At 39.1% G+C, this 109,958-nt stretch overlaps 2 protein-coding genes and 1 long non-coding RNA gene across 5 annotated transcripts; all 3 read right to left on the bottom strand.

Annotated features, from left to right (window-relative positions):
- Positions 1–16,456: 16,456 nt before the first annotated feature.
- LOC117432514 (uncharacterized) lies at positions 16,457–47,158 on the bottom strand. 3 transcript variants are annotated; one of them, XR_009320105.1, is made up of 13 exons: positions 47,099–47,158; positions 46,260–46,295; positions 44,842–45,150; positions 42,489–42,530; positions 42,218–42,337; positions 39,699–39,773; positions 39,036–39,079; positions 38,055–38,111; positions 37,888–37,909; positions 37,697–37,743; positions 36,805–36,873; positions 19,108–19,152; positions 16,457–18,338 (listed from the first exon to the last, which is right to left on the bottom strand). XR_009320105.1 is itself a non-coding variant. In XM_034910779.2 (13 exons), the coding sequence occupies exons 1-12, from the start codon at positions 47,127–47,129 to the stop codon at positions 19,142–19,144; spliced, it is 873 nt and encodes a 290-aa protein (XP_034766670.2). In that variant the 5' UTR covers positions 47,130–47,152; the 3' UTR covers positions 16,457–18,338; positions 19,108–19,141. The 3 variants fall into 3 exon arrangements, 2 of the variants coding, with proteins under 2 accessions (XP_034766670.2, XP_034766669.2); XM_034910779.2 differs by having other exon boundaries at positions 39,026–39,079; positions 47,099–47,152; XM_034910778.2 differs by lacking the exons at positions 16,457–18,338; positions 19,108–19,152 and adding an exon at positions 29,763–29,930 and having other exon boundaries at positions 39,026–39,079; positions 47,099–47,152.
- Positions 47,159–58,151: 10,993 nt separating this feature from the next.
- Positions 58,152–65,597, bottom strand: LOC117432821 (protein N-terminal asparagine amidohydrolase-like). Its single transcript, XM_059016109.1, has 4 exons — positions 65,504–65,597; positions 64,686–64,819; positions 63,340–63,459; positions 58,152–58,514 (listed from the first exon to the last, which is right to left on the bottom strand). Exons 1-4 carry the CDS (start codon positions 65,595–65,597, stop codon positions 58,362–58,364), a joined length of 501 nt encoding a protein of 166 aa, XP_058872092.1. The 3' UTR covers positions 58,152–58,361.
- A 2,720-nt stretch (positions 65,598–68,317) lies between these two features.
- Positions 68,318–74,255, bottom strand: LOC131722924 (uncharacterized). The gene is made up of 3 exons (XR_009320054.1): positions 74,152–74,255; positions 70,795–70,868; positions 68,318–68,371 (listed from the first exon to the last, which is right to left on the bottom strand). It is a non-coding gene; the product is annotated as an uncharacterized LOC131722924 (long non-coding RNA).
- Between the last annotated feature and the right edge of the window lie 35,703 nt (positions 74,256–109,958).

The raw sequence follows: 109,958 nt of genomic DNA on the forward strand, positions 1-109,958 counted from the left end.
GCCACAGGGACTCAAATGATAGAACAGGATCAAAAATGACCCCCAGATTTCTTGCTTCACGTTTTAGTTCTGAGGAAAGGCTGCTAAGATCTATTTTATATAAATCAACATTTTTTAATTGGTGCTGTGAAACCACAAGCATGATCTCCGTTTTATCAGTGTTCAACATCAGAAAATGTTGTGACAGCCAACACTTTATGTCTGCAAAGCAAGCAGCTAATAACGCCCCAGTAGAGGGATTGTCTGGATTGAAAGACAAGTACAGCTGAGTATCATCTGCGTAACAATGGAAATTCACTCCATGCCTGCGGATAATATCACCTAATGGCAACATATATAATGAAAACAACAGGGGCAAATGTATTTATTTATTTTTAGAATGGGGTTTCCCCCTCTGCCCCTGTGTTATTTTGTATTTGTTTATTATGATTTATTTATTGTAGTTATTATTTATGATGGCAAGGCGCTGTGTGTTCTGTTATTTTCTGTATTTATTATTGTATTTAAATATGACGATGTAGCAGTGCGTTTTGGTTGTTTATTGTTTTATTTAAAATGTGTTCTGGCAGAGGCGAGAGTGGGTACTCGCCCTCTGCCAGGAATAATTAGAAACCTCATGCAGAAGGTGGCCATCTCCCGAATTAATTAAGTGATTAATTTGTTATTAATCGGGAGATGGTCACCTGCATAAAAGCCTGCAGCTCGCTGCACTCGGGGGGGTGGGGGGGTGTTCAAGAGGAGGAACGAGGGCGGACAGAGCGAGTGGAAACGAAACTTAAAAATAATCATATTACAGGAACAGTGAAGGCTACTGCCCAGCCTGACCTGTATTGTTTTGTGTTGTTTTCGTAGTATTTTGTGTTTGAGATTTGTTCTGTTTAACCTTTTTATTTCGCTCTGTGAGCAAGTCTTTTTTTTAAAACCTTTTATTTATTTTTGTATTTAAATAAAACGTCGGCCAGCCGCGTCTTTCTTTTGCAATTGCAGTATTTGGTGTCAGTTTGTTTACGTTCCTGCTTCTGTCGTGACATCACCGCCCAGACACCCTGTCACAGGGACCTAAAATAGAACCCTGAGGAACACCACAGACAACCTCTGACAAATCAGACTTCATCACCCTGACAAAAACTTACTGAAACCTATCGCAAAAATAAGACCTAAACCAAAAGATCATTTACTACCCCAACAAGAGCTGTCTCAGTGCTATGTGCAGATATTTCTCAAATAAAGCATTACAGGCTAAAAATTTGAGTAATTGATTGGCAACAACTTTCTGCAAGACCTTGGCTGAAAATGGAAGATTGGAAATTGGCCTGTAGTTGTTAACACTAGAAGGACTGGAGATATACTCATACCTAGAAGCCCCACAGCATTCTTTCTGACGGCTGTATTTAAAACACTGTAAATAGTATAACGAAAGGAAAAACAGTCGGATGTAGTATGGATGCAGTCGGATGTAGTACATCACATAAACGTGAACAACCGAAGCGTGCATGCATATATATATATATATATATATATATATATATATATATATATATATATATATATATATATATCTGAACAGACATCGGTTTACAACATACATATTTATAAAACTGAAACGATAGGAATACATTTTCAACAAAAGGAATTACTTTTCAACAGCAATCGGTTTATTATCAGATGAGCAAAAGTAACTGAACAACGTGGATAAATAAACTTAGAAAAAAACATTTTACAGAAGCGCACAGCACAAGAAGTTATAAAAAAAAGTCTAATTTATTTTTCTTTTTTTCGACGAAAGTGTATTCCTTTACCTTGAGTCTAAGGCTGTTCACAATCAACACAGATAATGTGCTTCTCCATGCCGCCTTTCTGCACAGGGCACAGCTGTCTGAAGTTTTATTTTTATTGCACTTGCCAACCTGGCATTGGCGTCTCTTGCGGCTCTCAGTGGGGTTGCCAGCTTCAGCTGTGGGTACACGCTTGGCAGGCTCCCAGTGTTCCAAATGCTTCTTGTGAAGTTGCTGTGCTAACTGTAAAATATATTCTCTCCTTGGTAAATTTTTCTCCGTGCATTCTTTGTAATGTACCCAGGAGTTGATGGCTGCTAGGTCCACTACATTGTAAAACACCTGAACAGGGCACCGTTGGGAGCCAGCCTTCACTGAATACTTCCGTGCCATCTGATCCAAACTATCAACTCCATACTTTGTTGCGTTGTAAAACTCCACGGTCTCTAGTATTTATTTTCACTAGTCCCGATGCTAATTGACTGACAAAAACAGCGCAGCTGGCAAGCAGGCGCCAGCCTTCAAAGGCTGATTGAAAACAATAAACTGTCAGTCATTCACTCAGGCAGAGAGTAGAGATTCATCTGATTACAGCTAAACACATTTCGGACGTAAATAAAAATTATAAAGTAGAATACCGTTCTGTATAATCACAATACAATTGTTGTATATAATGTAATATATCTCCTTTATTTCTGCGTTCCCGCGTTTCATGCTTTGTGAGAATATTTAATACATACGGACAGAAAGGTACACGAACACACAGACCCATATGTGTTACACGATTACATTTTAAAACCAAAAACCACCAAAATGACTGCCATGAGGCTTCTAGTGTTAATAACTGTAGCATCCAAATTACTTTTATGGGAGACACATGTTTCTAGGAAGTGTTTTAAACTTGCCTGATGAAAATGACTTTAGTTTTAATCGCAATGCATAATTTTTATGTAAACCATATATATGGAAGGAAGTATATCACTATTCTTTATTTATTTTTTTGTTAATTGAAATGAAAGACCATCTCTTTGTCAAAGCCATCCTGTGTATGCAGGCAAATCATCAACAACTAAACAAATAATATACATTTAAAAAAAGAGAAATTGTAAAGACACTGCTAAATACTTTGAATACCGGTAGAGACTTCTATGCCTCTAAAATATACATTTATATTAAGAATATTGCACTAAACAGGATATATGAGCCACACATTCTCTCTTACCACAATGTTATGATGTTGTCAGCAGGCAGTTGAGTTCAACCCTCTCTGTTGGCCTTAGGAAGAGATCATGAACACCAGCGACAGTCTAAGTAGCAGGGTAAGCCACGCCGTCATATAGAAACGACCAATTAGCTGTCTTTCCACCTACTTAAAATGTACTGTTTAAAATATGTTTTTACTGTGCAAGCATTCCTGTGCTTCGCCACTGCAATAGGTGTGTGCCGCCCCTTTTCTCAGAGAGATGGACCATGGCAGATAGTATGATGGATAAGTGAGCACCGCCCTGTAATGGAAATACCATTTACCTAAATAAACAATATTAAATCCGTTCTAGTGTGCATGCAGTGTATGTGTATGAGTACATGCTTCGACTCAATGAAGTAAGAAATCACCATGTGCTGAGCTTCTGGTGAATAAACCAGCTTAATTGCCAAAACTTTGGCTTTTTGTCCAGCAGCCAATAATTATAGCTGAGAAAATAATTTCAGTAAATCGCCTCATTATTCCATCGTTCCATAGGTCTCACGTTTGTTCTATATGAAACATGCTCACATAATGGTGAATTTTATTTTTTACTTGGGTTTTGAAGCTAACCCCACATCGTTGTGATATTTCACAACATACAATAATTGAATCATAAAATTGCATTTATCATCATTACTTATTAACACATTAATTAGGCACTTACACTATTGATAACAATTACCATTGTTTCCATAGTTTTAATCAGAATGTTCAGATGAGCATCTGCTTGCTTGTGTGTGTTTTTCCTACAAGAAGTTGAAACTCAGCAGTAACTCACTTGTGTCCACTGAGTTCCTTAATGAAGGGAGGAGCAGTATTGAAATGAGTGCAAACAGCAGTATTGAAATGAGTGCAAACAATTGAAATGAGTGCAAACAGCAGTATTGAAATGAGTGCAAACAGCAGTATTGAAATGCGTGCAAACAACAGTATTGAAATGAGTGCAAACAGCAGTATTGAAATGAGTGCAAACAATTGAAATGAGTGCAAACAGCAGTATTGAAATGAGTGCAAACAGCAGTATTGAAATGCGTGCAAACAACAGTATTGAAATGAGTGCAAACAGCAGTATTGAAATGAGTGCAAACAATTGAAATGAGTGCAAACAGCAGTATTGAAATGAGTGCAAACAGCAGTATTGAAATGCGTGCAAACAACAGTATTGAAATGAGTGCAAACAGCAGTATTGAAATGAGTGCAAGGAGCAGTATTGAAATGAGTGCAATGAGCAGTATTGAAATGAGTGCAAGGAGCAGTATTAAAATGAGTGCAAGCAGCAGTATTGAAATGAGTGCAAGCAGCAGTATTGAAATGAGTGCAAGGAGCAGTATTGAAATGAGTGCAAGCAGCAGTATTGAAATGAGTGCAAGGAGCAGTATTAAAATGAGTGCAAGCAGCAGTATTGAAATGAGTGCAAGGGTTCTCCAATTTGTTATTGGAAACTTACTTGTATTTCTGAAAGGAGTATACACCCCTTAATCAAATACGCAATCATCAAACCATATTTTGACAGGCTGGCCGAGTGATGACATCCCCATAGGAGGCTGTGTGGGCCAGTGGTTAAAGAAACAGGCTTGTAGCCAGGAGGTCCCCGGTTCAAATCTCACCTCAGCCACTGACTTATTGTGTGACCCTGAGCAAGTCACTTAATCTCCTTGTGCTCTGTCTTTCGGGTGAGACGTAATTGTAAGTGACTCTGCAGCTGATGCATAGTTCACACACCCAGTCTCTGTAAGTCGCCTTGAATAAAGGCGTCTGCGAAATTAACAAATAATAATAATAATAATCCCCAGACCAGACAGCTGACAGAGCGTCACACAGGCTGCTACTCGGTTGAAAGCGTTGCAGCTGCGTTTTTATTCAAACAAAATAAAATAAATATTTTAAACAAAAACACTGCTTACAGAGCGAAATAAAAGGTTTAAACAAAAACAAGTCACGAACACAAAACTGACATGCAAACAAATACCGTGCTGCTCTGCTCAGCACAAGTAGCAATTGCTTGCTTACTTTTCTTTTTACTTTCGGTTTTGTTTCATGAACCAAAAAAGACCTTTATTTTGAAAGTTTCACAAATAAACAAAAAAATAGAAAAGAAAAACATAGCCCTCTCATTGAAGCCCTATCTATACTTCAGGTCTATCTAAATATTTGAGGATGGCTAATCCAAACTCAAATAAAACAAAAATGAAAAGGAAATGGTCATTAATGGAAATCTTCTGTGGTCCACTGATTCTTAAATCTTGAAGAAGCGTTGTAACCCTGCACTCCAGTTGTGGCACTGCGCACTGGTTAGTGAACTTTAAATATTTACAACACTTTATTTTATGTCACTGCTTTCATTACCACGAATAACCTTTCTTCCCTTGTATAGGTTTCCCAGGTAAGCTACAGTTCAGTCCTTTACCCTTTCAGGGTATTTGGCACCATCTGCTGGCCAACTTTAAATGAACACTGTCCTTTATTAAAAGACGTTTCCACTCATTGTTTCCTTGTTGTCTTTTCTCAAAGCTCGTTTTCCTCCTGAAGCAGGCTTAAACAACAGGGGGTTTCAAGTATTTTAACCCTTAGCTGTTCATTTATTCAGTGCATCTGAACTGAATGCAGTAGGGATTCAAGGAAATGCCATGCACATGGATTAGGGAGTGGTTAACATGTAGAAAACAGAAAGTACTGATTAGAGGAGAAACCTCAAAATGGAGCGAGGTAACCAGTGGTGTACCGCAGGGATCAGTATTAGGTTCTTACAATCCAATCCGATATTTTCTTTCCCCAATAATACAGTATGATTAGAGATTCTGAATTTCAGTTTTTCTTTTGTCATTTTGTGTGTTTATTTTATAAAATATAGGAAATATTAAAAATATTATCTAGTTCAAGTTAAACAGTTTAATTTCTGTTTTTATCATTTACATCAGTGAGGTTGAGTAAACAATTGCTCCCACAGTCAAAATACAGTGAATAATTATTTGCTGTTTGATCAGTATACTACATTTCTAACCTGTTTAATATCTTTGTACGTGTATTGTGTACTGTACAGTAGTCTCTATTGTGGTTTCTGCCCAGTTCATTATTTACCAGGTTTACTAACTGTCCATCTTTGCCCTTGTGGCTGAGAGTTACTACATTTTTACTAAAAGGAAAAGCTCTGCAAACCAGGTTTTCACACCCCTCTTGACATTTCAGAAATTCAGCAGGCCTTGAAAATGTGAAGCAGACCCTGTCATTGAAAAAGGATATTTGGATGGAATACAACTGGTAATAATAATAATCTTAACAGAAGCAACAGTAGAAGACGACTGAGAACAGCCATGGTTAAATACGGTTTGAAGGGAAGTGTTTTGCTGTGTTTTATAGATGCGTGAGTGACGAAGGAGAGGAGGAGCGTCTGTCCCCAGAGGCAGTACCATCTCCAGTGCAAAAAAGGTAGAGCAGCTGGGACGACTACCTCAGAGCTATTGAGGCCATGTGTTTGTGTCTCATCTGCAGGGAGTGGGGACATTTCCCGCTCAACTGCCACCTCCCAGAAGAGGAGTGCGCAGCGGCAGAGCCACTATCGAAGGGCCCCGTGCTGAGGGCAGCAATGCCGCTGCCAGCACCACCGCCATGTCCAGAGTGCCCAGCCCCACCACCACTGTTGGAGTGCCTTACGCTGCAATCAGCATTGTCGTTATCTGCGCCACCACTGCCACTGCCAGAGGGCCCTGCCCTGAGGTCAGCATTGCAACTGCCAGCACCAGCCACGTCCAGAGAGGCCCACTCCCTGACCCTGTGGGTAAGGCCCACTCCCTGTGCCACTGTCTCTAGCGACACAGGGAGAGGCCCCGCTGTCTCCAGCTGCCAGCAATGCCGCTGCCAGTGTTGCCACTGCCGGTGCACGTCTGGAGGAGCCAGCATTTCTGCTGGGGAGGTGTCTGATGGCGGCCATGTGTGTTGCGCACATAGGAGGGAGGTATGTGTGTGTGTGTGTGTATGTGAAGAATATTGAGTGGCAGGGAAAATCCTCCCTGCAAAAATACATGGGAATGTTGCTGGAGCCGTGAATTGGTGAATAAATAAGGTGATCACGGGTGTTAGTGTTGGAGTTAATGGTCGGTGAAGGTGTTTTCGTGTTGCTGAATTTCCAAAAATAATATAGCCTCCCATTCTTTTTTCATGTCTAATGGATTTTTAGGATCTATAGGGTTTCCTGCAAAAAAGTAACACTGAGATTTTTTTCCGAGTGGAGGCATTTTTCTAGCGAGCACACACTTCTCAAGAGGAATGAACCCATCGGAAGACACTTTAACACCATGCCGACCAGTTAACTTTTCAAAACAGAAATTCCCACCTGACCCAGCCATCCTGATCGCTTTTGCTGACAAAAAAATCAGCTTAGAACAGGAAGACTCTTAAACTTATAAACAGTAAATACTACAAATAAAAAATAAAGAACAAACTGCAACAGACCTGCCAGCAGCACTCACACACGTCTCCACCTTCACCTCTGCCCATCCACAACCAGCATTCACTGCGACTGACAGAAACAGTAGATAGATAGATAGATAGATAGATATGTATAATGTAACACTATTTATTGTGGAAAGTACCAGTATTTATTTTTGCCTACATTTAAACCAAGCTCAATTTAGTCAAATCTGTAAGTCATTGCATTAAGCACAAAAACAGTTCCAGTATAGTAAACACAGATACGTACTTTGTCTAGGTGGAGTGGGGTCACTTTCAGTGGAATCTGTAAATACAAGATAAACACTTTTAACACGTATATCTGGATGATGTGATCGTGTACATTTGAAACAGTTGGATGACTTTTCTTTGCCTTTCACAGTTTATACCGATGCAAGCTAAAGTTGTCTGGGAGCTGTGCTGGCCCAATGTCAGGACGGAAAAGAATGCGTCATAACTTATGCTAGTAGGAGCTTGCATCTGACTGAGAAGAATGACGCGAATTATAGTTCTTTTAATTTAGAACTCTTGGGACTGAAATGTGCAGTAACAGGAAAGTTTAAAGAGTACCTGATAGGAGCCCAATTTGTGATCAACATAGATAATAATCCCATACAGCAAGATTGGGGGCTGTGGAGCAACGTTGGGTGGCTCAACTTGCAAGTTTCCAATTTGAAATAAAATATCATCCTGGTAAAAATAACATAAATGCTGAAATTCTCTCTAGGCTCCCTGGCGCATGGCCAAGTGGACCAAGAGAGGACAAAGTGGGTGTACAGGCGAGTTCCCAAGCTGTGAATGAAACAAGAACAGGATCCCACATTGAACCAGATGAGGGAGTACATGCACCATGGGACTGGGACACTGCCGAACAGAGGCAAGAGGCCTTTTCAGTTTTGACCTGGCTACAGCCATGGAAACGGCTGGGGCAGCGAGACGGAGTGATGTGTAGACAAATGCTGGCTCCAAGCACTCATGAAGTACGATTACAAGTTCTTGCTCCTGAACTGAGTGAGTAGGGAAACCATGTAGGGAAAACATTTGGAAAACGTATCATACCAACGTAGGCCACTTGGGAATAAATTAGACTTTCTCAGCGATAAGAAGAAACTTCTTTTGGCCCAAGATGAACAAAGATGTACAGCACTGGCATGCAATTTGTAGTCGCTGCAATCTGCGGAAGGTTTGACCAGATGGTAGGGCTAAGTTAGTGCCAATCCAAACATCTGCGCCTCTAGAGGTGGTGGCTATGGATTTCTTACTCTCAGCAGGCCCAATGATACTTACCAATATGTATTGGTGAGCACCGATTTGTTTACGAGATTTGCTTGGGCTATCCCTACTCGGGATCAGACTGCCCTCACAACTACTCATGTATTATTACAGTATATTACAGCTATTTGGGTGCCCTAGTAGGTTCCATTCGTTTCAAGGTCCAAACTTAAGTCAGATCTAATTAAGAGCTTGTGCTAATATTACAGTGCCTGTAAGAGTAGGACTACTCCCTACCACACCCACGGGAAAGGGTTATGCAAACAATGTAATCAAACCCTGTTAGGGACGTGATGCTGGGTACCACATAATTCGATTGAGAGGGATGGTTAAGTGAATGGGAAGTAAATCATAAGCAAGGTTAACAGTTGCTTATCAAAAAGCAGGGAAGCGTTCTGGACAAACTGCTGAGCGGTCTAAAAATAGGTATGACTGTACTGCTGGGGATGCCCCACTGTTGCCAGGAGAAAGAGTACTGGCACAGAATAAACAAAGGAGAGATCGGAGAAAATAGGTGAGAGAGTGAGCTGTATGTGGTGATAGGACAGACCGACTGTAGAAATCCAGTGTATAAGGTAAAGCCAGAAGCTAAGGATGGCCCCATTATTCTACACAGGAAGAGCATGGGGTTCCACCAATAATGCCCTTGATGGAAGAGATTTTGCAGCCAATGTGAGGCAATTTAATTTCACAAGACATTGTGGGAGAGGTACACTATTGAGGAGATTGGAAAGGGAGAATTGGGGAAGACCCTCCAAAGATATTGGGCAGCAGTGTAGAGTAGTGGTTAGGGCTCTGGACTCTTGACTGGAGGGTTGTGGGTTCAATCCCTGGTAGGGGACACTGCTGCTGTACCCTTGAGCAAGGTACTTCACCTAGATTGCTCCGATAAAAAACCCAAATGGTTAATTGTATGTAAAAATAATGTGATATCTTGTAACAATTGTAAGTCGCCCTGGATAAGGGAGTCTGCTAAGAAATAAATAATATATATATATATATATATATTTTGAGCATGACTTGTGAATGTACTTATTGTTTTTGTGTCACTCGGAGGCACTTCTTGGAACACCTGGTTGCCTGGGAGACCGGGGCTCTGGGTTGAGTTACTAAATTGGTTGCACGTGAAAGCAATAGACTGTCAGGTCAAAATTCAAACGAGACAGAGAGAACCAACTGTGTGAGTGGCTGTGACAGGGAGCGTGAGGATCTGAGCTGCAAATCTCCCTCCCGACCCAAGAGGCCGGCTTGGAGAGAGGGGCAGAAAAGGAAGTCGGCCATCTTGGTGCAAGGCGGAATGACCATATTAGGGGACAAGATTACTGTGATCAGCTGTGCTGCATTAGACAACTGGCTGAGTCGCGCTGATCATGGGGTGGAGTCTCCTAGTATATAAGGGCTGTCATTCTGTAAGTGTGGGGGCTTTGAGGTAATAGTAAGCCTGGGTTGTTGAGCTGTGTGTTTGTTTTGTTTGTTGGTGGTCTATGTGTTTGTGATTTATTTATCGTCAGGACCGGGGTCAGATGCCAAGGAGCTGCCGCACTACTGCCAGCACTCGTCACCTTGGACATCACACGGCCCGCACAACTGAACTGGACACTTCAGCACCTGAGCACCTGCACTTTTCACCACCCCACAAGTGCACCCAAAGAGCCGAGAGGGACGTGCTTTATTGGGACTTATGATTTGTACTTTTGTTTTGGACTGTGTTTCCCTTTTAATAAAATTCACCCTCTACCATTGTGGTAGAGGTTTTTCACCTCTATAAAGTGACTCTGTGACGTGTGTTCCACCTCCACACCCACTGCACCGTCACAGTGGCGTGATGGAGTAAAACCACGTGTGTGTGTCCAGGAAGGCAGACAAGACGAAATTGGAAGCGAGATCTTTAGCAGCGGCTTGGAGTCAAAGCAGAGGGAAGAGAGGCCAGGCAGGCAACACTGTACAGCCGTGACAGAGCACAGAGAGAGCAGAGGCCAGGCAGGCAGCACTGTACAGCCGTGACAGAGCGCAGAGAGAGCAGAGGCCAGCAGACCATGCTGTGTAGCCATGATAAATTAAAGACTTGAATGGGGGGAAAGTGTGAACTATAGATCACATAATGATATGTTAAACGCACCTTGTTTATCTTTCCAGATGGTATTATGATGAATTACAGTCTGCATTTTAGTGAATATTTAAGAGACTTACTGATTAGTAAGGTTTTAAGCGTTTTCTGTTTTCTTTGCTTCTCTGATGGAGGCTGTTCCTGTGAGTGGTGCAGTGTACGCGTTGCTGGTGGAGTGATACATACTTACAATTGAGAGCTGCTTAGGCTGTGCAGCTAGGCTTAGAGGTGGAGTGGCTCCCTCTGTTGGGGAGGTGAAAATTGGCCATTTTTTAAATCTGTGAACAAGAGTTTGGAGCCATATCCTTCACTGATGAGCTGGCCAGGAAAATAGTTGATGATAAATTACTGTGGATGGGGCTTCCCATCCACGCTACTAAACAAAACAATAATAAAAACTCCCAATGCAGCTACGCCACTATATTTATACATAAATACAAATAAACAACAACAAAACATACGGCGCTTCTCCATCATATTTATACAAATAAATAAATCAGAATACAAAACAATAAATTGCACAGGGGCGGAGGGGGAGACCCTGTTCTAAAAATAAAACAAACAAATCAATGTACAGGGCACCTCATCCTGTTACATATCCCCCTCCTTGTGCAAAGCACACCTGGCCCAACGGCCACCTCCCCCCCTCAGTCCCAAAATCCCACTTCACAGTCCTGGAACAGGGGCAGCAATGGGCCAAGGGTGGCGGCCACGGTGGGAGGTGGAGGTGGAACCAGCAGGTATTCTCCCTCTGCTGGCGGATACCTGGGCTGTGGATGTTTGGCCTTCCCCCTCTTGGGTTGTGGACGCACCAACATCCCCCTCTTGGGCTGTGGACGCACTGGCTCCCCCCTCTTGGGCTGTGGACGTTCGGTCTCCTCCCTCTCAGGCGCAGGACATTTAAGCTCCTCCCTCTCAGGCGCAGGACGTTCGGACTCCTCCCTCTCAGGCGCAGAACGTTCGGGCTCCTCCCACTCAGGCGCAGGACGTTTGGGCTCCTCCCACTCAGGCGCAGGACATTCAGGCTCCTTCCACTCCAGGTCTGTGTCTTGGAAGACCTCCAGGCAGTGGTGCTCCTCATGCCCATACCGCATGCAGTTGGTGCACCACTCCTCTTCCTCTCGTTCCTTCCTTCCTCTCTGCCTCCTTCTCCTCAACTCTGTCTGCGTCTGTTCCTCCTGCCATATGGGGAAGGTGCCAGGGGATATGTGCCTTGGCTCCCCACAATTAAAGCACCACTCCTGCCCCCACAGGCAGGTAAGGCAGACTTGCTGCTGTTGTTGCTGCTGCAGCGGCTGCTGTCTCCTTCCCATCCTCCTTTTTCTCCCATCCTTCTTCCTCACTCCAAATGTAATAATAAAAAAAAACTGCAGTACCCTCTTCTGACCTGAGTCCAGGAGGCGCTGATGATCCCACGCTGGACACCACTTGGCTTGATTCATGCCAAAGCTGCCCGATTCCAGCCTTGCTGAAGCACCCCCAGATCATCACCGATCCTCCACCACATTTCACAGTGGGTGCGAGACACTGTGGCTTGTAGGCCTCTCCAGGTCTCCGTCTAACCATTAGACGACCAGGTGTTGGGCAAAGCTGAAAATTGGACTCATCTGGGGGTGCTTCAGCAAGGCTGGAATCAGGCAGATTTGTCTTTGTGAAGGACGCATGAATCAAGCCAAGTACAAGGTTGTCCTGGAAGAAAACTTGCTTCCTTCTGCTCTGACAATGTTCCCCAACTCTGAGGATTGGTTTTTCCAGCAGGACAATGCTCCATGCCACACAGCCAGGTCAATCAAGGTGTGGATGGAGGACCACCAGATCAAGACCCTGTCATGGCCAGCCCAATCTCCAGACCTGAACCCCATTGAAAACCTCTGGAATGTGATCAAGAGGAAGATGGATGGTCACAAGCCATCAAACAAAGCCGAGCTGCTTGAATTTTTGCGCCAGGAGTGGCATAAAGTCACCCAACATCAATGTGAAAGACTGGTGGAGAGCATGCCAAGACGCATGAAAGCTGTGCTTGAAAATCAGGGTTATTCCACCAAATATTGATTTCTGAACTCTTCCTAAGTTAAAACATTAGTATTGTGTTGTTTAAAAATGAATATGAACTTATTTTCTTTGCATTATTCGAGGTCTGACAACACTGCATCTTTTTTGTTATTTTGACCAGTTGTCATTTTCTGCAAATAAATGCTCTAAATGACAATATTTGTATTTGGAATTTGGGAGAAATGTTGTCAGTAGTTTACAGAATAAAACAAAAATGTTCATTTTACCGAAACACATACCGATAAATAGTAAAACCAGAGAAACTGATCATTTTGCAGTGGTCTCTTAATTTTTTCCAGAGCTGTATATATATATATATTAAAACACATGAGACAGAACAAATATGCTAATATAATTATGTGAAATACATCGAATTTACAGTGTTTTCTGTTTCTTTCTTATGTCTAACAGTTCCTGTGATGTTTTGTTTCTGCGTGCTGCTATAAACTGTCTACGCCGCTGTGATAGGATGGCTAAGTGGTGACGTCAGGCCAGATGCAGGAAGAAAACAAACTAAAAAATACTGCGGTGCAAAGGTGCTGCGACGCCGTTTATTTTTAACAAAAAAAAAAAAACACACTCACAGAGCGAAAATAAAAGTCTGGGGCTCCCGAGTGGTGCATCCAGTAAAAGCACTCTCTAGAGTGCAGGATGCGTTCTATAGCCTGGACGTCGCGAGTTTGAGTCTAGGCTATTCCACAGCTGACCGTGGACAGGAGCTCCCAGGGGGTGGCGCTCAATTGGCCGAGCGTTGCCCGGGGGGAGGGAGGGTTAGGTTGGCCAGGGTGTCCTTGGCTCACCGAGCACCAGAGACCCCTGTAGTCTGTCCGGGCGCCTGAGGGCTTGCCTGTAAGCTGCGTTGTCCTCCAACGCTGTAGCTCTGAGGCGGCTGCAGAGTGTAAAGAAGCGGACGGCTGACTGCACACTCTTCGGAGGACAGCGTGTGTTCATCTTCGCCCCTCCCGAGTCAGCGCAGGGGTGGTAGCGGTGAGCTGAGCCTAAAAAATAATTGGACATTTCAAATTGGGGAGAAAATAATAAAAACTAATTGGCAACAACTAAATTATTAAAAAAAAAAAAGAAAAAGAAAATAAAAGTTCAAACCAAAACAAATCACAAACTCAGAACAGCCAATACAGGTCAGGCTGGGCAAACGCTGTCACTGATCCTGTATCATTTTCTTTTCTCCTTTCTCCTCTCGCTCTCCCGTACTCTCCACTGTACACCCACCCAGAGCAGGGAGAACTGCAGGCTTATATACCGTGGCTTTAAAAAAATAATTACAAACACTTAAACAATAATTCAATAAATGGCACCATCCACATTCTCACAAGATGTCTGGCAGATACGAGCTGCTACCATCGCATCTGAAAGAGCACATACAAACCAAACAATAACAAAGAAAACATTGTATTTTTAAATAACACAACATCCATTAAAATCCACAACACACTCGGTTATTCGCTGTCCTTTATAAATAAGTAAATCATAACAATAACAACAACAATAATAATAACAATAATAATACAACAAAACAAATACAAGACCCTGAAGGACGGCACCTCGCTCGTCCTATATAATAAATACATAAATCATAAAACACAAATACAAAATAACACAAATGAGACACAGTGGCGGAGGGGGAGACCCTGTTCTAAAAATAAATAAACAATCATGTTCAGGGATCCTCACCCTGTTACAGCCCTTTAAAAATGAAATCCCAGTCTGTGGCAAAGTGGTTTGCAATGCGCAGGTGTAGGGGTGATGCAGTGCTCAAGACAAGGACAAGCAACAAAGTACTGGTGAAATGATGGGTTTATTTATAATCCAAAGTCTGATGACAACAGTAAACAATAATGAGAACAGACAATACACAGCTATGCGTATTGCTATGTTAAATCCACTGGTCAGCCACGAAATAATAGACATGGTATTTAAACGCCTACAATAAACACAAACACGGTCACAAGTCCCAAGTGATTGCTGTAGTGCTCGCAGTGCAAATACAATCAATCGTGAAACAAGTGCAATTTTGTCCGTGTTTTGTGCTGGCCTTTAGCGACAGCTCCGGATCGTGTTAGCCATCTAATAACAACAAACAAACAGTTTTTAGACACGACAAAACAAACAAAACACTCACGTTACAATACGGTTCTCCTTCCGGTTTCGCGTTACATAACAAAGGAAGAGATCACCTCGCTACGTCCTCTTATGTACCGTCAATCACGCTCCCTTGGTTAACGATTGCAACCACTCTTCCAATCTGCGGCTGCCACATTGTTTCCCTTCCGGGTCGATGATTTAGTGTACCATAGCTCCGCCCCCTTTCTAGATGGCCGACTTTCGCCTAACCGTGAGAATGAATTGTCTGGCCATCCAGTCCAGGGCACTCTGTTCCCTTTACACAGCGCCCTCACAGGTCTATCACCAGGAAGCATATTACCTCTGTCACACCGTCCCAGTGACATCACACGTTCCCTGTCCAATGATATGTGTTTCCAACCTGTAAGGCAAAGTATCGTGGCCCAGTAAGTCAATACATTGATGTGTGCTTTTATCATATTTACCTGATCATGGGCTGTGGCAAAGTGGTTTATTGTGTACAGGTGCAGGAGTGATGCGGTGCGTAATCAACAGACAGAGGTTTATAATCCAGTTGGAAAATTGTTTATTTTTTAATCCAGGTCTGGTGACCAAATAATAATGCCTGGCAGTACACAACAAGGTGTAGCGCACGGGGTAAATAATAACAGGGTTGCAGTCCCAAATACGGTGTATCCATCCCCACGGCAGTGTGCTCGTGGTGGGTGATAGAAATTTATTTTGTGACAATAATGCAGTATTATTCTGGGTTTTTTGCTGGCCCTTGGCGACAGCTCTGGAACGTGTGTAGCCATTACACTCATGATACGTTATCACAGGTTCTCTCACAGGTCGTTCCGGCTTCTATTCGTAAACCAAAGCGAAGGAACAGATTGCATCTCTCCGTCCCCTTTTATGCAGTCACACATGACCCCTTGGTAAACGAGTGCAACCGCCTCTCCAATCCGCGACTGCCACATTGTTTCCCTTCCGGGTCGATGATTTAATGCACCGGAGTTCTGCCCCCTTTCTGGCTGGCCGACTTCCCTTGAACCCTGGGAAAGAACTGTCGGGCCAACCTATACAAGGTACTCTGTTCTTGCTACTTAGTGCCCTCACAGGTTGGGAGGAAGATTTACTACCAAGAATCACTGTATATCTGTCACACGGGCCCAGAAAGAAACTTCAGTAGGATCGTATTTACATGATCACTGTCCTTAAAGGGTTAAAACAACATGTGTGTAATTTTGATTAAAATGTCAAATTGGTACAGTTTGTAGTCGAGCTAGAGATGTAATCCTGAGTTTTATAGATTAATTGAAAGGTAAAGCACAGGCACTGCAGTGCAAACTGCTTGTAGAGGATTCCATGCAATGGTAATTAACACAGGAGCTTCTATTCTTAAACTGTGGATTTCAGACTTCAACAGAATCATCCACATCAATTAGATAACTACCCATGAATAATCAACTCAGACAAACGCTCAAGTGCTTGTGTGATTTACTGTAAGTTATCATTCTTTATTCACTTTTAACTTTGAAAATCCATTAATATGCATTTATAAATATATCCAACAATTCTCATGTAAACATATTATTTAACATTTTAGCATCAGTCTCTCCAATGGATTCGGTATTCTATAACCAGACAGGCAATGCCATTACTAAAATTGACCAACAAGCTGTCATTCTATAATATTTAAAGTTCTTAATTACAGATTTCAAAGTGTGTCCTTGTGACTGTGGACCTTACCATACCTACAATAGAACTTACAAGAAGTCTCTTTTAGAATTGTTTTGGATAAACATTAAGTATAGACATTAATAACACATGTGCTTTACAGCTATAATCAATCAAGTTCCCTTGTTAAAAAAAAAAAACATCTAAAATTATATTCAACAATATAAATCAATCATGAGTATTTAAAATGGTATATTTTACTAAAAATAATTTGAACATCCTAGTATTTTCACCCTAGAAAAATCTGATTTGCAATTCTTAATGGCATTTATACAAAGTAAAATATGCATAGTATATACTAAAATGTAGTGAAGCTTTGATTTGGAGACTAAGCCAACTGACAGAATGAAATTATTTACACAATAAAACTCCCTGAAGTTATTATAAGGTGGTGTAATATAATTACACCACCTTATAGTGAAATCAGCCAATAAAGAGTAGCATTAAACAGTTAGAGCAATTAGCGTAACATGACATTTCAAACTTGTAATGATGTTTGCAATTGCTTTGAGTTGGCCTCAGTGCCAATTCTTAAATAATGAATTTCATTGATGTTGGTGTATTTCTTGATTGAGGTGCTTGTAGCTGTTTGAAATTTACAGCACAAATTCTCTATTGAAAACATCGTAATGGTTAAAAGGACAGAAACATCTAATTAGAAGCTACTTGCTCTAAATGGAACATGTTTTCTGTTGACTTCATGGAGTGGGGCTCAGTGCTATACAGCACCCTCCATTGCATGGAAACTACCCACAAGACAATGCACCCGCATGAGCCAGGTAGAGCAAAGGCTGTATGCAGCTACTGGGGGTAAAAAAAGAATAGCATACTGGCATTATATAACATTTAAATGTAGTCTCATTGAAATAGGGTTCAAATGGGACCATGCCTACTGCTGGGAAAAAGGAAATTAACACAATCATTAAAATGGTAAAAACCATCTGGAAGGCTTTCTTCATCATGGGATGGATCTCGTCTTTCCCTGGTGTCGACTTCCTCAGGACCCTCAGGATGGAGATGCTACAGAATATCATGACAATAAATATGGCACAGCTGTAACCTGAGACAACATATGCACACATTTCATAGGTTGCTAGACCTAGAGAGATGGAGAAGGCAATAGTAATAGCCCAAGCCACAGCAGAGCACACCGCTCTATAGGTGAGCGACTTGAACCCCAGGTAGGTGACTGGATGCACCACCGCCATGTAACGCTCCACACAAATACAACAAAGGAACAGAGGAGCTCCTATCAGGTTCAAATTACACATCATATCTGTTACTGTGTAAACAATTGTATTCTTCAGAAAGTAATAATTATATAAATCAACGGGTGCATTGAGGCAAAACAAAGCATCCATGACAGTCAGGTTAATTATGAACACCTCAGAAGAGGAGAGGGCAGTTTGTTTCCTCAGTAAAATCCACAGCACTATCACATTGGCTGGCAAACCCAGAATGGCAGTTAGAGCCTCCAGAACTGCCCAGAATAGAAGCCCAGCCCGATTATCTTTACATTCCACATCAAATTTGGTACTAAGAGTTGAGTTTGAGTAGAAATAATCCATTGTGCATTGAATGCCTCAACAAGGAACTGGGTTTCACTGGTCAAGAGTATCTGGTGAGAGAAAGATTAATGATTAACAGGACACATACAAGATCTTACTGCATTGTAACACTGTTGAGTTGGTCATAACTGAGTTAATTTTATTGTACTGTTTTTTTTATGTTATGACTTTTCTGCAATTGTAATTTGCACGTTTGTTGTTTGTAAAGTAATCCTGTGGTTACCAGTTACATTCTGCATTTATGTTTTGAAATATCATGCTGATGTTAATAGATTAATTACAGAGCAACCTTAACTTTGACAGTTAAGTTTGACTGTAAATCTTCCTTTAGATATATAAGTAGACTTTGTGTTTACCATATCACAACTGACAGTCCTTTTAAATTGTCCAGGAAATATATTTTTTAAATTGTTAAAATGATAAAGTAGTTAGTAATAGAAACAAGCTAGCATGGTAAAACAAAACCGTGTTTTACACTTTATCGTAAAACATAAGATATCATTTGTGTACCATCATCATAAAAGCCAAGTAAAACTAAAACTTAGTGTGTCTTGGTGTGGGAGACACATGTAAAAACTTTAGTTTTAATCACAATGCATCACTGTTCATGTTAGCCTTGTAAATGAAAGCAGGTATCTCATTATTCTTTTTTGTTAGCTGAAATAAAAGAGCATCCCATGGAAGCAGGCAAATCACAATCAACAACATTAAAGTAATATACATTTAAGATGGCAAGAAATTGCCTCTAGACTCTTTATATATTTTAAGAACAGTGAACTAAACAATATATATATATATGTGTCACACATTCTCTCTTACCACAATGTTATGATGTTGTCAGCAGGCAGATGAGTTAAACCTTCTCTGTTGGCATTAGAAACAGATAATGAACACCAAGGACAGGACTGGAGCCTAAATAGTAGGGTAAGCCACACCCTCATATGTTTTTAGCAATTAGCTGGGTTTCCACCTACTGTTTAAGGAGGCTGTGTGGTCCAGTGGTTAAAGAAAAGGGGCTTGTAACCAGGAGGTTCCCGGTTCAAATCCCACTTCAGCCACTGACTCATTGTGTGATCCTTAGCAAGTCACTTAACCTCCTTGTGCTCTGTCTTTTGGGTGAGACATAATTGTAAGTGACTCTGCAACTTATGCATAGTTCACACACCCTAGTCTCTGTAAGTCGCCTTGGATAAAGGCGTCTGCTAAATAAACAAATAATAATAATAATGTTTTTACTGTACAAGCATTCCTGTGCTTCGCCACTGTAATAGGTGTGTGCTGCCCCTTTTCTCTGAGAGATGGACCATGACAGATATTATGATGGATAAGTGAGCACTTGTCCTGTGATAGAAATACCATTTAGCCAAACGGTCCATTTATTCAGCGAGTCCAATTTCACACGCACTGTTTATTTTATACGCGCTGTTTAAAAGTATTTTTTTTCACAGTAAAACAGGTTTAAAAGGCTCTGCATCTCCAGCCCCACCCCACCTCTTGTTTGCTGTATTTATCACATACCTCTTCATAGTCGTGCATACTGATAAATCATCTCCTGATCACTCGTTTTATCACCAAACTTCTCAATAATGTGATCCAAGTCATTATTTCCAGTGTGCATGCAGTGTATGTGTATGAGTACACGCTTCGACTCAATGAAATAAGAAATCACTATGTGCAGAGCTGCCAGTGAATAAACCAGCTTCATTGCCAAAACCTTGGTGTTTTGTCCAACAGCACTTATAGTACGTATAGCTGAGAAAATAATTCCAGTAAATCTAGCCTTATATATATTTAGGGCTTCTGATTTTCGGTTTGAATTGATAAAACCTGATAAAACACCCCCGATACAATTAAAATAAAATCTACAGTAGAGATTAGCTGTCATATAATGTATGTATGCAGAATTCAAATAGGCTACAGTTGCAATGATAATTTCCTGGTAGTAACACTTCGTACAAATAACGGTATATCATTTTAGCAATACAACAAACATTCTGTAAGGTTACACTGGTTAAACAAGTGAATAAATCTTCTTAATAACCACTATAAGTATAGAAAAGCCTAAAATATTTTCATAACTACAAATATTGAATTATCTAGGCTGTCTGTAAGAAATTAACTCCTGTACACTCTCTCTCTCTGTATTGTCACCCGCGGTCTGTTAAAATTCTGTTTCAAGAGGAGTTGTATACTGTTTCATTAATTAAAACCCTCCTTTTCCAAGCGCAAATTAACGGCTGATAAATTAAGACAATTAACATGGATTTGCTAATAAAGTCCCTTGCAAACAAAATAGTCGCAAGAAGCACTGCTGGTTAAGGTAAGGGACTTTTCAACCTGAAAAAAGAAACAAGGACCAGGGGTCACAAATAGAGATTAGATAAAGGGGCATTCAGAACAGAAAATAGGAGGCACTTTTTTACACAGAGAATTGTGAGGATCTGGAACCAACTCCCCAGTAATGTTGTTGAAGCTGACACCCTGGGATCCTTCAAGAAGCTGCTTGATGAGATTCTGAGATCAATAAGCTACTAACAACCAAACGAGCAAGATGGGCCGAATGGCCCCCTCTCGTTTGTAAACTTTCTTATGTTTATATTCTTATGTTCTTATTAACATTATTTCGTAAATCAACATAATTTCAGAAATCACATTAGGATGATTATTTAATAACAAAATAGGCACAATGACCGCTTGGAAATGCCGAAAAATCAATGCTACATACCAATTTCTTGATTAACACTGGAGCTATCATTTACGATCTTTTGAATATCCTGCCCTTACACTCTTGATAACAATTGCCATTGGTGTACCCTTCCGCAGTTTTAAGCAGTATGTTGAGCATTATTTAAAAATAGTGATACTAACTATTGATTCCATTTGTATTTTGAATTGAATTGAATTTCACTGGAGAATATTGGATTGCTTGTTAAAATCAGTTGCTAAAAATGCAATCGATGTAATGCAGAGGGAGGAGTTAGCCTCTGCTTTTTTTAATGAAAGATTCTGAATGTTTTTTTTTTCCCTACAAGTGCTTAAACTTCAAAAATAACTCACTTGTGTCCTTTATGAACTCAGGAGAAGCAGTATTGAAATGAGTGCAAGGGTTCTTCAATTTCTTATTGGAATACTTGTATTTCTGAAAGGAGTATACACCCCTTAATCAAAAACTAATTGTGGCGTAACTGAGATTTGGACTCTACTCTAGTGCCCCTTGACATCCATTTTACAAGCGCTGCAATTTTTCATTTTGCTGCAATCCTTAATTCCAGTCACTCTGCTGCCGAACGTTCCTTGTTCCAGTAAACTTCATGCTCAAAAATTACAAAGGTGGGAACGTAAATGTAGTCATATTGTTAGTTCTCCTTGAAATGTATGACAGTAACTTTTCCAGAATTGTTTTAGCTTAGTTCTAGAGACAAGTCCATGATGCATATCCAATGCACCATCAGGATTAGGAATGCATCAATGTCATGGAGAGTAGAGAATGCACACAACAGGATCACAGATAAAGAAGAAAACAAATACATTGTTTCACCATTGTTAACGTAACCATAAATGTTACAGAACAGTTTCATGAATATCAAACTTGATTTTTTTTAAAAGAAGTCAAGAGCTGTCACAATTACAATAGGAGCACAACATAATATTCATACTTTACAACATTATAAAGTACTTCAGAAACCATACAAACTTTTCGCTTTTTTTTCAACACAATTGTAAAAAGAAATTACATATTTTTAATTATGCATTCTGCTTACAGATACATGTATAAAATGTGTTATTCTGTGACCCGAGGGACCTTACAATACTTTCTGAAAGTTTTGCTAAAAAATATTGATGTTCGGGCAAATGACAAGACCTGAGTGATTGTAATGACATAATACACGTTTATTCTCAGGGTCTTTATAAGCAATAATGGACACTACTCTTGATTATTTTCACAAAATAAATATTTATAAATAAAATAATAGTTATTCATTCCATTATTATCAGTAATAAGGAAAACACATACCTGATAAATTTAATTCATGAAATAGTATCTGCTTAAATCCAATTGTTTCTTGATATTTATAAATGTTGTGTGTGTGTGTGTGTGTGTGTGTATATATATATATAAAACACGACAGAATACATGTTCTAATGCATCACATTTACAGTGACTTTATGTGGCTTTCTTAGCTCTAAGAAATAGAGCAGTGTGGAGTAGTGGTCAGGGCTCTGGACTCTTGACCGGAGAGTCGTGGATTCAATCCCAGGTGGGGGACATTGCTGCTGCTGCGGTTCACGTTGGCTGGCCGCAAACGACAGCCAGTGACGTGCCAAGAATGTAACTTTCAAATAACCCGCCATCTTGTAAGTTGTTGAAGTGGAAAAGTTGCAGTTTAGTTTTTGGGACGGTGAATTAGGTGAGTGATTTACATTTTAAATCTTGTAAGACACACAGGAAAAGGATCAAAATGTGTTTTATTTTGTATTGTTTCTTTCCAACAAATAACGGGGCTACATTTTGTTGGGGCCTGGTTTATTTAAACGTCTTAGTTTTGGCAAATAAACGTAGCGTGTTTGTAAACAACCTGCATTCACCGTTATTATCTAATTACCTTTAAAATAAACTAACTACATTTTAGTAGCAGTTTCTTAATATGCAAAGCTATTTAGCGTGTATGTGTGTCTTGTGTTATATACTGTAGCGTATAGTCTGTAGATAAAAAATATTTGTTTTATCAAACAGTAATCCATTTAAAATGACATTTCTGTACTCTTTGAAACTATACGTGGTATATGTATGGTATTTACAGTATGAATACAAATTGGTTTTACGATCCTCTAGTTCCAGGTTAGGCCCTTTTAACGGTAAATTGTACATAACTACTGTAAGTGTACAGATTAATATTATATATATTATTAATAATTGTTCCACTGGCATTGTATACACTGCCCTATCTCGATAGGGTTCAGTTCGTCTCTGTTGGGGGTGTGAAATCGGCCTTGTCTGCGTTGTTCCAGAGGGCTCTATTTTAGGTCTCTGTTGGGGGTGTGAAATCGGCCTTGTCTGCGTTGTTCCAGAGGGCTCTATTTTAGGTCTCTGTTGGGGGTGTGAAACCGGCCTTGTCTGCGTTGTTCCAGAGGGCTCTATTTTAGGTCTCTGTTGGGGGTGTGAAATCGGCCTTGTCTGCGTTGTTCCAGAGGGCTCTATTTTAGGTCTCTGTTGGGGGTGTGAAATCGGCGTTGTCTGCGTTGTTCCAGAGGGCTCTATTTTAGGTCCTCTGTTTTCGTGTTGTACTGTATGTTTGTTGGGCCAGATGGTTAACTATTGGAATGGATAGGAAAATCCCTGACCTGGGTTGTATGTTCATGAAGTTCATGGCATTCAAAACAGAGGGATGCCAATAAAAGAAACAATATTCAAAAGCCTGCTTTAAAATGGATGCATTTGGATACCAGCGTATCAATGACAGCTTAGTATTCAAATTCCCAATGGCTATTAACACAGGGAGGAAGGAACTAATTTTAACTACAGTACATAAAAAATCATTGAGGAATCAAAGTTCCCAGTAGAGAAAGACATAGGCTCTATGGCATTATTTTGTCCAGTCAGATCCCAATCACTTTTAAATACGATCATTATATAATAATCTATGAAAGACTATTTCTTTTTCTGTGTATTAGGTGTTCTTGCTGTCCTTTATATTTTCTGATGGATATCATGATATTTGTACTGTGTTACAGGTATGTGTTTACAAATATGTTGTTGTGTTTATTTACTAGATTTTGTGCATGTTGAGTTTCAATATGCAATATCATATTTATTTTTGTAGTTTATATTTGTGTTTGTGAGTTTTTCAAACCCATTTACTCTTGATAGCAAGGTATTTTTTTTTTATTGGCCATTTTGTCACTAAAGTCTCTTAAAAATGTAAAATGTGCTGATTAGAGCATCATAGCCTTTTAAATGGCCACATTCACAGTGTGCAGGTGCAATCGATTAGAGGTGATTGCAAGCAGAACCATTTCTGTCTGCAAGCATATAGATTTGATGATCCATGTTAAAATGCAAATCGATGATCTCTTTGTGTGCTTTGCAACAGCAGCAGGTGTGCAGGACTGATTCAATGACATTACACTCGTCAATAGTCAGGCATTTACAGTGGGAAACTAGGTCAAATGTGAAATGGAACAGCAGTACAACTACATTCCCTGTTCTCACCACCCTGTCTCAGTCAACAAACCTCATGATTTCATAATTCATTCAAACAAATGTATCTTATATTAATATGCTTATATCAATTATTATTTTTTTTTAAATAAAGGCATTGTTTTGTTTTGTTTGAGTCTTCTGTTTTTGTGTTACAGGTAAACAGCTTAGCTGTCCTGTTTTAGTTAGGTTCCTGTGTTGTGTTTAGTTAGTGCTCAAGAAAGAGCTAGGTGTTTGTTTTGTTTATTTTGTTTTGGTGATTGTCATTAAAAAAAAAAGCATGTCAGCACTTTAAACCTCCATTTCCTGTGTCCTGGGACTGTTTTTAAAGGGGCAACGAACCGTGAGTGGTGCAGTTTTATTACATATGGTGGCAACTTGTGTGGGAGACCCTGAAGACCCAGAGTAAAAAAAAGGAAAGCATAGAAGAATTGATCGCAAGGATCAACAGAAACACCACGGCTCAAGTGGAGCAGACTAAGACGTAGAGAGTGGAGTTAGGCCTGCTGGAGCCAGAGCCTACAGAGCTGGACCTTCTGCTCCAGAAGTGGGAGGTGGAGCTGCCGTCCGGCTAGCCAGAGGGGGTGGAGCTGCCGACCGGAGAGCCAGATGGGGTGGAGCTGCCGTCCCGAGAGCCAGAGGAGGTGGAGTTGTTCCTGTCACCGGAGTCACCGGCTGAAGTCAAGGGGGAGGAGGTGAGCAGCTCGCCTCCAACAGAGCCTCAGCAACAGAGGGGGCACTCCGGCGCTATCAAGTGCGGTCCTGTGCTCCAGCTACATGGACACCAGCCCGGAATGCCTCGACCTCCCTCCACTCAACCTTGTTCCCAGGTCGCAGGACAGCCAGGCACAAGGCACAGTCGCTTACCTGGTCCCTTACTCCACTTCCCCTTGCAACCCAGACGTCGCTGCGCAGGAGGAAGACGTCAGTGCTCAAAAAGCAGACGTCGTTGGCGCTCCCCTTGCTGGTTGCTCCCCTTGCTGGTTGCTCCATTCCACCTGCCTACTGCTCCGCTCCCCCTGAGATCCAAGACGTTGCTGTGCCTTTCCACAGCCGTGCACCTCTGCCTGCCAGTCCTTGCTCCCTGTCACCGGCCTGCGCTACAGTCGCCCAGGGCAAGCCGTCCAGGTCCCTTCTTGCTGGTGTGTGGTCCCTTCCTGAGTGCGCCAGAGGAAGGACCGACCCACCCTCAAGCCCCCGTGGAAAAAGGCGAAGATTAAAACGATGGGACTTGAGGGTGGGTGGTCTTTTAATTGTGGAGGGAAGTGGCCGTCAAATGGCCGGTGTTTTGGAAAGACAAGGGGGAGGATGTGTAAGATAGCAGGGAGGGGGTTCATATCCACCCTGCATGAAAACCATGTGCAAATACGCATTGATTGAGTTTAATTGTTTAATTGTTTGATTAGTGATTATCCCCTGCACCTGGTGATTATTGTAAATTAGAGCCAGGCGCAGGATATAAAAGGAAAGCAGCCAGTCTGTTCTGGGCTGCAGTGGGGAGCGCCCGCTTGTTAGTGGACACACGCGAATCACAAGAAAATGTAGTGTAAACCTGTCTGGTTTTGTTTTGTTTGAATCTTTTGTTTTTGTGTTACAGGTAAACCAGCTTAGCTGTTCTGTTTTATAGTTAGGTTCCAGTGTTGTTTAGTTAGTGCTCAAGAAAGAGCTAGATGTGTTGATTGTTTGTTTGTTGGTTGGTTGGTTTTGTTTATTTTCTTTTGGTGATGTGTCATTCAAAAAAAAAAGCATGTCCGCACTTTTTAAACCTCCATTTCCTGTGTCCTGGGTCTGTTTTTAAAGGGGCAACGAACCATGAGTGGTGCAGTTTCATTAATATATATCACGATCAAACTAAATCCAGTGAGCTTACATTTATTTTATCCTTTTGATTTCACAATGCTAGTTTCAATTAAATTAAAGGGCTTGTTTGATTTCAATTATTGACTGTCACAAGAAATACCTTAAAGGTTACTCAGAAATCTGCATGCCCTTAATATGCACATATGAGCTTTAACAGGGCCCTGTAGGCATTGTTTAGCATCAAGACGTCATCTGCAATTACCAATTCTGTACTTAAAAAAAAAAAATTTTAGAGAAAGAAAAATATCATTCTTCATAGCTATTGCCAAAATGTTTCCATCACCTACAATTGTAAGCTTGAGACATCATTTTAAAACAAACCTATATATGAACATACTTTAGATATTTTATTTAACACCATGTAATCAAAAAAACTACAAAATGATATCGCAGAAGTCTACCAGAAGCCATAATAGTAGAACCGTATTTCATGTTAGATTTTGAAATGTCACATTTTTTAATTATCAGTTTTTGTTCAAATTTTCAAATGAGAAATCAGCAAAAATATACACCGATCAATTCAATGTGATAGTGTCTCTGCCTCTAAGCAATATTACACACGCTAAGGGGATCAAATCAATCTGTATTTATTATATACAACACCTTTCATGATAAAGCTCCTCAAAGCACTGTACAGATAGGAATAACTCAAATTAATATACAAAACCATTTAGAGAAATAGTAAAATATAAGATGATAAAGTACCCCTTTAAATTACATACATTCAAATAATACAAAAAAAGTTACATAAAAATAAAAAACAAGCAGTATACAATAGGATGATAAATATTCCCTCTAAAATGCATGCTGCATTAGTAAAATGTGTTTTTTATCCTAATTTAAAAGCAGCATGAGATGGTGCCTCCTTTACCAATCGTGCCAGATATTCCACAACGTTGGGGCTCTAAAGAGGAACGCTTTGCCACCTGCCTTCTCTCTCTGTATCAATGGAATACTGAGTAAAACATTGTCCTGAGGTCTAAGAGAGTGACTAGGGACATAAGGACAGCAAATATTTTATATGTAGGGGAGCAAGGTCATTTAAAGCTTTATAAGTTAGAGGCAGGAACATAAAATCAACCAAATGAACAGTATCCTGTACAGGAAGCTAGTGTACGGCTGCTAACACATGGGGTAATGTGCTTGTGATTCTTTATTCTTGTTAAAACTCTAACAACAACATTTTGCACAAGCCACAATCGAGAAAAAAACATGTTGAAATACCAAAGAAAAATGCATTGCAATCATCAATACTAGAGTTTAGGAGGCACTTTTTTTACACAGAGAATTGTGGGGGTCTGGAACCAACTCCCCAGTAATGTTGTTGAAGCTCACACCCTGGGATACTTCAAGAAGCTGCTTGGTGAGATTCTGGGATCAATAAGCTACAAACAACCAAACAAGCAAGAAGGGGCTGAATGGCCTCCTCTCGTTTGTAAACTTTGTTATGTTCTTATGTTCTCTTTCTTCTCTCCCCTCTTAGTCTCTGACCTCTCCTCCCTCCTCCAGGGCCACAAACCCACTATGTCGGCCCTGGACCCCCTCCCCACTCACCTCTTTCAATCTGCTGCTCCTGCTCTACTCCCCTTCATCTATTCCCTTCTCAACACCTCTCTCCTCTCTGGCCTCTTTCCCTCTGCCTTAAAACAAGCTTCTATCACCCCCTCCTCAAAAAACCTACCCTTGAGCCCACCTCCCTCCAGAACTACTGTCCTGTCTCCCTCTTACCCTTCCTCTCAAAAACCCTTGAACAGGCAGTACACCGCCAGCTCTCTGCTTTCCTATCTAACTTCTGCTCGACCCTCTCCAATCTGGTTTCCGCTCTGCTCACTCCACTGAAACTGCTCTCCTGTCTCTCACTAACTCGCTAAACTCTGAACTTCCTATTATGGGCAGTATTTTTTAAACAGCAAGAACAACAATAAATAGTGCTAACTACAAATGGCTATTATAAGCAAACACAGTACAATGCCATAATAAATGTGTATTCTCAGGATCTTTATAAGCAATAACGAACACTACTCAATTGTTTTCTCAAAATAAATATTTATAAATAATAGTTTATGAGTAATAATGAATAAATAAACTTTACAGATATAAATTCAGTTCACATTTTAAATTATGAAATTTCATAACACGCTTGGTATTACACAAGGGTAAAGGAGTAATCAGATCAAATATAACAGCCATATGGTCTGAAATGCCAAGCTCACATAATGGAGGTCAGAAACTGACAAACCACCAGTGATCATGAGATGAATGTGACCATGACTATGTGTAGGAACATTGACATGCTGAACATGACCAAAACAATACAATAAACTCAGTCAGCAGCAAATGAACAGTTCACAGTGTCCATATGAATTTTAAAATCACCTGAGTACAATTCTGTTGAAAGCTGGACACAGAGATGTGAGATAGTTCAACTAAAAATAAAGTATTGGTCTAGGAGTGCAGTAGACTAAAATTACAACAACAGGCTTATTTTAACCCTTTGCGGTCCATTGTCGGACCTGGTCCGACATCATCAAAAAAACGCAAAAAACGGGTTTCTAGTCGTTTTTTCTCCAAAAAAAGCCGAGAAAACCATTCAATGGCCGAATGGGAGCGACAGGAGCCGAGACAAGCGGAAAAAAAGGCGTATCTCATGAATAGTCATACCTGCCCCTGGCATCCCATATGGGCGGTCATAAAGAAACAAGCTGTCTGATACTGCATCAGCACACAGAGACTTTCACTGACATTTGCAGAGCTTTTTTGAGATGTTATAGTAATAAAATAATGACTTGGATTGCATTATTGAGGAGTTTGGTGATAAAACGAGTGATCAGGAGATGATTGATCGGTATGTACGACTATTATTATTATTATTATTATTATTTATTTATTAGCATACGTGAAAGCTATAGCGAACAAAAGGGAGGGGCGGGGCTGGAGATGCCTAGTGAGTGCTTTGTTGATATGCAGGGCCTTTTAAACCCATTTGACTGTGAAAAAAAAAAACTTTTAAATAGTGCGTCTAAAATTAACTGCACGTGTGAAAATAAATTGGACCTGACGCACACTTAATAAATGGACTTCAAAGGGTTAAAAGCCAGATACTCAAACAAGCTAAAATCTGGAACAGGTACTAAGCAAGTATAAGCCCTACACCTGACCTGGGGTGTATGTTCATGAAGTTCATGGCATTCAAAACAGCAGGAGGCCAATAAAATAAACAATATTCAAAAGCCTGCTTAAATGGAAGCATTTGAATACCAGCATTTCATGGATAATATGTTATTCAAATTCCCAACGGCCATTAACACAGGGAGGAAGAAACTAGGGTGGCAAAGTGGTAGTGGGATGCTACATAAATTATGTCCAGAGCCTTATGGCGAACACCTGTAAATAATAATGATGGAGTGATACAGCGGCGGCCAGTTTTACACACCAACACTAAACACAAAACACAAACACAGTTCTTAGTGATAGTGAAATAAGTACAAGTAGTGTATTACAGTTCTCCGTGAAATGCAGGGGTGAAAGTGATGTCTGGTTTTATGCTGGCTTCTGCTGCAGCTCCAATCGTGTTATAGGAAGTCTAGTTTAAAACAAACAGAGAGTTATAACAAACACTAACAGACAAAACAAACTCACGATTTACAGGATGGTAACACCAGCTCCTTGTAGGTTGTCTCTAACCATTTACCAAGGAACAGAGCACATCTGCTATGACCCCTATTTATATCCTCGCTCATGACCCCTAGGTTAATGAGCGCATCTGCTCCTCCAATCCTCAGATGCCACACCGTTTACCGTCTGGGTCATTGAGTTTGGATACCGTAGCTGCGCCCCTTTCCTAAATGACCAACTTCGACCTATAGACTATTACCTGAGCACCAGATCTGGTGATGAACCTCAACCCCCGGTAGAGATTAATCTTTTGGTGTTTTTATGGCATCAGAGGAGTGCCTTAATCCATTTAATACACAAGATGATGAACAGCAAGCTATTGCCTATAGTAGTGATGAAGAGGATGAGGAGAGAGAATAATATGAAATGGAATTAAATTAAATGGAATGAAATCCTTACAGCGTTTCTGGTTTTAATATACTGAACATTATTGTTATCTGTATTTTGAAATAAATAACGCATTATTTAATTATAAATATTTTTCTGGAGGAAATCATTAATATTCCTCGGGAGGTAATTAAAGGTATAATACAAAGAGTCATCCCATAGTAACAATAAATTCAGAAAAATACTTAATAGTTGCTGAAAATGCTTTTTAATTGAGGAAGCTTAAGGTTGATTCAGCTGATATAATAGGCCTAAAGCAACATGTTACATATACAGGATGAAATACTTTATGTCCGAGAGCATAGATAATAGTATCTAAAAATGTCTTCTATTGAAAAACATGATGTTTAATATAATGGAGAAACAAAGAGGGTTTAATAGATGTATAACTTGCATAGATTTTAGGTAATCAGAATACTGTTCATTTTCACGGAATGTTCATAAAATGACACATTCCGTTGTAAAAAAAGGGGCAGATCTGACACTATGTCAAAACTAAATGGTAAGACATTGGTCAAATCTAATTGGTAAAAAGATGACACATAATCTGAGTAATATTGTTAATCTTCTTAATCACTTCTAGCTCTGGCAGAGCATCTGAGGGTTATCTAAACTCAGAAGGTCCAAAATCAGCACAGAACATGACTTGATGTAACCTTTGACCCCTAACAACAGCACACGATTATATTACTCATAACTGTGACATATTAAACAAAAACACAGACCTTGCTGAATGCATTGATACCATTTTTGTGTTAATTCAGTGTTTAAAACCCCAGTTATTGTCATTTGTAATACAACCTCTGTATAGTTTTTAAAATATTAATTTCAGGTAATTAAGAACATAAGAACATAAGAAAGTTTACAAACGAGAGGAGGCCATTCAGCCCATCTTGCTCGTTTGGCTGTTAGTAGCTTATTGATCTCAGAATCTCATCAAGCAGCTTCTTGAAGGATCCCAGGGTGTCAGCTTCAACAACATTACTGGGGAGTTGGTTCCAGACCCTCGCAATTCTCTGTGTAAAAAAGTGCCTCCTATTTTCTGTTCTGAATGCCCCTTTATCTAATCTCCATTTATGACCTCTGGTCCTTTTTTCTTTTTTCAAGTCAAAGAAGTCCCCCGGGTTGACATTGTCTATACCTTTTAGGATTTTGAATGTTTGAATCAGATCGCCGCGTAGTCTTCTTTGTTCAAGACTGAATAGATTCAGTTCTTTTAGCCTGTCTGCATACGACATGCCTTTTAAACCCGGGATAATTCTGGTTGCTCTTCTTTGCACTCTTTCTAGAGCAGCAATATCCTTTTTGTAACGAGGTGACCAGAACTGAACACAATATTCTAGGTGAGGTCTAACTAATGCATTGTAGAGTTTTAACATTACTTCCCTTGATTTAAATTTAACACTTTTCACAATATATCCGAGCATCTGTTGGCCTTTTTATAGCTTCCCCACATTGTCTAGATGAAGACATTTCTGAGTCAACATAAACTCCTAGGTCTTTTTCATAATTCCCTTCTTCAATTTCACTATCTCCCATATGATATTTATAATGCACATTTTTATTGCCCGCATGCAATACTTTACACTTTTCCCTATTAAATTTAATTTGCCATGTGTCTGCCCAGTTCTGAATGCTGTCTCGATCATTTTGAATGACCTTTGCTGCTTCAACAGTGTTTGCCACTCCTCCTATTTTTGTGTCGTCTGCAAATTTAACGAGTTTGCTTACTATACCAGAGTCTAAATCATTAATGTAGATTAGGAATAGCAGAAGACCTAATACTGATCCCTGTGGTACACCACTGGTTACCTCACTCCATTTTGAGGTTTCTCCTCTAATCAGTACTTTCTATTTTGTACCTGTTAGCCACTCCCTAATCCATGTGCATGCATTTCCTTGAATCCCTACTGCGTTCAGTTTGAGAATTAATCTTTTATGCGGGACTTTGTCAAAAGCTTACTGGAAATCTAAATAGACCATGTCGTATGCTTTGCAGTTATCCATTTTCAATGTTGCATCCTCAAAAAAGTCAAGTAGGTTAGTTAGACATGATCTCCCTTTCCTAAAACCATGCTGGCTGTCTCCCAGGATATTGTTACCATATAGGTAATTTTCCATTTTGAATCTTATTATTGTTTCCATAAGTTTACATATAATAGAAGTCAGGCTTACTGGTCTGTAGTTACCTGGTTCGGTTTTGTCTCCCTTTTTGTGGATCGGTATTACGTTTCCAATTACATGGCATATGGTCTGTATTTTTTATTTTTCCACATTGCCAATGACGTACCCACCCTAGATGGATGTATTAGGACCTAGTCTATCCCAAAAACACCAAAAGATTAATCTCTGCTGGGGGTTGAGGTTTTTCCAAATTGCAAGCTCTTTTCAATACAGATGATAGACTACTACCCTACGGAATTAATTGTCGTGCCATTTAGTTAAGGGTACTCTGTTCCCGTTACACAGTGCCCTCACAGGTCGAGAGGGAGATCTAACACCAAGCACCATTCAATCTCTGTCACAGAGGTTAGGTGTAAAACCTTCAATTGAGAATAATTTATAGTGTGCCTGGTATTTCTTGTGATTCTTGCTTGCTGCATTTTGAGTTTCCATCACTAATGGTCGCTGCTGTGTGAAGGCTGTGGTGGATTATTAATTCTTAATTAGACAGAGACCTGGTTGGAGACAGGAAGTTCCACCCCTTTTAGGAATATAAGGAAACTAGCAGGACTCACATGGAGAGGATGAAACAGGAAGTTCTGGAGTGGTGCATGTGTTGTACCAAACCACGACCGATGAGAACCAAAGAAATAAAATACCTGCTTTAGATTTATTATTTTTGAAAGTTCAGTTAGCGAGGGGATTGAGCTGACTGAGAAGAAGGAAAAATCTAAATCTAAAACAAAATTGCCCAAATGGTTTAATAGATCAATTAAAAAAAATATTCAGATAAAAAAGGCACTTTACAGAGCATTTAAAAGGGACCAAGAACAAAGTACACATAAAGAGTACTTGGAACGGCAAACACAAGTCAAAAAGGAAATTAGAAAGGCCAAGAGAGAGAGAGATAAAAATGAGCATTGCTAAGGGGGCTAAAACCAATTCCAATATTATAACAGCAAGAGAACATTCAAAGAGGCGGTACGTAACAGGGGAGATCTGTGCTGACTGTCTGGCGCATGCGTGGTACTGCAGGAAGGGGGCAGCGGCCTCGTAGATCCACCTGTCATTCATGGTGGTGACACAGAGAGGTGGTGAAGAGGGTGTTTTGGCTTTCCCTCTCTCTGAGTGGCCGAAAGGCAGGCCTTGGGGGATTGCTGACCCTATAAGTTAACGCTCTGTTGTTCCCTCAGCCTGCCTGTTTACTGTTGAAAGTATTCAGGCAACGGACAACAGCACCCTCTGCGGGTAAAAATAAATCAGTGTGCCTGAGCGGCCTTACAAATAAAGTTCTGTTTCCTCTGTGTCAGTGAATTGCCCACCACCCTTCCACACAGTAAAATGTCTAAGATATACAAATGGCAAAATCATAGACAAAGAGAAAAAAAATAGCAAATATATTAAATGATTACTTTTCACAAGTTCTTACAAAGGAGGATACAAGCAATATGCCCCACACGTCGATCCAGTTTTAAATAACTTCAGCATAACAGAGACAGAAGTGTTAAAGGGACTAGGAGCTCTTAAAATAAAAAATGTTAAAAAAAATCACTGGGCCGGATGAGATCCTCCCAATAGTACTCAAAGAAATGAAAGAAGTTATTTACAAACCAAGCTCATGCAACAGTCTCTTGACACAGGGTTTGTACCAACAGACTGGAAAATTGCAAACGTAATACCAATCCACAAAAAGGGAGACAAAACCGAACCAGGTAACTACAAACCAATAAGCCTGACTTCTGTTTTATGTAAACTTATGGAAACTATTATAAGATCTAAAATGGAAAATTACCTATATGGTAACAATATCCTCTGCTATTCCTAATCTACATTAATGATTTAGATTCTGGTATAGTATTCAAACTTGTTAATTTTGCAGACGACACAAAAATAGGAGGAGTGGCAAACACTGTTGCAGCAGCAAAGGTCATTCAAAATGATCTAGACAGTATTGAGAACTGGGCAGGTACATGGCAAATTACATTTTATAGAGAAAAGTGTAAGGTACTGCACACAGGCAATAAAAATGTGCATTATAAATATCATATGGGAGATAATGAATTTGAAGAAGGGATCTATGAAAAAGACCTTTATGTTGACTCAGAAATGTATTCATCTAGACAATGTGGGGAAGCTATAAAAAAGGCCAACAAGATGCTTGGATATATAGTGAAAAGTGTTGAATTTAAATCAAGGGAAGTAATGTTAAAACTTTACAATGCATTAGTAAGACCTCATCGAGAATACTGTGTTCAGTTCTGGTCATCTCACTACAAAAAGGATATTGCTGCTCTAGAAAGAGTGCAAAGAAGAGTGACCTGGTCCTATGTCGGACCAGGTCCGACATTACAATTTTCCCTTTCCGGTCCGATGTCGGACGCTGTCCAACATCAACAAAAAGACGTAAAGCACAGTTTTCTCGTCGTTTTTTCTCCGGAAAAAGGCTAGAAAACCATTCAATGGCCGAGTGAGACCGATAAGAGCCGAGAAAAGCCGGAAAAAAAGGGGCGGATCTGAGCAATACACATCGCCCCGGCACCACAGAGATAACACGGCCATAAACAAACAAGATAGCTGCTTCCACATCCAGCGCTCAAATAATATCACGGACATTTGTTATTATCATAATACAAAATACCTAAGTGGTCTACTCTTTATAAACTGTCCCCTTTTCACCTTAATTGTGTGTTAATTTACAAATGTTCATGAGTCAATCCATTTAGAACTGAGCTGTGTATGTAATGTATACTAAATAATGTTAATACCAAGTTTCATGGCAATTGGATACAGGGTTCACAAGATATAGGCACAAATGTAAATGTGACATACAGATTGACTGATGTATAGTCAGACAATCCTTCCCTATATCATCTGATATTACATGCATACCAAGTCTGGTGACAATAAGTGTTTTTCTTGAGATCTGGACAACATGCGTACGTTTCATGCCCAGAGGGCCACATGTATCACTCCTTTTAAGGCAGGCCGATTGATCATTTATAGATATCTCAAATTCATTTACAGATATCTCTAAATATTTAAAGACATCTCTAAATATTTGAAGATATCTAAAATACATTTAGAGATATCTTAAAGTGATTTACAAATATCTCTAAATGGAGCTTTAAATTATATATATATATATATATAAAATGCATTTTAAGATATCTTTAAATCATTGAAAGATATCTGAAATTCAATTTAAGATATCTTAAAATTACTTCCTGTTCACTTAGAGAGATCTCTAAATAATTTAAGATATCTAAAAATAACTTCCTGTTTATTAAAGATATCTCTAAATCATTTACAGATACCTAAAAATAACTTAGTCTCTAAATGTACAGTAAGTCTTCAAAACATAGTAGTTTCACAGTCAATTTGAGATATCTTGAAAGGCTTCCTGTTCATTTGAAGATATCAAGGAGGCTGTGTGGTCCAGTGGTTAAAGAAAAGGGCTTGTAAGCAGGAGGTCCCCGGTTCAAATCCCACCTTAGCCACTGACTCATTGTGTGATCCTCAGCAAATCACTTAACCTCCTTGTGCTCCGTCTTTCGGGTGAGACGTAGTTGTAAGTGACTCTGCAGCTGATGCATAGTTCACACACCCTAGTCTCTGTAAGTTGCCTTGGATAAAGGCGTCTGATAAATAAACAAATAATAATAATTTAGAGATAACTCTAAATGAACAGGAAGATTTTTCGAGATATCTTCAAAAGATTTAGAGATATCTTTTAATGAACAGGAAGTCATTTAGAGATATCTTCAAATGATTTATAGATATCTTTAAAACCCTCATTTTAAGATATCTCTAAATGACAGTTTGGCGTACCATGCTAGCAAAATCCACATGGTTTCCATAGCATTTAAAGATATCTGTAAATCAATCTGAGATATCTTTATTTCATTTTTAGATATCTCTAATTGATTTACAGATATCTTAAAATGAATTTTAGATATTTAAAAACTGCACAAATAAAGATATATGTAATTCAGTTTGAGTTTGAGATATCTCAAAATGATTTAGAGATTTTTAAATATTTCAAGATATCTTAAAATGCAATTTGAGGTATCTCTAAGTGATAATTTGGCGTGCCATACTCCTTTAAGATTGTAATGTATTACATTGTCAAAACATTAAACATTAATTTAAACATTAAACATGTTCTACCATTAAGAAACAACCTCTTACAATATGAGACAGAAATCAGATAGACATTTGACCAAGAGCCTTACCTCTCCCTTTCTTCTGAGGAGTCATTACAGTCCAGTAACAGTCCTCTATGTTTGCCTCTCTGGAATTTCCTGGGATACATTGTATGAAGAGTAACAAAAAAATCATTGAAGGGGACTGTGACAGAGATCGAATGATTCTTGGTGTTAGATCTCCCTCCCGACCTGTGAGGGCGCTGTATAAGGGGAACAGAGTACCCTCGACTGGATGGCCCGACAATTCATTCCCAGAGTTAGACAGAAGTCGGTCATCTAGAAAGGGGGCGGAGCTACCGTACACTAAATCATCGATCCGGAAGGGAAACGATGTGGCAGTCGCGGACTGAAGGAGCAGTTGCAATCGTTAACCAAGGAGTCATGGTTGACTGTATGTAAGGGGACTTAGTTAAGTGATCTGTTCCTTTGTAAATGGTTAAAAGGTAACTGAAAGGAGAACTGTGCTGTAATACCGTGAGTGTTTGTTTGTCGTTATTAATACACTGTCTGTGTTTTGTTAGACGGCTAAACATAATCCAGGAGCTGACATTTAAGGCCAGCATGAACCTGGACAACACTTCACCTTGTTTCACTAAAGAACTGCATTTTCACTACGAGCACTAGGGCATGCATTGTGGGCTTTGTGTTGGTGTCTGTGTTACGTGTGGTTGAAAACAAATGGGATTAAAACAGGCAATTGGATCATACAAATAAAACAACTTTGCACCTGGATTATTATTGCCTGTCTAATTATGGATCACCTGCAGATGCACACTGGTAACCACTTTGCCACAGGGAGCCACATGTTTCAGATATAATATCAACCACAGTGCAGAAGAACCCATTTTACTCAATGTGCTCTCGTATCTTAACAAACAAAAAAAACCTCTCCTTTAAATTACAATGGGATTTTACTAACCTGGAAAACACTGTAGCTCTGCATAATCTTCAACAGCTGGCTGTGTGCTAACAAGAAAGAAGAAAAATAGATTGGCAACCTCAAGCTTGAAGGTATGAGGCTGTTAAATGGGATTAAGTTTATGTGTAGATACTGATGAAGCTGCTGCTGGAAAAACTGATAAATGTATAGAGTAAAATAGATCCACTCACCTCGCTTGTGTTTGGGTAACCTCTGTGGAAACATACAGTGCAGTTAATAATTGTCCACAATACATAATACAAATATTATCTCCATGTGTCCTGTTGAGTCTACACATTTGCTTAAACACTTAAAAAAAGCACTGGTTAATAAATAAATAAATAAATCAATCAATCACCTGCAACATTTTCCAGATGGTACAGCATGCTTGTTCCCTCTTCATAAATCATATTTTCTATTTTGCCAGAAGAAAAAAAAAATAGATTGATAACAGTCTTCCTGTACATGTACAGTACCTATTACAGCAGTGTGCACATTTAATAGAACCCCCATTACTTCTGTTGTTTTGATTTGTTGTGCAAATGAAATCAAACCACTGGAACTGAAAATCTTGGGAAATTGTCAAAATAGGCAAATTAGCGATTGTCAAAATTAATTAATGACTTTGATAGGCTACACACACAATTAATTAAAAAAAGTAAGAGTAAAGGAACACATAGCCACAACTGGTAAAATGCATGAGACTTTTTAGACGTTGTTTAAGATGTCTAATTACAGCACAAAGTGGTCTAACATTTTCACACATCAGTGTCTATTGTTTCTGTACACTGATTACTGACCACAAATGTAAATTCTCACACCCAGAGGTTTTCATGTAGGTAGGTATATAAATGATATAAATGACAACACTTGAGGTGTTCTAATACATTTGCACACTACTGTATGTTTTAATGTAATTTCCTTTTAGTCACGTAATCCTGTCAAACGTTTTGAAAAGCTCACAATCTGTATAGCATGCCCTTGCAACAACAGCCACTGAAGAGTGACAGAACAGTGGACACAGTGCAGGTTTTCTTTTCTCCCCTAGAGGGCACTGTTTCATTATGTAAGCTTTCTGGTTCATGATTACAAAGTGTTAGTGGTCCATGTCTGGCTTGCAATCAAATTCTGGGACATGTTTATGCCAATTGACAATTAAAAGTGTCTTTCATGGAAATAATAATGTGATGCTTGTGGACAGCTCTTTCCTGTAGCACTGTACTGGAAACCATGTTAAACAACCTGACAGTCTTCTCTGTGTTATGCTGGCAGGTCAATAAGCTCAGGTCAGGCACTCAGTTTCTCTAAGGATAAATAGCATAGGGTTACCAGACATTACAGGAAATCTTGGATCGTCCCGGTTTTCAGCCTTCATTTCTTGTCCTGGTCAGAGACAGTAAATTGTTAAATCGTCCCGGTTTTGCTATTTTGTATTCATACAGTAGCAGTGTGCTCGGCAAGTTGACAGCACAGTCATTTATTATACAAAAACACAATAAAGAAATGTATGGATTACTTGTTTCATAATTCTGATTATTTGTTTTATAATTCATATTCTGTTTAACTTCCTGGACCATGGCTAGTTTATTATTATTATTAATATTATTATTATTATTATTATTATTATTATTATTATTAATTTTGTTAATTATTATTTTACCTTGGAAGTGCCACCAGCCAAGTTACCCTTTTAAGTCAGTCCCAATTGTGTTTTGATTAACAGCCATTGTTATAACTGATTTCAAATACTTTCACTGTTTGCAATGATATTTCAATTCACCACTGTGAACTCCAGTGACTGCAGCTTCTTTCAGCATTCATTTCATTAGCAGAGGGTTTGGATTATAAATCAGTTTAAACGGCTGGTCCATATCAGTGCTTCTATACTGGGATTTTGACAGCTCCCTAATTGGAGCTGTTGATTTCTTTCATATGATATACATTACAATGCAAGACACAGACAGAAAGAGAAAGAGAAAAAGAGGATGGTTTGATTCCTTACTTTGCCTTCTCTTATTCAGATCCACTGCGGAGCTGGTACCAGCCTCACTGGGGGTTTCTGGTGTAGATACTGTAGCTTCGAAATACAAAGGAATATGGAATATGAAATATGCATGTTCCACAGACAAGGTAGCTTCCAAAGAACCAACATTGTATGAAATATACGTGTTATAACAACAATAAGAGTTATAACTAGAAAAAAGAAGCATGAACACATTACCCCATGTGTTATTTTTTACTACTTATTTTTATTGATTTATGTATTTATTTTTACAGCTGAGACATCTTCAAAAAAAATAAAAAAGCCCGGTTTGACCTTCCTGTCAATCATGGCACTGACACAGAGAAGTTGAGTGAGGGTGTGTCGCGTAGGCCTCTGATTGGTCGGGGGCTGGTCTGGCAGGGCGGCCAAGAAAAAAAAAGAATGTTCTGTTATTCCTTCAGGCTGCCCTTGTAGGAGACAATCTGCCTGGAGCTGCGACGGGTGAACTGGAGTAAAACGGTACAGGAGGCGAATGAAAGGGATAAGAACATAAGAAAATAAGAAAGTTTACAAACAAGAGGAGGCCATTCAGCCCATCTTGCTCGTTTGGTTGTTAGTAGCTTATTGATCCCAGAATCTCATCAAGCAGCTTCATGAAGGATCCCAGGGTTTCAGCTTCAACAACATTACTGGGGAGTTGGTTCCAGACCCTCACAATTCTCTGTAAAAAAGTGCCTCCTATTTTCTGTTCTGAATGCCCCTTTATCTAATCTCCATTTGTGACCCCTGGTCCTTGTTTATTTTTTCAGGTCAAAGAAGTCCCCTGGGTCGACATTGTCTATACCTTTTAGGATTTTGATTGTGGACAAGCCTGACGAAAAGTGGCTGCAAGCAACCACAGCAAGAGCAAACTGAGATGGCTGAGGACGCAACCGCCAACCTTGTATTTTCCATGTACCCAAACTGGTGTTAGTTAATCCAGTCCCTGGGACGTTAGTTAGTTAGCTTGGGGGGATCTGGGTAACCCCATCAAAAGTATATTGAGGGAATAATAGAACGATGTAGTCTCGTACCTTGCAGAATAGCGGAGGTGGCGAGACCTTGCGGAAAGCAGTACTTGTCTTTGTAGTTTTATTTAGTGTTTTTTTTTCCTTTTTGTTTCATTGTTTGATTTTGAACTTTACGTGTGCTTTTAGCACCTGCAGGTGCTTCAGAACGGTGTCAGTGAAAAGAAAACAGTTTGCTTGTGTGGCGTTTAAAAAAAAAAAAGTGACTCGGCTTCAATCAGTGACTCACCCACACGCCCCCTCTCACAGGCATTTTAAAATGCTTCATGCTGATTATTTACACACATAAAAATAATGAAACAAGAGTGTGCTGTAACTAATAACAACACTATTGCTTGTGCTATTATTTCATTTACCAGTGAGATTCATTTAACTTTTGATGTATTAAAAAGACATCCGCTCATCCTTACAGTGCATTGCAAAGATGAATTTGCATTAAAAATGTACACTAGTCTGGCATCGCTGTTTAGGAACATGTTCATTTTCTGTTGTGTCAATAAGATGACCAGGCTTGCTGCAGTAAGGTAATACAGCACCAGTCTGCATCTGTGGTTTAACAGCTTTGTAACAGGACAGCAATATTACAACACATTTGATTTCAAATACCAAGAAACAATGGATTGTTAAGTTATACACGGCACTCAGGTGGTGATGTTGACAAAATCTAAAGAACCTTGATCTGCAAATGTTAACTGCCGTAGGTATGAACTAACAATGCTTTTGCTGGTTTGTGAACGTCTTTGTTGCAGTTGATGCTATTCGGTCAGTGGCTTTTCGGCTTATGTCTCCTAATATGTTGTTTATTTACTTCAATCCAGGATTCTGTGATAGCACTTACAATCCAATCAGAACATTCTCTCAGAATCACAGTTCAAACTGCTTGTGCACACATGCATATTTTGATACTTAGCATCCTTTATGCTCAAGTATCCTGGCTACGAAACACATTTAGACATATACATTTAGTTTGTTTTTAGTTATATTTGGTGATGTTCAACGTAGTATGTACAGCTATGGCTAAATGTTTTGCATCACCTCACAGAATTAACACATTTTGCTTCATAAAGTCGAATGAAACCTTCTGAATAATGTTACATTAACATTTGAATGATATACCGCTTAATGAAAAACTGACACAAATAAAAAAATTGACATTTTGAAATCTGACATGAAATAATGTACTACTCTTATGGCTTGATATTAAATGATATTAAATAAAAGATCTAAAAATGATGTTTATATATATTTTATTTATGTTATTATGTGTCAGTCCAAAAATTCTAGGTGATACAAGACTTTTGGCCATAGCTGTACACCCACCCCTCAGACACTTGGCATAAGACCTAGTTTGTAACTGGATTTAGATATGGGCACGTCAGTTTCCTTGTACCATCTCTTGAGCTGGCATGAGCAGATGAAATGCAGGTGTAAACGGCACTGATCAGAGCTGTTGCACTAAATACACACTACCTGGTTCCATCTTCAGGGTTTTCATGCGTTTGAATAGGGTGATCAGCAGTGCCATTGCCACCGACAGCACAGCAATGGATCCAAGTGTACACAGCACACTGACAACTACAAAGTTAGGAACTGAAACAGATACAGTCATTAATTAATACAATGTTAAAGTGCAATGCAATTCAGAGCACTAAATACAATAGCATAAAGGACTAATAATTAAGAGTGAAAGTCAGACTCATACGGACAGACAGACAGATGGAAAATACAAAAAGATACATACCTGTTTTTGTTGTTTTCCATTTCATGCCGTCATTACCATTATCTTAAAACAAACGTATATTGTTGTTATTATAATAATGCATTCGACTCTTATTATATTATAGACCGCAGCATGTACAGGAGTGATAACCAAGTTTTAAAATGCATGTATATACCTAGTATTAGAAACAGCTGCATTGTCAACCCACTTTTTTGTGTTGGAAATCTTCTGGTTATAGATTCATTAGTGATGTAGCATTGCAGTGAAACTGAGCTGCAGAATAGGAAGTGGTTTTGTCTCTGAACTACTATGAGTATTTGAAATATTATTATTATTATTATTATTATTATTATTATTATTATTATTATTATTATTATTATTATTATTATTATTATTATTAATTGGTCATTTAGCAGACATCCAAAGTGACTTACAGAGACACTTACAATAGGACCTCAGTTTTATGTCTCATCCAAAAGGACAGAGCGCAAGGAGGTTAAGTGACTTGCTCAGGGTCACACAGTCAGTCAGTGGCTGGGATTTAACCTAGAACCTCCTGGTATCAAGCCCCTTTCTTTAACCACTGGACCACCAAGCCTCCTTATAAGTGTTTAAAATACTATATGAGTGTTTTAAATACTATATGAGTGTATAAAGTCACGTGAGTATAAAACCATACGAGTGTTTCAAATACTATATGAGTTTTTTGTGACAGGGTGGGATCACTGGCAAGCCTCGTTACCGGCAGGAGAGACACAGAGAGCTGCAGTTTAAGTGCTGTTGCGCAGACTAGTGAAGTTAGTAAGTGATTCGGAGAGAGGCTCAGACACAGAGAGCTGCAGTTTAAGTGCTGTTGCAGACATTTATTAAACAAACAAACAAACAGCAGCACAAGGGCCAAAATAAACAGTTCAAACAAAACACTAATGTCAGGCTTCACTGATCAACACAGACATAAACCTCAGTGCTCAGTGCTCAGTGCTCAGTGCTCAGTGCTCAGTGCTCAGTGCTCAGTGCTCAGTGCTCAGTGCTCAGTGCTCAGTGCTCAGTGCTCAGTGCTCAACTCCCTTCACTAGACAAAAGATTTCTTCTCTCCTATATACCATGTGGCTGGAGCCTAATTAACCATCAATCATTAAATTAAGACTCCAGCCACATTCCCACATGTATTCTGGCAGGGAGGAATTTAACCCCCTCCCTGCCAACCCAATAGTCCCCACACAAGCACATTACACTGGCAGGGATTCCACCCTGCCACAGTGTTTAAAAAACAATACAAGTTTAAAATACTATACAAGTGTATAAAATCATATGTGTTTAAAATACTATTTGAGTTTAAAATCGTATGAGCGTTTAAAATAATATGAGCATGTTTAAGATACTACGTGTGTTCAAAATACTTAGTGCTTAAAATATCTCTTTTCCAAACTGAATTGTAAAATACAAGCACAGAACCAAATGCTTCATTTTCAGCATTGCATGGCTGTCTTTGCAGTGTTTACCGTTAGTGAGTTCACAAAACAATGTAATGCATCATCCGCCTTTTACAGTAGCCAAAATGTATTTAATACAACAAAACAGACACTTGCAGTTCTTCAAAACAACTTAAAAAACTTTGTGGAAATCCAGTTTAAGAAGCTGCAGTGGTCAAATTGGAACTCAGACAGAAACATTTAGATATACTCTCCCATAACTTAGGTTATTTGCATTTGGAAGGAGAATTTCTCTACGTAAAAGAAAATTACATGAAAACCCAAATTACCCAAAAGGCACTACCAAAATAGCGTGAGAAAAAAGGTGAGACTGATTTTTATTTTTCCATGGAAACCCTGCCATTGAAAACCTCTAGAGTTAAAACCGGTCCATTGAGTGCAAACGGTTAAACATGAAACAGTATCAGCCTCTGCAGGCAGTTCCTGAAACAGGCTTGCAATACCTTGGTGTTTTCATACTTCCCCACCAAAGAGACTTAACTGAGAGTTTCAATATGAGTGTCAAATAAACCAGCCCCAGAACACAGTCTCTCCAACGTGTATTCACAGAGGAAGATGCCATATGAGCATCCATCGCACAGGGTGTATAAAAACTAAACAAAAGACACTTTTGCCTTATACATGTGATCAACATAATCTGTTACAAAGGAACATGGAATGAATATGGGTAATTGAATCCACATGAATTAACAGGGTTGAATTAAAAATGAATTACTTCTGAACGCGGAGGGAATGCATACGATATTCAGGTGCTATTCCTGTGGTATTGAGCCGGAATTCATTATGAATTTGCTGCCATTACAGCAAATTTGCTACAAATTAACATTATTCCAGTTACCTCAACAAACACAAGATGCCACCTTATAGGTAATATTACTCACCAAGTATCTGAAGGAAGATTATAGGGGTTCGCATTGGCACTGTCACCTCTTCTAGTGCTCTCTTCTGCTCTGAGTACACACAGCTGTAGTTTCCACTATCATACCTGGTTACATTTTTAATGCTAAAAGTCACCCCAGATTCTCCTCCCCACTTTCTCATTGCAATGCACGTTCCATCTTTACATAGATAGAAGGTGTATTCAGTTAAGTTAAGTTTCTCTTCATTAGGAAACCGACAATGAAATGACACATTAGCTCCTTTCAATACTTTTTCATTCATTGTAATAATATCCAGGGCATGGAAAACACCTGAAAAAAAATAATAAAAAAAATGTTATCTTGTATCTTGAGCAAGACAGTTACACATCTTTAAACTGAATTTATTTAGTCCAGAACAAAGAAGAATTAATGGGGATTTGATTGAAGTCTTTAACATCTTAAAAGGAGTTGACAAAGTTAATCCTAATCAATACTTAAAGCACAGAACCAAGATGAGGAGCAGATGACACTAAACAAAGTGGAGACATACTCAGGACAGAGAGAAGGAGACACTTTTCATTTTGCAATTAACCAAATCCTGGGAACCAGATGAGCGCTGATGGGCTGAATGGCCTCCTCTTGTTTGCACATTGATTTATGTTCTCGTGATTTATTTTTGACAAAGTTAATCCTAATCAATACTTTAAAATTATTCTACATTTGCTTCATTGTATTTCCTTTTTTTATTTGACACAGATATTTCTTGTACTATAAATCAAGACTCTATTCATTTTCATATTAAAAGTTACTTGTTAATTAAATCTATTTAGCCTTCACAATAACCTGAGGCTACAAAACCAGTTTAGGCACAAGTGTTCTGAGCTGGATCCATGGCTTGCATAAATGTGGACCTGGTTTATGCTTTGCTTGTGACTAAGCATATTGTATTGTAAACCAGGTAATGCATTTCACACCAACGACACTTAAACTGTGTCTAAAATACAGATTCCAGATTAACAGATGCAGATGATGGAGAAAAGTTACTATAGAAATGTTTGCAGTTGCCAAAATGCTTTTATCGTTGCTGGGTTCTGGTTTGTGATGGCTATGATCTATTACAGAAGTTGTGATACAAGATTGTGGACGGTATTGTTTTGCTCCCCATTGCAACACTTTAATTCACAATCAAAAGCTGACAAGTGTGTGGTTCACTGGTTTTAAATCTTACCTATCTGAAAATACAAGCTAATACACAGGTTTGAGGTGGAATTAAGGTATTGCATAATGATATTTACACATCATCTATTTCACACATAACATTACATAAAAATAAAACAATTGAAATATAGAATCTCAATTGCGTGATCCTTCCTAGAGCTGTATGCAGGTCTGCAGTGTTCAAAGATTAAATAACAGCCAAATAAATAGATAAAGCATACCTGTAGAATTGGATTCCACTTTATCCATGGCAATGTCTATAAATACAAGGATTAAGATGTAAAATAACAAGTAGAATAGTACATTCTGGCATATGCAGCCATTAACCATCTATATCATTAGTAAGGCTTAACATTTCCAATTTTTGTAAACATGCAAATATTGGACTAACGTTACTACAATTGATCCCAGTTTCAGCAACTAAAACTCGATTATCTTATTGGGATCATCAGTTATACCAGATCAAGTTTGGCACTGATTGTAACGTACCAAACCAGGACACATTAAGTGGATTAGGTTCGCTCTTAAGTCAATTTCTTTCCAGACTACATGAGTCTGGTTGCTCGAGGTCCTCTTTTATTCAATTTACTGTGCTGTATTAGTGTTGTGCACCATGCTGACCTACAGGTATGCTTACATTACATAATATTAATGTTACATTAATATATTAGTATATTGTATTTAAAGGATAAAAGTGAGGTGTGATGCGGATTGCAATGGTGCTTAACCAGTAATCAGATGACTTCTATTACTGTTTAATTACAGCACTCTGCGGTATGTCACCAGATGTAAAGAATTCTTGATAAAACAAATGTTTTTGCTGTTCCCTTGAAATTCGACAGTCGACTCACAAAATGTTGTTAAGGATAAGAGACCATTGTTCCTATGAAGTCTTGTCTTTTGCTGCCCACTGTTATCATAGTGCAGTCTTTAACTTTCTTCATTGACTGCATTCTATTAACTGTTCTAGCATTGCCTGGTAAAATGTTTCACAAAGGTATCATTCCCAGCAAGACAGCTCCCTCATCTTTATTAAAAGTAAAGAAATAATAATACTCACTCAGTATGAGCAGCGCTGCAAAAAGAAACATGTTCTCATGCTGGTTAAGGTGGTGTTCCTGTGTGAAACCAGGACAAGCTGTGCAGAGTCTCACTGCAGTAAGAGGAACTCACTTTAGCATGAATACCTACCACACTACGTACTGCAATACAGTATGCATTCACACTTCAATTTCTGGAGATGTGGTGTCAAGGTGAACAGATAAATGAGATAGGACTAGATTCTCAAAGCCGTTTACTCTTCAAATTGTCGTTTGCATGATTTTTGCAGTAGAAATGAATAAACTCCAATAAAGTTATCTTTGGCCCAACCCAATAAGCACCTCTAATGGCTAGTTCATGGTATAAAGTATAAACCTGTCATCAGCTGGCAACAGAAAGACCAATGTTATGTGTCTTGTGACAGAAATATAGTGAGTTTTGGTTGTAAATCTTCCTCCTGACCTGTGAGAGCGCTAAGCAGCGAAAGGGGAAGTCTTTGGACGGGCTGGCCTGACAGTTCTTTCTCCGGGCCGGGAAGATGGTCAGGCTGGAAGAAGGCGAGACTCAGTTGCCGGAAGGGAAATGACTTAGCAGCTGCAGACAGTAGAGACAGCTGCACTCGTTTACCAAGGGGTCATACGTGATAGCATAAAGGGGACGGGGGATTGTAAATCTTTTCCTTCGCTTGGTTCAGAGTAACACGGGACTGGAAGGACCGGGAGAAATTCCCTTTGAATTGTATTTAAAAAGAAAGAGTTTGTGAGTGTTTTGTTTGTTTGTAGCACTGTTAGTAACTGTCTTTTGTTTTGTAAATTCATTAGACGGCTAACACGTCTCCAGAGCTGTCGCCTTGGGCTAGCACTACCCGGAACAACAACACTACAGTCACTGTTTGATTGTTATCACCCACCACGAACACTACTGCACGCACCCGGACTGGTGACCATGTTAAGCATTATTGTTGGGCGGATAACATGCATTATTATTTGGTCTGCAAACCAGTTATTATTGTTTCCTTTTGTGCTCTACACATTGGTGTGTATTGCCAGGGGATTATTGTTTAATCACCAGACTGGGAGTTTATAAATAAAAATAAACCCCTTTTCCAAACCGGATTACAGTGTGATTATTTCTGCACTGCATCACCTCTGCACCTGTTTCTAATCAGCAGCCACTTTGCCACAGTCTACAAACCATGGACACAGAGCATGTGTTTTTGCAATAATGTTTTTTTTGTTTGTAAGTTTTCTAATATTTTACATCCATAACTCAATAATGGTACACTTAGAAATACTAGAATAAACTAGTAAATTCAGTGGATGACTAACAGTCTTTCTCAGTGTCTTCTGGCTTTTAATTGAAATGTTTTAATTGAATTTACTAAAAAAAAACATGATGGACACAATTGGCATTGATCCACAATGAATATATTTTTGTGTTTGCTTTAATTTATTATTCTCACAATTGTTCTTCCCTTTCATCTGAAAAACAGAGTACTTGTAATAAGTATAAGTGTATTTAGTATTACTGAACATTATCCAAAGTTTCCAAGCATAGTGCAGTGTTTTAATAATGTAATATGCATATGCTGTAGAACTGCTTGCAAATTCTTCTAATTATACAGAGCCATCAAACTACAGGTTTCAATATTCAACACAAGTTATTTGCACCTCCATCTCTGTTAATTATGTTGTTGACAGTTATAGATTATGATTGGAGCTAATAGCTATTTTATAGCAAGTTTCGCACTACCATTATATAGAATGTATAATGTATATAACAGTATGGTGAGTTTATGGTTTGTGCGTCTGTGTCCTTATTTCAGTAGCACTGCTTCTTTGTAGAAATAGAAGATAGTTTAACAGTGATACCTTTTTTCTAGACTTGTAGACCTTGAACAGCAGGAAGTGCCGCACTGCATACTCCACAAACAGAGATCCTGAAAGAAGAAGTAGCTACAATACAGTCAGTGTGACAGGATGGCTACATTCTCAAAGCTATATACTCCTTATCGTCATTAGCACATTGGGCAGGACTTTCAAAAAACAGTGTTATTATATCAAACTCGTGTTATAGTAACGAGAGCTTTAGTAGCAAGTGATTTTCAAACTAAATGTGTTAATTAAATCAATCCATTAATGCTTTGAAATTGAGTTGATGAGGTAGTTAATGAACAAATGAAATCACAAGCCACTATTTTTGGTATGTGAGTTGTTTATTTCTAGGTTGGTAACTTTATTGGGTGTGTTTCTACTATCTGAAAAAAAAAAATGTTAATGACAATTTGGAGTAATTGGCCTTGAGAATCCAGCTCAAATTGCAGATCAGTTACTATCCATAATAATGTTTAGCTTAAATTTTAGAAGGGACTTCCCTGCCTTATAAGAAACTTGCATGTTGTAATTAGGGAGTAGGGATTCTGAATTTCAGTTCTTTTTTTTACTCTCAGTTGTATTGCTTAAAGGGGCAGCAGTACATTTCTGGACACTACAAGTGCTCCCAATTACTTTAACCCTGTACTCCAACTTAGAATGTACAGTTATGTTCCATCACTGCAGCAATTCCGCACAACAGTCCTCCTTGTGCCCAGTAGAACAACGGGGAGAAACAATCCCTGACGACTTTGCCTCCCTAACCTGTGGGAGTCAAAGCAAATCTCCCTGTGGAACCCCCCGTAGAACCTGCTCTCCTCTGACTGTATGACTCCCCCTGCACACCACGGGGACTTTGGGTGTCCCTTACTCTGCACCTCTTAAACAGAGACTAACAGCCAGCAGTAACAATGGAAATTACTCTGAAATTTTATTTGCTGCTAAAATGTAAAATAAACTAAATTCTGAAAAACCAAGATACAATAATACTGTGGATGAAAGTCGCAAGGTGTAATTTTTAAAACTCCACTTACAACTGTATTTTCAATAAAATGCACAGTACTTTTAAATGATACTTTTCATTGCACTGCATTTGGCCTGGACTCCTGATGATAACAATTACTGATAAGATGATTTTTTTTGCCGGTCCCTTGAAATCAATATTAATAAGAGATGACTGTATATTGTGGTAAAGTATTGGGTAGAATAGCAGAGGCGAGATATATTGGTCCACGTATCACTAGTAGCATATACTGCCTGTAACACTGCAGGTGCACTGGAGACTTAGAGATGAAGTTCAGTTAGTAGTTCAGACGGACAGAAAACCATATCTCTCAAAATGCAATGGTCTAATGAGGCTAATTGGGTATAACAAATGAGTTAATTGTACAGCTGGTTGCAATTAACTATGTAGTGTCATATTGGGTCATAATATAATTCTGTTATGAAATTAACAGAATTGGAATATACAGAGGGGGGGTGGAGGTTCCTAAGCCATTCTCTGTGTCTGCGTGGTTTCTTGTCACAAACTCCCCCACTGACAAAGAATGCTTTTTTTTAAATTTAGTAGTCACCAAAGCGGCAAAGACAAACACAAGCTGTCCTCTGAAGCATGTGCCATCAGCCAGCCACTTCTTTTCACACTGCAGACTCACCTTGCAGCCACCTGGGAGCTACAGTGTCGGAGAAAAATGCAGCTCCTGGCAGCTTACTGGCAAGCCCAGAGGCGCCCGGCCAGACTACAGGGTTTGCTGGTGCGCGCTGAGCTGAGGACACCCTGGCTGACCTAAACTCTCCCTCCCCATCCCGGGCGGTGCTCGGGCAACTGTGCGCAGCCCCCGGGACAAAGAATGCTTTTAAAAAGAGCCATAAACTAAAATACTGGACAAGTGGTTTATCTTCACTATCATTAAATAAATCCTGGGGTGTCTTCCAAGAGGGTATAAACCAGACAGTTTTGAATGTTTTGACACCTCGGCCAGAAAAAAGGGGGGTAGAGGTTATCTATATGTTTCAACCCAAGCAGAGCATGGGTGAAATCAACCTTTATGCTTAAAAAAAAAGAGTTTTTATGCCATTGAGAAAGGTCTAATTTAGAGAAACCCCTTTATCATATTTAACATGCAAAAAAAAAAAACATTTTCAAATCAAACTAGTAACTGTCACCGTATACACCTATAATAGTAAAAGCTTACCTAAACTTTGCTGCTAATTTCAAAGTAGGCGCTTTGAATGACAGGTGCTGTAGCAAGCAAATGAAAGTGCACAGTCGGTCTTATTGACTGACAGTCATTTATAAATGAATGAGAGCATTCTATCGCTGCTTCAGCCAACGAGATCTGTCAAAACAGGATAAAATGACTGATGGTAAAAAAACTACACTGGCCTATTAAGGGAGCCCTAGCCATTCAGAGCAGAACGGAGACAGGATAGACAGCAAGTATAAAAACTACACAGACTAGAGATGATTTCTAAATTATTTTTGGTAAGAAAAAAAAATAGCAAGTGGTTTTACTAACCGTTATCCTATATAAATTTATTTCAGTCGAACTCATATTTTTGGGGAATTCGACATTTAACAAGCTTTACCGATTAAAATTGAAAAGTAGCAAGCCTAGTTATAAACCATATATAATGCTTTATTAACACTCTATAACATAGTTATATATGATATATTTATAAAACATTTATAAAACATCAATAAGCAGCACCTTAATATAAAGTGTTACCGGTTGCTTGTGGTAGTATGTGGTAATTTTGTGGTACTTTGTAGTAACTTTGGTGTAATTAGTTGGACCGAATGTTCAGAGTAGATGTCGTTTTATATTTAGGTTATGTTATGTCTGCCTAGCGTACTTGTTACTATGCCAGGTCCAGGTGAGTAACGTGCAGTATTTCCTTTCAGAAGTGTGCAGAGAGATCATGATAGTGATAATGTGAATGAAGACACGGTGCAGAAGGTACAATTGGCAGATTAAAAGCAGCCCCCAAGCAGAGAAACTGCTTTGCTTTTATGAACATATTGCCAGAGCCTGACAGCACAGACACGTTCCTGTCTCCCTGACTCATGAAATAACACATATTACAGCCTTCCTCTGAAGTTAGCCTTTCTTTTAACAAATACAATATTGTACAGTAATTCGGACTAAAGTAATTGGCACAATGGTCTGGTTGCTTTTTTGTGTGGTCTCCACTTCATGGGTTGCGGTACAATGCATTTCCTTCCACATGTGTAGGACCTTAGAAATTAATACTGTAGCAGATTCGGTAAAGAAAAGGAAATTCAGTAACAACTTTGTTAAAATAACGTAAAGGTTGCAGTTCCAAATCACAAAAGTCGGGAAATGGGGCGTTAGGCTGCACGCAACCTTAACTCGTCCATAGTATGCCTATGAGTTGCATCAGATATAATGTCATACATGACATCAGTAATGACATCAGCAATGACATGAATGCTGGCACAACTAATCACATGACAAATGCTCCACCAGGACTACCCAGAAAGTCATTACACTGGGGAAAAAAAAAATCTCTGTGCTGGACTGTAGTTATCAAGCTTCATGTCGTATGAAAATCACTCTGCCAACATAGACACAATCATAGACAGAACAACTACACTTTTCATTGCCATCACTGTCAGTGTCACTCTTTACACTATTGTCTATAGATGTGATATGGGTGTTGCATAATACTGCTGTTCCAATGCAAAAGTAGGTGCACTTGCCACTATGCAAATACTGAACTGCAATATGGTATTGCCACATCTACCCAAGACCATCAGTTTCCCAAATGCATTTGAATTTGTATCTCACTCAGGAAAAGGATAGATTTTCTATAACAGTGCCATTGATAACGAGGACCAAACTGTTGCTTTGTCTCGTTATAGTCATACGAGTTCCTAAGGAAAGCTGATAGCACAATATTGTACAGACCAACAAACACACCCAGCCTAATGTCCCATTTCCTGACTTTGTGATTTTGAACTGTAACGTTAACGTAAATATATATACAGTGCCTTGCAAAAGTTTTCACACCCTTGAACATTTTTCACATTCTGCTGCCTAAAAAATACAATTCAAAATGCATTAAAGTAGGAGTTTGTTACACAACATCATCTACACTTTCAACATGAAAGAACAATTATAGAAATATGAAAATCATATCTGATGCAATGCATATATATATATATATATATATATATATATATATACAGTATATATATATATATATATATATATATATATATATATATATATATATATACAGTATATATATATATATATATATATATATAATTTACAGTAAAATGTTTCGTGTCTGTCATTGTATATCTCTCATGTTGTGGCATGTGGTTATGTATGGGGCAGCCAGCTGTGCTGTGCCCTCTGTGAGAAGCTGTGAGAAGTCGGGGATCTGGCTGCTGAACCGTGGAAGAAAGCATTTCTGACCTGTGTGTATTTCGTGCAGTCCAGTGCAAAGTGCTGTTCTGTCTCAGTGTCTCCCGATCCACACTGCCGCTCTGCTCTGGGTTTCCACGTTTGTCTGTGGTGACCCACTTCCACCTCTAGATTGTGCTCACTAAGCCTGTGCATTGTATATTGTGTGAGGGAATATTCCCTGTTCAGCACAGTGTAGCACTCCAGCTTGTTGTGTGTTTTGTTTTGCTGTCTCCAGGTGTTTATGTAACTTGTTTTTAATGTAGACACTATTATTATTATTATTAATTTCTTAGCAGACGCCCTTATCCAGGGCGACTTACAATTGTTACAAGATATCACATTATTTTTGCATACAATTACGTTCTTTTTTACATACAATTAACCATTTATACAGTTGGGTTTTTACTGGAGCAATCTAGGTAAAGTACCTTGTTCAAGGGTACAGCAGCAGTGTCCCCCACTGGGGATTGAACCCACGACCCTCCGGTCAAGAGTCCAGAGCCCTACCCACTACTCCACACTGCTGCCCATTATCTTGTGCTGGGGGGAGGTGGGGGAGGGGCTGTATGCTTTCTGTAGTGTTGAGCAGCTTAGTGCTGTCTGTGCGGCTCAGCTCACTTTCACAGTGTCAGCTGGAGGAGTGGCGCTGTGTCAGAGCTCAGTTTCAGTCTCTGCTCACTTTTGAATTGTAAGCAGCAGATAGAAATATCCACGTTCGGCTCTACAACCGTCGTTGGGAGCATTTCTGTGGATGTTTAAGATGTTTTTACAAAATTGCAGGTGGAATTATTCTGCTGGGCTTTTTTCCCCGTTTCTCAAGATGAATAGAGCTGGACCTCAGCTTCACTGCCGTGCAGAAGAATGGGCAGGATCACACTGTTTTTTCAGGATTCATTTCTAGGGCCCAGGCTTTACAGTATCTCTCCAGTGTTGTGAGTTTTTGCTGGAGGCCTGTTGCTGTGGGTGACAGTAACACTAGATCATCGGTGTATAGGAGGCACTTGACCTGTGTGTCGTCTATGGCCAGTCCAGGGTCAGGGGACTGATCCAGATCTGTGGCCAGCAGGTTTATATATAAATTAAAAAGTGTTGGGCTGAGACTGCAGCCCTGTCTCCCGCCTCTGCTCTGTGTGAAGGAATCTGTCCTCATGTTATTGATTTTAAGGCTGCATTGGTTGCTTGTGTACATGGATTTAATGACGTCATATAGTTTTCCTCGAATTCCATTTTGGAGTAATTTTACGAAGAGTCCTGGATGCCAGATTGAATCAAGGCTTGTTTAAAATCAATAAAACATGCAAATCTTTTCTCTTTGTTTTTGTGGTGTCCATGTGTGGTGATCAGGGTGTGCAGGGTGTGTATGTGATCTGTAGTGCGGTGATGGGGGAGTAACCCAACCTGACTTCTGCTCAGAATCTTGTGTTCCTGCATGAACTTCGGTAATCAGCTGTTTAAAATGTTACAGACAGCTTCCCCAGGGTACTGCTAACACAGATAACCTTTGGAATTGTTTAGGTCTAATTTGTTTCCTTTTTTGTGTACTGGAGTTATATGGACTATGTTCCAGTTTTCAAGGAAACAGCCAGACTGCAACACTAAGTTGAATAATTTCACCAGGGTGATTTGTATTGCAAGGTTACTGTAATGTAGCATTTCAATGAGGATGCTATCTTGCCCACATGCTTTTTTAAGTTTGTCTTTGACCTCCTGCAGTGTGATGGAGGAGTCTTGAGGGGATTGGATCTTTTTCATAAGTTTTTCTAAGGTGATTAATTCTTCTATAATTCCTCTTTGTTCATAGGTTAGTTCTGCCTGTGGGATTGGTTGATAAACATTTTGGAAAGGTTTTTTTCCAGATATTGCCGTTTTTGTATTCCTAATTTCCGATCATTTTATATTGGAGTGTAACTTTTTCCAGGTTGCCCAGAATTTGTTAGTGTCAATACAGTCCTCTATCTCTTGTAATTTCCTAGCCTGAAATGCATATTGTTTCTTTAGGAGGGTGGATTTGTATTGTTTGGGAGAGTGTGGGAGTATTTTAAATGCAGTTCATTGTTTTCTGGGTGATGGTGTTTCTGCTTTGATAGAGCTCATAATTCTTTTCTCATCTCTTTGCATTCTGTATCAAACCATTTGTTTGTGGAGCAGTTTTTTTTTTTTTTTTTTTTTTTTTTTAGCTTTGCTTTTTTTAAATTTTAAGTTGGTAAGTGTGCCAGAACAGCCTCATTTACTCCATCAGAGTTTTGGTTATAGTTTTGTGTTTGAATCAATTGTTTATCAGATTTGTAATTACCCAGTGGTGTGTTACTGTTTTGTATTGTTCTAGCATTATTATTGTCATCATGTTCATTCATTCTAACTCACTCTATCATCAGTCTGGAGCAAATTGCTCTCGGCAGGTGTTTGATGTCATTCATTTCACCGGAGGCTGTGCTCCTGGTTTTGTTGGTGATGTTGGTGTAGCTCCTTTGCCATGGCTCCGGGGAGTGGGGGTGTGAGTGCTGGGTGTTGGCTGGGGCCAGAGTGGCAGTGTTGGGGATTGGGTTGTGAGTGCTGGGTGTAGGCTGGGGTCAGAATGGCTGTTGTGTCTGTGGTGAAGGCTCTGTAGGTAGGGTGCTGGCGTTCTGTGTAGCTTGTGTTTGTTGCTTTGAAACTGCGGTGTCCTGGGTCGGTGTGTGTTAATGTACTGTACAGTCCAGTCAGTGTGTCTATACTGTGTTAACCTCTCTCTCAGTGCAGTGTGTGTGTTAGTGTACTGTACAGTCCAGTCAGTGTGTCTATACTGTGTTAACCTCTCTCTCAGTGCAGTGTGTGTGTTAGTGTACTGTACAGTCCAGTCAGTGTGTCTATACTGTGTTAACCTCTCTCTCAGTGCAGTGTGTGTGTTAATGTACTGTACAGTCCAGTCAGTGTGTCTATACTGTGTTAACCTCTCTCTCAGTGCAGTGTGTGTGTTAGTGTACTGTACAGTCCAGTCAGTGTGTCTATACTGTGTTAACCTCTCTCTCAGTGCAGTGTGTGTGTTAGTGTACTGTACAGTCCAATCAGTGTATCTATACTGTGTTAACCTCCCTCTCTCTCAGTGCAGTGTGTGTGTGTGTGTTAGTGTACTGTAGAGTCCAGTCAGTGTGTCTATACTGTGTTAACCTCTCACTCAGTGCAGTGTGTGTGTTAATGTACTGTACAGTCCAGTCAGTGTGTCTATACTGTGTTAACCTCTCTCTCAGTGTAGTGTGTGTGTGTTAATGTACTGTACAGTCCAGTCATCGTGTCTATACTGTGATAACCTCCCTCTCTCTCTGTGTAGTGTGTGTGTTAATGTACTGTACAGTCCAGTCAGTGTGTCTATACTGTGTTAACATACTGTGTTAATAACAACATTAAGGTGTAGTTTAACAGGTAGAAAAATGTTCTCTCTCTAGGGTGCTATACAGGAATCAAGGCACCCCTAGTAATTGACAATTTGGACAGATAAACAGGTGCAGACAGACAGAGAGAGAGTACTGGTGGATGAGAATTCGAATGGACCAATGGGGTGAGAGAAAGGAAGAAAAGGATTTTGGGAGATGTAGTATTTAGGGTTGACCTGGCCAGGCCACTGGCTGCATTCACAATACAGAGACTTTGCTAAGTCTGCGCAGATTCTGCGGAAAACCTGTCCAAATTCATCGTCTGCGTGAACTCAGCCGGAAAAGACGTCACCAGGTCACGCATCCACGGGCTTAAAAGTCTGCACAGCCGTGCAGCTTCTCAAGAGGTATTAATTATCTTATGAATGATTTATAATACAAATTAAAATGATTTGACTCCTTTTCCACACAGTTATTATACTTTTCAAATATTCAGATATTTGTTCTAAGGTTTAAACATGTAAAAAAAATAAAATAATGCTAAACGGTTGAAATGAACCTAAAACCATTTTCAGCAGGTGTAATTGGTTATTGATGAAAGGCTATCAGAAACAGGGAATAACCTACTTTGAATTAAGGAGAATAAATCAGCTTTAATAACAGGTAGTTGAAGTGAGATATGTGACCATATGTGCAAATATTTGAACTATTTTTGTCCCAGATCAAAATACAGTACTGACTAACAACCCCTATGTGAGAGGGCCGGGGGAATCCTGCCTGCTATAATACTCATTAATTTGTCCCACATCACAAAACATACGTTTATATTATCTCTTTATAGCAGGGACTGTTTCTACTATACATTTTCTGATCATGCTGTAAATTATGAAGCTGGTGGAGCACAAAGGGAACTTCGATTGCATCCACTTCTTCTGCGATAGGAATTTCTCTCAACACCACCTCCATTTCGCTTCTGCTCAGAACTGTTGTTCATCTACCAAAGCTGTCCACGCTGCATCAGCACAGACCGTGACGTCAGACGCAGACGACCCTCTGCAATCCAGGCGGCAGAAAAGTGCCGTGAACGCACCCACTGTCTTCTAATTAAAGAGAGTATTAGGGGAAACAATTTAAATACATTTCCATGCATTAAAGTTATTCATTATTTAAGTGACTTGCAAGCGGTACCTTTTTCCACGCAATTCATTTTGCATGCAAGTGCAACTGGTTAGTGAATACAGCAGGTGTACAAAACATGCAGTAACGGGCTTACTGTGTGCAAAACACGTTAACGCTGTTCAGTGCATGAGGCCCTAAGTCGTCACTCACTCCATGAAAAGAATAAAAAGTCAAAATTTTGGTTGCAAAATCCATCTTTATTGTTTTTTTTTTTTGGGGGGGGGGGGGGGGTGGTTCACAACAGCAGTTGGAAGGTGGTAAGCATCAGATTTATTAATCAAGAGTACATCTTTATATTGGATCGATCCTCCACTTAAAAGAGAAAAAAACCTTTGAAAACAATTTTTATGATTGATGTGTGTGCTATATCAATAAGTGCTTACAGTTTTTATGTATAATTTAATGATGTCCAATATTAATTTACTTTTCAAATGTATATATTTTTATGATGGCACCCATCCTTCTGGAATCAAGCTGTAACAAAGGACCTGATTTGTGGTGCTTTTGAGGATCACATTGTCAGCGAGGTACTTGTACTGCTCCTTGATCGTTTGGGAGAATTCTGGCTTTTCAACCAGGGGTGAAGTCGAAAAATTCTGCCAAAAACAAAAAAAGAAATAAAAAATTCAGTGAGACTTGAAAATACTTAAGTAGAGTACTCCTGCGCGAGACATCATTATTAATAATAATAATAATAATAATAATAATAATAATAATAATAAACTTTATTTTATAAAGCACTTTTCATGGTGGGTCATTGCAAAACGCTGTACATTAAAAGCCAGGAAAGGAAGACATGATAGAATATAAGGATGCGTCTCTATAGGCAAGGCAGCTGGGCTCCAATCCCACCTATGCCATTGCCCACTTTGGCTGGGAATTCCCAGTGGGGCGGTGTGAAATTGACAGAGCGTCGCCAGGGTGGGGAGGGTTTAAGTCAGATGGGGCTCCTTTGGTTCATCACAGCGACTCCTGTGGCCTCTCTCTCGGGCCCCTGCAGATTCCGAGTGTTAGCAGTTTTCAGCTGCATCGAAACCCTCAATGTTTTAGCTGGGCTGTGGGTGCTCTGGGCTTGCAGTGTGAAAAATAGCATGAGTATCAAAGGATGACTGTGTGTGTGTGTGTGTGCTTTGTCTCATCCCTCCTGAGGAGCCACAGAGTCGATTTGATGAACCAAGTTGAATTGACCATTCCAAATTGGGGTGAAAAGAGGGGGGGGGGGGGGCGGTAATTGCAGATTCTCAATTTATATAAAAAAAAAGTCAGTTTGAACTATTAAGTTTGAAGGCGAGATTTAAAATACACACACAAAGTCAGAATTCCTGATCTCAGTGAGGAAAGGGGTTCACAACGGGAGGATAAGGCCTGTGACACTGTGAGACGGATTGGAGTTTTTACAAAACGAGCACCTCATTAAAATCACACATAACTTTTAAAGGAATCCCTGTCTGGAAATGTGGAATGTGGAAATGTCAGCTGTCTGGTTTCCCCTTAAAGGACTTACAGAAACAAACATATGAAGGAGCTCCGTGACAGAAATACAGTGAATCTTGGTTGTAAATCTCCCTCCCGACCTGTGAGGGCGCTAAGCAGCAAGAACAGAGTTCTTTGGACGGGCTGGTCTGACAGTTCTTTCCCAGGGTCGGGATGTCGGCCAATCTGGATGAGGCGAGACTCCGTTGCAAGAATGCATTGACCCGGAAGGTAAATGATGTGGCAGCCACAGATTGGAGAGGTGGTTGCACTCGTTTACCAAGGGGTCATGTGTGACAGCATAAAAAGGGAATGGAGAATCGTAATCTGTTCCTTCATTTTGGGTAAATGTACTGGAGACCAGAAGGACCCGTGTTAAATGTTCCGTGAGTGTTTTGTCTTCGTTTGTCTAACTGTTACTTATCTGTTTGTTAGACGGCTAAACACAAGTTCTGGAGCTGTCGCCAGAGGCCAGCACCCAACCGGAACATCACTGCATTAAAGCCCATTATCGTTATATTCACCACTATCACTACTGCACTCACTAAAGGACTGGTGACCGTGTATGTTTTGTCTGTGTGTGTCTATTTGTGTGTGGATTCGTGTGTTATCATTTGGGACTTCCCTGTGCATTATTTATACAGAGCAGTACCAAGCATTGAGTACTGCCTGTATTTCATTATTGTTTTCTGTTGGTAAGTTCGACTATTGGATTAAAAATAAAAGAACCATCATATCACCAGTACTGTGTCTGTCATTGTTTGGAGCACTGCATCACCTCTGCACCTGCACACTATAACCCACTTTGCCACACGCTCCCACAATCGGCCGATGTCAATCAGATGCAAATCAATTAGCCTGCATGCATGTGAAGCACGAACAGATAATAGACAATCAAGCGTCCGTTTAATGAAATACCTGACAGATAAATACAACAAATGGCTGATCAGATGTCAAATTGTTTAGATTTTTAAAAAATAAATAAAGCACTTATTTCCTTTTGTATTCCTGTGTCTCACTGGCTTCACCTCAAGGGGGGATTGTTTATTGAGCTACATTCTTTGAGTTGAATAATTCATTTGTAATGGTGTAACAAATTAATTTATAGCCTATTTCACCAGGAATCGACCGGCAGAAACTTCTTAATAATCTATCATTCTATCTATCTACTGTGTATGGATACAGTTTACTGTACGGATTGTGACAGTGCAGAGGCCCGCACATGTACAAATGTATTTATTTGGGGGTTTTCATTCATTATTTTTGTGCATGTAGTTCTGATAGTACGAAAGAACCACCGAGTCAACCATTTTATACAAATGAGTCCACCTGAGAGAGAGAGAGAGAGAGAGAGAGAGAGAGAGAAAAGCACGAGGGCTGATTAAAAAAAGTTATCTGGTAAGCAACGTAGTTAGGGGGAAAACTAACTATCAGAGAAGACTCCAGTGCGAGTTAGGTTTTTGTTTGTTTTATTTTTTTTTGTTATTGTAATAAATATACAGGCAAAACCCTGTTTCAGCCTTACATCCATTGTTGTGTTCTGCTTCCACTTTAAGTGAGTGTAAAAGACCTGGAAATGTGTACAACCAAGACGGTTTGTCACAGGATGCATTACACTCGCATGCATTAAATGTTTTGTTTACTTACATAATTAATCATTAAAGCATTAAATTATGCAACTATAGACTAAGTAAGTAAATAAAACCTCAACAATCATAGGCTATGTTCAATAAAAAATGAACAAAGGATGTTCCACATTTAGTGTTACACTAGTTTGCCTTTTACTATAGTAAAATGACAAATAAACACAATGGACTCTATTCTGCAAAGTCAAACGTGTCAACAGAACGCTAACGCTAACTCCATTGTGTCTGGGCACCATAGTGTCTGCCCATGAAAATGCGATTCTGCAGCTGTTTTGAGGTGCGCGCTAAAGAAAACTGGTTTTCACTTTCTGCACACAACCATTTCAATACCACCCAGTATCAGCGCAAAATATAAGATGTCACCTTATTAACATATAGTACTATTATTTTAACCTCTTTCCAGCAAACATTAAGGTGTATTGTGGAGGTTTGCAGAATCACTTCGATTTGTATGTTAATAAGGACACACCTCGAAATTTGTGCTGATACCGGGCGGTGTCGCAAAGGTCCCAGATGGGCGCTAAATAGTGTTTGCAGAATCACTCGAGGGCAGCGTCTGTTTGAGCACCTCCGCTCATATGAATTTGCCATTACAAATTTGCTGTGGCAAAATACAGATGATGTTCGTGACTGCATGAGTAAATAACTGTTTTGTCAAATATTTGTGAGGGAAGATCGATCTTTTTCCCCCAGCAAGCACGCAAAGCAAGTCTAACGAACATATTTCTCCGCAAGACTGCTAGTGCAGCTGGCATATCAAAATCAACACTGTAGTACAGATACATTGTGTGACCCTGAGCAAGTCACTTAACCTCCTTGTGCTCTGTCTTTCGGGTGAGACGTAATTGTAAGTGACTCTGCAGCTGATGCATAGTTCACACACCCTAGTCTCTGTAAGTCGCCTTGGATAAAGGCGTCTGCTAAATAAACTAATAATAATACAGCAGTGGCGGAGCAATAGCAGGTGCAGCAGGTGCAACTGCGCTGGGGCCCATGCACTCAGAGGGCCCCGGAGGGGGTTCATCCTGTAGTTTAGACGGAAGCTGTTGGGTGCTGCTGCAGGCACCAAAATAAGCTACAGCAAATCAACATGCCTGCATTTCTGATTTAATAATAATAATAATAATAATAATAATAATAATAATAATAAAACGGTTTCCTATGTGAGACAAATTCTGCAAATGTCTGTGCAGAATTGTGAATTCTGTATTGCGATTAAAAAATAGTGTAGTGTTGGATGTAAAGATGTACAGAAAAAAATGAAAGTAGGTGAGTAGAAAATGTCATTTAGAAGACTTATTACATACTGATTCATATATGCTAACATTCTGACAATTAAATATAGTTCAATATTGAAATAAAACCATCAAGTTTTTATTCACGGTCGGCTGTAACAAGGATACAAGGCTATTTGCGCTGGGCCATGTTAACAAGCCTGATGTGACTGGCTTACTTTGTAACTTACTGTAACTGTAGGGAGGGTGCGAGCACTACTGTAGGCTGTGGCGCCTTCTACTGGACTGGAGAATAGTGGCACGGGAGTTTAATTATGAAAATGGCATTGGTTAAAATGTTGTAAAAGGCAAGTGTAAACAAACAAAAAGATTAATCTGGTGTCAGTATTTGAAAACAACAAACAGAATTGTCATAGTAATACAAAATGCATTAAGCACAGCAGACGCCATTTTACTGCTTATTGGTATTGCGTCTGGGAAGGGGGACACACGGGCGCGTTAACAAAAATTCAGCGGGATATTTTTTATTTCAGGGGGGCATTGGCACAATGGTGCCGCCTAGCATAAACACTGTGTCTAAATGGGTACAAATGTAAGTCACTTTGGATAACAGCGTCAGCTGTCTCGTTCTCGGTATCTCTGCGTTTCTCCTTCAAACTCAAAATGACATTCAACTTCCCAACTGCGCTTACACCAAATCATTTTCACATGCAAACTCTACCAAACCTGGTTCGCTCCTGCTCCATATTCCCATAAACCTGTTAATCATATGAATTCTCCATGATGGCAAGAAAAAGAGAGAACTTTAATCTGCCTTTTTACTACCATATTCCTCAGCTGTCCTATTTAGTCTGCTGGCATATTTTTCATTATTTTTTAATGTTCTCTGTTGCGTGCGTGCTGATTATTATTTATTTTTTTAATCTATAGCGATGTCGAGGTTGTTATGCTGTTGTGTTGTTTTTACAGCACGTTGCATTTTATTGTTTGACAAACCCTGTAAATTGCCTGGGATAATTTGCTAAATGTCTAAGTAATAATAATAAAACATCTCAAGAATGACTTACCCTTCTTATTTCTCCATCTGTTAAATCCCTGGTGTCATCGTCATTCTTCACAAAATCCCAAAACCAGTCATATGGTCCGATTGTCATTTGCTTTTTCTTACCATCGTACAGACTACGCATCTACAGGATTAGTGTGGGGGAAAAAATGAGAAAAAGAAAATCATAGGTCTATTCCCCTGCAATTCAAAATGATTAAAATCTAAAGTGATGGTTGAGCGTTCAGTCGTTTCAGTCCATACCCTGAAGCATAGCAGCACTGGTCTCAGACACATCTGTCTCATTGATTTCACTGCAAAAAAAGACCAGGGCTCTGGCCAAATCCAAACTTTTAGCCCTACGCCAAATCTCAAATTATCAAATGGCTTTTTGTTTTGCCAGAGACTTCTTGCTCCTCCCCAAAGGTAACCCAACATCAGTTACATGGTGAGTTACAATTCAGTAGCTTTAGTAGATGGTAATTAAATGTGGTTTGGCTTTAATTCGCTTGGCTGAGGGAACAATGGCCTGGCCAAGTGGTTGAGGCATCAGAACACCTCCACTATATGGACTGAGCCAGGGAGTTTGCTGCAAAGGCGGTATCTGGGGAGGGTGGAGGGATGCGAATCGAAACGATGAATGCTGGGAAAAAGGGTTTGTGATTTGTATTAATGCTCAGTGAGGGCGAGATTGGGGTTTGATATCTCTCTAGAACTTTAGTTTAAAACTCCATTCGGAGGGGTGGTAGGAAGTTTGATGTTTTAAATTTGGCCCAACCCCAAAATACTGCGTTTCATGCATATTTTGAAATTCGTTTTTTATATTGAAGACAATGAATGTCCTCCAAGGACTTGAATCATTAACCCAACAACTTCTGTTCACCCAGGAACGTACTACAGTATGTCTTTCTTGTAGAATATGGTTTGATTGCAGCCCTAACTAACAACATCACCACCTTAATAAACACACAAGGGTCACTGACACACAAGCAAGCCAAGAATCCCCCAGCCAGCCCATCCAACCGCACCCCCCCCCCCATACACACACACACACAACACACACACACACAGTGTCACTCAGCTAACTGTGCACTGCCCCCCTGGCTCAGTCGTCTTGATTGATACATGCTCTTATCCTGAAGACCCAGAAGAAACTAATACTGGACTATCCGTGACGATTCTGGCCATTCTTTCCAGAGTACCACAGGAGTCGCTCGAGCGGGGGGAACCAAGGCAGCCCCAGCCGACTTAATGTAAACCCACCCCCGCCAAACCCTAGCGATCGATCAGCCTAATTCTGCTACTGAAGGGGTTGCCCCCAGAAAATGCACACATTTTAACACAGCAGCAAAGAGAAGGTAAGGCTGGTACCGTTTTGTCCATTACGAGTCTTGCGCCTCTGAGAGTGATCTGAGGAATTACTGATTCATTCTCTTTTGGAAAAGAGGCTGGGTAGATGTCAAGGAGTCCAGGACCAAAGCAGGAATTCCTTGCAAAACTCACTCCTGCAAAAACAAAAATATGAATGGTATAATATTATACAACAACTTCTTGTTTTCAAGGGTTATCAAGTCGGTCTTAAACCAGATCAAGATGGCATTTAACATACTTCATATAACTTGTTGCGAAGGGCGCTGTATTAAATAAAGGACTGATTGATATCCGTGGGATGGAGGATTTTTTTTGGCACATTGGTGAAAATCAGTTTTTGTAGTAATTACATTTTTTTAATTTTTTGCCTTCAAATAATAATGCCTTTTTTTATAACTGAACACACCGATTTAAATGCACAAAACACACTAGAGCAAATCGATTTCAACAGAATGATTTACTAAGATTAACCTTGGTTACTGGAGGTAGGATATAGGATTTTAATAAATACTAGGAAATTGAGTAGTAACCAATTACATTTTTGGAAAACGATCAGATCATATTAAATCATTTGGGGATGCTGACAAGTAAGCAAAGGCATTTATTACTATATTGATAGGTTTATAGGAACCCTTTAAACAACTTTAAACCACTCGCATCTTTATCTTTGTGAATGGTCCACAAATGCGCACTGAGCCGTCGATATTGGGTCCGTGGGTCCAGTGTTTTCACACTATGGGTACAGTATTGCGCTATGGACCACCTATTTAAATCCCTTTGTATACTGTCATTTGTACATTTGTACATTTGTATCTTACCTACACCATACACAACAGGCCAGTGATTCCCCTCACGGACAACATCGTTCAGCTCTAGGTGGAGGGAAAAATGTGCAATGTGCGTTAGTGTCATTTCTTTTTTCTTTTTGTTTTGTTTTCAATTTATAGGCACAGCGTGAACAGGTTTCTATTGTAAGGCTTAAGGACCTCTAAATCGAAGTGAGGCCTTTGACCCAACTAGTATGTATGTGTGTGTGTGTGTGTGTGTGTGTGTGTGTGAGAGAGACTAACAACGTGCGAGTGTGAGTAATTGTACCATCTTAAACTTGTTCTTTTAAGCTTCTGGGAAGACTGAGATAAGACTGCAGCTGGGAACAACAACTGTGGGACTAGTACACTATTGTTGTGTTATTTTGTGCTATTTTCATTCTTAGCCTTGGCTACCAGACATTGAGGCACGTTATTAGTTGTGGCGAACTGGGATTATCAGCGCCCTGTTTCTTTAAAAGACAATTGAGCACGGAGCTTGATGCCTGGCTGTGGCCTGGCTGTATAACATGTCTGCACTTGGTCTAATCGTTCTGCCTGCTGCTTGAGTGACTGTGTGTCTTTACAGCCTGCAATGTGCCTTGTTTGTTTTTTGGTTTCTTTAAATATCCCTCCTCGAGTTTAGTTTTTTTTTTTTATTATTATTGTTACTTGTGGCCGAGCTGTTGTTGCAGTGACGTGTGGGTAGTGATGTCACGGACCAGGAAGTAAACAAAGGCAATGAACGGATGGAATGGCGGTGGTGAAGCTGAACGCTACGGCGCTCAGCATATTTATTAAATGAATAAACAAAAGATTTAAACAAACAACAAACAAAAAGGCACAAGGGCCAAACAAATAAACAAATAAGTATCGTGCTGGTGTAAACCAGCACGCTCCGCAGTTATTTTTAAGTTTAGTTTGCTCTCTCCGCTCTCACTCCTAATATGCTCTCCGCTGAGGGTAGAGAGCTGCAGGTTTATATACAGTGACCATCTTCCGATTAGCAACAATTAATCAATGAATTAACTCGGGAGATGGTCACCGTCTGCACAAGTTTAATAAGGATGCGTGACTGTCAGCTAACTAAATAAATCACTAGCTGATCAGTCACGCATCCTCACTGGGTTTTTAAAAATACAAAAACAATAACAAATACGCAGCGCTTTTATCCTCGCCGCAAACAATAATCCAAATAATAATAAACAGTGCCCATATAAATATAGGGGTGGGACACTCCGCCACATTACTCTATCTAGCTAGTGCATTAACACTTTCTCTGAGCTCAGCCAAAGTTCGATTTCTACTATCACGAAAGGTCACAACCAACAAAGAAACATGCGGCAAGGAGGTTGAGGGAAACTGGTGCTTTCACTTCCCCTTTCCTTGGACGATTTAGGAGAAAGGACAGTAAAAAGCTCCCACGGATTCATCTTTTGTGAAGATCAAGGAAACTGCACCACTTTATTAACCGGACAAGGTCAATACCAGGAGCCGGGGATCTGGTTTGAAAATTTATTTTGATTTTCCTATTCTGTACAGAAAGCATCGGTTGCTGGATTTATTTCTGTGACCGTGTTAAATGCCATGGATAAGACTGAACGTCAATTGTTTGGTGCACGATTGAGGGACTGTATGTACCGTTTGAGCTCTGTTACTTTGTTTAGCTCCTGAGAAAATGAAAGCAAACAAAGTTAGCAACTCGAGAGAGGGGATTTTGTTTTTCTTTTGGTTATATGGCCTTATGCCCCCTATGGGTAGAGCACTACATAGGCCATCTTGAAATTATTGCTGGTTCTATTGTTTTTTTCTTTTGTTGTTTTCTGTAATTTATGTTTATTGGCTTATCTTCCGTCTGAGACTTTAAGCCTGATCAGTTCAATGTTATTTGTGTTCTGTATATTTGTGTTTATTGGCTGATCTGAGAGAATTATAACTGATCTACAAATTCATGTTATCACAACTGTCACAAAGTGAGCTGTAATCTTGGTTTTAAATTTAGTGACATAACCTCTATTTTGCAATGCCACAGACACACATATTTTTTAACCCTAAATTGACCCAGTCCGCGATGGAAGACTGCCCCACACTTTTTATTAAATAAGTAATAAAATGTGTAGGCTATCAATAACTGAAAGTGACAGAAGAAAGTTTTTTTTTTGTAGAGTTAACATAACGAATAATTCTCTTGTACTATTTCTCTATATAGAGCTAGGCTTTTACAGTTCTTAATGTTATGTCATACAGATTAGCATTGCGAAATAGAGGTTATGTCACTAAATTTAAAACCAACATTATAGCCCACTTTGTGACAACGTTGTGATAACCTGAATTTGTAGATTATATGAATGTCACTTTTAATAAAGAACATGTTAATAAATTATTAAACAAAACAATGATTAAGTAAGCAGTACAACTGGATGAAGGGGAGTGGAAGAATATGGGGAAGCAGTTATTGGTGAGTTGGGATTTTAGCCAGGACACCAGGGTTAGAGTTAGCATCCCTACTCTTCTTGAAATTTGATTTTTAATGACCACAGAGAGTTTAACGTCTCTGACATACAGAACAGTGTCCCTGTGACACTACTGAGGCATTGGTTTGGGAATTCCTGGTCCAGAGGGAAGAGTGCCACCTACTGGTCCACCAACACCACTGCACACAGCAATCTGTTTTTCCCTACCATCCAAGTACTGACCTGGCCCAGCCCTGCTTAGCCTCTGAGATCAGGCTGCGGGCAAGTTCTTTAAATAATTAGATATTCACTGAGGAAAGAGAAAAAGAAAGAGAGCCATTTCCAATAAATGTAACTGCTATGTGATTTTTATCTGACACGCAAGCCAACTGAATGTGAATGTTGATTTCCTGCTTCATAAAGAACTCTGCAAACAAAAACAAATGGAAAAGCACAGAAAGACTAAATACACATTTGTAGAAGCATACATATTTTTTTTCCCTCTGTTATCATTTCAGATACCCTTATGGCTATGCAAGCTGTCTTTCCACTGCACTTGCATCTGAGATGGATCTGACGTCTGACACATTGCATCCTGAAAGAGCAGTAAGAGAAGTAGTTCTCTTTCATGTCAAAATGAAATGCGCTACCTGCTGGAAAGTGCTCTCCCAGTCATTTTTATTTTCTTATTGTCGACCTGTTCCTATCCAATTTTAAATAACTTTAGCATAACAGAGGCAGAAGTGTTAAAGGGACTAGGAGCTCTTAAAATAAACAAATCCCCTGGGCCAGATGAGATCCTCCCAATAGTACTCAAAGAAATGAAAGAAGTTATTTACAAACCGCTAACCAAGATCACGCAACAGTCTCTTGACACAGGGGTTGTACCGAAAAACTGGAAAATAGCAAACGTAATACCGATCCACAAAAAGGGAGACAAAACCAAACCAGGTAACTACAGACCAATAAGCCTGACTTCTATTATATGTAAACTTATGGAAACTATAATAAGATCCAAAATGGAAAATGACCTTTATGGTAACAATATCCTGGGAGACAGCCATCATGGTTTTAGGAAAGGGAGATCGTGTCTAACTAACCTACTTGACTTTTTTGAGGATGCAACATTGAAAATGGATAATTGCAAAGCATACGACATGGTTTATTTAGATTTCTAGAAAGCTTTTGACAAAGTCCCACACAAAAGATTAATTCTCAAACTGAACGCAGTAGGGATTCAAAGAAATGCATGCACATGGATTAGGGAGTGGTTAACATGTAGAAAACAAAGTGTTGATTAGAGGAGAAACCTCAAAATGGAGTGAGGTAACCAGTGGTGTACCACAGGGATCAGTAATAGGTCCTCTGCTATTCCTAATCTACAGTAATGATTTCGATTCTGGTATAGTAAGCAAACTCGTTAAATTTGCAGACAACACAAAAATAGGAGGAGTGGCAAACACTGTTGAAGCAGCAAAGGTCATTCAAAATGATCTAGACACCATTCAGAATTGAGCAGACACATGGCAAATGAAATTTAATAGAGAAAAGTGTAATTTATTGCATGCAGGCAATAAAAATGTGCACTATAAATATCATATGGGAGATAGTGAAATTGAAGAAGGGATCTATGAAAAAGACCTAGGAGTTTATGTTGACTCAGAAATGTCTTCATCTAGACAATGTGGGGAAGCTATAAAAAAGGCTAACAAGATGCTCGGATATATTGTGAGAAGTGTTGAATTTAAATCAAGGGAAGTAATGTTAAAACTTTACAATGCATTAGTAAGACCTCACCTAGAATATTGTGTTCAGTTCTGGTCACCTCGTTACAAAAAGGATATTGCTGCTCTAGAAAGAGTGCAAAGAAGAGCAACCAGAATTATCCCAGGTTTAAAAGGCATGTCGTATGCAGACAGGCTAAAATAATTGAATCTATTCAGTCTTGAATAAAGAAGACTACGAGGCGATCTGATTCAAGCATTCAAAATCCTAAAAGGTATAGACAATGTCAACCCAGGGGACTTTTTTGACCTGAAAAAAGAAACAAGGACCAGGGGTCACAAATGGAGATTAGATAAAGGGGCATTCAGAACAGAAAATAGGAGGGACTTTTTTACACAGAGAATTGTGAGGGTCTGGAACCAACTCCCCAGTAATGTTGTTGAAGCTGACACCCTGGGATCCTTCAAGAAGCTGCTTGATGAGATTCTGGGATCAATAAACTACTAACAACCAAACGAACAAGATGGGCTGAATGGCCTCCTCTCATTTGTAAACGTTCTTATGTTCTTATGTTCTTACTAAACAAAAAATTCCAGCATTCTGGGTTGTATCACTTTAGAATTAAGTCATGTGAACCTCAAGGAAAATACATTAAATATTGGAAGAAAATATAAATATTTAAAGAAAACTAAAACAAATAAACAAGTCCCCACAGGTCAATGATGGTCATTTAAAATTAGAAGCTGTAAAATCAGACCCTATGGGCCACAGAACGGACTTGAAAAATACTTTTAAGATTAAGAAATCCGAGACATTTCTTTATACAAAGATGTGGATAATTGGAACAAACTGGGCTCAATTCCAATTGTAACACTAACATTTTTAATTACAATGACCCTGTCACTCTTTTGGATACCAGTGGTTTTCACAGCCCCTGATTTAGCACTGATCTTGGACCACCCCATTGTTAATTTAGGTAAGAAAAATCGAGGACTGCTGCTAATCGGGGTCGGTGAAACCAGCCCTTTGTTGTGCTTAGGGAATGACAGTTCTGATTTGAGTTGCCCATATGAAGCGGCTGTTGAACTTCAGATTGACAGGGACATAAAGCTAGAGTCGACTTACGAAGCAGCTTCATGGTGTTGCTTTGAGAAGTCCTTTTGTTATCACAGAATCCCCCTGCCATGTACAAATCCACACTGTGGACAAAAGCAATGGTATTATTATTATTATTATTATTATTATTATTATTATTATTATTATTATTATTATTATTATTATTATTATTATTATTCAGACATTTAACAGATGCCTTTTATCCAAGGAGGACTTACAAGGTTTGTCAAACAATAACATACAATGGGCTCTATTCTGTAAAGTGAAATGTGTCAACAGTATGCAAACGCTACTGCATAACATCTGCCCACAATAGTGTCTGCCCTCGAAAAATGGGCTGATTTGAGGCTGTGGCTAATGCATATTAGGGTGTGCAACGATCCCCCAACTAACCAAAATCGATGATGGACACCCAGTAACAGCGCAAATTTGAATAATAATAAATAATAATATTTATTATTATTTATTTCTTAGCAGACGCCCTTATCCAGGGCGACTTACAATTGTTACAAGGTATCACATTATTTTTACATACAATTACCCATTTATACAGTTGGATTTTTACTGGAGCAATCTAGGTAAAGGACCTTGCTCAAGGGTACAGCAGCAGTGTCCCCAACCGGGGATTGAACCCACGACCCTCCAGTTAAGAGTCCAGAGCCCTAACCACTACTCCACACTGCTGCCCTGCTGTTTCGAAGGACATAAAGATGTTTTGGACTCCTGTAAGTCGATCGTTCATGCACTGGGCTTGCAATGTATCCAGATGACTTTTAATATAACCTCCACCACTCACAGTCTCTTGTGACAGGGGTCCCCCAAGGATCTGTCCTGGATCCTCTCCTGTTCTCTCATTACATCCCCCCTCCTCGCATCCTATGGTTTTTCATACTATTTCTATGCAGATGATGCTCAGGTCTTCCTCTCCTTCCCCCCCCCCCCCCTCACCCCCCCTCACCCCAACATCCCCTCCTGTATCGCTACCAGTCTGTCTGCTATCTCCTCCTGGATGCACTTGCATCACCTCAAACTTAACCTCTCAAAATCCAACCTCCTTTAATTCCCTTCCTCCTCCTCCCCATCCTCTGATCTCTGGGGAAGGACATGGGTCTTGAATTTGATACAGGCAATTACAAACTGTTATATATGGAAACTAGTTTTCTTGTTAAGAACACATAATGAATCATTAGTAGAGGTCATTGGTTAGTGAAGGTATTTTGAACAGCAGATGTATGACTATGAAGTCTGGACTCAGACACACTGCAGGGCTGCCTGGTAAGTACTTGTATGGGGGGTGGCACACTGACACACATTTCCCTTTGGATCAGAATGTCCAAACCAGTGCCTGTGATGAGTCAAAGGGGTTTCGGTCTGTAATTCAGCCTCCCGACAGTAGAAGGTATCAAGCTAACTCGGGACTTCCCTTACCAAGGTCTCGTGATCATGACAAAAGTCATCTTTGAGGGACATCACCTTGGTGAGGGACGGAAGTGCGAGTATGTAAATCCCGGTCACTCAAGTCAAGTGAGTTGTAAGGACACTTGTCAGTTTGGGATTGGTGTTCCACTCACTACAGGGGAGGGGCTTTGCATACTAAAGGAAATGCACTACTGTGTTCCTGGTTGGTCCTTGAAAACATAGGCGGGATTATTGGGCTTGAGGGAGAGACACAGTACAGTTTGTTTTGGTTTTTAGTTTCTTGTCACTGTGTTTTGGAATACAAATAACGTCTATCTTTTGTTTATCCGTTTCATGTTTGGGATATCTTCAAGAGGACTGAGAAACGACTGACCCTCCATTCTTTTCGTTATTTGTTCCAGCACCCCCCTCCCTCCCTCACACCATTCTTTTATTTTTTATCGTGTAACAAAAACAATAAACATATTTTGGTTACACGTAAATTGCTGACTGGACATTCCATTAATACTCTGGACATTCCATTAAAACTCACACGCCTCACAATGCCCTAGTATGGATAGACTATTATTACTATTATTATTTTGTGTACATGTATGCATACATATAATTTATTATTATTATTATTATTATTATTATTATTATTATTATTATTATTATTATTTTGTATTCCTGTTACTGTTGAACTTTGTCTGTTTTTGAGCTCCCATTATTTGTTTATATTCATTTGTACTTGTATTACTTTATTTTCTGGAAAACAAATAAAAAACAATTGTTAAAAAATGAAAGGGTAAATAATGATAATGGCTGTGTTTACATCCTGGTAAATAAGTCATGACAGTAGATACATATTTCAGGTGGTATGGCTGGTTACAGTTTGAAATAGTTTTAGTTCATGTCTGAATACACATTAAACACAAATCAACACAACATAAAGGTCCAAAGCAGGAATTGTTAAATTAGTACAGTATTAACCACTATACTCTAAAATTGCAATCCAGCCGTACCACCTACCAGCATGTAAACACAGCCATTGATTACCACTCAATTTGGCCGTATTGTTATTAAGATTTTGAGAAAATAAGTATGAGCACAAATTAGAAAAACTTTAATTGATTGATTGGTATCTGATTAACATTGGCCGGTTTGTATCCGCACTATCAGACAGCGTTTTGCAAATAAGCACACAGGCACACACTATGTTTCCCGTGATCCTTTTTAACAGTGGCTCACAGTGGCTTTTATTTAGAATCTGCAATTACCCCCCCCCCCCCCCCCTTTTCACCACAATTTGGAATGGCTAATTCAACCTGGTTCATCGCATCAACCTGAGAGAAAGCACACACACATGCAGGCGTCCTCTGATACGTTGTCAAAGCCGGCTGCTATTTTTCGCACTGCACGCCCAGAGCGCCCACAGCCCAGCTAGCACATTGTCAGGAGGGTTTGATACAGCTGGAACTGCTAACACCCTGAACCTGCAGGTGCCCGAGAGAGAGCCAGAGAAGTTGCTTGAGCTCTATGAACCGAGGGAGCCCTGCCTACCAGCCTAAGTGGGCATTGACATAGGCGTGATTTGAGACCAACTCCCTCTCGCCTATAGGGATGCATCTTGCACTCCGTTGAGGAGGCCTTTACCAGATATGCAACTTGGAAACCCATCTACCATTTGTTTAGAAGCAAAATTAACAGTATATACGTGCAAAATTTCAGGAAGGTAACATTTTTAGTTGGATGTAAAACTTATCACAACAACATCCACCGCTCTAATATTTTTATATATAGAAGTGTCAGCAATGAGATAAATTGCAAGATGGTGGTTAAAGATGTCAAATATAGCAACCGTTTTTGTTCAAACTAAATTAGGAACAGATCTGGTGATGCTGACCCCAATTATTAATTTGGCACAAGAACTGAGCATATTTAGACTGTGCATTAACAGAAACTTACCTGGGGTACTGGATACTCTTGTCCACGCTGCCTTTGCAAAGAGCAGCCTTCATTTCATTGAGCATGCCTTTCACACCAACGCCAACTTTGCTGCCATCAATGTGACCGAGGCTGACAATGCTAGTGCCTGAAAAGACAAGAATCCAACCTTCATTACGCTTTTTGAAGAGATGCCAGAAAAATACTTATTCACAAATAGTCAAATCTTTTTTTTTTAAAGGGCAGTTTCTAAAAAAAAAATATCATGTTAACGTTGTGTTACGTTATGTTACATTGTGTTACATTGCCCTACCCTCATTTTTTCTCTTTTCTCTGTTAATGTTCTGACAACATCTTACACTTAAAAGTTTTAACTCCACCATAGCTCCAGTGTGGCTGCACATGGAGGGCCTGTTAGTGCAGCAGCATGTGAAGTCATATGAAAAAGCGTGGTTTGGCTTCCGTGCGGCAAAACCTCAGTCCAAAAACTCAAGATGTCAATCAAGTCACTCTAACAAAACTGATCTGAAACATAATTAACTAATCAGCACACCAGCTATTGGCTATTTATGCTATTGGCTATTTACACAATCATGTCTCATTATGGAGGGATGCACCTGGTGTTTGAAGTCACTGTTAAGTCAGGACCAAATGGATTATAATAGAAAGAGAGAGCAACCTATTTCACTCCTTAATTGCCACAGCTTAATAAAAGTATATTTAAAAAAAAATCACCTTGAAGAAAATATAATTTTGGGTGAAAATATTCACAATTTTGTAGGGTTTCTTCAGTTATTCATGCATACTGTAAAGACATATGCTAAATGTCTAAATAGTAATAATTACTGTCAATGTTTCACCGGTGCTCATTTTATTCTGCCAATGTCTTGCATTCCTACTCTTAGTTTATACAGAAACAAATGAACGGGTAAATTAAGCATTACACCTTTGCTGAATTGAATATTGTTGCTTATACCCAGCACAGCAATGACAATAATACTACTACTACTACTAATAATAATGTTTATTTTATCTTTCTTTTTTCCACCACTTACATGTTAAAATCCCCTCTTTTTCTTCTGTCAATTAATATTAAATTGCCCTATGACCTCAAATACCTCTCCGATCAAATCAGTAACATTGATCAGCTGGTCACTCGGTCTGATTGGAGGCAAGAATACATAACAGCTGATCAGTATTACTGGTTTGCTTTGCACGGTAATTAAGCACCAATATTCATCCAAATAACTGCTGGTATGCTGATTAATGAAGTATTCTTCATATAAGTTTATTAATGAACTGTTACTGATCAGCAGTTCCCTATTCCTGAACAGCTGAGCAATGTTACTGATTTGATCGGGAGAGAGTATTGCTGCACAGAGTAGAAGCAACAATATTTAGCAAAGGGGTAAAGCTTAATTTACAAGTTCATTTCTTCCCTTTTAAAGGTGTTACACTCAAGAGTATAATTAGTATATAGGTAACACTTTAAAATTCCTAATGTATTTCTGACTGAATACCACCAGAATAACACACATCTCATGCGTTTCCTCGGAGTGCCGATGTTGAGCACACGTATAAGCTCTATAACCCTGACCCCAGTGTGTAACCCTATTCCTAACCCTGACCCCAACCCTAGTGTGTAACCCTATTCCTAACCCTGACCCCAACCCCAGTGTGTAACCCTATTCCTAACCCTGACCCCAACCCTAGTGTGTAACCCTATCCCTAACTCCAGTCTGTAACCCTATTCCAAACCCCTGACCCCTAACACTAACTTTATCCATTATACCTGTGATCAGCATCAGAACTTAAAGGAAGTGCATGAGATATCCATGTATTATTCCTGTGGTAATAGGAAATACATTAGAATTTGCAGCCATTATTTTAGCCATTACATTAATTACATTAGTTATCGAATAGTCTACCTTGGAAATGGAGAACAATCACATGGCAGGTTGTCGCCTCATCACTTCCAATCGCATTGATATGATCTGCAAAGATTAAAAAATGTGTGAGTGTTCTTGTGTACCCAAGCTTACAGTTACAGAAGGCATATTGGAGAAACAAGTTTTGCATAATTATTGTTAATTTATTATATTTATTTGGCTGACACTTTTATCCTAAGCGACTTATATTTGTTATTATTATTATTTTTATTATTATTATTATTATTATTATTATTATTATTATTATTATTTATTTTTTAGCAGACGCCCTTATCCAGGGTGACTTACAATTGTTACAAGATATCACATTATTTTTTACATACAATTACCCATTTATACAGTTGGGTTTTTAATGGAGCAATCTAGGTAAAGTAACTTGCTCAAGGGTACAACAGCAGTGTCCCCCACCTGGGGTTGAACCCACCAGCCTCCGATCAAGAGTCCAGAGCCCTAACCATTACTCCACACTGCTGTCCTAATTTGTACTCATTTATACAGCTGGGCATTTTACTGGAGCAGTCTGAGTGAACTACACAGCCGAAGACAAAACAACCCCTCCAGTCCAGCAGGTTTTCTAGCTCTCTTAAATCGCCAGCTGCTTAAGAGCTGGGGAAAGGCTTCAGCTTGTCCATTTAAGCAGATAATTAGGTAATTAAGGACAGGTGGAGCGAAAACCAGAAGACCCTGCGGCCCTCCAGGACTGGGGTTGGGCTCCTCTGCCCTAAACTAAAGTGTCACCGAGTTAACTGATGGCTCAGGCAGGGGTCTCCAACTCAGTTCCTGGAGGAGCTGCAGTGTCTGCTGGTTTTCGTTCCACCCAAGTCCTCAGTGTCTTAATTGGTCTAATTATTTAATTAGCTGGATAGATATAACATGGTTACATGACATAACCGCAAGGCCAAGACCGCACCAACATCACCGCAGGGCTTATTAAAGCACCAACCATTACAGTGCATGCCCATAACAGCGCTGTGTCATCACTGCGGCATGTTTGTTTTTACAGCATGTGCCCATAACAGCGCTGCAACATCACCATGATGAACTACGATTCTCAAAAGGCTCTGAGGAGTTAACAAAAGTGTCACTTACCAGGAACTCAGAGGAAGATATGTAGAAACGTTTGTTTGCTGTATTTGGCAGTGCACCTTCTTAATAAAAATGTAATCGTGTAAGCTGCCGGAGAATAGATTTATACTGTGTGTGTGTGTGTGCGTATACAGTTGTCATCCAAAGTTTACAAACCCTAATTTCATTTACAACTCATATGCAAATTCATTTGGGCAGTGTTTTTGTTCTCAGTCACACAGAGTCTCAGTTGACTCCCTACTTGTATCTTTCCAGAGAAAAAAGAAATATTAGTTTGAAACTATATTTGATCTGGCCTACCTGTGCCCCAATCAATTGTTGCATACTCCCTTTGAGAGACATAAAGTAACTTCAATTTTTCTGTCTCTGGTTTCATCTGTTTGAATTTTTCTGCTGCATCCTGCAAAACAAAGTATTCACTGTAAATTTGATTAAATCCTCCAAGGACTGTTTAGTAATTGCAGTGTTACTTTCTCTGGCAATGTCCACATCGATTACAATAAGATGCTGAAGGTGCTGAAATGTTTCTTGATTAATTGGATTTCAGGGGAATGGGTATCAACAGGAACTGTCAGTGTATATATTGGCATATTTTATTAATAAGCAAGTTGCCGAATGGGGTATTAAAACATATTTATATTTCTGTAATCATTATGAATTAACAACATTTGTAGTAGAAAAAAATGTAATGATTTCCGTAGGCTTCAGTTTGTGATGCTGAAAGGACAACAGCACTCTGTCTGTTGTGAAGGCAGAAGATTCAAAGATATGAAAAGACAGGATCGGATCCGGGCTCACTGGAGCCGGACCTTGAGAAGGCGTTGTACTAAACGGATCATGAGCAGGCTCCACTGAGCCGATTTTTAATCCGATTTTGGCACTGCGCATGCCGTAACTAGGGAAACTGATCATGCCGCAACAAGGGAAAGACCGTGTGACAGCCTGGAGAGACAGCTGACAGGAGGAAAGAGACCCCATTGGGGCTGGTAAGGGTTAGCTACCCTTGTCGGCAGTATCCAGCTCTGTGTTTACAGGATGCTGGAGACACCCGCCCAAGGCTTCTAAGAAATTAAAGAGAAAAATACCCCTAGAGTCTGCGAGAGCGGGGGCGGAAGATGACTCAACGTTGGACAACACGGTTAACGACTTAGGAACGGAAACGGATATGAGTATGGAGAGTACTTCACAAAAGACTAGTTCAAGATCTGCAGTTAACAAAGACATGGAACTCCAGGTTTGTGTCTGCGGCTGGAGCAAGGCGACAACGGTTAGGGGTTTGAAGATTCATCAAGGGAGAATGAAATGCTTGAGGGAGAAGGGACAAGGGCCTCGCATTGATCAGTACTTCTTACGAAGTCAGTCAAGTCAGTCGAATGAAATCCAGCGACAGGAAGCAAACCACAGTTCGCAGGATATCAGCACCCCTGTCATAGATGTGAGGAGGACTTGCATGGACACAGTTAGTGATGAACCTAATTATCCTTGTGAACCCGGTCAGACAAACCAGCATAAGAGAGAAAAGAAAAGAACCTCAACGGGCACAAGCCTGGAGTTAAATGGCCAAGAGCTTGTGAGAAAACTGCATGGGACACAGTAAACACAGATCTCTGCGTTGCATTGGAAAGATTAAGTGGAACAGTTGAAAAGAAGCTGGATAAATTTGGGGACATCATCTACGCATATGGAAGTGAGAGGTTTGGAGTTGAAAAAAGGAAGGAAAAAGTACAAACTATTCCTGGAAAGTCTAGACGGCAGCAGGAGATTGAACGCTTAGTTAGAGAAAGGAGACAGCTGAGGAACCAATGGAGAAGAGCAGAACAAAGTCAGAAGGAGGGACTCAATCTCTTACAAAGGGTCATAAAAGATAAGCTTGCAACATTGCGCAGAGCTGAGCGCCTACGGAAACGCTACAAAAAGAAGGAGCGTGCGAGAGCTAACTTTTATAAAGACCCATTCAAATTTGTAAAGAAGTTATTCACCAGTGAGAAGAATGGCACACTAAAAGCATCTAAGGTTGAGCTGGAGAGATATTTGGAGGAAACACATACAGATTCAAAAAGGCAGGAGCCTATGTCAATTCCGTCAGACATCCCACCTATCAATCCACCAGAATACCAAATGGAGGACTGTGCACCTAAGTGGAAAGAAATAGAGCAAGCTGTGAAAAAAGCAAGGGCTTCATCATCTCCAGGGCCTAATGGAGTTCCGTACAGAGTGTACAAGAGTGCTTCAGGAGTTCTACGAATTCTGTGGAAATTGATGAAAGTGGCATGGGAAAAACAGGTTGTACCAAGAGCATGGCGCCGAGCAGGTGGAGTCTTTATACCTAAAGAAAAAGATTCTACAAGCATCAGTCAGTTTCGTCCCATTTCCCTATTAAACGTAGAAGGCAAGATTTTCTTCAGCATTATTGCTCAGAGATTGTCAGCTTACCTATTAAAGAACTGCTTCATTGACACTTCAATACAAAAAGCGGGCATTCCAGGTTTCCCAGGTTGCTTAGAACACATCAATGTGATCTGGCAACAAATTCAATCAGCTAAAAAGGAGAGGAAGGAGCTCCATGTGACATTCCTGGATTTGGCTAATGCATATGGTTCAGTGCCACATGAACTACTTTGGGCAGCATTTGATTTTTTCAGTGTACCGATGACAATAACAAATTTAGTGAAAGCCTATTTTGGAGATTTGCAATTCAGTTTTTCAACTTCAGAATTCAGCACTACATGGCAATGCCTAGAGGTTGGAATAATGGCAGGATGCACCATTTCTCCACTGGCTTTTACCATGGCAATGGAAGTAATCATTAGGGCATCAAAATGGGTAGTAGGAGGAGAGCGCTTGGCTTCTGGAATGCGACTACCACCAATTCGAGCATACATGGATGACATGACAACCATGACTACAACAGTAGCCTGCACTAATCGATTATTGGGCAAATTAACCAATAACATTGAATGGGCACGAATGCAATTCAAGCCCACTAAATCAAGGAGCATCTCTATAATTAAAGGCAAAGTAGTAGATAAAACATTCTTCATTAATGGTGAGGCAATACCAACAGTGTCTGAGAAGCCAGTGAAGAGTCTTGAGAGATGGTACGACGGGGATCTAAAGGACACAGTTCGTGTGGGAGAAGTTAGACAACAAGCAGTGGAAGGGTTGAAGAGCACAGACAGCTGCGCTCTACCAGGTAAACTAAAACTCTGGTGCTTTCAGTTTGGTCTACTGCCGAGGTTGCTGTGGCCACTGACTGTGTACGAGGTTTCTTTGACAACAGTAGAGAAGCTGGAAGCTTTAATCAGTTCATACATCAGGAAATGGTTGGGAGTTCCACGCTGCCTCAGCAGAGTGGGACTTTATGGTAAAGGAATACTGCAGCTACCAGTCTCTGCTCTAACCGAGGAGTTTAAGTGCGCCAAGGTCAGACTGGAAATTACTTTAGTAGAGTCACGCGATAAATGCGTAAGGGAGGCAGCACCTGTGTTGAAAACTGGAAGAAAGTGGGCGGCAAAGAAAGCTGTGGAAGATGCAAAGGCTGCCCTTCGAATTGGTGATATCATGGGGCAAGTTCAGCATGGAAGAGGGGGTCTTGGTTTCAGTTCAACTCCTCCTACATGGCACAAGGCGGCCCCAGCTCAAAGGAGGAAGCTGGTAGTCAACGAGGTGCAAAAGCAGGAGGAGAGGATGAGGTGTATAAAGGCCATTTCCCAGGCCAAGCAGGGAGAATGGATGAGATGGGAGAGTGTGGAACAACGCAAGATTGGCTGGAAAGACCTATGGTCAATGGAACAGAGCAGGATCAGTTTCCTCATCAGGTCAACATATGATGTTCTCCCATCACCACAGAACCTAAACCTCTGGGTAGGAGAGGATCCCTCATGTCCTTTGTGTTCATCACCTGCAACATTAAGGCACATTGACAGGATGTAAGGTGGCTCTTAGCCAAGGATGGTTTACTTGGTGCCATGACCAGGTGCTGCGATGTTTGGCCTTAGCATTGGAAGACAAGCGTAACATGACCAATAAGTTGTCGCCTGTTCCATCAAAACATTACACACAAAAGACAACATTCCTCCGCCCAGGAGAGCAACCACCAAGAAAAGGTGTTAAAACCAATTCTCGCCCAGGACAACTGGAAGCTGCTAGAGACTGGAAAATGCTGGCAGATGTTGGTCAACGGCTTATTTTTCCACCTGAGATTGCCACCACTAACCTTCGACCAGATATTGTCTTGTGGTCTGGATCAGCACGCCTTGTTCACCTGGTAGAGTTAACAGTGCCATGGGAGGATGCTGTAGATGAGGCGTATGAGAGGAAGAAACTGCGGTATGCTCAACTAGCCACTGAAGCGGAACAGAGAGGATGGAGAGTTCGGGTTTACCCAGTGGAAGTGGGTTGTCGAGGATTTGTGGCACACTCTACAACCCGGTTTCTCAGAGACGTCGGATTCAGTGGCCAAGAGTTGCGTCGCACAGTGAAGAACTTATCTGAAGCAGCAGAGAGGAGCAGCAACTGGCTGTGGTTGAGACGGAAAGATTCTGGCTGGGGACAGGTAAGTAAGCTGGGCTGAGTTGAGTGGGGGACGGAGGGGGGTGATGCTGGGACGCCAGAATCACCGTCGAGCCCTCTTGAGGTGTCGTGGGCTAGTCGACGAAACACTGAGGATGGAAGGTGCCCACTTGAAAACCCCAGAGATGTACCCTACTTAGCTCAATCCAGACGGTTGTCATGCTGATGCGCTGGGGAGGCCGCACTTTGGTTGATCCCCGGAGCCAGCATCGCAGCCGTTGTGTGTACTGATGCGCCAGGGAGGCAAAATAAGCTGATCCCTGGAGCCAGCATTACACTTCAGCCATTAACACCAGACAGAAGGATATCTACATCATCATATGAAAGGAAACGTAAATGGATGGAGACACATATGGATCACATTAGTTTACTGTAAAGCTACGTCTTAGTTGGTGCTTATCTTGGCGAGAGCCGAGTTCAAATCAGCATGAAGTTTTAACATCTACTCTCGTGTAATGGAAATCATGAGAAGCAAATATTCATTACGCAGAGTTTAAAGATTCTGAATGTCAGAATATCAGGTACATTTAATTTAAACGACATAAATCCCATCCATACATTTTTTTTAAATCCCATCCATACAGGAACCTATTAGAAGCAACTACTACATTTATAATTTCAAAATCCAACGCTTCTATAAACAGATTGAGTATGTTAATATGTGGTGGTTGTTTTTTTTTAACTTCTAAGTTTATAATAAATGTTACCGTTCACGGTCGTGTGTATTTTATAACAGATACACTCACAATGCTATATTCTTTACAGTGGTAAGTTAGCCACCAAACACACAAACAGCCAGAAACAGCTAGAAAAGGAGGCTGTGTGGTCCAGTGGTTAAAGAAAAGGGCTTCTAACCAGAAGGTTCCCAGTTCAAATCCCACCTCAGCCACTGACTCATTGTGTGACCCTGAGCAAGTCACTTAACCTCCTTGTGCTCCGTCTTTCGGATGAGACGTAATTGTATGTGACTCTGCAGCTGATGCATAGTTCACACACCCTAGTCTCTGTAAGTCGCCTTGGATAAAGGCGTCTGCTAAATAAACAAATAATAATAATGAGGACAGAAAAATATCGCGGACAGGGGGAGACGAGACTGTCAGAGAATGTAACCTTATTAAGGGAATGACCAAAACATTAAAACCGAAAAAAAACAAAACAAAAAAAAGCATCCAATCTGATTAAACCAATGGTTTAATTGTAATCGATAAAATGATAACAGCAGTATGACTTTGTCAACACCCAAAACGTGTGTAATAATATTTAGTTATGAGGCTTTGTCACTCAGTCAGGTCTACTGTATTACGCCATGATATACTGTAGCGTTTCACGCAGTAGGCAGAAGAGAAGGAGACAACACGTGGCTTTCAGGTTCAACGCTTTTTTCAGACGCCACCTCTAGACACCCTGTAGGGTTCACTGCTCTAGCCGCTTCACTGCTTGCTCTAGAACGCCCCTTTTATAACACAGCCCCATCCCTTTATGCTAATCGAGTGTCGGAGCGAACAGCTATCCCATTGGTCTCCAGCCGCACACCAGGACCAATGGGCACACTCAACTCACAGCCAATGACAGGGACGTGCAGGATAGCTCGCACAGCCACAGGGACAGAGTGAACTAGCAACTACAGGTAATGCAGACGGGTGGGGGGAGAGGAACACAATACAGCGGTATTAACAGCACAGACAGTGGAAACAAGAGGGAATACAGTACACAAAACATAAACACACGGCCAATTTTAAATGCACCGTTATTTAGATAACGTTAATGTTTTCAACAACGCTAAAGTATCTTTGTTTTCATATAATAATCTGAGGGAAATATTTTTGTGAAATCCTCCAAATATCTGAAGTTTATTAAGTTACCGTTATGTCGATCAAAGATCTAAATACAGTGTGCTTATTTAAATATTACTTTAGCAATCGTATTACGTATTATGATGGTGTATGTCAAACATCTCCGTTGTTTAATATTGTAGCGATCTGTGTGTTATGGTTGTGTACTGTATTCCCTCTTGTTTCCACTGTCTGTGTGCTGTTAATACAGCTGTATTGTGTTATTGTATTAATGTTATGAAAATGCCTTTAAACATCAGGACTGCATCATGTCTTACTACTTTCTGCCTCCTCAAAACACACTTATCCTATTTAGTCTGCTTGCATAATTTTCTATTTTCTATTCTATTTGTTTGTTTATTTATGCTGTACTTTTTAGAGTTCACTGTTGTGTGTGGCTGAATGTGTTCTTGTGATGTTGAGGTTGTTATACTGTAATGTTTTTATGGTACTTTTATTGTTTGACAAACCCTGTAAGTAGCCTTGGATAAAGGTGTCTGCTAAATATCTAAATAATAATAAATTAATAAAAACATTTACTTACATGATTGGTACAGAGACTGTAAAGCTTATTTATGTTTAATTTGAGTTATTTCCTATTTCATATCGGCATCCTCCACCTATTATTTAGGCTTTTCTTGATACAATAGCCTACTGTCACAGAGATCTGTTCTTTCAGCACTATGGAATGTGCTTGGGAAAGTGATATGTTTTGGTCCGGAAGCATTAACATTAATTCAAAATAAAAAACAAACCAAAAAAATGAAATGTTTTTATGTAAAATATGGTGCGTAAATAATAATTTGACGTAGGTTTTCACACTTTTAATGTCCTGTTCTTGGTCTGGCTCCTGGAATTCAGCATTTAGATGGATCCAGCATGGCAAACCAACAATATGATATGCAGATATTTTGTTTCCCTTTGATTAATTTAACCTATTATATTGCCAATGCAAGGATGGTTATCTGTTTCATTGTCTGTACCAGAACACAAAATGATTGCAACTGCATTGATTTTGAAGTTTGTATTACAAAACACACAGATATCTGACCGGATACAGATACCAATCTCTGCTCCACCTCTCTGTCGTTGGTTCTATTTCTGTGTAATTGGGAGCCAACAACCTTCAACAGGTTTTCAAATAGGGTTATCAAAATACAAGAATACTGTCTGAATCTGGCACCATCTCATTTGACTTCTTGCACTGATCCTGAAATTCACCTATCGCTGCTCTTTCTATTAGTATGCAGTGCACCCAAATGCTGCGCTTTCACATGTGGAATAGCAGCAGTAATAACAAGAGATCTTCCTCTTCATAACACATTAAACAAATGAACATTCATTCAAATTACAACATGTATTTGGCATGATTTTCGATGGATTACATCTCAGCTTGGTAGATTTCATAGTTTATATTTCAAAACACAACCGACTGTTAACACGTATATTTTTAAAACAATTCAACTGACCAGATTGCTCTCTTTACAGTTTTTATATATATATATATATTATATATATATATATAGGGCAGCTGGCTCTTTGAGCTAAAATATATATATATATATATATATATATATATATATATATATATATATATATATATATATATATATATATATATATATATATAAATTATGTACATGTATATATAGGTACATGTATATATACTGTGCTAGCTGAATTACCCGCTGTTGCCAGGGGAAATGCAGTATTTCACTATTTCATGCATGACAAACTGGTGAACGGTAGCCTTATGGTTTCCTATAAGTTGCCGATCATGGGTATCGCACAATGCACTCGGACCCAGGGCACTGTACTGTACAGTTGTCTTCAAATGTTTACATACCCCAATGTAGGGAAAGTTCCATACATTGGGGTATGTAAACTTTTGACAACACTTGAATCAATCTATCTACCTATCTACCTATCTACCTATCTATCTATCTATCTATCTAATGTATTCTAAAATATTTTCTGTAATATATTCGTATTCTTTCAAATTCAATAAATGCATTTTTTCCTTTTCCATTCTAACCCTGATTTATCTTGGCATAATGAATAATAATAATAATACACAGACATACCCTCAAATCGTCTCCATATTTTGCCCAAAATTCTTCAATCGTTTCGAAATCCTCGATCTTCTTCTTGTTCACAAACAGAGGCATGCTGGAGTTTCAGGCTGCAGGGGATTGGCAATGGCTGAGGAATAAGAAGATTGGCTTGTTTTAGTAAGGAATTTAACAAATATACTTCATTATAGACTCACAATGAAAACAATATGACCCACATACAGCATTATGATAGGATGGGGTGTGTGGTGAAGTCAGGCCAGAAGCAGGAACTGAAACAGATACTGCAGGTAGGGTGCAATGGCGTTTGCACCATCTTTATTTTAAATACAAAAAATAAAACAAAAAGTTTAAACACAAAAACACTGCTCACAGAGCAAAATAAATATTATAAATAAAACAAATCATGAACACAAAATGAACAGCCAATACAGGTCAGGCTGGGCAAATGCCTTCACTGATCCTGTATATGTTTTGTTTAGTTTTTTTAAATTTCTCTCTCGCTCTCATTCCTCATCTGAACATTCAACCCCGTGCAGCCAATCTGCAGGTCTTTTATATTCTGGCCGAGGAGTTAACTAGCTAGTTATTATCTTATTACCCCTCGGCCAGAGTCTGCACGAGTTTAAAAATAATGCGCGACGGTCAGCTAATTAAATACTCAGTAGCAGATCAGTCACACATCTTCACGAGGTTCTAGAAACACACATAAACAATAACACATAATGGTAGCAGCTTTTGTCCGCACTGCAACAATAGTAATACAATAAATCATAATAATATAATAATGATAATACAAAACATACAAATAATAATACAGGGGCAGGGTGAACCCCGTCACAAGCATGCATAATAACACCCCCTAATTATTATTATTATTATTATTATTATTATTATTATTATTATTTAAAACATTTAGTAGCATACCTGGGGTAAATATAGTTATAAATATGGTTTGTGAAAAGTAACTATTATTTGGAAATAATGAAATACAAATTGTAAATAATTGAAAATAATTAAATACAGATTGCAGAAAGTAACTATTATTTGAAAACATTGACTCATGACTTATTTACCAGTCTAACTTGTTCCACTTGTTCAGACTAGCTAAACCAATTGTCAGGATTAGCTGTTTGGTACACTGCAATCAGGATTAATTTAGTACAGATTTGTATGATTTGCTAGACTCCATTTTAGTCCACTTGATGCAGACTAGGGCCCGGTGTGTTCACGGAGATCATTCTATGCAGATTCAGTGCAGAATCTGACCAATTTAGCTAATGATCTTCTAAGAATGATCTCCGTAAATGCACCCATTGGCTAAACTGGTCAGATTCTGCACAGAATCTGCGCAGAATGATCTCCGTGTTAAACTAAAGAGTGTTAAACTAACGGTATACTATACTGAAGAAGCTGAACAAAGCAAAAAGCCAAGTGGGACGAAGAACAAAGTAACTGATTAAATAATGTAAGTAATCACCTGCTGAGTTCCACATTCAGAATAAAAGTCAAGAAAGCAAGTGCAGTGTTTGGAGATGCGAGCAACCAAATTAAAGGGATTGATTCGTGACAACATAGCTTTAGATTCCACTACTAGAGGCCAAAGACTACGGTGAGTGTGAGTACTGGATTCTGTGAGAACAAAGCTTGAGTGAAAGCTGTATGTATTGGGACTGTGTGATTTAATTTGGCTAAAGCAGTGCTGTAATTCGTGTGGATTAAAAATACATGGATGGCCCAGGGAAGTTTAAACTAGTCACATGGCACACAAGCCTGAATAGCCAGTGTGCAAATAAATACCCATGACCTGTGCAATGGAAAAAGTGTATTTTTATTTAATTCCAGAGTGGTTTATGGACAGTTGCTTTTATCCAAGAAGGCTGGTAGTATCCACAAGTTCCAGGAGGGGGAGTAAAGTATGGGATGGCATGTGTCTATTTTCCAGATTTAACTTACATCTTGATTTTTTCCCAGATTTAAATTAAATGTTGTATTTTTTCCCCAGATCTATTATAAATGTTGTTTAAAATAAACTTTTTTAAATGTGTACATTCAGTAATTTATAAATCTAGTTACAATATTTAAACATTTAGTTAAATATTTAACTAAATATTAAATCTCTTAGCAAGATTTAACATTTAGCTAAATAATAACTAAATCTTAAATCACTTAATAAGATTAAACAGTTAGCTAAATATTTAAGTAAATCTTAAATCACTTAACAAGATTTAACACTTAGCTAAATATTTAACTGGCCAGGTAAAGCTGGAGTTTGTATGCAAATGAGCTCCACCTGCTTTGTGCTTTCATGCGATTTGATTGGCTCTTGTAATTCTAATTGGGAAATATGCAAATTTCAGCATTACAAGCTAAATGTTAAATCTTGTTAAGAGATTTAATATTTAGTTAAACATTTAGCTAAATGTTAAATCTTGTAACTAGATTTATAAATGATATCTGAATGTACACATTTAAAAATATATTTATTTATTTTCACAACATTTATAAATCTGGGGAAAAAATACAAGATTTAAATTAAATCTGGACAAAAAGACATTAATACAATATATATATATATATATATATATATATATATATATATATCAAAAATATTAATAAAATATTAACACTTTTTTTACACATGGCACCCCATAGTAAATAACCACCTGGCTTGTAACACCATCTTGATCCGCTGGGGGCAGCACTGGACCTTACTTACCTGAGGGACCAGACATGACAGCGCCTCTGCTGGATGCTCTTGGGGAAACATGCATAAACAAAGTGGACAGTAAACTAAAGCAACCACAGAGTTCTGCTAAAAGTGAACCACAATTTACTAATTGCAAGACTTGCTACATAATTATAGATTTCAGGTAATAATTAGGTTTTAGTTTTTGATTATTCACTATTTGGGAAGAGTTGATATATACAGACGTGCTCAAATTTGTTGGTACCCCTCCACAAAAAACGAAGAATGCACAATTTTCTCTGAAATAACTTGAAACTGACAAAAGTAATTGGCATCCACCATTGTTTATTCCATATTTAATAGAAATCAGACTTTGCTTTTGATTTTTTTATTCAACATAATATTGTAAATAATAAAACAGATGAAAATGGCATGGACAAAAATGATGGGACCGCTAACCTAATATTTTGTTGCACAACCTTTAGAGGCAATCACTGCAATCAAACGTTTTCTGTAGCTCTCAATGAGACTTCTGCACCTGTTAACAGGTAGTTTGGCCCACTCTTCCTGAGCAAACTGCTCCAGCTGTCTCAGGTTTGATGGGTGCCTTCTCCAGACTGCAAGTTCCAGCTCTTTCCATAGATGTTCGATAGGATTCAGATCAGGACTCATAGAAGGCCACTTCAGAATAGTCCAATGTTTTGTTTTTATCCATTCTTGGGTGCTTTTAGCTGTGTGTTTTGGGTCATTATCCTGTTGGGGACCCATGACCTGCGACTGAGACAGAGCTTTCTGACACTGGGCAGTACGTTTCGTTCCAGAATGCCTTGATAGTCTTGAGATTTCATTGTGCCCTGCACAGATTCAAGGCACCCTGTGCCAGGCGCAGCAAAGCAGCCCCAAAACATAACCGAGCCTCCTCCATGTTTCACTGTAGGTATGGTGTTCTTTTCTTTGAAAGCTTCATTTTTTCATTTGTGAACATAGAGCTGATGTGACTTGCCAAAATGCTCCAGTTTTGACTCATCTGTCCAAAGGACATTCTCCCAGAAGGATTGTGGCTTGTCAATATGCATTTTAGCAAATTCCAGTCTGGCTTTTTCATGTTTTTCTTTCAAAAGTTCTTCTTCCATGGAGCCCACTTTCGCTCAAAAAGCGATGGATGGTGCGATCAGAAACTGACGTACCTTCACCTTGGAGTTCTGCTTGTATCTCTTTGGCAGTTATCCTTGGTTCTTTTTCTACCATTCGCACTATCCTTCTGTTCAATCTGGGGTCGATTTTCCTCTTGCGGCCGCACCCAGGGAGGTTGGCTACAGTTCCATGGATCTTAAACTTCTTAATAATATTTGCAACTGTTGTCATAGGAACATCAAGCTGCTTGGAGATGGTCTTGTAGCCTTTACCTTTACCATGCTTGTCTATTATTTTCTTTCTGATCTCCTCAGACAACTCTCTCCTTTGCTTTCTCTGGTCCATGTTCAGTGTGGTGCACACAATGATACCAAACAGCACAGTGACTACTTTTCTCCATTTAAGTAGGCTGAATGACTGATTACAAGATTGGAGACATGTGTGATACTAATTAAAGAAACGAATTAGTTTGAAATATCACTATAATCCAATTATTTATTATCTTTTCTAAGGTGTACCAACAAATGTGTCCAGGCCATTTTAGAATATCTTTGTAGAATAAGCAATAATTCATCTCTTTTCACAGCTTCTTTGCTTTATTCTGTGACATACCAAAGGCATTTTATTATTATTATTATTATTTATTTCTTAGCAGACTTACAATTGTTACAAGATATCACATTATACATTATACATTATTTCACATTATACAGATATCACATTATTTTTACATACAATTATCCATTTATACAGTTGGGTTTTTACTGGAGCAATCTAGGTAAAGTACCTTGCTCAAGGGTACAACAGCAGTGTCCCCCACTGGGGATTGAACCCACAACCCTCTGGTCAAGAGTCCAGAGCCCTAACCACTACTCCACACTGCTGCAAGTATACATGATAAAATAGCTTTTAATTTCATCACTTTTCAGGAGGAATGAAGCATTATCTCAATGAGCTGTAAGGGTACCAACAAATTTGAGCACGTCTGTATATCTATATATATATATATATATATATATATATATATTTTTTTTCAAAATAACATACATATATTTAAATATTTTCAAATATAGTAGAACCCCGTTAATCCAATCTAATCTGGACCAGAGCCAGTTTGGAAAAATGAAAGTTCGGATCATCAGGAGAATGCACATTATTAACTGTTTTCGATAGTCAGCAATAAAAAAATCTGAATCGGGAGAGTTTCTCACCTTTATTTTAACGTGCAGACAGCTGTGCGATGTTTAAAACAGCTGAGCCATGCAAGAAAAGGGGCAAAACATCCACCACTTATTTAAATTACAGCATATGAACACATTAGTGTTAGAAAACAATACCGGTTTTATAATAATAATAATAATAATAATAATAATAATAATAATAATAATAATAATAATAAAGCTTTAAGTAACAAACTGGCAATTGAGTATTAAGTACTGTAGTAAAACAGTACTCATGTTAATGATGACTGGAAAACAAACTAACATTTGCCTTGTTTTAGAGGAGAGGATTGCTTTTTGCACAATCACATAGCCACTTCTTCATTAACAACAGTTTGGGTCAGTTTTGGACTGCTGCTTCAAGTATTGTAAGCAGTGGTTGGGTGGATTTGACATCTGTACTTGGTTAAAAGAAATAGGGTAACAGCGCCATTTAGACTTTCTAGCACTCATAGCTCCATGTGCTACACAAGAGACGTAACGTCTGGAGAGAGAGAAAAACAAGATTGTGTCATCTTGTGAGGTAAGCAGTGCTATCAGGGTGAGCAGGTGAATAATAGCGTTTGTGTGATGTTGCTTACATCAGATGATTCCTTATGTTTGGTAAAGACATATGAAAAAAATCACGAAACAAAGTAGGCTACTGTTCCTGTTTGAATTCTTAGGCGCATGTGGATTTTTTGCTTTGCCAATGACTGTTGATGTAAGCTTGTGCGTGCCACTGGCATTATACCACGTTTCAGACATGAAGACACCATTTCTGCATTTACAGCCTGCTAGGTGGAAAACGGTGGTTCGGTTTATAAGGAGAGCCAGATTATCGAGGCTCACATAAACAGGGTTCTACTGTAGTATTTGTTTTCTGCAAAACAAAATGAAAATTTTCTAATAATTCATATTTGAATATTTAAAAACAAAATGTATTTATTTAAGCATATATATTTAAATATTTCAACTATATTTGTCATATACAACTATATTTGTCCCGGGTCTGTTTAACAGATGCCTTTATCTCAGGAGACTTACAACTGTCCAGGGTGACTTACAGTTGTTACAATATATGGATACAGTATTTAAATAATTACAATACAATAAAAGCGAGCACAATAAACAATAACTTCAGACCTAATAAGAGTAAGATGTAATGTGGCTTAGTTAAACAACACAAGTTAAGTTATAAAATATCAGGTTTTTATTTTGAAATACTTAGAGTTGTGAGTAATGAGCTGATGTACACGTCTTTCACAAATGAGGAGTCGGCAACATACACCCACCTACTTAAGCAATAATGTTTAGTTAACCCTAAATATGCTAGAAGTGATGCTGGAAGTGTTTTTATAGCACATTGTATTTTATTGTTTGACAAACCCTGGAAGTCACCTGGGATAAAGGCATCTGCTCAATGTTTAAATAATAATAATAATAATAATAATAATAATAATAATAATAATAATAATAATAATAATGTAATCAACATTGGAACATGATGTACCTATTGAGCCCACTTCAAATTTCTCATATTTTGTATATTATTTTATTATCAAATACAAACCTGTCAAAATAAAGTCTGGATAAATAAATGGGAGATGAATCTTTCATTTAAACTATTTTTACTTGCAGAAGACCTGAGCTTGACATTAAAAAAACAAATTTAAAAAATCAGATCTGGTGGCTTAAAGGGGATACTTACCCTTGTTTCTGCAAAAATACCATGGTAAGGAACTGTAGTGAACGGACTATAATAACACTGGAGTATATTTGCACCTGGGGTATTAGCCTGAGGAGTATTTTCACTGGAAATTCAGTGTGTGTGTATGTGTGGGGGGGAGGTTCTATGGAAGAAGTAGTGTTGCAGTTTTGTCAGAATTTGTCACCTAAAGCAGTGTTTCCCAGTGTTCCTCTGTTCCCATTGTGTCTTCTGCATTTTGTTTATGCTGAACTCTTAATTACTCAGGTTTCTTGAACCTTAACTAGACTCTACACTGGCTTTCTCTCCCTGCTGCTCTCTTTACCACTATGCCCCTTCCTACCTCCTATATCCCCTTTCATCCTCTCCGTTCCTCTCTGCAGGCAGACTGGTCATGCCTTCCATCAGATGTTTGACTGCCCGGGCTCGCTCCTTCTCCTCTCTTACCCCAAATAGTGGGTAACACTTTAGTGTAGATATCCATTATAAGTGGTTAGAAACAATCTATAAACATGTTATATTATAAAGTATGATTAGAAATAATAATACTGTTATACACTTGCCTTTTTTTGCTATAACACATTATAAAAAGGTTATAATATAGAATATAACAGGATTTATAATGTAATATATATCGTTTGCCCACTAATAACACTATATTGTGAAAATGTCAAGGTCAATTTATAAAGTACCTTATAAGACGTGTTAATTACATACATTATAAGTATCTTAATATACAGGTTATTGTATGTTTTATAAGATTACTTTATTACAAATATATATAAATATATTAAATCACTCCAAGAACCTTTCATTCACTATTTTAAAGCATGCCACAATGCACTTTGGTTCCCTACCTTTATATATAATTTGTTCCCAAAGCTGCCAATCTGAAAAGGGTGCTTTTTTAAAATAATTATTAATTGATGAGATCTAGGAAATAATACAGCCTTATTTTGCCTGTTTTCATACTACTTTTTTTCTGATTCAATGTCTGTTGATGTAAATTAAGCATTGCCATTAACAATAATTGTGTTTATCAGGACATAATCTTAGAATGACAATGACACATTTTAATAACACTTAGAGCATACGGCATGACAAGAAACATTTTTACTTTATTATACAAGACAAATATTTCCATTGCTAGTATTTTAAGTTAGTTTCCAATTAACCATCCAGCCTCTCTAATATCACTCAAATTCTTAATCACACACTTACAGATCCTTCAAAATGTACCTTATGTTGTGATCTTAAAGGTTTATGAATACCCTTAAAGCGTAGTTTGTTTAGCCTTCCCCAAACTGGTGACATTCATCCTCTATGTTGTCAATAAAAACCTCTTTGGTGAAATATTTTCCTATTAGCTTTTAATTACAGTCTTTCATTTATAAGATAGTAATACAATACAGTTAACCCACACGTAACACAGACACAAACAGCAACACCAGTCCACAGTGCATGCTCTAGTGCTTGTAGTGAAAACAATTCTTTCATGACAACAAAGTGCCATGATGTTGATCCTGGTTTAGTGCTGGCCTTTGGCGACAGCTCTGGATCGTGTTAGCCATCCAGATAATAATACAACAGTATATTAATGACGACAAACAAAACACTCACGTATCACAACACAGGTTCTCCTTTTGGTTGTTTGATTTAATCATTCACAAAGGAACAGATCACCTCACTAGGTCCCCTTTATAAACCGTCAACCATGACCCCTTGGTTAACTAGCGCACCCTCTCCTCCAATCCGCGGATGTCACACCGTTAACCTTCTAGGTCATTGAGTTTGTATACCGTAGCTCAGTCCCCTTTCTAGATGGCCAACTTCTGCCTAACCCTGGGAATGAACTGTCGGGCCATCTAGTCCACAGTACTCTGTTCTCTTTACTCAGCACCCTCACAGGTTGGGAAGGAGATCTAACACCAAGAATCATTCAATCTCTGTCACAACATCTTACATTGGCACCTTAACGTATCAAAAAATAAATAGGTATGGCTTCCTCCTAAATATATTGCTCCTTGTTCCTATTTTGCTTCCAGGTTTTGTTTGACTTGGTTCTTTTTTATTCTCATTCATTTTTTCCCTGAAATAAATACATGCATTTGTATTATTTTAATCTCCAATGATTACATTAAAGGGCATGAATTCTATATATCCTAACATTGTTTAAAAACATGATAGGTTAATGACCAGTACAGTTGAAATACAAAGATACATACTGTATACGTGTATTCAGAATTGCCTCACAAACCCAGTAAATGTCGTTATCCCTGCTTTAAAGCCATTGTCTAGTCTAGTCACTGTTTAGGGTTAGGGTTAGGGTTACTTTTAGGTGAGAGGTCAGTAACTTTGTTGTAGCAAAATGCTGTAGGCCTACTTATTAAGAGACCACGGGGGGAGGGGGTGTTCATAAATCATCATTAATGTATCGAACTCGCGGTTTAGTAACGAGAGCTTTAGTAACAAGTTAATTAACTCAATCCGTTAATGCTTTGAAATTGAGTCGATGAGGACGTTATGAACGCATTTCTCATTAAAAAGCTTAATTGTCACGGGTCACCTACATTACTTCCTATCTCAACGACTCGATAAGGGGAACTCTTTAATCAAAATGCATGTTAAAGAGATCAAGAAAAATGAATGGAATCACAATTTGCTGTTATGGAAACTACTAGCGTACAGGGAGGCGGCTCTCCCACCAGTGAGCAGCAAGAAAATGGAAATAAAATATAATGGGAATATCTATGTTGTGTATAATTTGTAAACTTCATTTAAAATTGTGCATTTTGTCATGCAGAATGTACATTTATTTAGAACACTTCACATATCTGGCGTGTTGGTTAAAATCGGAAAGCACGGATTTAAAAACAACAACAACAAAAAAAAAAAACAATAGTCATTTACCCTCTTTCGGGGGGATATTTTGCCACAGATCATGCAACTGTCTCTTGACACAGGGGTTGTACCGACAGACTGGAAAATAGCAAACGTAATACCGATCCATAAAAAGAGAGACAAAACTGAACCAGGTAACTACAGACCAATAGCCTGACTTCTATTATATGTAAACTTATGGAAACTATAATAAGATCTAAAATGGAAAATTACCTATATGGTAACAATATCCTGGGAGACAGTCAGCATGGTTTTAGGAAAGGGAGATCGTGTCTAACTAACCTGCTTGACTTTTTTGAGGATCCAACATTGAAAATGGATAATTGCAAAGCATACAACATGGTTTATTTAGATTTCCAGAAAGCTTTTGACAAAGTCCTGCATAAAAGATTAATTCTCAAACTGAATGCAGTAGGGATTCAAGGAAATGCATGCACATGGATTAGGGGGTGGTTAACATGTATAAAACAGAAAAAACCTCAAAATGGAGCGAGGTAACCAGTGGAGTACCACAGGGATCAGTATTAGGTCCTCTGCTATTCCTGATCTACATTAATGATTTAGATTCTGGTATAGTAAGCAAACTTGTTACATTTGCAGACGACACAAAAATAGGAGGATTGGCAAACATTGTTGCAGCAGCAAAGGTCATTCAAAATATTCTAGACAGCATTCAGAATTGGGCAGACACATGGCAAATGAAATTTAATAGAGAAAAGTATTGCATGCAGGCAATAAAAATGTGCATTATAAATATCACATGGGAGATACTGAAATTGAATAAGGGAACTATGAAAAAGACCTAGGAGTTTATGTTGACTCAGAAATGTCTTCATCTAGACAATGTGGGGAAGCTATAAAGAAGGCCAACAAGATGCTCGGATATATTGTGAGAAGTGTTGAATTTAAATCAAGGGAAGTAATGTTAAAACTCTACAATGCATTAGTAAGACCTCACCTAGAATATTGTGTTCAGTTCTGGTCACCTCGTTACAAAAAGGATATTGCTGCTCTAGAAAGAGTGCAAAGAAGAGCAACCAGAATTATCCTGGGTTTAAAAGGCATGTCATATGCAGACAGGCTAAAAGAATTGAATCTATTCAGTCTTGAACAATGAAGACTACACGGCGATCTGCTTCAAACATTCAAAATCCTAAAAGGTATAGACAATGTCGGCCCAGGGGAGTTTTTTTACCTGAAAAAAGAAACAAGGACCAGGGGTCACAAATGGAGATTAGATAAAGGGGCATTCAGAACAGAAAATAGGGGGCACTTTTTTACACAGAGAATTGTGAGGGTCTGGAACCTACTCCCCAGTAATGTTGTTGAAGCTGACACTCTGGGATCCTTCAAGAAGCTGCTTGATGAGATTCTGGGATCAATAAGCTACTAACAACCAAACGAGCAAGATGGGCTGAATGGCCGTGTGACAGGAATGACGAGCGGTGACGTCACGGCAGAAGCAGGAAGGGAAAATAAAACTGACACCGGGGAAGTACTGCAGTTCAAAAAGGCTTGCGCCGCCGTTTTTATTCAAAAATAAATAAAATATTTAAACAAAAAAAACACTTTGCTCAAAGAGCGAAATTAAAGGTTCAAACAAAAACAAATCACGAACACAAAATATATAAACAAAGGTCAGGCTGGGCAAATAGCTGTCACTGATCCTTTTACTTTTGTTTCGTTTCGTTTCGTTTTGTTTCTCTCCTCTCATTCTCTCCTCTCACTCCTAACACCCACACCTTGAGTTGGAGAGCTGCAGGCTTTTTATAACAGGTGACCATCTCCCGATTAGCAACAAATTAAATCACCTTATTAATTCGGGAGATGGTCACCTTCTGCACGAGTTTTTAAATACCATGTGGATGGGGCTTCCCATCCACGTTACTAAATAAAACGGCTACGCCGTCATCTATACATAAATAATAAATCCTGCGGCGCTCGCCGTCATACATTTAAATATAATAAAACAAATCATAAAACAAAACAAATACAAAATACACTGCACATGGGCGGAGGGGACTCAATTCTAAATATAAACAAAACAATGTACAGGCCTCCTCTCGTTTGTAAGCTTTCTTATGTTCTTCTTATGTTCTTATTATACAACTCTTTTAATGTGCATTTTGCAATTGTAGGCTATAAATAAATGTGTTTGAATTGCCATTTGTGTAGTTGTTAGCTATATGCTATATGTATACCATATATGTAATTCATTATTAAGCTTTTAAAATTACGATAGAACTCCCTACCCAATATACATAATTTGTTTATAGTTAATTGTTTGGTGAATCTTCTAATCATGCATTCTCTGGTACTCTTTGCTCTTCACCACGATAAATAAACTCAACATGAACAGAAGTAGCCACCGAACACTTAAGTAAAATAATTCTGTTACAATATGTGCATACATACGTGTGAAGGTGAGAGTGTGCACTGTACATGTGGGGGGGGGGGGGGGTGTTATGTGGGAGCATTCTATATTCCTGTTTATTCAATTATAACCTTTAGCAGAAAGGCAGACATGAGCATCAAGTTTCTTATTTAGAGAAGTAAGCTTGATCTGAAAGTAGTGTTTAAGCTGAACACAAGTATATTAGAATAATTCAAACAGAATATAAGTCTAAATGTTTTATTTTAACATAAGAACTGTTAAGTTTGAAAGTAAGAGAATTTCAATTAAAGCATAATGGTACCAGTCTGTGACAAGCATACAGCAGGCTTGCTAAAGAGAAGGTTATTAATCTTGGTAAACCTTGCTTGTTTGCAGTACCAGGCAGAGGGTGATGTGTGGGGGTTTGGAATCCAAGGTTTCTATAATGAGTGATCTTTTACATATACTGTATATCTTGGTAAAAACAAGTGAAGGGAAGTGTGAACAGGCTGGTTGTAGGGGTGACATCAGGCCAGAAAGAAACACACAGACAGGCAGTACTTGCAGGTGAAACTGAGACTCTGCGGCGCTCAGTGTTTTAATGAAACAAATAAAAGATTTAAACAAAAACAGCACACGGCACTTGACGCCAAAATAAACAGACAGATAACCAAAATGAACAGACACTAACAAACAGGGACAAACACTAAACAAACAACTACTGTGCTGGTCCTCCAGCACCACATAGCAATTGCTTATTATTTATTTTATAATTTACATTACTCTCCTCACTCTCTCCTGTTCTTTCGCCCTGAACACACAACCCTGAGTGATTGAAAGTTAAACAAAGAAGACTACGTGGTGATCTGATTCAAGCATTCAAAATTCTAAAAGGTATTGAAAATGTCGACCCAGGGGACTTTTTCGACCTGAAAAAAGAAACAAGCACCAGGGGTGACAAATGGAGATTAGATAAAGGGGCATTCAGAACAGAAAATAGGAGGCACTTTTTTACACAGAGAATTGTGATGGTCTGGAACCAACTCCCCAATAATGTTATTATTATTATTTATTTCTTAGCAGACACCCTTATCCAGGGTGACTTACAATTGTTACAAGATATCACATTATTTTTACATACAATTACCCATTTATACAGTTTGGTTTTTACTGGAGCAATCTAGGTAAAGTACCTTGATCAAGGGTACAGCAGCAGTGTCCTCTGCCTGGGATTGAACCCACAACCCTCCAGTCAAGAGTCCAGTGCCCTAACCACTACTCCACACTACTGCCCTTGTTGTTGAAGCTGACACCCTGGGATCCTTCAAGAAGCTGCTTGATGAGATTCTGGGATCAAGCTACTAACAACCAAATGAGCAATATGGGCTGAATGGCCTCCTCTCGTTTGTAAACTTTCTTATGTTCTTATGTTCTTAAAAACAACAGTAAAAATGATAATAATGACACAAATTATAGGGGCGGGCTGGCACCACATTATAGTATTTTATAAAATTACATGTTATTATTATTTGTTTATTTAGCAGACGTCTTTATCCAAGGTGACTTACAGAGACTAGGGTGTGTGAACTATGCATCAGCTGCTTACAATTACGTCTCACCCGAAAGACGGAGCACAAGGAGGTTAAGTGACTTGCTCAGGGTCACGCAATGAGTCAGTGGCTGAGGTGGGATTTGAACTGGGGCCTCCTGGTTACAAGCCCTTTTCTTTAACCACTGGACCACACATGTGTATGTCAGTGAGAAACTGACTGAAGTCAATTTTGCTTTCATTGAAAACTTCAACAGACCTGCAGTGACAAAGCTCATTGTGGTTCTCTTGACCCTGAAGTTAATATTTTATAGTTATAATTCAACATACATTCTGAGTGCCTGACACACAGTTCCAGATAAAAGGAACTTACTAGTAAGTCATTATCAGTTTTCCATTAAAAAGAACAGCTGAGGACATTGTGCAACTGATAGCCCTAGGAGACATGTCTCGTTCCACCCACACATAAATAGGCAGTAATGAACAGGTCCAGAAATGTTATCTTTCAACAACAGTCTGAGTGCCTGACACCCAGTTCCAGAAAAAAAGAAGCTTACTAATAAGTCACCAGGGTCCAGAAAAAAGGAACTTACTAATAAGTCATCAGGGTCATCGAGAAGGGGATGGGTGGGGGGGGTAGCTATCCCGGGCCGGAGTACAACAAGGGGGCCCAGAGCAGCTGAGTCACACATGCAAACACAGATTGAAATACACAAACTGGTCGTAAAACTCCACACAAGTAAAGAAATCTTATTCAATTTAATCATTTAAAAGCAAGAGCAGTGCATTAAACTGTACTCTTCACCAGTTTTGAAATGCAAAGCTGTCATCCACTTGTCGCTCATCTCTAAAGTAAGACAATATGTGCCTATTTATTCATTTATTTGACAAAGTTGAATGCTGTTTATTATTATTAGTTTATTTAGCAGACGCCTTTATTCAAGGTGACTTACAGAGACTAGGGTGTGTGAACTATGCATCAGCTGCAGAGTCACTTACAATTACGTCTCACCCGAAAGACGGAGCCCAAGGAAGTTAAGAGACTTGCTCAGGGTCACACAATGAGTCAGTGGCTGAGGTGGGATTTGAACTGGGAACCTCCTGGTTACAAGCCCTTTGCTTTAACCACTGGACCACACAGCCTCCTCCATTGTTTGTGTGACTGTGGTGGAGTAAACTCTCTGTGCATGTGCAGCTTGTGTATATCTGTAAATAGTGCATGTGTACTAGTGATGGGCAAGGAAGGGGTTAAATGTCCTTTCCTAAATACACATGAGAATGTGATGGTGGGTTGTGACGGGGGACTGCCCCGTCTTTATGAACGTGGTTGGGACTGGCAGGGAGGGGGTTAAAATTCCTCCCTGCCAGGAAAACATGTGAGAATGTGGCTGGAGCCCTAATTGAATAATCAGCAATTATTGATTAATTGGGCTCCAGCCACAGGGGATACAAGCCAGGGGAGAGGCCCTGGCTAGGGAGGAGAGTTCTGGAAGAAGAGAAGGAGTGTTTTGTTTGTGCTGTGTTTTCTGTTTTTGGTAATCCAGTGAAGGCAACGCCCAGCCTGGAAAGCTTATTTTGTAAGTTTTGCTTTGTGTTTATTTTGTGTTTGAAACCTTTTTGTTTGGCCCTCGTGCCAGTTATTTATTTATTTTGTATTTTTGTTTATTAAAAACTTTATTTTTGAAATTTATACTGTCTCTGAGTCTCAAACCTTGGTCAATCCTGTCACATGGGTTTAATTAGCTAAATAGGTGTTAATTGTATATATAAACTAAGCCGGGATAATTTATGGAAGGTGGTGGGGAGTAAGAAACTCCAGTTTTGTTTTGTCTTCTGTGTTATGAGTACTGTGATTGTTTTGTTTAACCTTTTTATGTTGATCATTAATATTTTCTTTTTGTAAACAAATACACGCTTTGGGTTCTTTTGCACTGCCACCCCTCTGCTTCTGAGTCTCTCTCTCAGTGCAAACAGCCTCGGTCAAACTGTCACATATGGTCTCAGAAGCATGATCAGAACCCCGGGAGACTAATAGCAGAGCGGCAGGTATATTTTGTGTACATGCAAGGAAAAAAAATGAAAAAGAAAAGACAGCACAAATGGCAGCAGCAGCCACAACTACAGCAGCAGCAGCAAGTCTGCCTTGTCTGCCTGGCAGGAAAGGAGTGATGCTTTGCCGTTTGCAAACCCAGGCATATATCGCTGGACCCATTGCCCTATTGGGAGGATGAGCTGGCCTCCGGGTGTACCATGGGGAAGCCCCACCCAGCTGGAGGAGACAAAGGAAGAAACGCCAATCCCAAGCACGGCTGAGAGGGGGAGGAGCCTCAGAGGGAGTGGTGTTTCTGCTGCCACCACAGGGAGACCTGTTGCACCCTCCATCTGCAGAGCTGGGAAAGATGCACCGATGGTGCCTGAATTGCGGGGAGGGCAACCACCCAACACCATGCTGTCCAGCCCGAGGTCCAGGGAAGGGGAAGCTACCGCCCCAAGCCAGCAAAAGGGAAGTCTTGCTGGCTGCAATTCTCGAGCTGGAGGAGCTGCTGGTGCGGCGTGAAGAGACAGAAGGGGTGGAGCCTTGGCTGGCATCTCCAGTACCAGAGTGGGAGGAGACTGAGCTGTCGACTCCAGCGCCAGATGGGGAGGAGCCTGAGCTGTCGTCTCTAGTGCCTGAGGGGGAGGATCCTGAGCTGTCGTCTCTAGCACCTGAGGTGGAGGAGCGTGAGCTGTCGTCTCTAGCGCCAGAAGGATAAGGGTTTGATGCTGGTGTTCCCCAGCAGTCATTGCATTGGCTGCTGAGGGGAGCACGGCGGAAGCCAGTCTGAACGCCGCCATGGAGAGAGGGGCCAGCAACGACACCGCCAGAGCTGCCAGAGTGGCCAGCATCACCATCGCTGCCAGAGGAGTTGGCAGCACCACCACGTCCGACGTTGCCAAAGAGGGCAGCACCACGACCACAATCGCTGCCGGAGGTGCCGGCAGCACCACCACCTTCGTCGCCTCTGCCAGCAGTTTTCTGGGGAATTTATGACCTAGCTTATGAAGTTCAGCTTTTACAGTTTGCACTCATTTCAAGGAATTTTTTGTAGCTTTCTTCCCTTTCTCAACTTCCTTCTTGATTCTGTGGCACCACACCTTACTGTTATCCTCTATTTCAGCAATAAACACTGACAAGGATGTTTTGTTAAGTCACTCTCAAATGAATTAATTTAAATCAAGGGAAGTAATGTAAACTTTACAATGCAGTAGTAAGACCTCACCTAAAATATTGTGTTCAGTTCTGGTCACCTCGTTACAAAAAGGATATTGCTGCACTAGAAGGAGTGCAAAGAAGAGTGACCAGAATTATTCCGGGGTTAAAAGGCATATCATATGCAGACAGGCTAAAATTGAATTGAATCTATTCAGTCTTGAACAAAGAAGACAACGCAACGATCTGATTCAAGCATTCAGATTTCTAAAAGGTATTGACAATGTCGAACCAAGTGACTTTTTTGACCTGAAAAAAGAAACTAGGACCAGGGGTCACAAATGGAGATTACATAAAGTGGGAATTTATACAGAAAATAATATGCACCTTTTTACACAGAGAATTGTGAGAGCATGGAAACACCTCCCCAGTAATGTTGTTGAAGCTGACACCCTGGGATCCTTCAAGAAGCTGCTTAATGAGATTCTGGGATCAATAAGCTACTAACAACCAAACGAGCAAGATGGGCTGAATGGCCTCCTCTCGTTTGTAAACTTTCTTATGTTCTTATGTTCTTAACAAACAAACGAGCAAGATGGTCCGAATGGCCTCCTCTCATTTATAAACTTTCTTTTGTTCTTATGTCCTAAGATTATCTCAATTTTCAAAGAAGCAAAGCAGACTTAAAATAACATATAAGTTGAATCCATTTTATTATCTTGCACACCTTACTAGAGTTGGTGCAAGAATTTAGTCTGTCCAGTTGCTTTGTGAAATCCAATGTACAGTTTATTCTCTTTATTTAGGGACAGAGAAGGTTAAACTAATTTGGAGAGGAGGCAATTTAGACTTTATTTTTACAAAGTCTTTTGGATTATTATTAAAAACTAGGGTTCCTAATTAAATTAATTTGGAATTTGATCTGAATTCCTTATGGTGAACGTTAACTTATATTAAAGTACATTTATTTATATAAGCCTTTCGCATTAATTGTTATTTCCAATGTACTTTATTTAACGCTTGTGGAATGTCTAGTATTGTGCCAATACTTTTTAATAGTATAGCTTAATTACCACATGGAGGTATTTTACTGTGAAATTAGATTCACCTGCTCTTATAACCTCAACAGCACTTAACCTTACACACAGTTTACACCCTGATGAAGGCACTTCAGTGTAGACATGTTAGTGATATGTTTGAATAATAAAAGATTTACATTTGGAAGCATAATTGAGTGTGCGTTTCTCTCTTTCTATATATTGAGCAAGTTATTATAACACAGGTACAAGCATTCTGCCTTTACCATATAAGGAGATTACAGAGGTATAGCATCAAGTGTAAATCACCCTGGGTAAGGGTGTCTGCTAAGAAATAAATAATAATAATAATAATCAAGTTGATACATCCTGCCTTGGTTTTTCTCAGAAAGAAACTAACAGATGCATCCTGTTATTTAAGGGAACAACAACCACAAGCTAACCAGGAATTCACTTCTATTTTTAACCCATGGATGAACTTCTGCTTGGGCAGATGATTTTATAGAAGACAATACAGACTCTGAGAGCATTGTTCGATTCACCAATACATGTGATTAATATTGTCATAATGTTTATATGATTAGAATCACAAATAATCCCATATCCCATATCCTTACAGTTGCAACACAGGCGCCTATAATAAAGTAATTTATAAAATATACAATAACCTACATAATAGGATACTTATAATATATGTAATTAACACGTCCTATAAGATACTTTATAATAGCTTCATAAATTGACCTTGACATTTTCACAAAATATTGTTATTAGTGGGCAAATGACATGTTATATATTACATTATAAATACTGTTATAATCTATATTATGACATTTTTATAACATTTTATAGCAACAGAAAAACATGTTAAAAGTGTATTATAACAGTCTTATTGTTTCTAATCATACTTTATAATGGTTAATCGCATAGCCAATAATAATAGCCAATTTATAGATTGTTTATAACCACATATAACGGATACCTAAAGTGTTACCAAATACTTTAAATTCGGTTTTGAGAACATTTAATTTCTAGACCTCTCAGAACTACATTTCCCATCATCCTGGGAAATGTAGTTCCAAGAGGTCCACACGGGTACATGTGAAGCCATCTTGAAGCAGGGAATGCAATTTAAAGGTTTTTAAAAAAGTGGTAAAAATGTAAAAAAAGAAAAAAGCAAAAAACAAAACAATATAACATGTAACACAATAAATAAAAAAGGTCCTTATGTACCCTTTAAGTTGTTGTTGTAGATATAAACTCAGATAACCTGTATTACCAATGTTGATTTATTTACTAAACGTTCCTTTGAGTGAACATAAAAGTTTGATATGAGGCAAAGACTTAAAATAATCTCTGGTTGCAAAACACTTTAATGACTTTAAGCATAATATACATTCATTAAGATGTGTGGGTATTGAAAAAGTAACTGTAGGAAGAACGCTATATAATCCCAAATACTACTAACACAGTCACCAGTCCTGGGTGCGTGCAGTAGTGCTCGTGGTGGGTGATACAGTTTATTACTGACAATCATGCAGTGCTGTTCCGGGTTAGTGCTGGCCCTTGGCGACAGCTCCGGAATTGTATTTAGCCGTCTAGCAATATACAAAACAAGACAATTACAGACAAACAAAACAAAACACTCACAAACGGTTTTTTTTCTCTCACAGGGTCTCTCACGGTCCTTACAGTTTAAATGTTTAAACCAAAACGAAGGAACAGATTGCGATTCTCTGTCCCCTTTTATACTGTCACACATGACCCCTTGGTAAACGAGTGCAATCGCCTCTCCAATCTGCGGCTGCCATGTCGTTTCCCTTCCGGGTCAATGCGTTTTTGCAACAGAGTCTCGCCTTCATCCAGACTGAACGACTTCCCGACCCTGGGAAAGAACTGTCAGACCAGCCTGTCCAAAGAACTCTGTTTTCGCTGCTTAGCGCCCTCACAGGATGGGAGGGAGATTTACAACCAAGAATTGTTGTATTTCGGTCACATGTACTTACAATCAATTCTAAAGAACACACTTTTAAAATAAGAAATTGTCCAACGTTGTCTACTTTTTACAATGTACCACCTCCCGCTGTAAACCATCTCAATTTTGTGTGCAGCTTTGTAGCCAGTTTCAAAGCCACGATTCTGCCTCAGTTCACCAGAAATATGCAGTTGCGAAGTCAGTGTGTTATAAAACCAGCATGAAGTATGCACATAAATCATTAACATTAAAGTCTATGGGACGGGATTGGTTCCTGAGAAAATGTTATTAATAACCTAAAGTTGTCTTTATCAGGGTTGCTAATAACTGGCATCTACTGTACTTGTGTGGTTTTTGCTTAGTGCTTTGTAAAGCGATGTCCTGAAATAAGGGAGCAGTGCTTCCTGGTTGGAATTAAGACTTTTGTTTATTATTCAAGATATTATTTAAATGTTTTGTGTCTGGTATATGTTCACTGTGTAGCCTAATCATCAATGCTTAAAAAATGAATCCATTTTGGGAGTTAAAATATACATTTCAAGTTTAAAATCAAAATGTTGTAATTTAGAGATTAAATATGACACATTGCTAAAACATGGCTTCTCTTATATACTATTATATTATTTGAGGATCCTCTCGGCCCCTGGTATATATTTTTTTTCATCCCGCTACTCTCGGCATTGAAACATATTGATTTGTTACCCCAGTACCCAGCTAACAATTCTACATTGTAGCAACATTGTGAAAACGTTGCGTTTTGGTTATGCACTGTTATTTTGTATTGTTTGAATAACATAGCCACTACATTGTACAAAAACGTTGTGGACACCTTGTCAGAACCTTGTGAAAACGTTGCCACTACTTTGTAGAATTAAGTTTTGGACACCTTGTCAGAATATGAAAATAATTTTTAAAAATGTAAATTAATGTAGTCTAGCATTAATGTTAGCTGCTATACATTTATTTTCTTTTAACAATAACACATAAAAAGAAACCAAAATGTTAAGATAAATAAAGTGCAGTATGGTGCATAAACTAAATATTCCAGTCTAGTTAGCTTTAGCAAGGAATGACACTGAGACAATAGTCAATACCACAATAAACAATGATATTTAACAACAATACAAGGCAACCACAATCTTTGTGGCAGGGAGCTGCAGGCACTCAGGACAGGAACTTTTCACTGGAGCTACTCAGAGTCAGAGGTGGACACAGGATGGGTGGACACAGGGTGGTTGGGCTGGTTGTCACTCCCCACAGTCCTGACTCCACGTTCCTGAAAAGAATGTCTTACATTAGAAACTATTCTATTGTTTTCACACTTGCAAACACAGGCTGCCACGTGATACATGTATCATGGTGTATAGGGCCCTGGTTTCATAAAGAATTGCAATTGCAAGTAGTAGGGGTTCTTTTTGCGAGCGTTTCATAAAACTGGTATAAAAATGTCTAGTTGTTTTGCAATCTACGATGGGAAAAATCATTAATTCGGCAACTGACTTTTAATGAAAGGTAGCCTACAAGTAAAAAAAAAATCTAAAGAAGAAATTACAACCATTATAAAATTTGTAGGCAAGAATAAAAATGTAGATGATTTTTGTGTGCTAGTGTTAGGCCTAGAGTTGTGGACGTAAGAAAGAAATGGATAATCTATCGAGTAGACAATATTAAAAGAAACAAAATGGAGAATGGAAAAAATAAACATAGTTGAAGGAGATGGTCCTAAAACATAGCCATTAATGTTACTGAGAGCAGACTGGACATGAGCCAAATGAAAGGGAAACTTAATGACCACTAGTACATTTGACTTACCTATCTATCTAGGATAGCAATTATGACACCATATTCATATACACTAAGGTTGCATTGTTATTATTACTACTACTATTGTTGTTACTACAAAAAGTCAAAATCATTAACAATCATCCCGTTGCGTTACTTTAATCATCTCAAACGTTGTATTACTGATATTTAGCCTATCGAAATTTTTTTTTTTTATTTAATAATATTTCGGAGAATGTATAAGAACATAAGAACATAAGAAAGTTTACAAACGAGAGGAGGCCATTCAGCTCAACTTGCTCGTTTGGTTATTAGTAGCTTATTGATCCCAGAATCTCATCAAGCAGCTTCTTGAAAGATCCCAGGGTGTCAGCTTCAACAACATTACTGGGGAGTTGGTTCCAGACCCTCACAATTCTCTGTGTAAAAAAGTGCCTCCTATTTTCTGAATGCCCCTTTATCTAATCTCCGTTTGTGACCCCTAGTCCTTGTTTCTTTTTTCAGGTCGAAAAAGTCGCCTGGGTCGACACTGTCTATACCTTTTAGAATTTTGAATGCTTGAATCAGATCACCGCGTAGTCTTCTTTGTTCAAAACTGAACAGATTCAATTCTTTGAGCCTGTCTGCATACGACATGCCTTTTAAACCCGGGATAATTCTGGTTGCTCTTCTTTGCACTCTTTCTAGAGCAGCAATATCCTTTTTGTAACGAGGTGACCAGAACTGAACACAATATTCTAGGTGAGGTCTTACTAATGAATTGTAAAGTTTTAACATTACATCCCTTGATTTAAATTCAACAATTCTCACAATATATCCGAGCATCTTGTTGGCCTTTTTTCATAGCTTCCCCACATTGTCTAGATGAAGACATTTCCGAGTCAACATAAACTCCTAGGTCTTTTTCATAGATTCCTTCTTCAATTTCAGTATCTCCCATATGATATTTATAATGCACATTCTTATTGTCTGCATGCAGTACTTTACACTTTTCTCTATTAAATGTCATTTGCCATGTGTCTGCCCAGTTCTGAATGCTGTCTAGATCATTTTGAATGACCTTTGCTGCTGCAACAGTGTTTGCCACGCCTCCTATTTTTGTGTCGTCTGCAAATTTAACAAGTTTGCTTACTATACCAGAATCTAAATCATTAATGTAGATTAGGAATAGCAGAGGACCTAATACTGATTCCTGTGGTACACCACTGGTTACCTCGCTCCATTTTGAGGTTTCTCCTCTAATTAGTACTTTCTGTTTTCTACATGTTAACCACTCCCTAATCCATATGCATTCATTTACTTGAATCCCTACTGCGTTCAGTTTGAGAATTAATCGTTTATGCGGGACTTTGTCAAAAGCTTTCTGGAAATCTAAATAAACCATGTCGTATGCTTTGCAATTATCCATTGTCGATGTTGCATCCTCAAAAAAATCAAGCAGATTAGTTAGACATGATCTCCCTTTCCTAAAACCATGCTGGCTGTCTCCCAGGATATTGTTTCCATATAGGTAATTTTTCATTTTAGATCTTATTATAGTTTCCGTAAGTTTACATATAATAGAAGTCAGGCTTATTGGTCTATAATTACCTGGTTTGGTTTTGTCTCTCTTTTTGTGGATCGGTATTATGTTTGCAATTTTCCAGTCTGTCGGTACAACCCCTGTGTTAAGAGGCTGTTGCATGATCTTGGTTAGCGGTTTGTAAATAACTTCTTTCATTTCAGAGCCAATCTAAAATTTGTGGCATTACTTGAAGATTGCGGCCCATCAACGCTCCCCAAGGAACATGACAGAGCTTTAACAGTTTTGTAAAGAAGAAAGGTCAAATATTGCCAAATCTAGGTGTGCAAAGTTGGTAGAGACTTATCCCAACAGACTCACAGCTGTAATTGCTGCCAAAGGTGCTTCTACCAAGTATTAACTCAGGGTCGTGGAGACTTATCCAATTATGATTTTTCAGTTTTGTATTTTTAATATATAATCTTTTTCTCAATAAAAACTTTTTTCCCCTTAACCGTGTGGAGTATGGTGTGTAGATAAGTGGAAAAAATCCTCATTTAAATGCTTGAAACTCTGAGGCACTGACACACAAAATGTGAAAAAAGTTCAAGGGTGTGTAGACTTTCTATAGACACTGTATATATTTTTTAAAATACAAATACCCCCCCCCCCCACCCCCTTAAGTGAAATTATAAAAAAAAAACTTACCTTGAAAAATGTCTGTTAATAATAAATCTATATACTAATACTGTCTTCTGTGTGTAACTGTCGCCAACTTCTGTGACTTCGCTCGAGCACTTTTTTGATTTAAACACTGGAGTCTTGTGAGTTTCTTTTTCTTTCTTTTTTTATATTGAATACTTTGTAATTAATAATATTTAATATAGCCGGGGTTAATTTCATTATATATAAAATATTATTGTATACTGTTATATAATAATAACAACAGCACATACATAATCAACTCCTCACTAATGTTGTTGAAGCTGACACCCTGGGATACTTCAAGAAGCTGCTGATGATATTCTGGGATCAATAAGCTACTAACAACCAAATGAGCAAGAATGGCCAAATGGCCTCCTTTCGCTTGTAAACTTTCTTATGTTCTTATGTTCTTATAATGATTGTATATAACAAAAATAAACAAACAATCTAAAATTAATTAATTTTTCGAATGCTGATTGTACATAATTCCTTCTTGCGACAGCTGTCTTTTAAAAACACCACCACCACACCTCTTCTCCATAAAATAATAACTACATCTTCTAGGAAAGTTGT

This window comes from Acipenser ruthenus, chromosome 52 (genome assembly GCF_902713425.1).
Source record: "Acipenser ruthenus chromosome 52, fAciRut3.2 maternal haplotype, whole genome shotgun sequence".
Classification (NCBI taxonomy): Eukaryota; Metazoa; Chordata; class Actinopteri; order Acipenseriformes; family Acipenseridae; genus Acipenser; species Acipenser ruthenus.

Bases quoted from the DNA above. Each gene is read 5' to 3' on its own strand.
- LOC117432514 (XM_034910779.2), bottom strand. From the start codon at position 47,129: ATGTTTCTTTTTGCAGCGCTGCTCATACTGA. The intron at 45,151-46,259 runs GTATGCTTTATC...ATTTTTTTTCAG, and splicing joins AGTGGAATCCAATTCTACAG to GTGTTTTCCATGCCCTGGAT. The intron at 38,112-39,025 runs GTAACCCTATGC...CTGGCAAAATAG, and splicing joins AAGATTTCCTGTAATGTCTG to AAAATATGATTTATGAAGAG.
- LOC117432821 (XM_059016109.1), bottom strand. From the start codon at position 65,597: ATGACACTAACGCACATTGCACATTTTTCCCTCCACCTAGAGCTGAAC. The intron at 64,820-65,503 runs GTAAGATACAAA...TTGTTTTTGCAG, and splicing joins GCCTGTTGTGTATGGTGTAG to GAGTGAGTTTTGCAAGGAAT. The intron at 63,460-64,685 runs GTACCAGCCTTA...CTAATCCTGTAG, and splicing joins GACTCGTAATGGACAAAACG to ATGCGTAGTCTGTACGATGG.